This window comes from Dipodomys spectabilis, unplaced genomic scaffold (genome assembly GCF_019054845.1).
Source record: "Dipodomys spectabilis isolate Male_0828 unplaced genomic scaffold, ASM1905484v1 ptg000215l, whole genome shotgun sequence".
NCBI classification, from domain to species: domain Eukaryota; kingdom Metazoa; phylum Chordata; class Mammalia; order Rodentia; family Heteromyidae; genus Dipodomys; species Dipodomys spectabilis.
In genome coordinates, this window is record NW_024870892.1 from 2,726,787 (window position 1) to 2,870,965 (window position 144,179).

Sequence of the window (144,179 nt, forward strand, 5' to 3'; positions counted from 1 at the left end):
CAGAATACTTCTCTAAACTATAATTTACTAATACTAAAGTCCTGGTAAATATATAAACACAAGAAGGTATGATAAATGTAAGAAAATTAAGAAGTCATTTTTCTTGTCTATGTTAATTAGTAAGTAAATCTCTTATATTTTTAGGGTTCTTTGAAAAGAATGTGCAAAGCATTTGAAAAGTAATTTCATCTCTTCAACTTGACAGAAAAGAACACAACTGAATTTGAATTGTTTTGCTAGCTCTTACACGTGCATAATCTAGAAAAAGGTCTTCAGATGCAGGACAAAGTCTCTCCATTTTCTCTGCTGTTTAGGTCATAACCATCAATGAAGCATGGGACCACCACGTATTGAAAACAAAAAGAATATTCTGCTTTTTACATTAGACTATTTATGGGTGGAATTATAGGTTGAATAGTTTTTCTTAAGTATACCTTGTAAGTGTTGTGGTTTTCATTTTTGGTTTCAGTTTTTGTTCAGAGATAAGGGTTCTGAAATATTTTTCCTTCCCTCCCTCCTTCCTTCTTACCTTCCCTCCCTCCATACCTTCTTCCCACTCTCCTTCCTGAATCAAAGTGATTCATTCAGTGTCAAAAGCCAAGAAAATGAAAAAAGGAACAAAGATTAGGAATGAGTGATTTACTATGGAGTCAGATGCTCACATAGTTTAGAAATATTAAGTCAACCTCTCTCACAGGTATGAGTCATGTGAAATACACTGGAGTAATGCTGTATTCTAGTGTCACCACTGCTTGTTGATTCCTGTGATTATGTGGTCAGGCTTAATAGGTTATAATATAACATGTTTCAGATGTTCAAATAACAGTCCAGAGTAACTTCTTGAAGGTTTAGACCTAATTTGTGTGTCACATTTTCCCTTTTCAGGGCTTTCTTAGAGCCCTATAATCTACCTTGGACATCGCACAATTATTGAAATGAGTTAATAGTGGGAAACAAGTTTACTAAAGGCATAAGTGTTGGAGAGAAGTGGAAGACCAATGGTCAGATCATAAACTCTCACAGTCAGGCAAAAGAAAGAAGGAACAGAACGTTAAATAGAAGAAAATAGAAGTGCAATGATAGGGATGAGAGAAAGACGTGGTATTATCTCTTTCTGTGAAGACTGGGTAATATCATAGGATGCTTTTCAAGAATTTTAAGTGTTATCTAACAGACTGCTGACTTCATACACAGGTAGCAATAAAGGAGGCTCCTAGCCAGAAAAGATACACTGAGTGATCATAAGAGGTCAGAGGCACAGAGTAAATGAAGGTGTTTTTAATAGAAGGTGAGATTTTTCAAACATATAAGGAATTAAACAAACATAAATGGTTCTTCTACAGTCTCTTTCACAAATGGCTACTAGGAACAAGAATGAATGCGACCGTTTGGAGAAAATTCAAATGGTTGCGAAGGATTTGGTGTGTAAAGGATTTGACAAATTTTGTTTATTTTTCTCAATATCCTGCCTCATTACAAACAAAATTGGCAGACCTTATCCCTCCAAAAATACATTAATTACCTGATTATTGCATATCTGAATGTATTTGGAAAAATAAAACTATCCCTAAAAAGCTTTCAAGATAACTAATTGATAGAATATGGAATAAAACTTTAAAAGCAAACCCAGCATGTTTTTCTAGTCCTTTGATGGAAAGAGAAAAAAAATAATAGAGGAGCTTTTGACCAAGAAATGCTTTTACAGTTCAAAGGGGACTTGTTTAGGAAACTGAGCACATTAGCATGTGATGTTTTAGCTTTCCTTTCAAAGTGAAATTAAGCTCAGTAATAATATTCTCCTTCCTCCTGACTTCTTTAAATAAATACACTCCAACACAGAAAACTTGCACAGTGAGATGAGGCTTACCAATGTCTTTTACCTTTAAGGAGACCAAGGTCAATGAAAGAACAAAATTATGTGACTGGGAGAAAGGAGGAGAGATACAGCACCGTGGGCTTCAGCACTTGAAGATCTTTGAATCTCCAATACTGTGGAGAGTTCCTTTCATTTGCCAGCCTTCTGGCATTTCTGAAACACACAAAAGACCACACAGTCTTGGAAATGTAAAAGCACTTGGACTTGGATGTTTACAATGCCTCTTAAGGAAAATTCCATTTCCTAATTGTGGAGCCAGTCACCACGGGTTCTTCCTCCATCCTCCGACTATAAATCTTAAAATAACTTCAACCAACTCCTGATCTCTAAGACCTAAGGTCCTTTGAAGGTCCATCATGCTACCAAACATCTCTAGATTGAATGAGAAATCTGTCTCGAGGTCTTCTCTTCTCCTTCAACTCACGCCACGCTTGCTCCATTGTAGCTTCTCAATCCACTCATCATAGAAGGTTGATTGGAACTGATGAACTTACATTTTGAAATGCTTTCTTTGAAGAGCATCCTTTCCACTATTCTTTCTGTGTGGAGCATCATGTAAAATATGATCAAATGATTTCTTCTATTTTCCAGCAAAGCATAGATAGATAAAACCATTAGAGTCATCTCAGAGTCTTGATAGCGGTAAAAGCACAAACCAAGTATATTCCAGGAGGATGAAGTCGTTTTTGTCCTAACACATAACATATGCCTTGCTCTGGCTCCAAGTGTGAGAATTTCACTCTCCTGGTTGGCGTCTGGACCATGCTTGCCAGAAAGTGCCACTCAGTTGCAATGTATTGCAGTCTGGAGTCTGCTTACAGTTGTAGATAGCAGGGCAAGTTGTGATTGGTCCTTATTCAAGAGGACAGGGCTGTTGTACTTTCTTAGTCCTTTACATCTGTGGGAGTCATTTGAGAGATTCTAGTGAGGCAGGGAGGAACTTTAGACAGAGCTTTAGGTATGATTCTGATAGTTGCTGAGATGACTAGAAATGCAGTTGTTCTCACCAAATATCAGATGGAAAAGGGGCTCAATTGGGAATGGACTAGAGGCCATTTGTGTCATAAAAATCCTGGGAAAATAATTTGCCTACATTTTGGCCATGTCTGAAACTTCACAAGAGGCTGAGTGTAGTGGTGACAGACTAATTAATTCAGTGGAGGAAATTCCAAGACAGTAATATCATTTGGGTTGTGATAAGTTTACTGCTGGCTGCTTCACAGACTTACAGTGAGAATCTGGAGCAAAAAAACAAACCCAACAACAACACAACAGAGCATGAGAATTAAAAACAACAACAACAACATGTAATTTGGCTAGTAAATGAACACACTGAAGTTTGTGATCAAGGAAGGTGTGGTTGTAAAAGTAATGAGTGTCATTACAAGGAAGCCAAATATATGGATCTAGGACAAGTGGAGAAATGCTCTGTGGTTATCTCAGAGGTGGACCAGACACTACCCCTCCTCCATCTCAGGCTCTGGAGTGAAGAAGTGGAAACTCATTTGAGTGTGTCTTTTCCTGAGGAACAGATGCACCCTGCTTGGCAGGCCCCATTAGCTCAGAGTATCCCAGGGAAGTGTTTTCTTGGGTTCAGCTCTCCAGGCAATTAGAGACCACCGTAGTCTTTGTCTCCACTCCTCTTTGTCCCCACAAACTTCTGGGGCTGGTGCCAAATGTGATCTTTCTTATTTCCCATGTGAAACTGGATTCCCAGGCCTGAAGAAATATGTGAATTTTGAAGTTGTGGAGGTTTGCTTGGGGGGTTCAAAAGAATGCCTTGGGAGCCAGGACTCCCTGAAGAACCCCTCCCCCCGTAAAGGACAAGGTATGCAGCAGTGTGGGTGAAACCAGCACTGCATTGGAAACTCACAGATCCTGGAGATGCCAATGATAAGACAGGTCTGCTGAAGCCCACGAGGTTCAGATCATGGACACCACATCCCCTCAAGGCTAGATATTGGCCACAGGTTTTTTTCCCCCTTCTTTTGGTTTATTCCTCCTTTCTGTATTCCCGTTCTTCCTTTTGCAAATGTGAATCTTTGTTTTTTTGTCATTGTATCGGAATGTATGTAAGTTGGTTTGGATTTTTTACAAGTGTTCAAAGGTTAAGAGTTGCCTTCAATCTTGACGGAGACTTTGAAATTGGGCTTTTGAACAATATTGGAACCATCTAGAGTTTGGAGATTCAAGGAGACAAGATTAAATGTGATTTTTCATGATGAGATGTCCATTGGTGAGATGTTATGACATGAATATGAGATATTTCCCATGACCTGATGTACTGGAGTTTGATCTCCAACAAATGAGTTTTTAGAAATGACTGGATGGATTCTTTGGTAAATTTATAATAGAGGTCATTACTGGAAAGCAGTGAATGGTAGGAGGTGAGTCCTGAGAGAAAGAAACTCACTGGAGGTGAGTACTTCACAACTACAGCCTTCTCTGGTGCCTCTCTATATCCTTTCTCTTTTCTACTGACCACCAAGATGTTCTGGTCCAGTAGGCCCCCCTCCACATGACTGCCTGACATCTCTGATCCATGAGGAGAACAAACCTTTGCTCATGTAATTTGTTCTCTTATATGTGTTAGTCAAAGCAAAACAAAACCCTGACTAATAGAGATACAGAGGCCTGGTACTTAGGTCAGAATTGAGGTAGTAGAGAGTGAGACAGTGATTCTTATGCAACTTGACTCCTCTTCACATAAAAATTAATGCATATTATGCTGAGTTGGTGTACAATGAATTCTTCAATAAGTCTTTTTTTTTTGTCCATTATGGAAGCTGAACTCAGATCTTCACTTTCATTTAGTCTACTTACATGCTCCTGGCTGGTATTCTATTACTTGAGCCAAGGCTTCAACTCAGCTTTTTTCTAGTTAATTTGGAGAAGAAGTCTCATGGACTTTTCTTCCCCTGCTGGCTTCCCCAAGACTCAGTCTTTTGAGTACCTAGGGTTCCAGGATTACAGGCACCTGCTAGTGCTTGACCAATGCAGCTCAGGCTGATCTTGAACTCATGGTTCCTATGTCTCCTCCTTGTTGCCTTAACGAATACCATCCTTTGCTCAGACAAATCTTGATATAGTTTGCTAATGTTTAAATCACAAAAACGTTAGTATTGTTGTCGGTTATTTAAATATCACTAGGTCATCCTCATACACCTCACCACTGTGTAGATGTGTGTAATGTAAGCAACACAGGAGCCTGAACTGTCCCGTCCGTAGCCTTTCTCAGACATGGATTATTTCCCTTCCGCTTTCTTTAACTGGGTCTTAGAATATAGATCATTGGGTTTTGATTTTTCACCTAAAATTTGATTTGTTTCAGGTGCTAAACATTTTTGGAGTGTATTTGTTTTGGGTGCTAACATTTTTTTTTTTCTTTTGTCGGGCGTGGGGCTTGACCTCTGGGCCTGGGCGCTGTCCCTCAGCTCTTCAGCTCAAGGCAAGTGCTCTACCACTTGAGCCACAGTACCACTTCTGGTTTTCTAGTGGTTTAATGGAGATAAGAGTCTCACCAACTTTCCTGCCTGGGCTGGCTTTGAACCGTGATCCTCAGATCTCAGCCTCTTAACTAGCTAGGATTATAGGTGTGAGCCACCTGCATCTGGCATGAGTGCTAAACAGTTTTATAGTGCAATTGGCCTTTGGTATGGATAAAAACTGTTGGCAGATCAGTAGAGCCTGATAAAAATGCCCCCAAACCCTGCAGTACTGTCACTCGGTGGAGATTTTTGGCCTCCTGCAGCACATATCTCTCTTAGAAACTGCAGGCTGTAGGCATTGATAGACTTGCTTTTGGCTGTGCAATTTACATTCTTCTCTGGTATTTATTACTAAGTATTTGCCATTGCTTCTTAAATAAGTGTTATATAGTTGTAAAGTTACTTAAAAATTTATAAATTTGATACATTATTTCAAGAAGATAGAGCATGGAAGTGTATTACTATGAAATGTGCATACAATTATTCATTCTATCAAAAGAAAATTGTAACTGCCCTTAGTGATTTTTGGATAGGAGTATATATACAGACATACACCTATACACACATATACATGTATACATATATGCGATGATGTAGATATATACATATATATATATATAATTTCACCTTCCATTAAATTTAGTTGGCTATTTGATTTGAAGGAAATATTTCCTCTAAGAGGTACGCATGAATAAGATTTAGGGATACATTTTTCTCATCACTACCTTAACAAATGGAATGAGGGTTCTACTAAAGCCAAGTGATATAAGTTCTAGAGTGCTGCTATCACAATTTATAGTAAGCACCATATGCTGAAACTTGCGTTGTATCATTCATCCGTTATCATAGAAAAGCTGGTTGTTTTCTGTAAAATACAGAATAAGTTGAAACTAGAATGGATGATACTATTTGGAAGTTTATATATATACATATATATATATATATATATATATACATATATCCTTTGGTATTACCCTAAAATTTCTAAATATACCAGTCCTTCTTTTTCAAATACAAATTTCAGAATAATAGAATATGCTAATGAAAGCCTTCAAATATTTTATGATTAAATAATATTTTAAAATAATTTGAACTCTATTGTAACCAAATATGTTCAAAAGTATAGTATAGTATGCTATCTTTCTCTAAGAATTGGATTATTTTATTACTACTCCCTCAAGAGTTCAGTAACTCAAAATAAAAGCTGTATGTTTTACAAACTACCTTTGATGTCTTAAAAATGTCTCTTTTCCTCAATAGAAAAAATGTATCATTAATGTATCATTCTTAAATTTGGAGGACACCAGGAGCTTCAAGCAGCAAGCTATTTCAATTAATAAGAGAAAAAAAATCATTTGAGTCCCTTCAGAGATTCATTTATCATAAAGATTTAGATATCTATTATCAGTTCTATAATAAGTTTATTTTCACAATCATCTTCTCAAATTCACTTCAATATATATATAATGTACATATATACATTTTATATACATATATATATATATATATATAATGCAGATATAGTTTGACATACCTTCCCAGTGAAATAATTACACTGGTGGACGATATGGCCTTTCAGCTGACTGATAGAACTGTGTGATGCTCAGCATTCTGCTATTAGAATATTCTAATTAAACCAGTCACCCTGCTCCCATCTGTTCTATGCTGATCGCAAGTGCAGAAGCTGCTGGAATCTCTCCAGGGTGGTGAACATCCTCACTTCCTTTCATGGCTCATTGGATGTCATTTGCAGACAGACCTTGTTCTTGGTCTGAAATTGTAATGAAGACCGTGGATATACAACAAACCCACCCGCATGAATGTTATGGAGATTAATTGAGTTCTTTTCTCAACTCCCAGAATGCTGGAAGAGTAAAAACAATGGCAGCCCAGGTCACGGTTCAGCCATGAACAGTTCATCACAGTGGAGGAGACGTGAGGAGAATCACAGAATACTCCTACTGGTTCTTTGCAGAAGGCCGAAGGTACAAGATCCCAAGGTCCTGGTGTGAGCATTCATGAAGCAGTGATCCTGATCAGGATCCTAGAGGGTTCCTCTCTGAAAATAGATCTTTAAATGCAGAATACAGACCTTCTCCAGATGTAGGTGCTTTGATTTTTATTTTAATTTCTTAGATTTAGCTCTGGTTTGACAGTGGCATAAGCCATAGAATTTAGAGTGTATAGTATCCTTGTTAAAAGATAATTTTTTAAAAATTTAATTTAATTTTATTTGTGAACATACTGTACAGAGGGGTTACAATTAGATGGGCAGGATAATGCGTACATTTCTTACCAAGCATTGCAGCCTCCTCCTTTGGTTTACCCTTCACATCCCTTCCCAGCCTCCCCCCTCCCCCCAATCCCAATCCTTCTGCTCCTCCCCTTCCCCCCCCCCCCCCCCCGCACCGACGTTGTAAAGCTCGTTTTGGACATGACAACTTGTACTTCTCATTGTTGCAACAGGTCCACCTGTATCCTTAAACAACTGGTTTATCCCCATCTCTTCCACAAGTTATACTGACATCAAATATAGTGAAAGCAGGGGTTATACTGTGGGGGAGGGACATACAAAGCAACAAAGAAATAATATTATAAATGTGTTAGAAACACATGCATGAAAGAAAAAAACATTAAAATACATATCTAAGGGTTCATTTTCCTGACATCACATTATCTGACCTTTTCCGCTTGACTCATACACATACTAGATATTGCAAATAAGGGAAACCATGGGACCTATGTTTCTTTGGGCCTGGCTTACTTCACTTAATATAATTTTTTCCAAGCCTTTCCATTTCCTAACAAATGGGGCAATGTCATTCTTTCTGATGGAGACATAGAATTGCATTGTGTATATATACCACATTTTCTTGATCCATTCATCTACTGAGGGGCATCTTTGTTGGTTCCATATCTTAGCTATGGTAAATAATGCTGCAATAAACATTGTTGTGCTGGTAGCTTTAGTGTGGTCTTGTTTGTAAACATTTGGGTAAATGCCCAAAAGTGGGATTCCTGGGTCATAGGGGAGTTCTATGTGAAGTCTTTTGAGGAACCTCCATACTGTTTTCCAAAGTGGTTGAACAATTTTACATTCCCACAAACAATGAAGTAAGGTTCCTTTCTGTCCACATCCCCTCCAGCATCTGTTGTTGTTAGAGCTCTTGATTTTTGTCGTTTTGGGGTGAGGTGATATCTCAATGTTGTTTTGATTTGCATTTCTTTTATGGCTAGGGATGTTGAACATTTCTTCATGTGTCTATTGGCCATCCTTCTTTCTTCTTCAGAGAAGTTTCTCTTTAAGTCTTTCGCCCACTTATTTATTGGGCAGTTGTTTCTTTGAGGATTTGTTGTTGGGGGGTTTAATTTTTTGAGTTCCAAGTATATTTTAGATATGAGACCCTTGTCCGTTGTATGGCTAGTAAAGATCTTCTCCCAATCCATGGGCTTTCTATTGATCTTGCTAGCTATGTCATTTGCCCTGCAGCAGCTCTGCAACTTTATGTAATCCCATTTGTCCAACCTTTGTTTGATTTGTTGTGTTTCTGGGTCTCTATTCAAAAAATTTCGGCCTGAGCCAAGGAGACCTAGGGTTTCTCCTATTCCATCCTGTAATGTTTTCAGAGTGTCTGCTTTGACTTCAAGGTCGTTAAAAGATAATTTTAACAATGGTCTTGAATCTAAATCAGGAAGAATTTGGCTGGGAAATATATAGTAGTTGTATCCATAATCAATAGATTAGAAACATATATTTTTCCAGCTCTGTTTGATTCTGGATATTCCAGATGCCTTTTGCAAGGAAAATAAAAGTCTGATTATTTATTACCATGTTTTTGGTGGCTAGTCTACCTAGATCTGCTATTCCCTAAAATGTACACCTGTAAATTTCTAACTCTAAGGATTTAACCATAGGGAGCTGGAAATATAAACTTTTGAATGTTAATCAGGCCATGAAGTGTAAGCAATTATCATATTTCCTAAACCTTATAGCTAATATAGTACACATGTATGTATATAATAGAGCATACACTCCTTTAACTTTCTAAAAGATTTCAAATATTTGGTTTTTCAAAATTCTCCATGCATATAACATAAAGAGAAAAATATGTCTATCTGATGTAAAGACAGATTTCAGTCCCTTTAAGAAGCAACCATTTTTTTTAGCTCTTTGTATGTGGATCATTGGCTACCCCTTTCATGAAGAATGTGATTCTTGGTATCTAATAACCTTCTATTTTTTTCCCTCTTTCCCTTTTCTTCCATCCTTGTCTCCTCCCATACAGGCTGGTCTCTGTCATCTACCAGTTTTGACGATGGCCACTCTGTTTGAGACTGACTGGTTCGCCTGTAAAATATTAGCAAGTTCATAGCTCATTTTCAATTATTTAGTCCATTTACTTTTCTATTCCTCCTAAGTGGAAAAATCAAATCTTCTCCCTTCCCAATCTAACACCGCTCTTAAAGTCCTCACACACAACTGGTAAGCTTCCTGGTCTGAGGAAAAGAATGTCTGCAGAAGTAACTCTCTCATCATCCTCTCAGATGGACCAAGTAGCCCACCTATGAGATGCTACTGCTACTCTCCAGAAACACCAAGGAGGCATGTGTGATGCAGATCATGATCGCTTTACCATGTGTCCTGCAAGTCAGTCCCAGTCCCCTGTGCCTGGCCTAGGCATTTGTTGCACTTCAACAGGCTCATTATTACTAGAAAAGTTTTGTTTTTTAAACAAGGATTTCCTGTCTCAATTAATTTCATTTTGGTTTCATCTTCTTTCTGATTCTTCCTTTATACATAGACCACCACTGAGGCAATTCATCACAAGAGACTTGCTTATATCAATTAAACTCTTCAGGTTTTTCTTAAAACATTTTCAAGTACATTTTCATCACCATTCTTACAAAATGATTAACAACAAGGCTTTCTCATCTGAATTGATGTCAAAATTGTTTTAAACAATCTTTCACTGAAACTTTTTTTTGTTAACTTGGCTTATAAAAAAACAGCTGGTGTAGTGTCTCCTCAAACCTTCATCTTGTTTACTAAATTCTAAGTTCTGCTCAATAATAAGACTGCCTTCTATCCATGATCAATCACTCTTCACAATACCACCAATCTCCATGCTTCAAATACATATCTTATTCTGCATTTTTACTTTGATGCCAATCTGACATTTCTTCTTACTTTGATTAAAATCATCTTTCCTCAGAAAAAAAAGAAAGCAGAAAATAAGAAGATAAAAAAGGGCACAAAAAGAAATGAGGAGAGAAGGAAAGAGAAAATGAGGATAAAAAAGAAAAAGAAGAAAAGGAAAAAGGAAAAAGGAAGAAAGGAAGGAAGAAAGGAAAAAATAAACAGAAAAACAGAAGCAGGAGGAAGAAGCAAACACTAGTAAAACTTTAGTTTGACTTTATCTTAGTTTCTTTCTTTGAACCCAGGAGCCAATCTTATTATCTTCTAATTAAGTCTAAGATCCAAGATCTAAGCACTCTTCCCATTTTTATTGCTATCTTACTATCCCAAACCATCATCTTCCCTCATATAGGATGACAAATCTTACTTAATCAGAAATATACTTGTCTCTGACTTTATTTCTTCTTCAGTACACTCTCAATGCATCAACCAGACTGATTTTTAAATCTCATATTATTTCATTTCTTGGCTTAAGTGTTCCAATAGTATCCAACCTTAAGATTCTGTGCTAGAGCTTTGTCACTTTGACAAAAATACCTGAGAAAAACAACTTAAGGGAGGAAGGATTTATGTTGCCCCATGCAACCAGATATTTTAGCTCCTGCTAGCCAAGCTGCTTTGTATCTGGATTTATGATAAGACAGAATATCATGGAGGAAGGATATGATGGAATTCCATTTCTCACCTCACAGTGCCTGGGAAGCAGAGAGGAACTGGAAATGGCCAAGGACAAGATATATCTTTTCCAGGGCACACTCCCAGGGATTTTTCCTTCATTTTAGCCTCACCTCTTAACTACTTTTTACCCTCGAAAGCTCCATCAGTTACAACTAAGCCCACAGTATATGACGCCAAGGACGACTATCTCACAGTTAACATAATAGGTAGACTAAGCCCTTGGAGCAACTAGGCAAACGGAATGGTGCTGGACGGTCACTACAACTGCAGAGTATAAGTCACCTCACCCGAGAAGCACTGAAAATGAAGACCCAAGTCCACATAAACCACAACAAAGACAAACACTTAGTGCCTTCTACTTGATAAACTGACTTCTCTACCAATCCCATATGAGAAAACGAGAAAGTGAACAGATCCCATTCTGTGATCTATTTCTGAAGTTCCCTGCATTTCCCCGTATTAGCCTAGATTTACCCAGGTACATGCAGAATCTATGTTTTGGGTGATGTTATGGTCCCCTGAGCATCCCTGGCTCTGTCTAAGTATGTACTTTCACTCTGAAATAAACTCCCCGGTTCATTACTTTGTTTTGTCTCTGAATTCAATTTTCGTAGCAGCAAAAATTGGGTAACACAAGAAGTCTCAATTTATCTTCTCTTTCTTTTTAAGATCTTCCTAGACTTCATCTAGAGTCAACAGTAACAGCAATATTGCCTCTGTGCTGAGCACATACCGACTGTTTTATTAATAACTGAAATGAATAAATAAAAATAAAACATCAATTTACATAGCAATTGCATTGCATTATGAGTATTTAATTTCAATCATAATTAACCTAGCAAGAAGGATGTGTGTAGATTCCATGCAAATACCATGTCATTGAATGTAAGGGACTTGTGTATCCGAGAATTTTAACATCCTCAGAAGCTTAGAATTTATATCTGTAGCTTCTAAGGGATGAGAGTATGAATATATTTACATATATGTTTTTGAATTTTCATTCAGTTGTTTAATGTTTTACACCAGTTTATAATATCATGTTTCAGACAATCCCAAGGGATGTTTCTGCTATTTAAAAATATGTGTTTATTTCTGATTTAACAACTCTTTCTTGTGTTACTGAAGAGACAACAGCTAATTTCAGCCCACCCCTCCAGTGTCAGGAGACACTGAGACAGGCAGGTAAGTCATGAAACATTGCAGTGCCAAGTTTCCATTTCTTTATTTCCCTCCTCATTCAAAAATTTCCTGTCTCTGGAAGATTCTTTCCCAGTAACTCAAGCTGCAGGCTGGAGTCTGAAGAGTGTAACATAAAAGTTCTTGTTTCTAATTTGCATTCATCAGAAGCTGCAAATATTAGAATACAAACTTCATAAGGCATGTCAAAACCTAGAAAACAATTGAATCATTTCTTTATGTCCTTCTTAAGGACTAATTGCATCCTAATATAATAATAAGCCACTAAAAATGTGTGCCACATGAAAATCACTTTTCTACTATTTGTTTTATGAAATATTGCTAATAAAATAGTTATTTATAATGCCAATAACTGCCATTGTACCAGGATTTCAAGTCCCTCTGTAAATGTTTATTGAATTATTGAAGAAATTAAGCCAACAAAATATTCTGTACCTGTATAAAAATAATTCTGATAGCTAATTGTCAATAAAACCAAAGCTTCAGGCTGCCATTGAGGAACAGATATTCGTTCCACATGATATATCTCAGGTCTCCTCTAGCCAAATGAGTTGTGTTATCGCCTGTGCAGTGTAGAAAATTATCTAGAATGTAATAAAGGTAAAATCAAGCCTTTTAGCACAGACTCAGCAACACACTAAAGCCATCTAAATTTAAAATGTCTGCAGACCTAACATTTAATATGTGCAGGTATTTTTTAAATGCATGAGAACTTTTATGTTCTCTAATGAGAAGACTATGGTTACAAAACTGAAGAAAATGGTTATTAAATGCTAATAAAATTGATATTTAAACTCTGGGCCATATTTAGTTAATTCTATTAATTTGCAAATGTAAAAGATTACAAGCTGATTTAGAGTTGTGTTCAAAATGTTCAAAGAGATTATGTTCCATAATGGAACACACATGGCTATTGAAGTAATTAGCCAATTGTATATTTGTTATACATATTGCAATTATCAGGTGATAGCTTATTGTTTCTATATCAACACTGAAAAAAATTGAGATTGACCGTTCTTGAAGCCATGGATGCCATTTCTGACAGACCACTGGAACACTGGAATTTGCTTGTTGAGTGACACAAAAGTATAGATTCAGAGTGTGACACCACATAGCAGAAGCTGACAGTGCAAGCCCCACCCTGCCATGCTGTGCACAGGCAGCCTACAGTTCTGTTCAGGTTTTAGAGATAATAATTTAACAACATATAGGGGAATATTTATAAGTATATGTTAAATATGTGTACTCTGTATTCAGTATGTAAGTATGTATATATTATGAATGTTTAATATAAAATATATCCTATTATTTATTACAAGCTTAATACAGCTGGGAGCATTGGATATTTGCTAACATAATTCAGAAGTTTCACAAATATAATTCAATACAGAGGATACTGAGATTTCTTAATGACGGAAATATCTGTGCGACCGATTCAACAAGCTATGGCTTGACTCATGCTTTATCCAGATCAGAGATTGTTTAAAGACTGACTCTATAAGCCAGTGCATATACAGACATAGAAACCATTGTGTATTTAAGACTATGCAGCTAACAAGCTCAAACATGATTCTGATTTACACATGGTAATGTAATGGCAACAGCATCCGAATGACTCACTTTTCAGACAATACACTTCTAGTAACATTATGTGGTTGAAAGGGAGCCATTGAAATGGAAGGAGAATGTGTGACGCTTGTGTCGTTGGCAGCATTGTAAAGGGCCACTTGGTTTCTAGATATAAGACAGTGGCTGAAGGCTAATGGCCATTTCAATATTGAAACCATGGATAGTTATTTGAAAGATGGATATTTATTTGGTTTATTTGGAATTATCCTGGTGATAATTCTAACTATAGCACCCATAGCTACTGCTTTCAGAGTAAGTATTCTGTACCATGCAGTATTTTTAGCTTTTACATATATTTTCTCTAACCAAAAGTAATATGGATTGCAACAATGATACCCATGAGACACTATGTTGCAAACGAACTTTACAACTTTGGTCTGTGTGGGGGAGTGAGGAAGGTGGGGGAGAGAAGGGATAGTGGGAGAAAAAGAAAGGAGGGGGTAAAAATGATTGACAAGAAATGTACTCATTACCTTACTGGTGTAACTGTAACCTCTCTGTACAGCATCTTTATGAGAAAATAAAATTTTAAAAATTAATTAATATGGATTTTCTCTAATCAAATGTTACATGGATTGATCATACCCCATCTAATCATCCAAAATACTACAGAAATAAAAATAAAAACCTGACACTTCTTGAGTGTCATGAGCAAAAAGTTCCACATCTGATATCTGGTAATGGGGTCAGATGATCCAGGTACTAGGCAAATACTCCATGAAATTTTCCCCGGGTTTATACACATGGATCAGGTATAGCTACCTGTTCTGTCTCCAGATTCATATTTGCATAAAAAAAGTTTCAAAATGTGAAATGCTCTGGTCTTTGGCTTTTGATAGAAGGGCTCTTCAACCAGCCCTAGCAGTCCTTTTGAGTAAACAGAGGCTCAGAGGAAGCAGAAAGTGCTGCCAGGTCCCAGAGCGAGAATGTCTGAAAGCCAGGTGACTGGATGTGGATGGTGTGATGTCACTGTTGACAATCTTTACCCTCACTGCCCCCCAGCCCTGCCCTCGTGCATACTGTCAAATCAACTTTCTTTAAGTGTTCACTCACTTTGTGGGAATTGTAGAGGCTGACATAGTATCAGAGAGGAAAGATCAGTCCCTGGGTGTTATAATGGACCCAATTTGCCAATGAACAAGTGACACATGGAGAATTCTATTCAAAGTGAAGCATCGACGCCATGTGGGAAACGTTTCGAATATCATCCATTGAATTACTCTCAACCTAATACTAACATTTTGTGATGCTCTTGTATAAATGATGAGTAAAGTATGAGGAAACCTACTTGTCCTCAACTCTTTTCCAACATTGGAGGTGAGTGATCATATGTACTGCAAATTCAACATGCATTTCTGTTTCATTCAACAGTGACATGCTCGTGCCTAGCAGAGAAGAAAAGGAAGATGTCGAAGAATTTCATGTAGACAGCTAATACACGACATAATCTGAATACAATTGTAAAAAAATATTACTGTTCTTAAAAGGACTGAAATTTACCATCATGTAATATTGAAAGTAGAATGTCTTAAAAATTGAGTTATTGTGAGTTGTCTTTCTTCTGGAGACTCTAGAGGAGAATTTACTTCCTCGTCTTTGAACTTTTAACCTCCTCTTAACTTCTTGGTTTTGCTGTCTCTTCCTATTTAAAGAGCAGTTTGATCGCAAGAATTCTGTCTCCTTAGGTCTACCACTCCTTCCATCTATTATTAGTTGGGCTCTGTCTCTAATTTTGTAAAACGTCTGCTTCCATCTATGTTCCTCATCTACTGGCCTCCTTTGTATAGAATTTTTATGAATACATGCACCTACTGGTCTAGTATGATCTCTCACCTACTGTGATATTCAATTTAACCACATCTAGAAAACAATTCTTGTCCTGTGTGGAAACATACTCAAAAATCCTACAGATTCATATGTGGATATTTTTGCCTGAGCAAAGTATTATTTTGTCTACCACACATGGATAATAACTAACAGCAGTGCAGATTAATCTAGATCTGAAATTACCGCAAACCTCTTCCTTTCAGCTCTAAGCATGTAAAACTTTAGCAGTTAACATTGAATGCCTATTCTGTGTTGTATTCTTATTGCTTTCTCACAAAATTCCATACAAGAGGTCGTGAATTTAATAGTCCTATATTTTCTCAAACTTCTTGACTGAAAATCCTAGATCAGAGCACTGTCTTAGAGAGATTCAAGTGAAGCTTCTCTTTCTAGACTTCTTAAATTATTCTCTCCTGTGTTCACATAGAAGAGGTTGCTCCTTTTCCACTTTCTCCTCTTCCTTCTCCTCCTCCTCTCCTTCCTCCTCCCACTCCTCCTTCACCTCCTCTTTTTCTCATTGATTTTTGAGACACCGCTTCCCTCTGGAGCCCATTTTAAGCCTGGAAGTCACAAACTTTCTGCCCCAGTCTCTCTTCTTTTGCTTCTTAAGGCACACTAAGTCCACTGTGGAGTTCCTGCCCTCTTGGCTCCTCTAAACTGAATCATGTCTCAAATGCATCACCTTCAAATCCCATCCAACCAGGGGTTAGATTACAACACACAGTGAGTAGGAGACCAGTTTAGTAGGTTCGTCCCCATAGTAAGTGGGCACGTGGAGGAATTTTCTCATTGAGGAGCTCACCATGAACGTGGGTTTGTGAAAATAGCTCAAAGTGTTCAGAGCTATTTGAAAAGCAAAATGGGATGTGCTCTATCTTGAATCTGGCAAGTCACCGTGGTCTAGGATTCCTTTTTCCTTCTTGAGATATAAGGCCTAGCTCATGTGTACCCCAGAGTTGCTTTTTGAGGTGCAGAGGCAAGAACAACCAGGGTGCTGGGGTTGTGCATAGGTGGGAAGTCTCTGGTGGGCTGTACCTGATACGCGGAGTTGAGCACCCTTTGTGAATTTGTTCCTGGTCTAGAAATCTATTTGAAAGCACTCACTACAATTAAGAATCGGACTGCATTTTCACACCAATTCTCAGGAGGAAGATTCTCTTCCTTTTATGATAGGTTCAGGACCTATTACCCTTTTATCTTAAGTGACAAACATATCTGCTGGTTTCCACAATCTGTATATCCTATACTTAATCATTTCTGAGATGATCAATTTAGATAGGCATTGGCATTCTTTCTTCTTTAAACATGTAGTAGTATAATGTTCAGAGTACTTTCAATGACAGGAAGTTATTTAAAAATAATTTGGGAATTTATACACACAGAACACTCATTTCTAGTTCTCATTTATTAGAATCTGAATATAAGGTCCTGTCGTTGAGTCTATTCTGTGAGTCTTACAGCAACATTAACTTAAGATAACATTAACATAACATTTTTTTACTTGATCCCCATAATGACTCTGTAATGAACTAGCCCTCGACTTCCTTAAATCGTATTTTATTTAATAGCTTTGCAATGGGGAGTTTAAGTAATGCTTAACTTCAAAACTAATTCTCCCTTCGCTACATCTACCTAAAAGATCATTTAACTTAACCCATCCATTTTACACAAGAGAAAACTGAAGAGCTGAAAGGGTGACTTGCCCTTTCTCTTGTAATGGGTTCAGCTAAACTTACACAGACATTTCACCAAAGGAAATTTTTTACTTGAAAGACATCTACAATTGCTGTAAATGTTCTGTGATTGTTTTGCCTCTAATCAAGTATGGAAATGGCCTCAGTTTAAAATGACAATCTTCCCCAGATTCCTCCTGCAGTCTTATTACTGTGTCTCTCGGTCTTTTGAGACTAGGCCAGGTAGACTAAAGGTAGACTAGAACTCTGCAAAGTAAGCTCATGAACTTGAACGCAGAACAATCTCCTCATCTGTCTACCATTATTCATGGCATACTTTTTCATCTCTGGGGTCCCACTGGACTTCAGAAATAGCGACAGTCCAATGACTTTAGCCTGCCATCTGTGCCAGCACAAGGATTCTTATGTGAATAGTATAAAAATGACCCAGAGCATGCCCTATTATACCCTAGCAGTACCTAATTATGCCAGGTAATTGACTTCCTCAGTGCTATAAGTTCCTTCAAGTAGGAAGATTATGCATAGGGATGTTACATCTTTGTTTGCAGTGCTGTATCTGGTACAGAATTGTAGCTATTCCCCAACAGGAGTTTGCGTCCATGTTAATAGTCAGTTCCTCCTATTGCATTCTTGGATCACCTAAAAATTCCAAAGCAATAATTCAGTAGGAAATTACCTCTCCAGGTCCCAGAGTTACTTGACTCTTTTTCTTTACTCCCCTCGTACTCAGAAATATAATTAATTTAGCTTGAGTGCTTTTGCAACTTGCAGTCCCAACCACGGCCTTTTCAACAGGGCACCCCTGAGAATGTCTGGAAACTCGGCTGAGCAGCAAACTGAAGCCAGACCTTCTGTTCAAGTGCACCAAATGTGACATGTTCTCTCCCCAAGTGCACACTTTGTTCACTGCTGGTGTGACCATGGCCTAGAGCCAAACCTTGGTTCAGACATATCACTCTTCAGCAATGAAGAAAAATACTCTGTAGACATCATTACAGACTCCTGGCTATTAAGAATAATTTTCCCCAGAGAAAATTATAGGACAATGTGCAAGTTCATATTGCAATGAAGGTGTTGGTAGTGTCTTATGAAAAAGTTAACACATTTATCTTCATCACCAACAATCTTTTGTTGACCATAGAGCAGCTATGCTAAGTTCAAGTTCAGTTTGAAATGAAGGAAAATATCAATCAAAAGTCCTTTCTGGCTACCTGATTTCTCACTACAGTTCTCTGCAGAACTGTGCTTGAGATATTTCAAATTATCCAACAAAAATTCATTGTTGTTTATGCAGTTTTGTAGACAGATACTTTGACAGAATTTTGATCCATTCTGTTTTCTAAATTTACCAGTTGAGAGTGATTTGAAAAAATGAAACAAAACAGAACAAGAATTAATCCAGAATTTTTATACCAATTCTAACTTTTAGGATACAATTGATGGGTTACTTTTGTACTTGTTCACTAAAAAAAAAGCTCCAAACACTATTGGAAATTAAAAGATAGTAGAAGTAAAAATGAACATAAATTATATGTTCCATCATTCTGAAAATAAGGTTAAGAATTTTATATCCCATAAAAGAACTCAATGATTTCTCTAAAAATCTAAAAATTGATATGTGGCTATATATTTATGTATCAAATTTTTCCACAGGAAAGCTTTCCCAATTAATTGTTGCTAATTGCTCTTTAGTTATTGCTAACTTTTTGTTCATTAATCTTTATAGAAATCACAAAATCTCTATCAGTAGAATTACATTTAGTCATTATATTATTTCTATTTAGCACTTTTCATTTTGTGAAATATTTGTGCATAATCTAAAAATTCAAAATCAACAAAATTAAAATGAGATTATTGGATATACAGTGTTGAAATATCATTATATAACTCATGACTATTTTTGGAAAAATCTTGGGTCACTTTAATATAAAATGCTGTTCATAATGTAATAATAAAATTGAGAATAAAAGCCCCGTTGTGAATCAATATACATATATTAAAATAATACCCATCTATACTTAATATATATTACTATATATAATTACTATGTAATACACTTTTTATATAATACTATATATAATTACTGTAGTGCTATATTCAGGAATAACACAAGTCTATGTATTGGTAATCCTCTTTTTACCTCTATCTTAAAAATTTACTTTCTATTTTTGAGAGAAGCAGTATTTCAGCAGCATGTGTAGACTTAGGACATTTATGAAAACAAGTGTACTATGCCGACACCCCCAAGGTTAAATGTATACATTCTCCCTTTACTTTCATACAAATTAGAACACATTATATATACAGTTGCACACTGTGTCTGTTGTATATTTTAAAATTCTATCTTTAAAATCACCACCTTTCACTGCATGGTGGCATAAATTGCTAGTGTATTGATTGAAACCACATTTTTACCAATAGATTTAGATCATGCCATTCATTTACTATCATACTGAGGCATTAAAAACCAGTGTGTATGCTGTTTTGAGCATGTAAAAGGACTTTTGAAGAATAAACGCCTAGAAGAGGAATGAAACTATCTTCATATCTATACTTGGACTCAAATGATCTTGAATAGAGTATGCAACCATTTACAAATCAAACTACAGCATAGTGGCCCACATGAACACACTTCACTCATAAATGTTTTGATGTTTGTGAAGCTGCATGCAGTAATCACACCTACAAACCTGTTATGTTGCACTCCTATTGCTTTATGGAATAATGAGTTTTAAAATGTAAATATGAAGTACTACTATGATTCAACTTCTCCTGACTTGTTGATTTGTAACTTTTTGTTTATTTGTACCTTTCCTTCTGACAAGATTGGTCAGTTTTCTTAATTTGTTGAAGTGCTTTTTTTATTTTATGGTACTATTAGGCCATTATTTGGAAAAGAAATATCTTTTCCTCTATTCCCATTTGTCTTCAGACTTTTTCAGTGTTAATTTTTATGGAGTCAAATTTATTACTCTTTTCTTCTTGTTTTTATGTGAAGCTATAATAAGGCCTTCTTTCTACTGGATAAACTGCTTCAAAGTGAATATAAGCACACGATACTAATACACTCTAACAAGGAAATATAAAAATACATTCATCTGGGAAGCAGTTATCTGGAGAATCACATTTGAATTTGTTGGATAGGTTATTCCTGAATATAAAAAGTATTTATGATCTCCTATTATTTTGAAATAAGTTTTTGTCACATTTATCTTTCTATTTTTTTCTTATTATCTAATTCTGAGACTGTCCAAGATAAGTAAGACTTGCAGTTTTAAAATTAACCTATTCATATTTTGTGCAATTCTCCCTCCTTTAAAATTATATAGCAACATTTTTCTAATATTTTATGTAAGGATAACTTTTTATTACTCATGTGATGAATTACCTGAAAATTAAAAACTATAACTTTCACTAAGTAGCTTTGTGATATTAGAGGTCCAATGGTATTCTGCTGAGATCAGAAAATAGAAAAAAAAGAAATCCATCAGTGATTCTATGACTTAGCTGATATGCTATAAACTAAGTGTTTTTGTCCCTTTGGCATCCAAAGGCTGAAACTCTAACCCCCAACTGTGTGGTATTCTAGAGCTAAGCTAGCTGCAGTGATAAGGTTACAGGGGCAGAATTTGAGACCCACAATTAATATAAGACATGGCAAGGAGCCTTCTTTCTTTCAGCCATGAAATCATACAGTATGAAAATGCTATCTTAACTTAAGGGCCTGGCCCTCACCAGACCCCTAATCTTAAGAACCTTGATGTTAGACTTACCAGCCTCTATAATGTGGGACTCTACAATAAACACTATCCACATCAACAGTGTCTTGTGGACTCTCATTTTTGAGAGTTGAGCTTCAGAAAGTTCACGAGCATAATAAAAAACAGAAGATTCACATGATTGTTTAAGTCTCTCAATGATTACATAAACTCACCAGCTGAGCTGTTCACACTCTTAGCCTATGTATTATGGAAATTACTATTGGGGTCCAGTGTTACAAATTTTTGCCTGTATTCATTCCTGAATATAGCCTGCTTTTACCAATGCATTGCTCTACTCCTCCAACATAATCATTATTTTAAGGCTTCTTAAAAGTACCCTCTGCAGAAATAAGATAAGGAGTTATTGACTACACATCTTTAAGCTTATATAAAGGTTGTCTTCTTAATTGATGATTGTCTGTATACTTTTCTGTGTTTACTGAAAATTCCCTTTCTCTAGAGCTTCTTTGTATAAAATGCTTGCATACTAACATCGCTTTGAGTTCCAGATCACACATTCCCGGCCTCAATGAATGTAGCTCATCCATAACCATGTGCCTGTTATAAAGCGAGTTGTTTAAAATTGTAACTACAAATAAATAAATAGACAAAGATTAGTAGTTAGTATTCTATTTTCTGTTTGCACCAAGCTTTAGTTCCCATAGCCTGATAAATTATACTAAAGCACTTATCGCATTATTCATTTTAATGTTTTTATAATTAATCTCTTTCACTTTATATGTATTGATAGAAGATCAGTTAATGGAGAGTGTAGTCTTAACCAGGAATGGTGGTTTACAGCTGTAATTATAGCTACTAAAAGGAATCAGGCCAAGCCTTGGTTAAAAAAAAAAAAAGTTTGTGAGCTGGGCGCTGGTGGCTCATGCCTGTGAACCTAGCTACTCAGGAAGCTGAGATCTGAGGATCACAGTTCAAAGCCAGCCTGGGCAGGAAAGTCTGGGAGACTCTTATCTCCAATAAATCACTAGAAAACCGGAAGTGGCACTGTGGCTCAAGCAGTAGAGTGCTCACCTTGAGCTGAAGAGCTGAGGGACAGCGCCCAGGCCCAGAGTTCAAGCCCCACAGACCAATAAAAAAAAAAAACAAAAAACAATGTTTGTGAGACCCCATCTCAAGTAATAAAAGGCTGAACACACCTGTCATTCAGGTTCCAAAGGAATTATAAATAGGAGGATTATGTCATGAGATTGGCTCCCTAAACTGGCACTAGTGTTTTAATAAACAGCAGAGATCAACTATTCTTCTTGCCTGTCCTGTGTGTAGACACACAGATTGTCAACTGTCTGTAGTTCAGTGGTGACACTCAGAAGAAACTAACCACACTGGCTTCCAAATCTTGGCCGTGGAACCTGTAAAACTGTGAGAAGTAGATGCTTATTGTGAAAGTCCACAGGGCTTTGTATTCTGGTATTTCTGGCACAACTAAGGTAATATGTGAATATACTTAGGCTGTGAACCATGATGTAGATACGTTTGTTCTGACTTAGCTGAAGCGGTGAAGGCACTAGGAAGTCAAAGCTATCAAGGTGTAGCCAAGATATGATCTCAGACGTTTTCTAATGCATGACTTTATCTCTTAAAGCTACATGATACTTCCACTCAGGTTATTAACATACTCCATTAGCATTAATTATATCCTCCAAGGATCAGTGCAGCAACGAATAATGATATGAAATTCCAGAGTGAATTATTATACTTAAAACTCCTTTGCTTAATGAGTTTGGGGATTATTTGGATTCCCAGGTGAAGGTCTGAGGTTTTCAATCCCTTGAATTTCCTGTCCCAAGGATTACCTTTAAAATACAATCTGTGTAATGTCTGAGTCCTCAGGCTTCATATAACACATACATAAATTATCAAGCCACTCTATATTCACCAAAACATAGGAACACAAAAATTATATAAGCATATCTCTAACAATGTAGTTGTTTCCAGTCATGATGGTTTCAAAGGTGACAGGATGCTAATCACAATGCCTCTGAGTGTTCATCAGCCACAGCAAGAAATAGGCATTCTCCACCAACTGTTGAAAAGTAATATATTTCTTATTACAAGGGTACAATGTCACCCTTGTTTTTCAGGATAAAGTATATATATATATATATATATATATATACATATATGTGTGTGTGCGTGTGTGTGTGCATACATATATAATTTATATTATATATAATATATTAAATATATATTCATAATACATGTTAATATATATATATACATATATACATAAGTAGTATATATACACATATTATGTACATATATTTATATTAGTATAATTTAAATTATATCTATGTATATATTCACATATATATAATCTCAGAAAAACCATATTTTATTATATATTATTTTTATATTCATATTTTATTATACCTATATGTTGAAAAATCCCAGAGATTTTGTATTAGACTATTCTCTGGAAATTTTCTTGTTTTCAAAATCAATTAAGACCTATTAAGTTGAGGATACTGGGTAGTAAGTATAGTTATTCTTTAAAATTAATTAAGACTTGGTAAGAAGTGACTAAACTCATCTAGCAAACACTGCACACAATGCTATGTAGAAAACAAGGAACAGGAAAATTGAATAGGAAAATTTCTTTGCACAGGAAACAATGCCTTGTTATTTTTCAGCCTGTTTTCACTTCAGAAGTGAAAATATTGAACATTCTTCCCACATTACGAAATGTTAAACAATCTCAAAAACAAACAAACAAACAAGCTGTGGTTATCTGTATTTGGGATGATTGATTTTGAGCTAGGATAAATAGGAAAAGAAAGAGGAAAATAAATAATATTGAGTACTAAAAAGGTCAAATGGAGAAATTAAAATAAAACCAGAACATAAAAACTTAAAAATCTCAGAGCTATAAGTTCTTCTCTAATAACCTTGTCTTTTGAGGCTCAGGATATTGAGGCAAATATACAACTCCCTTCTCTCCATGAGTTGGTGAGAGAGAGAGAGAGAGAGAGAGAGAGAGAGAGAGAGAGAGAGAGAGAGAGAGAGAGAGAGGGAGAGGGAGAGGGAGAAAATTAAAGAGCTGGCATAGCATAAACTTACAACTACTGTCCTGGTGTTTAAGTTAGCTTAGAGCATACCTCTATGCCTAAGAATAGTATCAAGCCCAATCAATGGCCATGTTCTCCATGATATCTGAATCTATTGTGATAAACAACTAATGATTGTTACACTACAGGACAGCTCTTACACTACAGGACAGCTCAAACCCAATAAAGTCCCAATAATGGTAAGAGTTATCATTTTGTCTATTTCTTCCCTTAATCTATCCTATTTTACAAAAAAAAAAAAAAAAAAACAAAAAACACTTGATACACTTTTACCTTTTAAAACTCTTTCTTTTGCAAAGCCTTCAAAATACTTGTTTTGGGGGGTCCTGGATCTTAAGTTCTTATGTAATGCATGGAAATTAGGGAGAGGAGGGATCTTTTATCCACTTCTTCCTATAAGAACACTTCTCCTTAATGGAATTGTTGGTGCGTTTGGTAATTTATCAGCCCACAACCCCTCTTTAAGGATGAAGAAGTTCTTAGAAGAGTTGTACAATGGTACCAGAGTTAGGTGTATATGCTGATAGAGGCCGGTGTCTACCTCAAGCCTTCCGAAATCAAAGCCGGGGAGTTTATGAGAGGAGAGCTAGTCACCAAAACCAGGCAGCTGCCTGGGTGTGGTGCCTTCAGCCAAGAAGAAAGTGAGCCACCAGGGAGCCACTGGAGCTCTCCAACAGGAATTTTGCAGTTTCTTGGGAGCAATTTCCTCAGCAGAAGGTAGGACTGCTGACACTTCCTTCCTAAGCTTGGAAAAGCGACCCTAGGCTGTAGGTGAGGGAGTTTATAAGAGCAAGAATACTCATCAGCTATGTGATGTTTAGTGCATACAATGAGAAGTAAGCTCTAGGAAGTCTGTCTAAATAAGGAGTCAATGGTGATCCGGGCTACCCCATATTATAAATCACGTGGTGATTTATAATCAGGAAGTAGAGACAAGGTAAAAAGGAAGGGAGAAAGAGAAGAAGATAATGGGAATGTGTACACCAGAGTCGTCTTCAATTTTTGTCATCCTGAGGGATATTAGATGGAGGAAAAACTGTGTTAGATGAGACCAAAAGTTTAGTGAAGCATAGACAAGAATTAATATGACTAAAAGAGTCTTGACATTTTCTCAGAATATTCCTAAGGGTTAGATAAAGGAAATTTTAAAAAATGTATTTCAGAGTAATGCTGGTAGAAAAACAAAGCCCTGTCTTTATCCTCTAGTTTGTTAAGGCCAACTAAAAAGTTACTTGCGAATGATAGTTCTGGGTGTTGAGAACGTCCATGAGAAAAATCAAAGATTTCTCTGTCCCTTTCTCTCCTTCCTCCAAATCTGCCATGCGACTTTTAATTGCTATTCACTTTGAAAGTTTTGAAATGGAAGAGAATAAAGAAAGGGGGACAGTAACCAAGAAAGCATTACTCATAACCTGATGTGAAATTGTAAACTTCTTGTACAACTACTTCATAATAACAATAAAAGAGAAAGAAAAATACCTAGAAATAATTTTAGAATTTCTTGATGAACAGTAGATCTATTGATTATTTTCTGCAGTCCTTCTTACATTGCTTTTGGTCAGTATTCTAAACAGCTGTGAAGTTGTTTCATGGTGTTTGTACCTGGGTAATATCACAATATCCTCCTAGCTGAAAATATATTGATATACTTTTTTTTTTCTGGCAAATGTAATGACTTTTAGAAAGAGCAAATCAACATGAGCACTGGAGCAGCCCAAGATATTGCAAATAAGCTGTACCAAGTGCTGAGTTTATAAATGTGTTTTGTTGTTTCTCTGCTCTATTGATTGCTCTGATCAGTTTGACACTAACCTTTCAGAAATATACCACAGTGACAGCCACACCAGGCAGCATTTGAAAATATAAATGGGTGGAGGAGTCCAGCTAGTGTGGCACTGTTTTGCACACCTGTTGAAGGCAGAGTCCCACTCCCTGCTGATCTGGGCTGCCTGCTGTGAGTCAGTTTCCTACCCTTTGGCTTGTTGTCTTGCCAACCATGGAAGCTGACATTTTCCTTCTTGTTTGCTTGAGCGTTTAGAAAAGGTTTCTGAAGGGCCACAGGAGGGAGAAGGAAAAAAGCCATCTAGTGAGGGAGAAGAAAACAAATTAAAACAAAACAAAACAAAACACCAAAGTATCCTTGCTGCAAAAAAAAAGTACAAGGCAGATAAAAAATGAATATGAATACCATAAAATAATAAAGGTACCAAGGCTGGCAGGCATAGTAAAAACAACTCTATCATGTTGATTTAAAAGAATTATCTTAAACAAAATGCTCATGATCCAACTGAAAGATAGACCTTAGAGAATGCTGGATTTAGGACTGTGTATTGAAAGTCTCCTCTTATCTATTTCTTCAAATGAAACTCACTAGCAGACTGCATAATTTTTGAGAGGAACTAAGCCTTTCTTCTTACCTCTAGGTTTACAAAGCACTGCCAAATAATTCAGGTTGTATGAACAACACTGTGTGCAAGTGTGTGCTTGTAAATGAAATGTAACTAGAGATATATTTCATAACTGTCATATACATATAATTCACCTATTTATGATCCATCATGTATATAGAAGCATATATTTAACTTACTTCAGATGGATATCAGTAGTTTGATAGAAAAACATACCATGCTGTCTGATACGTGTGTGTGTGTGTGTGTGTGTGTGTGTGTGTGTGTGTGTGTGTGTGCTGGTCTTAGGGATTGATCTCAAGGCCTGGGTGTTGCCCCTGAGCTTTTTGTGCTCAAGGCTGGCACTTTTACCACTTGAGCCACAGTTCTACTCAAGCTTTTTGGTGATTACTTGTAAATCCAAGGGATTTCTCGCCTGGTCTGGCTTTAAACTTAGATCCTCAGATTTCAGCATACTGAGTAGCTAGGATTACAGCATGAACCATCAGTTCCTGGCATTGTCTGAAATTTTTAAATTAATTCTCTACAAACTAATTCTCATTTTTTTAATGTAATGCTGTACTTATTTCTCAGTTTATCATAATCAACAGATGATACCAGGTTTATTACACTTTAAGTCACCATACGGTCTGATGGCTTTCCATCCACAGGTTCTATTTCTTCATCACAACAAGGAACTAAGCCTACTTAGGACAGAAGTTACATGATTTGTTCAATATGGAAATCACTAAACTCTAGATTCTACCCCACATTTTGAAATTAAAGCTACTAATGTTGTCTGGTAAGTTTCCCAAGTTTTCGTGTAAGAATTGCATTTTTATAGATTAAAATAGTTTCATTTAGTAGCTCATTTAAAGTTCCAATTGAATATATAAAGAGAGATATACATATAGATATATAGTGTGTATGAAATAATATGTGCATATATACGTGGAAAAGTGTATTACATGGTTTGTTCAATATGGAATCATCAAACTCTAGATTCTATGCCACATTTGAAATTAAAGCTACTAATGTTGTGTAGTAAGTTTCCCAAGTTTTCATGTAAGAATTGTATTTTAATAGATTGAAATAGTTTCATTTAGCAGCTCATTTAAAGTTTCAGTTAAATATATAAAGAGAGATATAGATATAGATAAATAGTGTATATGAAATATGTGTGAAATATGTGCATATATATGTTGAAAACTGTGTGTGACTGTGTGAAAGAGATGTTTTATTTTAAAGAAAAGTGTGATTCTTACCTAAATTTTGAAGTTTACCCATGAGAAATATGTAGTAATTTCAACAGAAAAGTATAGATGCGTTTGTTTGTTTTTATATGGTTTATTCTATTTAAAATATATTGTACTGTCTTAGTGTGGAAATTCATATAACTGAAGAAAAAAAATCACCAATGAGAAATGTTATGCCAGATAAAATAGTATTCATCTTGTTTAACTATTGTAAGACACCCCCACTATGATTTAAAAAAATATTAACAATTCAACTGCAAAAGGCTGACATATAGCTCTGTAGTTGAGTATTTTCCTAGTTCTGAGAGGCCAGGGTTCAATCCCAAGCATTGGAAAAGAAGTGTCATCCATACTACCCTTTATGTCTGAAGAAGCCTAGACATTTGCAAGACAGTGACAAGTTACTATGTGACCGTCATTTTTACACTGAATAAAAGCACAGAGACAACACAGAAATTAAATCTTTAGTGATGTATGTGTATCTATATTACACCTTAACTTTGTATGAATGGTTATGTCATGTTACTTATTTATCTGTTTATTGACTCATTTGTCTGTTTTTGTTGTACTGTGGATTGAACTCAAGACTGCATTCTTCCTGGTCAGCTACTTACTACTTCCATGACACCTTCAGCATCTTTACTCACTGGAGATTTTTTTTAAGTAGGATCTCATGTATATGTCTGTCTGGGCCACACATTCTTACTGCCTGGAACTCCATCTTTCTACTTGAACTTCTCTGGGTCGCTGGGGGGACCAGGGGCACACTTCTGCACCTAGCCCTGTGCTTCTTCAATCATTAGGAAAACGCACAGGGGGCCTTGTGCCCAGCCATTGCTTGAGATGGAAGCTCATCAGCTTCTTCTTGCCCTGGGTACCCTCCATCCTCAATCCCTCCTTACTCCCTGCTTCTTGATTAGTTAGGATTACACACTTGTGCCACCATGCCTAACTACATTATAATGTAGACAGGAATAATGCCTACATTTAATATCCAAAATGCATACACCATGGAATAGAGGGCAACTTTCTTTCCATTACATCTTCTATTTTTCTTTATTGTCACCTACTCTGCCTTAACTTTTTTGCAGATATTCTCATCATCTGAAAAGTAATTAACACTTACTAATCTTTCATTTTTTAAATATACCATGTATATATATATCCAAGTGATGGTCGAGATGAGTTTTAATTTTGATGGGATGCTTTGCTTCTCCTTTGTTCCTACAAGTTAGAATAATAAGCTTTGCTATAATCCCATGCCACATAGTAATGTCACGAGTGAACCATAGATTCTGTGCCCAATGCCCAAACTAGAGCCCCCACCCCCAACACACAGCTCTGGAAATTGGTCTTCCAGGGAACAGGACTTCACCATGAGGGGAGCGATTCTTTCCTGGGGTGTGGCACATGTCACCACACACCTTACAGCATAAGACAGCAAGCTGTTATCAATTTACCTTTCTGCCCTACAGTCAAAGCCAAATTAGCAGCCTGACTTTATGCATGTTCCCTTTTGCAGCTTTCCAGGGGCTGCTGGAAGCGTCAGTTCTAACCTGACCTGTGCTTCTACATTCACCTCTCTGCCCAGATCTCCCCAGTTGTTTTCCCTCTGTAAGAATTCTTGCAAGTGATCTAGTCTAAACAGAAAATCCAGAAAACCTGCCCCTGTCAAAGGCTTAGCTCTACCACATTTGCAAAGTGGGTCTTAATCACACACACACACCACTGGGCATTAGGATAGAAAATGTGTTGTGAGATACTTCTTCTACCCACTACATGACCACTAACAGAGTCAGAATGTGAGTGATGAACATCCAAGATTCTTTCATTACCAAGCTCTCTCCACCATCTTTCCCAATGCTTTGTGCCTTCCTGGAAAGAAATTTAGAACCAAAAGCTGGCAGTTCTCCGAAGAAGTATATTTCTTTCCTCGACCTTCCTGAATCTGTGGCTGCCTTCTGCCTTCAGTGCATTTTCAGTCTTTTTCTACAAGACTAATTCCTACCCAGCCGTGTACTATTTTAATTACAAATCACTGTAAGCATATGGGAAGACGCAGAAAACAACAAAACAGACCCTTTAATCCAACTCCCAAGATTAAGCAGATGCGAATGGGTGTACTGTGGTTGTTTCAACTTTCTAGTTTTCAGGGAAATGAAGCATCACAGATGCCATTTACACTTCTGAACAAACCGTGCCCACTGCCTTCCTGAGGCAGACACCTGGGAACATGTCCAGGAGGTGTACAGGTAATTCCTAAAATGCACACATCATACTTTTGACTTGTATGAACCTAAAATGAAAATTAACACATGCATTGATTTCTAATTTTATGTTTCTTTCAGCACCATGTACTTTGAAACTCTTGGGCATGCTGATACACCAAAGCTATCGTATTTGATTCTAGAATATTCTATAGCTTAAAAGAGACATAATTCACATCACCCTCCCCCCAATTCATTTAGCAGATGTGTGTTGCGAAGGAGGAATATGAAGGTGTGAGCACCTGTGCAGGAGAAGAAGATGCTGACTGCTAGCATTGTTTCAAAATGTTTCCTTCTTTTAGATAAGACCCTTCAGAGAGAACCCAAAGGGACCAGCAGTCAAGGAGACTCAGCCCTGCTCTGGGTGACTTGGAATAAATTTGCTTTTCACAATCTAACCACAAATGAAATTGTGTGCCCCATAGCATTTCTTACTCACCCCCCCCCCCCTGCTTAAAATGTCAGTCATGGGGCTTGAATTCTAGGCCTGGGCACTGTTGCTCAGCTCTTCAGCTCAAGGTGAGCACTTTACCACTTGAGCTACAGGGCCAAGTCTGGTTTTCTAGTGGTTTATTGGAGATAAGAGTATCATGCAAGCAGAAAAGGTCAGATAAGATGCTATTGCTTCAAACTTATTTATAAGGTGATTTTTTTTTTGTTGCTTTGTATGTTCCTCCCCCACAGTATAACCCCTGTTTTCCCTGTATTTGATGTTGGTATAATTTGGGGAAGGGAAGGGAAAAATTGTTTAAATAGGGATACAGGTGGACCCATTGCAACAATGAGATGTACAAGACGACATTATGTTGAAAAACAAACTTTACAACTTGTGGAGAGGTGGCGGGGGGCGAGGGTAGAGGGGAGAGTATAGTCTTGGAGATGGGAGGGCAAGGATGGTAAGGGAAAAACAAAGGAAAAGGAACAATGTTTGATAAGAAATGTACTCATTACCTTGCTCATATTATTGTAAACCCTCTGTACGGTATTTTCATAATAAAAAAACTTATTAAAAATAAAAGTGACTCACGGACTTTCCTGCCTGGGCTGGCTTTGAACCATGATCCTCATCTCAGCCTCCTAAGTCACTAGGGTTACAGGCATGAGCCACTGGCGTCTGGCCTTACTCACCATTTTTGAACAGGCAACGAGACCAGGCAATGTATGAGGAAGCAAAATCTTGAACTGAGCATGCTCTGGAATGGGCCCAGATCACAGGTGATATTTGTTCACCACAACAGGAGTATACACATTTCCTTCATTTAAAAAAATCCATAGATACTGCTTTGGAAAGATCTCGAGTCTTGCCCTCTCTGGCTGAAAGTAATAAACCTTTCTTTCTCCCCCCTGCATTCATTGATAAGGCTTGTTTAATGATTTACCCTTATCAAAGGAGAGCCCCTGGTGTGTGGTCAGAAATTAGTTTGGAATTTTCTGCACTTTAGCAGAAAAAAATAAAGAGCTCTGTGACTTCCACCGTGGTGAACTTCTGGAGCCCACAGTTCTTCCTCGCTAGATGCTGTCCAGTGGTTTACACCATTTGATGTTTCTACCTTGTTCTCTAATACAGTTGGATTACTTTAGATTCACTATTCTTAAGTTATTCTGCCTAGGTGTGGTAATACCTGCCGATAATCCCAGTTCTCAGGAGACTCGAGCAGGAGGATCCAGTGTGAGGCTGGCGGGGGGCTATGTGGCAAGACCTTGTCTCAAAATTGAGATAAAAAGGTTAGTGTGATGGTGTGAAAACATAAAGATATTGTGTTGCTTGTTCAACAAAATGGTCTTTCAATGCAGTTAAGGCTATTTTAGTGTTCATTTGGCCTTTAGTTTTCCTACTCTGTAAAGTAATATCAGCTTGTACAGGGTGTGCTTCTGTGCTATCTGCCTGTGTGCATCTACTTGGGCTGTAGAAATTTTCTTGGGACAAGGTTGCACTGTGTAGTTTACTCTGGCTTCCCAGTCAAACCTTGGGAAGCTGAAGCAGTTCCTGGAGGCTCAGATGATAGGCGAACCACGACCTTCTTCTCGTAACTTCTCTTTAAGGATTATGGATATTTCATTCACTTGTTTTATTCTAAAGAGGCAGAATTTGCATTTAAGGACATCAGAATTTAGAATTAAAGTATATTAAAATATGCATATGTGTCTGGCTTGGTGTTCCACTAACCTACTCATTTACTTGATTTTCCCTGTGTTAATACTGTACTATATTATCTACTTTGCCTGTTTCTTATGCCCTAATAGCTGATCATAGCTCCCTTTGGCCTCTTCAACTTCTGTCCTGCTCTTATGTTTAAAGTAAGCCTTATGCAGAATGATTTTACTTTTGGGGAAAAGTTGAACAAAGTGGAGCAGGTTCTCATGATGCCCTTACCTCCAACCATGCAAATGTTTTCCTCCTTGTATGTGTATACCTCACTGGCAAAATAAAAATATTTATATTGCTGGTTCAAAAAAATTCTCTACTAACTGTAGAAGATGAAATACAAAAATTCATTTGCTTTTTTGTTTGCATGGCTCATGAACACATTATCTTTAAACTTGGTTTTGGTTCAGAACGTCATTTCATCAGGAAGCTTCAAGCTCCATTTATTTACAATCTCTTTATTGCCTTCCTCTCATTTCAACATTCCTTCATGATGGTCTTCTCCAAGTGGCTGTGGGCACTTCTGACCTCAGGCCCTTGCATCATAATGTCCACGAAAGAGTGAGTGGCCCCTTCCACTCTTGTGAAAGGGAATAAAAGATGGACAGAAACTCACTGCTTCAGATTGTTTGCTGCTCCGAAGACAAGCTCTTTTGCATGGAAAAGTCCTTGGTTGATGAACTTCCATCAGAGACAACTTGAGCTTCAGTAGCCCCTTTGAAGACACTGTGGGTCAAACTGCACATGCTTGGTTTCAAAAACAAAAGGGCTCTTTCCAGGAAAAAGAACAAAAGAAGACAATGAGTGCTAATCACCCACAAGAAGCCTGGAATATTTGGCACATTCTGCAGATTGGTTGCAATGGCTTTCACTAAGGTTTTCCAACTCGCATTATACTGCATCTTCCACTGTATTTCTTTAATGCTTCCACTAATATATATCTCAGGACATCTCAAGATGCCTTTTTTACTTGGAAGTCATGTTCTCTTCATGGACTTGGTAGAAACATCAATTCTGGATGACAAAATTCTCCATGATTTAATGCTTCAACCAGAGGATATAGTTTGTCTGAAGGAGTGGTCATCTAGAGCAATTCTGAAAATGTATTTTGCAGGTTCCATTTTATAGATCTAGGTGTCCAGTTGAGTCAGATTATTGAAAAGTTCAGATAAGAGATTGTGTTCTGTGCCCTTGAATTCTCCCAGTTTTCCTTCCAGGGAAGGGAGTCGATCTCTTTGAATTAGGCAGTACTCAAGGTCTTTGCTTTATAGGAAATGTAATCATTATCTTGGTCGTGTAAGTGTAACCCCTCTGTACAGTAATTTTACAATAAAAAAACATGTTTTTTAAAAGATAAGCCACAGTGTCCTGATACAAGAAAGTCATTAACAATCAGTTTATCCTCCTCCTCCCTATGCAAGGATTCTGCTGGGCCGGTGTAAATGCTCACACTGTTGATATCAACAGAACATGCTCTGTGAAGGGACTGCTCACTGTCGCTGCCTACAGTTCATTCAAACAGCCTCATTTCTATATGTAGTTTTGAAAACTTGTCAACGGAGAGCAGGCACAGAACCATTGAGCTAAACCAGATGTGAGGAAAGCGCTGGGCCCAGGAGTCCTGGAGAAGGCCTGGGCCAAGATTTCCACATCTTTGACCTTCACCTGACCCTCAGGGAACAGAAGCCAACCACCTAAAGTGTTTTTACTCTCTCTTTTTGTATCTTGGATCTTTTATTTTTTCAGACGGGTGTATAATTTCTGCGTATATAATTGTTCTTAAACTTATTTTTTTCTCTGCTATCACCTTTCTTTCTTGAGCTTTAGCTAAAAAAAGCAAAAGCAAAAGAGGAGCAATGTTTTTTTTTCCCTTTAATTCCTGAGGGTTAGCAGGGTGGGATGGATGATGATAAGCTATCATCTTGGAAAATTGAAATAAAATGCATGCATTATAATACCTTACAGAGGTAGGGTAGTTTTCTTAATTAACCTCTCTTGCGTGTATTTGCTCAAATCTCAGAATGGCCCAGTGTGCTAAGAGGCTCCACGTCAGAATCAATTGTCGCATGGTGGGGTTGGGGTTGCTAGTATCACCTGACAAATTTTGTGCCCACAACAATGTCTCAGAGCAGCTGTCACTGCCTGCCGTGGTATAGGGAGATCATGTGTCCCAAGGTGACATGTGTGGAGTCTCATTCATTTTCACTTGATGTTTTATTTGATTTACTCCCATTTTGCCTCCATAGTAGAAGTACCATATTTCATTGGATAATTATTTTATGTGTCCCAAGAGTTTCACTTCACTGTTAAAGCCCAATTTCCATCCAAGAATCCCTAAGTACCAAGAATTTCAACAGCAAAGGGTGCTGAGCCATTTCAGTTAATTAATTAATAAAAGAGCTATATCAGCGATCCCAGTAATCACGGGCAGAAACTGTTTAGGGCAAAGTGAGATGTCTGAAGTATTTACACTGGGGCGAAGGGAATCTATTGCAGTCACTTTAGGAGCACTTGTGATCTTTGTCCTAGAACAAATAGAAGTGGTGGATATTTCCCAGCTTTAAGAATATGAACACCCCAAGTGAAGCTAGACCTGATAAGGAAATATTTATCTGGCTTTTGGACCACAGCCGAGGTAGAAAGCTCCATGTGCATTAGTGACCTGCTGTTGATAACTGTCCTTAAGAAACCACCAAGATTCAGACAGATGACTCTTATGTACAGACTCTCATGAGTCTGGAAATGCCCAAATTTCCACTGCAGATGTGACTTGATGTGGATGCAAGAGAGAAACTACTAGCATTAATATCACTGAGCAGATGATGTTAGTTCTGACAGCAAGGATGTGAGCATCGAAGGAGGAAGGAAGGTAGTACAGAAGACTCATATTTGTGTAAAGATGAGGCCAAACCTCCTGTAATATTTTCCCAACACTGACTGTTAGACAAAAGTTCTTCCATAGTATGAAAGTTTCAGCTTCTCCGAGAATGACATTTAACATCCTTGCATGGCATCTAGGTAAGGCATGAATAAAATAGTTCAAGAAATCTGTTTATGTCTATGCTATCATTTGAAAAATGGTGTACAAATGTGTATAATTTATGTGATCTGGTCTGGGGTAGTGCATTATTCTAGGAAGTTACACCTACAGAACATATTCTAGAATGTATTATGATCCTTACAATGGCTCTGTGATCTGTATAGCAATACAAAGGAAACATATTTATTTTCTTAACTAAATCATAAAATATCAACTAGAAACCTGTTGATAGCATTCCTCCTTTTGAAAAAATCTCAACCTCATAGTCCAACTTAGAGAAATTTGTTTAGAAAAACGGGGTTTTCCCTCTCCTATATAACACCATTAAAGCTGTCCAATATTCAGGGATTAACTCTGCTCCAGGGATTCATAGTTTCATTCTGTATTCATTTGTTTTAATTATTGGAAAAAATGATAAATATTAAGCAGCAATTCCAGTTGGTTTCAACATTTTTTGCTAATAATCAGAGTTATGCTCTTCATTCCCAAGAGCAAAAATAGTATTGTTTTCCACCCATGAAGATGAATTAGTCCAGATGGACTTGAGAGCTCTTTGTAAAAGTATGATACTCTACATATAATTTAATATAAATCAAGCTTTGGATGGGAATTCTGGTAGTAATATATTGAATAACATAATGGTGATACTTGAAAACAACATCCTTAATCATAGGGAAATTATTTCTATATAAAATTCTTGGAAGCCATGCCCAGGGACATGTGAGAAGTGAGATCAGATGGTCTGGTAATATTTGGAATATGTAAAATATCCATCTTAATGCATCTAAATTAGTCAGATGTCTGTGGTTTATGAGAAAAAGAATTTCTACAAGAATTTCTACACTGTTTAGTTTAAGTGTTCATATACAAGAACACAATATATATATATACTTTTATAATTTGTTTAGTATATAAATGTTTGCTATAGCATGAGTACTTAAACATGTAACATGAATACTTAAACATGTAACATGAATACTTAAACATGTTTTCTATTGTAATTCAACATCTCATAAATTATCATTTATTTTATATAATATTGTAGGTTTTTCTTTATTCATTTATTTATTTTTGTCAGTTGTGAGGCTTGAACTCTAGGCCTGAGCGTTGTCCCTCAGCTCTTCAGCTCAAGGCGAGCACTCTACCACTTGAGCTACAGTGCCACTTCCAGTTTCCTGGTGGTTTATTGAAGATAAGAGTTTCATGGATTTTCCTGCCAAGGCTAGCTTTGAACCATGATCCTCAGATCTCAGCTTCCTGACTAGCTAGGATTACAGGCGTGAGCCACCAGTGTTTGGCTTTCTTTTTATCTTAAGCATCTTTTCTGTAGGAATGTTGAATTTTCTAAAGGAATGTTGTCAAGGAGAAAATGATCTTGAGGTAGGTATGTGTGTGTGTGTGTGTGTGTGTGTGTGTGTGTGTGTGTGTGTGTGTGTGTGTTTGTGCATGAGAATATATGTTGTATTTGTGGTTCAGTATGGTGTCCTAAGCAGTCAATAGGTAACAAGACCATCTGAGTTTGTCACATGTGTAATCATATAGATATGTGGAGGTACAAACATTCTTAGGCCATGGATATCATCATTATAGAGTTCAAACAAATGATTCTGGATAAAGCCATTACAAATTTTTAATAAACATGTTATCATATAGTGACTCAACTATACTTCCTGATATTATTTTTCAGACTACATAACCATCCATTTAAATGCCAACCAAGCAAGGGTATTGGCAGGCCAAGATTTGTAATTTTATATATTAAAAGGTCTAAGATTGGCAGACTGTAGTTCATAGCTAGCTAGCCTGGATAGAAAAGTCTGATAGATTCCATATCTAAAGTGACAGAAAGCAAAGTTGGAGTCATGGCTCAAGTAACAGAGTGACAGCCCAGCAAATAAACCCAGCAATCATGAGGCCCTGAGTTTAAACACTAGTAATGGCAAAAGTAATCAAACAAATAAAAATAAGAATCAATCCATAGATTATACAAAAATAGAATTTGTATCTGGGTTTGGTAGAAAAAATACATGAACATCTATCTATCTATCTATATGAGGTATATAAATGTGTCATAGAATTGATATTACCCTATTAAAATATTTCATTTCAGACTAGTTAGTTTTATATTCATAAGTCCACATAACCACAATATATATTCTTGTATTAATTTCAATACCATAAATCTCTTTCTATATTTTAGATTAAACAGACCTTACAATACATTTCTCCAATTTCTTATTTCTGTTCACTTAAGAAGTATTTGCATATTAACAACACTAAAAATCATATATGAATAAATAGGTTATCTTCTTGTTGATATTCTCATTGATATGGATCAATTTGCAAAACTGTGTTCATATATCCAAGTCTGAGTTGGCCTTTTTAAAGAAAGACTTTAAAAGCAATGAAAGATAATTTGCTTTTTTTTTAAAGGTAATGCTATCTTTTATATATCTTTTTCCCCTATTTCTTTGTTAAGAGTTTTACTTTCATATGGTATCTTTCAAAAATACTGTGGGTCATTTGAACAGTGTGGAAAGCCATTTCAACACATACAATGACACAATTTAAGTACTTCTGAAATAATAATAATAATAATACATGTGAAGGGGCTATACATTCATAAAAGCTATTCCACATTTAAATATCCTAAAGAGCTTATTTTTCCATTTTCCCTAAGAGACAATTCTTGCTGAAAGGCCATAACTATCACCAAAATTTGGATGGCAGTCAACCAGAATTTTCTCTTTATTAACTTGGAGTGATTCAAGCTTTCTGATCTCAGCCTCAGCACTTCTGCTCCAGCCTTGATATTTACATCCTGTAAGCACTTGTAAACAATTACCATATCCCCTACTTAGTTGTCTGTTAGCCAAGCTAAACAGACTGAGCTCTTTTAATCTTTTCTCATAAATCAATCTCTCCATTCCCTTAATTACTCCTGATGTTCAGTTTTGAACTCATTCCAACATGCTCATCATATTTCTAATATTCCATTTCTCAGAACCAAAGTAGTTTTTTTTAATGGACTCATGGTAAAATTATGCTTATTCCACCAAAATAACTGCAGCGGAAGATGTGCTATAAAGCACTTGGCCCTCTCTTCGGTGACATGGAGTGGAAACATCACCATCCGGACTCTCATTATCACATGTGTTCTTGTTTTACTCTTTGGGGCTTTGTGCCAGACCACAGAGTGCACAGATGAGAGGGAATGGGTAATGTCTGTACTATCATATGGGAGGACAAGAAGACTGTTCCTCTGAACTTAAAAAAATAGGATCACGTTTCTTATTGTACACAGGGGCATTCGTTAATTTTCACACATCTTGGCCAAGAGTTCCCCTATTAATATTACAGGCCAAAATAGAGATAAAATCCTTCAGAGGAAAATTCATGCTTGAACCAAGTCTCTCCTACTATTTTTATGGGGGTGGCTGTTTAAATAAATGCTTTAACAGAAGGTGGGAGCTACAACTTAGGGTTCAAAGACCTGTGAGTATATCCCATTTAATCTTCTTAAATGGGCAAGAGAAGCGGGAAATTTAAACTGGGCTATTTGAGACCAAACAGAGAAGCCCCAGTACCCGAAGGCCTGTGATCTCTCCTGTTCCTAACAATCCTGGAGGAGAAAGCTGACAAATGAAAACTGGAATGAAGTTCCAGAGCAAGGAAGGATGTGGGATTGGAGTATTGCCTGTCAACAGAAGTAATGGAGATTTTACCAAGGAGGGGGTAACAATGCACTACCAGAAATGTACTCAGTGCCTTACTCATGTAACTGTAACCCCTCTGCACAGCATCTTTACAATAAAATACAATTCTTTAAAAAAGTGTAATAGTCTCCTTTGGAAGGGGAGTAGGAGGAAGGAATTGGAATATGACTGGAGGAGTTTAGACACATGAAGAAAATGTTCTGCCTCCCAGAGCTCAAGTAACCCGCTACCCTGTGTTTGTTAGGTCCCTTGATCCATTAGTTATCATCAGAGCTTGGGGGCGAGGAGTGTCCAGAGTTGCCTTTTTAAGCTGATGCTTATTTATTTTTTTAATTTCTTTTTATTTTTTGTGAACATACTGTACAGAGGGGTTACAATTACATGGGCAAGATAATGAGTACATTTCTTATCAAGCCTTGCAGCCTCCTCCTTTGTTTACCCTTCACATCCTTTCCTAGCCTCCCCCCGCCCCCCCATGCTTATTTAATAACTATGACTGACTACCCTTGCATATGATGGTCACCCATAGACACATTCTCTATCATCACCTTCAACACAGGAACCCAACCGCACCAATGGCTCCCACCCATCAGCCTAGACCCTCTCCACATGCTGCTTTTTGATTGAATAAGGAGGTCATCCTGTGGTCCCATCCTGTGCATAAGATCACCAGGTGAGTTCTCTTATCATCCGGAACAAACTGATTCCACAGTACCGTGTACCCTTTTGATTTCTCTGCAAAGACTTTTTCAGGTCAAGTGATGCCTCTCTTCTTATGCTTCTTAGCATTATGTAGCATCACTGTAGCATAGGAGATTTGATTTTTGGATCCTCATGGCAATTCATTAGATAGGCGGCATAATGTGTTGTTTATGTCTCACCAACATTCATCTATAAATATCCTCACTCTCCAATGAATAGTAACAGAGGAAGGGGGCATGTAGGAGATGTTTAGTGCATAAGGACAGAGGCTTCTTGAATGGGCTTAGTTTCTTCTAGGATAGACTCAAGAGAACTCTCTTGTCTCCTTTCTGCCATGTGAGTATACAACAGAAAGAGCCAGCTCGGACTTGAAGGAAGCCCCACCCAGAACTTGACTTTGATGACTGGCCCTCTGGTCTCAGCCCTCCAGCTTCTAGAGCTGTGGGAAATTTCGTTTCTGTCATCCATCATCTCTGCAGCTCAGGATCCTAATACATCTTCACTATAAATCCTAAAGACCATCCCAGAAAACACTTCCAGTGCTGGACCTCAGGCCGTGGTAGATCTGATATTCTTCTGGAGGGAAGTCTCTTGCTGCCTGAAACCATGATCGTACTTCCCTCCCAGGCTCTCCTGAGCCCATTACACTTGACACTGTTGATGCCAAATAGGAGGTGGGGAGGGTCACTGGGAACACGCTGAGAATGGAACACATTCTGTGGTTTGACAGCTGTCTTGGGTGAGAAATTTGCCATTCTCCACACACCACAATCTACTGTTCTCTAAGTATTGAAAGTGGATGCATGTGATCAATACCTGAACATCTGTATGAGTCCTCGGGCTCAAGGTTCTCAACTATATCTGCCCAGAATCAGCATTCCAGGTCTGAGGGCCCCATTGATTCCCTGTCAGAATATTTCTAATTTGAGCCTTCTATTAAATTCTGTTCCTTTCTCCATAAAGTCCTGGAGCAGCACACCCTGTCCTTTGACTATGAGAGATAACAATCTCTAAGTGCAGCTTTCCCTAGTGCTCTGAGCCGATAGAAATCACATCCATTTCTTCAATTCATCATTTGCTCTTAACTGCAACCAAGTTACTCCACAGCCCTTTGGATTTTCAATGTCTAAATATGGCTGAAAGGCTCTACATCGTGTATAACCTAATGAAATCTGTCCCTAATTACCTCCAATTGAATTTCTGAAGAGTTGTGAAGGTTGAGCACACTTCTGTACCTTATAACTGTTTAACACCAGCAAAGAAGTCCTTCTTGACATTTTCCTGGCAAATAGATGAGTTGGCTCTCATCCTGAGATTGACTTCCTATAGATTTTTCTGCCATTGTATTTCCAAGGAGGATAGCATGCTGTACTTAGAACCCAAATTCAAGATTTTAGTGTGAGCTGTTTATTCTGAAGGTGATGCCACAAAGCATCAGTAGAAGAGTCCTCTACTACTAGTAAAAGCATAAAGAGCTGGCAAATACAACTGATAACATTTTCTTATTAAATATATTTAAATTGACAGCATTGGTCCAATTGGAGAACTTCTGAATGTTACGGTTGAACTGTAGCTTAAAAATATCCCATTGAGGGCTGGAAAGATGTCTCAGTGGTAGAGTGCATGTAGTGAGGCCCTGGGTTAGATTCCTCAGCACCACATAAGCATAAAAGGCTGAAGGTGGCATTGTGGCTCATGTGGTAGAGCACTAGCCTTGAGCTGAAGAGTTGAGGGACAGTGCTCAGACCCAGAGTTCAGGCCCCATGACCAACCAAAAAAATCCCATTGAAGGGGCAGAGAGAATGATGCATTATATCATAATGGTAATGATAGATAGAAGGTAACTAATATTATTAATGTTATAATTCTGGTCTATATGGCTCTTAAAGCACCTACAATGGAATAGAATGAAATATATAGAATTATTCTCACTAGTCTTCAAATACAAGCAATATCAAGATGTCAAGGCATGAAAATTTTGATTCCGTTTCCATGCACAGCTGGAAAAAACTTGCATGCTGGAGAAGAATGTTATTATATCAAATACATAAAGGCTTCAAAATATATCACAGACTTTGTTTAAATATCAGTCCCTATATGGAACTGTGGATATATATTTGTGAACTGAAAAATGACTAAATTATGACAAACAATATAAGTAACAACGGTCTTGTGTAGCAAAAAATGTTATTGAAGAACAGGAGCAATTACAGGTAGTAAGTCTACATTTTTCTGTATATGGTTAGAGAAACATAAACCTTAAATAGGAACTCAAATGAGGGTTACCGTCGGAAGAAGAGAAATGACATTTGGAAACATTCTTGTAAAGGGCTGAAGGAGAAGCTCTAGTGTTAGAGATCACCTGGCATGCCTGCGGCACTATAATTCACTCACAGCATTGCAAAAAGGAAAAAAAAGAAATCTTGGCACAGAGTGGATGCTAACTACCAATTGGAAAGAAGTTATGTAAAGAAACAGATGCAAGTCAGACAAAAAAGAGATGAACTTACCAGTTCCTACAGTCAGACGGCATGATGATTTCACGCTTTGGTGCTACTGAATGCACACACAAAGGATTGTTGGAATTCACTTACCTTATCAAATTTTTTCCCATGATTCTCCCCTGAATGGAAATGAGGACTCTTGAAAACAAATCAGGAGAACCAAGGCTGACCGGTTTTGAGGAAGGAAAGTCTGTGCCCAGGTCTGGAGAATAGTGGCAAGCCCTCTAGAAACTCCAGCTGTTTCATATTAAAGATACAGCAGTGGGCATTTATTGCTGGCAAGAAAATCTTCTTGTCCCAGGACCACTGGGCCTTGTGAAGTTGAGACCTCAGTCACCCGGCCAGGACACTAAAGCCAAGCTCTGTTCTTATACCAGTTTCTAGTGATGGCAATTAAATCCAACCTCAACCGAATCTAAAGTAACAGGGAAGCCCTTACCCAATCAGTCATAGTCTATGCTGATTTAAATCACTAAGGCTGTTTAAAGTTAAACAATTAGAGTATTTTTTTCCTTTTAAGTTCTCTTGTAATTAAAAGATGTTTAACAAAGTAAAAATTACAATGCCCACTCCATTTTAACAGAACTGTGCACATATATGAACACAACGTTGGAATTAGGAGAAAACTTTGGAATAAGTAAGTTAAATATTTGAGATGAGATACAAAAATGTACTATCAGGCACACGATTTGGAAGTTTTTATTTGGTGTGTTCAAAAATAAAGAGAACAGCTGTGGGCCGGTGGCTCACGTCTGTCATCCTAGCTACTCAGGAGGCTCAGATCTAAGGATCTCGGTTCAAAGCCAGCCCAGAAAGGAAAGTCCATGCGATGCTTATCTCCAACAAACAACCAGAAAACCGGAAGTGACACCGTGGTAGTGTGCTCACCTTGAGCTGAAGAGTTGAAGGACAGTGCTCAGGCCCAGAGTTCAAACCCCACAACTGACCAAAAAATGCAAGAAAGAAAGATAAAGGGAACAGAGGTTCTATGCAACCGGCACAAAAATATTACATTCCATTATATGATACAGTAGGAAATTTAAGTCATCTCTCTTCATTTTTGGAGGTATCTGGGTTTGAGTGCAGGGCTGAGAAGGTCCTCTACATCTTCAGCTACACCTCCAGCCTGGGTTGTGATAAAAGAATACATTAACTAACGCGTTATTAATACCACCCACTGGATTTATTGAGAAAAATAATTGGAGCCCTTCACAGAGCAATTACTTTTAATATAATGCTTTCACTATAAATTATTTATCTTACAGCCATTTGTTCCCAAAATGTGTTGGCCAAAGTGCTATCACTTTATCTCAAATTGAATTTTTTTCTTCATCTTTCCCTTATCTTGTTATTTTATATTAAGATAATTGTTAAATGGCCCTGTCCTTTATCCTCTATCCTGAAATTTAGGCATCTCCTGTATTCCACAAATGTGGACTACAGTGTAGTTGCATTTCTGTTTTCATTTGTTGTTTTTTTTTGTTGTTGTTGAATGCATTAATCACTTAAAACATTAGTACACTAAGCACCAAATTTGTGAGGTTTCCATCGCTGCATTTCCTTTTGAAGCTCTAGTTTATCCTCTGAAATGTTTTAAGGTAATGGACTTGGCAGGATTTTGGTGAATTTTTCAAAGTAACTCTGAAAAGCTCTCTCTTATTTAAAATAATGACCGTTTATTTAGGATGGAGACTGAACTCTCTCACCTCACATATTTGGTGCTTCTCAAGTCAGTTAAACTACTTGTGATCCCTACTTCTTAAACAAAGCGATTTTCAGATTTTATACTTTACTCTTGAATTTTAAGTGTCATTTTTCCCTACAGTATATGGACTACCAAATTTTTCAAAGGAAGTGTATTGTAACCATATGATTCGTACCCCCTCTATAGACTACTTAAGACCAATGCTCACGAGGTTGTAATGACATGGATTAACTTGCTGAAAATACCCTACTTTCTTTTAATATACTCACAGGTACTGGAAGCTCCAAGATACAGTATATTATTGAGATTGCATTAAATTCATCACAAGACATATGTTTTCAGTTAACAAAAATTCAAGTACATTGATCTAGCCCCACTACATGGGAAACATTCATTTTTCCTTCATTTATTCCTCTTACTTTTTTTCAACCTATTGTAATAATCCTTTTCTTTTCCATCCTGACATAAAATAGTATTTGACAAAGTCTATGGGGATGTCATGATGTCATGCAAAGTACAATAAAGATTAATATTGTGGAATAAGACACCATCTGAGCTATTACTATGATAATGAGAATTATTTGATTGAATTTGTGCCTCCCCTAAACTTGGTTGCCTCTGTGTGTGTGTGTGTGTGTGTGTGTGTGTGTGTGTGTGTGTGTGTGTGTGTGTGTGTGTGTGAGATGATTTTCTATGAAGGGAATTTGAAAAAGAAAGTTTCAGAGGAATTTTGACATTAAGTACCTTAATTATTGGAAAACCTTAGAATATTCCAAAGGACTTATTTACAGGGGATCAAATCTCTGTTGCACAGTGTACTAGTTGTTTGGCCTTTCTCCCTCATAATTCATATTTCCCCTGTAAAACCTGAGAAAACCACTACGTTCAGCTGGAAGTCTGGCATACAGAAGAAAGCCCTTGCTACATGCTAGATCATTTCCTTGCTCTATCCTGAGAAGTTGTTGGAAAACCTTGGTCTCACTCATATTTTGTTTGTCTTTATAAAATCTTTAATGCTTAAATTATTTAGTGAGCAAAAGTATGTCTGAAATGTCTAAACGTATACACACACCACAGCTATAATCCTATTTACAAAGACACTATTATTAGTCTACTGTCAGTCAAATTTGCAATGTGTCACTCTGCACTGTACGATGTGAAGGATAATTATTAGCTTTAGTCTTACACCTAGGGAGAAAGAACATATGGTTCATCGGCTCTTATAGAGGTTGGTAGTGGAGTGAAACCCACCACCCGCTGGTTGGTCTGCTGTGTAAACGTGTCTGGGGGTCCTCGAGGTTTCCTGTTTGGCTTCTCTGAATTAGGGCCCCCACAGCTGTGGCAGAGGTTAGTTAAACCCAATCCTACTTACATAAATGATATTCAAATATCAAGTTTGGACAGATAGGCGATAGCTGAGAGAGTATGACACACTAAATTACATGTAATAATCTGGGGCTGGAAGTAGAAAAATTTGCCAAAAGTCACCTTAGGTGGACAACACTTGTCCATTAGTATTGGCTTCTTCCTACTATATTATACTACAAAGTATAATTCCTACCATGTTACATCGTGTTATATTAGAAACGTTTCTTCTTTTATTCCCTCTTTTTTGTTCTTACGATTCGGTGCACTGGGGAATATGGAAGTGTAATGAATCTTCTCACAGTATTAAAAAAGGTAGCAGTCTTAACTTTGCTCTAATTAATAGCTTAACTAGATAATTGAAATTAATTAAGGGCATTATAACATCCAATTTCACTCTATCAATTATGCTTTACGTAGTGCATATTTTACAAAAAAATCAAAAGGCAGATAATCAATAAAATGGATAGCCACTCAATTTTAAATGGACCATAGATTTTATTCTTACAGAATAATTAAATATTTTCTTCAGACTATTTTCATGCATTAAGAGTTAGTTACAGGGCTGGAAAGGGGGCTCAGTGGTAGAGTGCTTGCCTTGCATGCCTGAGGCCCTGGGTTTGATTCCTCAGCACCATATAAGCAAAAAGAAAAAAGCCGGAAGTGGCACTGTGGCTCAAGTGGTAGAGTGCTAGCCTTGAGCTGATGAGCTGAGGGACAGCGCCCAGGCCCAGAGTTCATGGCCCCACGACCGGACGCCCCCCCCAAAAAAGAGTTAGTTATAATAAGTACAGCTCATATCAAAGTTGCCATTAGCAAGATTTTGGAAGCCTTTGATGTGAAGGAAGTGTTTTTATATTTGTTCTAATGGTATTGATAAAGATCAATATGTTTTTACCATATTACTAGGTTTTGGCTTTCTCTCCCCTGGGAAAAAAATCTATTCTTGAGCTCTCAGAGCAATTTTTTCATAGTATGGCTAAAGGCTGACCTTCAGAGCCAACGCAGATTACTCCTACATTTAGTAATGACCCAATATAAAGTGAAAATCAAAATTGAGCTCAAGAGAAGTCAAACACAACTTAGTAACTGTGTTGTGATATTCTTCCCACCATTGGTTTGACATGCTACGGTAGAGGGCACGCAAGAAGACTGTGGAATAAAATAATGTTCTCACTATGATTTTTAAAATAAGTTTTTTGTTGTAAAAATACTGTACAGAGGGGTTATAGTTACATAAGCAAGATAATGAGTACATTTTCTATCAAGCATTGTTGCTGTCTCCCCTACTATCCCTTTCCCTTCCACCTCCAAAATTACATGCCCCCACCTAAATTGTAAAGATCGTTTTTCAACATAGTTTCTTGTACATCTCACTGTTACAATGGGTCAACCTGTATCACTATTTAAGCATTTTGTTTTTTCTCTTCCCCTCCCCAAATTAGAGAATTGTATATACAAGATGCAGGGCACCAATATCAAATACAGTGAAAACAGGGGTTACACTGTTGGGGGAGAAACACACAAAATAACAAAAAAAATCACATGGTACATTATAAATACGTTAGAAACAATAGCAAGAAAGAAAAAAAAAAACTTGTGTCCCTATCGTGAGGTTCTCACTATGATGTTTTGAACAGCAGAGTTAGAATCTCATGCCAATATTAGCAATGGTATATTCTATTATGAATACAAATACGCCATTATTAAGGATAGAGCATAATGATTATGGCTCACTTATCACAGTGATTTTTTTTTACTTGTATGATTTGTTTATTCTTTGGAGGATATCTGTTAATGCTAGTAATTAATTTTAATATTTTATTCAAGTATTTATTGACCCATCTGGGATAAAATGTAACTACTTATAATTCTGCATTAGTTAACTATTATGGTATGTCTGCTTCTTTATTAAATTGTGGTACACACTTCTGGATAAGTAAATATGGGAGAAAGAATGGAAATATGAGCTGCAAAAAACCAAGATAAAACAATTAGTTAATACTATTTAGGCTTGTCTATGTTTATAGATTCTTGATGTTCCTTAATCTGTCATAGCCAATCTCTCTTTTCTTTGACCTTTAGTTGGATCTCAGGAGAGTCATGGAAACATTTATTTGTATAGGAAAACACAAGGAAGTATTTTGCTTCTTCTGTGATATTTATATAATCTAAAATATAAGCAGCATTTAAGATAATTTTGGATAATAAAAATTCTTTTCCATTTTCCAACTAAGTCCTTCAATAGCTTCTTCAACTGCTTATCGATAACTTAAGTGAAAGAGAAAGAAACTGAGCTGATTTTTCCATGTGTGGATACATGTAAATGATTGGGGAAATGGTTGCTTGAGTTAAGTCTTGTACTTCTTTTTATTCTTTAATATTTAATCGTTTGAGTAATGAAGTTGACATCCTGTAACTGTTGTCACCTTCCATTTGGTGTGTAGTGCAGCCCTCGCTCTCCTCACATAGAGGGCAGCTCCAGCCCTCGGAACTGCACACTTCCCTCCAAGGCACAGCTGCCCCAGACAGACAAAACTGAGCCGAGTCCAAAACATTAGAATAACATTTGTCTCCGATGTTGATGAGGGCCAACACATATTAATTTGTCATTTGCTGCATATTTATCAACCAGATTGCAGACCATTTTCAGACTGAGGCAGTTAAAAGCCTTTATTAAAAATGATGCTTTTGAAACCTAATTTATTTCAGTATGCATCTATTTTTGTCTAAATTTTTTATGTCTTGCAAGCTAACAATGTTTCAAAAGTGTCGAAAGAAATGTGAAACTTTACAAATCTATTATATGTTCTTACTAATTTTTTACATTACTGTTTTATATCCCCCACTTTTTTTATATTTTAGCCCTGAATTTTTCAAAGGAAACTGAACTAGCAGTTATAATGGTTAATGTGTCAGCTAAGTAGTTACCATGGCAATCATAATTTTAAGGAACTACCCCTTTATAGTGGGGTATTATTGAGCAAATAAGTTGCATAAATGTATCAAAGTAAGTAGTCAAAGAAATATTGGTCCAGAGCTTTTTTGTATTCCTCTCCTAAAGGGAAAAGGTTAAACACGAATTTTATATTTACCTGTATTCCTGTGCTAATAGCTACCTTGATTGTCAGTTTCTGAGTGATCCAAAAACATGTAGAGATATTTTTAGTGTTAAACATAGGTTGAAAAACCATAATACAGACCCAACCTCTACTTCAATTTACTGTGACACAGGTAGCAATTAACATTGGTTTTAGATTCCACCCATGTATTTTTGTATTGTTTTAAAATGTGGTCTTTGTTGAAATCTTTTCAAACTTAAAGGCCTTTGCTTAATGACACAAATATTTCCTCAATAGAATATTTAAAGCTGTAGTCCTTGCCTGATACGGGCTAAAACATAATGAGGAATAGATACAAAAATAGGCAATATTAGCATTCCAAGTTGATGGCTAAAATAATTAGTATTAAAGGAGTCAGATGGAATTATCAAGCTAGAACCTTTGCAATGTAAGTCAGAGAAAAGATAAAGGGCATGAATTAGTTATTTCATGAATGGAGTCCCTCTATTTGTCCTACTGTTACTTACTTGTCATTGAACAATTTATGTTTGATCCATTATTTATCAGAGAGCATTTTGTTGTGGCTTGTTAAGAGCTATTATAATAAAGACTACAGATTGGATCGTGTAAACAATAGACATTTATTTTTCTCACAATTCTGGGAGCCAGGAGTGTGAAATCAAGGCATTGGCAGGGTTGATTTCTCCCAAGGCCTCCCTCTTTGGCTTGGATGGCCATGTTCCTTCCCTGTCTTCTTAGTTCAAGGCTGACACTCTACCACTGGAGCCACATCTCCCTTCCATCTCCCTGTGTCTTTATATGCTCTCACTGCTCTATCTGCATCCTGATTGTCTCCTTTTATAAGGATACTAATCATTTTGGATTAAGGTTCTCCAGCTGCATCATTTCAACTAAAGTGGCTTTTAAAAGACTTTTTCCCAAATGTAGCATTTTCTGTAGATAACAGAGACTTGAATTAACTATATGAATTTTGTGACTGCCAATGTCCACGATAAACAGTGCTAATGACTATGTTATATAGCTTACATCAAAATAGTATGTCTGCGAAAATACACAGTAAATGGAAAATGACTAATAAAGATTGTATCATGGGTTAGGCAGGGTAAATATATCTGACACTTAATACCAAGAAAAAAATGACCTCCAAATGTATATCAAAATATCACATATTAGCTATTTCTATAACAAGTTAAATATTAATTTCAACTTGTAACATGAACCAATGTAAAATCCAATATAGATGGGACAAATCAAGAGACAGTTAAATGAAGATACAAGCTCAGAGCATCAGGTTATAGAATTTCAGTGTTCTTTACTAGATTCTATGCTCTGGTCAAGAGGTAAAGGAAAAGAGTTAAGAAAATTTCCAGGGAGAAAAGTTCTGGGATTCAAGCCTGAAGTGACACCCTCCATTTCCATCATTGTTCTTTTGGTGAGGGATAATTTCATGGTCCCAATACAGCAGGCAGACACTGAGGAATGGAGTCTAGCAGTGAATGAATGGAGGGAAGTTAGAAATAGTTTCCATGTTGGTGAAAACTATGGGAAAAAGGCCATGAATTGGCAAATATTAGCCAAATTTTTATGCCATGGAAATCACTGGTATACTAATTTATTTAAATTTTAACATACAAGTGGGCAACCAAAGATGAAAATGGGGCAGAAATTGCACTCCAGTTATTGAAAACAATATAATTCATGATTAAAGTAAAGAAGTTTGGAGTAGAGAAAATGTACTATAAGGGAAAAGTAGGGTATTAAAGATTTTTGTTTATGTCTTGATTTCCACATTTTCATTGAACATTATTCATCACAAAATTTTTTAACGCCTGTAAACTTCAATTATTTCCACAATAAGTTATCCATAGTAGGATTCTGTGTCATACTTATGTGTTAGAAATAAACTACCAAACAGACTTAAATGGTCTGCATATTTCCTATTCTATTATGTGCGCTCAAGATTCTATCCTGTTGGGAGATATTGATTGAATATAGCAATGGATACCAATTTACCAACTAAATCAGTGTGTTTCCTGACTTGGATCCAGTCAGAACATTTATAACACAAAGCAGATGTAATTAAAAATTAGAGGATGAATTTAGAAAAAATACCTGTAAAATGTTCATTGTTACTTGGGAATTCAGCAGCAGTTTTGTAATGGCATTTTCTTTTTTATTATTATTAATAAGTTTTTTAATTGTGAAAATACTGTACAGAAGGGTTAAAAAGTAATGAGTATATTACAAAGTAATGAGCATATTTCTTATCAAGCATTGTTGCCTCCTCTTTTGTTTTCCCTTACCATCGCTGCCCTCCCATCTCCCCATCCACCCCACCTGCTCCCGCAAAAGTTGTAAAGAACATAATGTCGTCTTGTACATCTTATGGTTGCAATGGGCCAACCTGTATCCCTATTTAAACAATTAGTTTTTTCCCTTCTCCTCCACAAATTATACCAACAACAAATACAGTGAAAATGGGGGTTATACTGTGTGGAGGGACACACAAAGCAACAAAGAGATTATCTTATGAATATGTTAGAAACAATAGCAAGCAAGAAAAAAAAACATTTGAGTCCTTATCTTGGGGTTCATTTCACCTAACATCAATTTATCTGACTGTTTCTGCTTGTCTCAGATATATACTAGTTATTACAAATAAGGGACCTATGTTTCTTTGGGCCTGGCTTACTTCACTTAATATAATTTTTTCCATGTCTTTCCATTTCCTAACAAATGCGGCAATGTCATTCTTTCTGATGGAGGCATAGAATTCCATTGTGTATATATACCACATTTTCTTGATCCATTCGTGTACTGAGGGGCATCTGGGTTGGTTCCATATCTTAGCTGTGGTAAATAACTCTGCAATAAACATAGTTGTGCTGGAAGCTTTAGTATGGTCTTGTTTGTGATCATTCGGGTAAATGTCAAAAAGTGGGATTGCTGGGTCATAGGGAAGCTCTATGTGGAGTCTTTTAAGGAACCTCCATACTATTTTCCAAAGTGGTTGAACAAGTTTATGCTCCCATCAACAATGCAGTAGGGTTCCCTTCTGTCCACATCCCCCCCAGCATCTGTTGTTATTAGAGTTCTTGATTATAGCCATTCTAACTGGGGTGAGGTGGTATCTCAGTGTTGTTTTGATTTGCGTTTTTTTTATGGCTAAAGAGTTGAGCATTTATTCATATGTCTGTTGGCCATCCTTCTTTCCTCTTAAGAGAAGTTTCTCTTCAAGTCTTTAGCCCACTTATTTATTGGGCAGTTGTTTCTTTGAGGATTTGTTGTTGGGGATTTAATTTTTTGAGTTCCAGGTATAGTTTAGATATGAGACCCTTGTCCATTATATGGCTAGTGAAGATCTTCTCTCAATCCATGGGCTTTCTATTGATCTTGCTAGCTATGTCCTTTGCCATGCAGAAGCTTGACAGCCTCTTGAGTAAATGGTGCTGACAAAATTGGTTAATCACTTGTAGAAAACTAAAGCTAGATCCTTATATATCACCCTGCACCAGAATCAACTCCAAATGGATCAAAGACCTCGGAGTCAAAGCAGACACCCTGAAAACAGTTCAGGACGGAGTACAAGAAACGCTAGGTCTCCTTGGCACAGGCCAAAATTTTCTTAGTAGAGACCCAGAAACACAACAAATCAAAAACAGGTTGGACAAGTGTAATGGCATTTTGGTTGGATCTTCTTTTCTCAAAAACTTTGTTAAGTTTATTATTCAGATTCCCTAAGGTAATATCTTGAGTACATTAGGTGAAATAATTTTCAGGTATGACCTTTTCCAGAGGAAACTTCATCCCACTAGAAACCACTTCAAGATTCATAAGCCTGACTTGCTTAACTAACACCGTTTCCCTTCTTCTCTGAGCTAACCTACAAAGTCCAGTGTGAGCCTTTATTTCACAAGTTCAGGCTAGTGAGTTCGACTGAAGTTTAATTCCACTAAATTTAAGCTAAGGAAATTTTGAACTTATCATGAATACAAATGATGATCAGAGATAACTAATAAATAAGACTTTCATCGAAAACACCAGTCAGAAAGAATGTGAACTTCAAAAATAGTACAACAGAATGTTCTTTTGCTTGGGTGTTTACTAGAGCAGCTCTCAATACTTTGACACTATTATAAATCAAAATGTCAACACTATGGATTGCAGTTAGAAATGAATAGGCAGCCCGCATGGGCTCTAGAGCACAGCTGGTATACACTTTGCAAATCCAATGACCTTAAATATATGACCACTGAAGTTGGTACCAGCTGGGGTTCTGAGTGTCACTCAACATTATTATCCCAAAACAGATTATTATAATTAGTTCTCAATAATTTAAGGTCCGAACTTCAGAAAACCCAAATCAATAAATGATGATGGATCTAGAGGGCATATCATTTCATATCAGATATCACCTGGGATATTTCTTTTTTTTTTTTTTAAATTTTATTTTATTTTAATTGAGAACATACTGTACAGAGGGGTTACAATTACATGGGCAGGATAATGCATACATTTCTTACCAAGCATTGCAGCCTCCTCCTTTGTTTACCCTTCACCTCCCTTCCCAGCCTCCCCCCTCCCCCCCACCCAATCATACCCCCCTCCCCCCCCCCAACGACATTATAAAGCTGGTTTTGACATGACATTTTGTACTTCTCATTGTTGCAACAGGTCCACCTGAATCCTTAAATGACTTGTTTGTCCCCGTCTCCTCCACATGTTATACTGACATCAAATATAGTGAAAGCGGGGGTTACACTGTGGGGGAGGGACATACAAAGCAACAAAGAAATAATATTATAAATGTGTTAGAAACACATGCATGAAAGAAACAAAAACATTAAAATACATATTTGAGGGTTCGTTTTCCTAACATCACATTCTCTGACTTTTTCCGCTTGACTCATACCTATACTAGATATTGCAAATAAGGGAAACCATGGGACCTATGTTTCTTTGGGCCTGGCTTACTTCACTTAATATAATTTTTTCCAAGCCTTTCCATTTCCTAACAAATGGGGCAATGTCATTCTTTCTGATGGAGGCATAGAATTCCATTGTGTATATATACCACATCTTCTTGATCCATTCATCTACTGAGGGGCATCTGGGTTGGTTCCATATCTTAGCTATGGTAAATAATGCTGCAATAAACATAGTTGTGCTGGTAGCTTTAGTGTGGCCTTGTTTGTGATCATTTGGGTAAATGCCCAAAAGTGGGATTGCTGGGTCATTGGGGAGCTCTATATGGAGTCTTTTGAGGAACCTCCATACTGCTTTCCAAAGTGGTTGAACAAGTTTACATTCCCACCAACAATGAAGTAAGGTTCCTTTCTGTCCACATCCCCTCCAGCATCTGTTGTTGTTAGAGTTCTTGATTTTTGCTGTTCTAACTGGAGTGAGGTGATATCTCAATGTTGTTTTGATTTGCATTTTTTTTATGGCTAGGGATGTTGAACATTTCTTCATGTGTCTATTGGCCATCCTTCTTTCTTCTTCAGAGAAGCTTCTCTTTAGGTCTTTCGCCCACTTACTTATTGGGCAGTTGTTTCTTTGAGGATTTGTTGTTGGGTGGTTTAATTTTTTGAGTTCCAAGTATATTTTAGATATGAGACCCTTGTCCGTTGTATGGCTAGTAAAGATCTTCTCCCAATCCGTGGGCTTTCTATTGATCTTGCTAGCTGTGTCATTTGCCCTGCAGAAGCTCTGCAACCTTATACAATCCCATTTGTCCAACCTTTCTTTGATTTGTTGTGTTTCCGGGTCTCTATTCAGAAAATTTCGGCCTGAGCCAAGGAGACCCAGGGTTTCTCCTATTCCATCCTGTAATGTTTTCAGAGTGTCTGCTTTGAGTTCAAGGTCTTTGATCCATTTGGAGTTGATTCTGGTGCAGGGTGATATATAAGGATCTAGCTTTAGTTTTCTACATGTAGTTAACCAGTTTTGCCAGCACCATTTACTGAAGAGGCTGTCTGTCTTCCATTCTATTGTTTTAGCTCCCTTATCGAAGATTAGATGGCTATAGGTCTGTAGGTTCATTTCTGGGTTTTCAATTCTATTCCATTGGTCCTGAGGTCTGTTCTTATGCCAATACCAAGCTGTTTTGATTACTATGGCTTTATAGTAGAGTTTGAAATTTGGTACTGATATTCCTCTAGCAGTGTTCTTTCCGTTGAGGAGCGTTTTTGCTATTCGGGGTCTTTTATTGTTCCATATGAATTTTTGGATTGCCTCTTCTATTTCCTTGAAGAATGAGGGTGGAATTTTGATAGGTATTGCGTTGAATTTGTAGATAGCCTTGGGAAGTATTGCCATTTTCACAATGTTAATCTTTCCAATCCAGGAGCATGGGAGGTTTTGCCATTTTTTAAGTTCTGTGTTGATTTCCTTTTTCAAGATTTTAAAGTTTTCATCATAGAGGTCCTTCACTTCTTTAGTTAAGTTAATTCCTAGGTATTTTATTTTTTGTGGGGCTATTACAAATGGAGTTGCTTTCCTAATTTCAGCCACACTTTTCTCATTGTTGGCATACAGAAAAGCCATGGATTTTTGGGGGTTAATTTTATAACCTGCTACTTTGCCAAAGTTTTGAGTCAGCTTGAGTAATTTGGGAGTGGAGTCTATGGAATTCTTTAAATACAAGATCATGTCATCTGCAAAGAGGGAGAGTTTTATTTCTTCTTTCCCTATTTGGATCCCCTTTATGTCTGCATCTTGTCTTATTGCTGTAGCTAGGCATTCTAATACTAGATTGAAGAGAAGTGGAGAGAGTGGGCATCCTTGTCTTGTTCCTGAGTTAAGAGGAAATGGCTTTAGTTTTTCACCATTGAGTATAATGCTGGCTGTAGGTTTGTCATATACAGCCTTTATTGTATTGAGGAATGTTCCATGGATTCCTAATTTTTCCAAAACCTTCATCAGGAAGGGGTGTTGGATCTTGTCGAATGCTTTTTCTGCATCTATTGAGATAACCATGTGGTTCTTATTCTTGCTCCTGTTGATGTGATGAATAATATTAATTGATTTGCGTATATTGAACCAGCTTTGCATCCCTGAAATGAATCCTGTTTGATCGTGGTGTATGATTTTTTGGATGAATTGTTGAAGTCGATTGGTCAAAATTTTGTTGAGAAGTTTTGCATCAATGTTCATCAAAGAAATGGGTCTATAGTTCTCTTTCTTTGATGAGTCCCTGCCTGGTTTTGGGATGAGGGTTATGATGGCTTCATAGAATGTGTTCGGTAGTGAGCTTTCTCTTTCAATTTCATTGAAGAGTTGGAGGAGAATTGGTGTGAGCTCTGCTTTGAAGGCCTTGTAAAATTCCGCTGTAAAACCATCTGGTCCTGGACTTTTCTTAACTGGGAGGTCTCTTATTGCTGTTTCTATTTCAATGCTTGATATGGGCCTGTTAAGATAGTTTAACTCATCTTGGTTTAGTTTTGGCATGTCAATATTTGCTAGGAAGAGGTCCATTTCTGTCAAGTTCTCAAACTTATTCACCTGGGATATTTCTAAACAGATCTACATGCATTTCTCAAATCTTTCTTTGCATTGTACAACATAATTGTGCCTATAATGACTACCTTACTAAATATTTTAAAGCTTTCAAAGTATAAACTTAATTTAATATCATTTTTGTAAGTTCTAAATGTAACTATGAATTTTGATATTATTGTTCCATGATTTGTAGCTCAGCAGAATTAGTCAACATTTTGAATAAATAAAGTAAGGAGTTAAAAGTATCATCATAATATGAATGGGGCAATTTTTTCTGGAGAGCAAGTATTTTAAGTTTTCTCATTTATTATGTATTATACAATGATCCATTTTATGTTTCTATAGATATATGAATATTTATGGTTATTGTTCTATACATCCTAGGTATATTTATATAAGTACATACGGTAACTATATAGGTATATGGTAGGAGGTATTAAAATAAAAAAAAGCACTTTAGCAGTGTTGAACCAGAGCAAATAACGTATTTAGGGCTTTAATCTATTATGACCATACAATTTGTTTTCTAAAGTCTATTGTGGGATATGGTGGAAATATTTTGAGTTTGAAGATTGTCCAGCAAAGCCAGGTGATTTTGGCAGATGATTATGTTATCCTGAAAACAGAGAGTGTCCTCTTCTGGCTCAGAGAAAATTATCTTGGCACTAAATCAATAAATAATCATATATATACACATATATATCCTTTAGTTAATAGTGAACATCTAATATGTGCTTGAATTTTTGAAATTGAAATACAATAATAAAATCTCTTTAAGAGAGTAGACACTCTAATACTGCCAATGAAAGATAACCTACTTGTATGCTGAAAATATTTCCATCATTAACATCAATCATCCCTGAATCTGTTCTTTATTTCAAGTCAATGTGGGACATTCCTTATTCTGTAATTATTTCTCACCTTGGCAAGGTGAGCAGCTGTTTCTAAGGTTAATTCCCATCGGCACATACTAGGTGGCTCTCTTGTTCCCTCTTTCATCTACCATAATAAGACCTTAAACATCTGGAAACTGCAAGTGAAACAAACCTTGCCTCTTGAATCTCCATGAAGAGAAATGATACCCAGGGCCCATGATCACTCATTTTGGGCTAAAATGTGAGAATGATGTAAATGCTTTACACTTGAGCCATTTTCTCTGTGGGTAGTCTATTTCAGCTCAGATTAATTTATATAATCTATTACTTTTGGGAATACATGAAAGCCCCAGAGAAGAAAGGAAACCTACAGAGAAGACTGACAATTATTCAGAGGCTCCTTGCTCATAAAATGACTTTCATAGTTCTAATAGAAAACTTTCTGTACCTGTAGATATGGATACCCATATGAATGCATGTTCATACATATTTTTTATTTATCTGCTTCTTAATATAATTTTATATAGCTTTTATTTGTATAAACATTTTGTTAGTATTACTGCTGTTGTAGTAAGTCTAGGAGAGACTGTAGAACCTTAAATGTTTCTGGAGGGATTGACTGAAATCAATGATGTTATTTTAATGCATTATCATGAACATATTTGAAAATATATAATTATCAATATATATTTATCAAATTAATAAATGTGTGTCAAATTATACAAATATCAAGGCTAGTACACTCAGCTATGTTGTCCTTGCGAAGTCATGTAATTCATAATACTTTTTTTCAAATCTAAGTCTACAAAGCCAGACATCAATAGCTCTTACTTGTAATGCTAGTCTACTTGGGAAACTGAGATCAGGAAGATTGCATCCTGGGGGCTTGTTTCAGCCAAGAGTTGGTAAAGGTTTCGTTTACCTGCTATGACAGGAAGCATAAAATAGATGGATCAAGGTCCAGGAGCATGCCCAGGCAGGAAGGGAGACTCTCAAAACCAACTAGCACAAAACAGGCAAGATGGAAGACCCAGGGATTGAAAGGCTGCCTTCCAAGTTCTAGGGTTCTAAGTTGTAACTGCAGTACTGCTAATTATTTACAAATCACACACACACACACACACACACACACACACACACACACACACAAACACACACACATACACACACAAATGTCCATACATATGTATTTCCCAATGTTTATATCATATATATTTCCAAATATGTACAATATTTGTGTTTTATCATTTAGAGTTTCAATCAATTTATATGTCAAAATATCATCAAAATATACCAGACATTTAAAATTAACGGTTCCAATAGTTATAAATCATTTTAAATCTAAAGGCAACAGGGGTAGTGTTTCAGTATGAAAATACTAAATTGAAAATGTAGAAAAAGCGCTTTAAAGGATGCATGATTGGAAGTACTTCTCAAAGTGAAATTTAATCAGAACTGGCCTCTGTATTTCCTTATGTGCTTTTATTTCAGTGTCTTCCCAACCCTGTGTCATACAGGATTGAAAATCAGTCCTAGCTTGATGGGTTCCTTTTTCTCTTCATCCATTATTATTTCTAATAATGGTGTTCCTTCCTATGACCTTTAAAGTGAATCTTTCTTGAAGAACTACAAATTAACTTTTTGAAATAATCTGGTTACCTTTTGGAGTTTGGGGGCCTTTGTGTCTAAGAACAGAATGCTACACAAGACATTTTCTACATATATTTTTAAAATGAAAACAGTACAGCCTTGTTTTCAGTAAATGTATTTTATTTACATGTCTTACAAGGAAAATACACAATCTGAGTGTTTCAAAGAAAATGTGCTAATGCAAAATTTAACAGTCAACAAATCATATCCACAGAGATGCCGTTAAAATAACTAAATTATTTTAAGCAGCACTTAGGTGGGCAAAAATGCTTGACATTCAACAAGCTTTCATTTTGTTAATCTTTTTTGATGTCCAAGGGTTGCCAACATCCACAAGTTAAGATACAGCTGAGAAATCGGTAACTTACACAAAACAAAAGCCTTTAATAAAAACGTTCGAGAAAACCAATCTCAGCAGGTTCTTCTCAAAAATCAGCGTGTTGTATGAAATTTAGCTGTGTCTGAGATGGTTTAAATCCTTCCAGGCAGCCTTTGGTTGTGTCAAACACGAAGCATGATGGGGAGGTCTGAGTATTTCCACTCCATCTGCCTGTAGTAGTGAAATGTCAAGAGGTAGAATCCTGCTTCCATCCATCACTGGCTGGGTTTTACTGCTGTGTTCTTTGTAGTAACTTTATGGAGTCCAAGTGGGGAGTTTCTGAGTACAGGTGGCTCAGGGGTTCCCTTCAGTAGCAACCCAAGCATTTAGTCTGAAAAGCAGGCCAGCTGGTCCCTGAGGAATTATAGAAGGAAACCATGTAAACGTTGAAATGAGAAAAACCTGGGGAATAAATGCAAAAGCATGTGTTCACGGGAGGAGTGCTCCATGGAATGCCACCTCAGCAGAAATCTGGTAACTAGGCCAGTCTTCTTAGGTTAAATTATTCTTGCAAAATCCTCCTCTATCTCATCCTTCAATTCTGCTGTACTTTCAAATGTGCAGGAAATATATAATAGATATATATATGTATACATATATATGTGGAGAACAGTCTCAAGTTAGCAAATTTAACGCTGCATATTTATAGAGCCTTTGGCTATACTTCCTCCAACTGCTAAGTATAGAACCTTGCTGATAGAGACAGGTAATAGATGTTTTTATTTTTTATTTCATCTTTCATCTTCCTTTTGCCATCATTTAGAAAGGACAGTAATGTAACTGGATGTCATACTGTTCTGTTGCTGTTTTGTATATTTTATATAATTTTTGCTGTCATTTTATTTCTTCTTAATTGGATTTCAAGAAACAGTGATTAAATATGTTCTTTTAATTTACTTAGTTTTCTAGATGGGATATTTTTTATATAGGTTGGCAGAAAACAACTCCCCCAAGTTTATTTATGTGAACCTTATGCTGTTAACCAAGAGTGGACCACTAAACATGACTTTATCAATGATGGGTGCAAAGGATTGAAAAAAATGTACAGACAGTCTGATTCTTGTCTTTTATTTCTACTATGATAGCAAGACTTTGAAGGCAGAGAGGCCAGAGATAGAACCTCAAATTATTAATTCATATTTTCAGAGCCTTGGAACATGACAGGTAATGCCAAAAGAAAAACACTTCATAGATAAGTCATCTAATGAAATTTTCACAGAAATGTTAACTGGCAGGTATGACTGCCTCATGTATTTTGTAGATGAATAAACTAAATTTTAGAAAGGTAATCTCACTTGTTCAAAGTAGTACACATACACAGTGGCTGAGCCTAGATTCAAATGCACTTTCACTGGTGCTAGCCTCTGTATTGAGTCAGAAAACAGGAACAGAGTAGGTCTTGGATATTTGTTTCTTTCAATTTAATCAGTCTCAGAATCATGTTTTAAGACAAGAAGGGTTTCCTTTTCTCAACAATTAAGTCATTTTTTCCTCAAAGATAAAAGATCTGATATATAAAATTAAAGCTTGTTAATGACATGAATAACTAATGAAAAGCATAATTCAATGTTAACATAATTAACATCCTGCTCAATGTCATAATGCTATATGCTTATAAACTTATTTGTTATTTGCCTGCACCTATTTCTTTCCTTCCATCCACAAAGGTAAGATTTACAATATCGTGTATTCCCTTATACAGTTACTATATACAGTTGGCTATAACTTTGCTTACTATTTGGCTATACCTGTATATGATCGTCATAGTGCATAAAGAAATGTACATATCTTCATCTGTCACTTTCACTTCTCATGGCTAGCTCAAGATTTATTTAGGCTATCTGTCTTTAACTGTATAAATATGTCAAAATTCATACATTCTACCATTAATATAAAATTAGATTGCTCCTAGATTTAATAATTCTGTAATAAGCCTGCTTGTCACTTTAGGAACACATTCAAATTTTAAGCATAAATGTCTGGTAGTTAGTATATCCTTTAGTACAGTAGATAAATAAAAGAATGTTTGATGTAACATAAAATATACTTTTGCACCAATTGTGACTCCTAGGATTTCCCCCAAATGTTAAGAATAAAGATTCCATGTGGACTTGGTTTTCTAAATATTAGGTCGTTGTCACATGATGTCAGCTTGCTTCTTTTCTTTATCTCTTTAAAATTTTCTAGCACTGTAGTAGTTATGGATTTTTCCATTAGTGATTGATTTAATGTTTTGTTGATTAGTATGAAAGTTAAAATTTTTCAAATTATTCAGAATTTCTTTTCCATAACTTTTTTTTTACTTAACTTTCATTGAAAGCTGAAGGGAACTAGTAAGTGAATATTGGACAGATGGGTAGTGAGTTCAAGAGTAAGGTGGAAATTATACAAATGAGCGTGGGACTCATTAGCATGAAGATAGTATTTTCCATGTACAAGTGATAATCTGCATGGTCAATAAGATGAGAAGAAAAGGTCAAGCATTGAAACTCTAATGCTGGACTATTAAACATTTCAAGAAAAGGAAGAAGACCTGTCAGGAAATGAGAACCCAAGAGAAAGAAGAGAAATCCACTTAATTTCCTCATATGGCAAGAAAGTGACCCCAGAAAGAAAGAACAATCCTTTGGGTACAGTGTGAAGAAGAGAACCAACACATTTCATTTGAAGGTCGTACACAAGAACAGCAATAATGGAGGAGTAGAATTGTATAAGATCAGGCACTTCTCCATTCACTCATTTTCTAATTTACAGAGGTGTAATTGACAAAATTCTCTGTACTTGAAGTGCACAATGTGATCATCAGAAGCACACACATATTGTGAAATGATTAAGCCAACCATGCAAACACAACACTATGCTTACTTTGTGATAAGGGGAATGTGTAAAGACACTTAGTATGTTTCAAAGAAACAGTACAATATTACTGCTTACCATCCTCCTGGTATTGGAGTCTCAGTATTTATTTTTCTTATACCTGAGAATTCATCCTTTTCAGCCAACTTTCTCTGTACTTTCTAATCAAGCCATTTTCCAACCCGGGGCCACCACCATCATACTCTCTGCTTTTAGGAGTTTCACTTATTTTGATCTATTCTATCAGGTAGAACATTTGTCCTTGTTGATGGCTTATTCCACTTAGAATATTGACCCTAGATTAATCCATGTTGTTACAAATAGAAGTTCCAACTGAATAATGTCCTCATTTACCTATATATCATATAAAAAACTAAATATCAAAATCTAGATATTGACAAAGAGCCATCTCTAGCACTGTACAATGCTGTACACATGGGTAGTTAGCTATTGTAAACAAAACTGCAAAGGGCAAGGGAGTGCAGATATCTCTTGGCTATAACGCAGGCTTCACTTCCTTTGCACACTCAGAAATAAGATCACAGGATTCTATAGTTATTCTATTTATAATGTTTGGATGGACCTCTGAGTTTTTATAATTGTTTACCTGATTTACTCATGTGCACATCCCCTAGTGTAAAGATTTCTTTCTCTTGATTTTTCTCATTAAAACTTGTTTTCTGTCTCTTAAATAACCTTTCTTGCATAGGTGAGATCATATCTCAAGATGACTTCATTTTACCTTTCTCTGATGATTCGTGATATTTGACAATTTTTTAATATAGTTGTTAGACATTTGTATGGCCTCAGAAAAAATATCTTCTCCAGTTTTTTAACCAAATCTATATTATATTTATTTTACTGGTCCTGGGGTTTTAACTCAGGCCTGGGCACTGTCCCTAAGCTGCTTTTTGCTCAAGGCTAGCACTCTACACTTGAGCCACAGTGCCACATCCAGCTTTTTCTGTTTATGTGGTACTGAGGAATCAAACCAAGGGTTTAATGCATTCTATGCAAGCACTCTACCACTAAGCCACCTTCCCAGCCCCTTTAACCATTTCTTAATTGAAAAGTTTTATTTTTATATTGAGAAGACCTTCAAAGATAGGCACTATTTATGCATACTTTTAATTTTGGGGTGTTTAATTTTTTTAATTTTTTGAATTGTTATTGTTGAGTTGATATACAGAGGGGTTACAGTTTCATGAAACAGGTAATGAGGATAATTCTTTTTGAATCATGTCTCCCCTTCCTTCACTCTCTCCCAGTTTTTCCCTCCTGTCCTCACCCACAAAATGTACAGCTCATTTTCCCCGCAGTGTCTAGTGAGTACCACTGTTGTATTTGTTCACCCTTATTCTACCATTTCTGTGCTCTCCGTTAACCTCCCAAACACAAATAAACAAACAGGACAAAAGGAAAAGAAACAAAACCAACAACAATGGCAACTAAAAATAGCTCTTGTTTCTTTCTCTTTGAGTTCATTCCATATTATTTTATATGCTCATATGCTACAGCCAATGAGCCTTGTAAACCACTCCTTTGTATATTCTCCTTTGGCCTCATTTCATACCTTTTACTTGTTGTTGTGGGTTCTGTGGTTTGAAATTAGGGCCTTGTCTTTATCCGTAAACTTCTGTGCTCAACTTTGAGTCAAAGATCCACTTCCGGCTTTTTGGTGGTTAATTGGAGATAAGAATCTCATGAACTTTCCTGCCCAAGCTGGCTTCTATCTAGAGCTTTGCTTCAGTTTCTACCATCTTGAACGTTGTAGCATCGTTCAAAGAGAGGAGAGAACTGGGATACAACTGAGACATGAACTTGAGAGCATTTTGTCTCATTTTTCTACTTGTTTCATAAGCACATCAGTATAGTTGTGGTTTCGCAAGAGTAAATGCATGAGAAAATGTATTTGCAGAAGCAAAAGTCTTGAGTGGCTGAGTGTATGAAAACCACTGGGGAGATAGAGAGGTATTCACATGGAATAAAATCAATAATAATCATCACAGAAAGCAGATTTAAACAGAATATATCAATAGATAATTGGAAGGTGAGAGGATAGGAATGGTGTGGTTGTCTTTCTCTTAACTTTCCACGTTCACATTTAAGGCTTTCTACTTTCAAAAATTGAATTTTTTATATTACTAAGTTTTTTTATTGTGAACATACCGTACAGAGGGGTTACAATTACATGAGCAAGGTAATGAGTACATTTCTTATCAAGCATTGTTGCCTCCTCCTTTGTTTCCCCTTCCCATCCCTACCCTCCCATCTCCCCCACCCCACCAAAGTTGTAAAGTTCGGTTTTTGACATGACTTCTTGTACATCTCATTGTTGCAAATTGCTTAAATAGGGATAGAGGTGTACCCCAAAATGGAATTTCTTCACAGTGAAGGCCTGTTATCCATGTCCAGTCTGAAAGCAATTCCCTTAACAAGAGAAATGTCATGGGCGGAGGCTCCTAACCTTGTCTAGGTAAAAGATTCACAAATGATAAGACCTTAAATAAGAGTTCTCCTTTTCAATGCTTTCTCTGAAGGAAGAGTTTGTTTCCCTCATTGATACAAATCAATATATAATTACTTTGTGAAAATGAGGAAGCAAACATAATGCAATTTACAAACAATACTATGTTTTGAGAGTATATCTATACAGTTTAAAAATAAAATCAGGGTGTTTTTTTTTTACAACTGTAATGTAATTATTTTTAATTCCTCATCCAGAAGCACAACTGTATCTTCTGAGCTAAGAAGTCAACCACTGGCTTTTGATAATTATCCAGAATCAATAATCATCTATATTTCTGAGTCAGAAAGCTTCATTACATGAAGTGAGTAGTTCATTTTAGATTATGAATCATTCATTAAAGTAATTCTTTCCCGAGTAGACTTACACACGCATGTATGGCTGACAATGGGAAGTCTGAGGGAAGGTTGCAGAAGTCCAGAGATAGCATTCACTGTGCTCAGCTACTCCTGGTTTCTGGGCCTCCTCATTCCTTTATGACAGCCACACTGACATAACCCTGCTTAATGAATGGCTATGGGTACAAAGACACTACATTCCTGCAGCCTCAGCCCTTTGCTGACATACCCTATCATTGCAATTTGTCTTACCTTTCGTTGTGTGTACTATCTTTCTGAAGTTTTATCTAGTCCACTGCCATAAACTGCTGTTCTCAAGCACATTTGTCAAACCTAATGAGAAAGGTGATTTTTGGAAAAGAAAGTTAATGGCCTCTGGTGCTATCAGCTTTTCTTCCTCAAACCTGTGCCACTCTAACATCAAATGTCTGGAGATAGATACAGTTGATCCTGCTTGCCTAGGATGCTTTTGGAGTTAGAAAATGTAGCAGAGCCCTGGAGAGGAATAGAAAAAAGAAAAACACAATTATTGTGTGAAACTTCACAGACAATGGAGAACTAAGTCCTGACAGGAAGAATGCGGTCATCTTAGCTTGTAAGCATGGAGAGAGTTGTTCCACTAGGTCCACCAGCTGGCGGCAAGGCAACGGTTAATATCTGGCTTGAATGAGGATCACGTGTGGCAGACCAGACATGATAGACACGCACATATGTTATGGATGACTCATCTCTGTTTCGTCCATCCTTAGAGGAGGCTGGATGGAGTAGGTAAAAACAGACAAAAACTCAGCCTAGGATAGCGATGTTACCCCATCTCATGCTGCTGCAGTAAGGTCTCTGATGTGAAGAACTACCTTTAAGAAAACCGTGCCCCAATCATGTAACAATAAACAATCTCCTATAAAAGCAGACGTTTGTTTACTGAATTGTCTTCCCTTATTTAAACATAATCCCTATATTGGGTCCTGTTTGCTTCTGGTGCATCTGCGCTTCCTGTCTGCTTTCCCTGGCAGGGAGGGGCGGGATGCTCTTGCTCACTCATGGAGAATGTCATTTGTATTTACTTGTTCTCTGCCAATCTGCCCAACGGTCTTGGCCACATTCTCCTCTCAGATGAATAATATGCTCTGTCCCTCACTCACTGTCCTGTGAATATTGGACTCTCCATCTCTTGATATTTACTAAAACCTATTTGGCTGTGGAGTCCTCAGAGAAGGCTGCTGGAGAACCTTGCAGGAGGACTGTGGGATCCCCAATTCTTTTTTTTTGCCAGCCGTGGGGCCTGAACTCCGGGCTTGGGCGCTGTCCCTCAGCTCTTCAGCTCAAGGCTAGCGCTCTACTACTTGAGCCACAGCTCCACTTCTAGTTTTTTCTGCTTGTGTGGTGCTGAGGAATCGAACCCAGGGCCTCATGTATGCAAGGCAAGCACTCTACCACTGAGCCACCTTCCCAGCCCCTGGGATGCCCAATTCTTGTTGTACATTGTCTGCACACCTCCTCCTCCTGCAAAGGCCCAGGCATGGCCCCGGTCAAGGCTCAGAACACTGTTTGTGCTGAGAATTCCCCGGTGACACATTCATGGAGACCTTGGCCTTCAAGATTTTATCTCCATGTCTTTGCTATCGCTCATCTTTAATATTCTGAAGAACCTCAGGAGAAAATTAATGGCTTTACATGGTAATCAAAGGGTTCCCCGGAGTCAAACTATGGATGAATCCTCTTGCCAGGAGATAAGTAGGAATATGGTTTATATTCTGGAAGCCCATTCTTTTCCAGATAAACTAGGATCCCTGTTATTCAGATTGGAGTGCCTGGCTCCCAGTTTGGATTTAATTTTTATTGTACTTAGAACAGCAACTGTGACCTTGTTTGCAAAGAGACAAACCTACGAGCATATGGCTTTCTTACTAAATTGAATGACGTGATCACATTTTTGAGTGGATCTCTATATGAACTTAGCATGACAATTTAAGAGGAGTTTTGAATACTTAAAATTATTGTGCACAGAGTTTAAGAGCCAATCTTACTGATTGTTCTACAAAAACCTACTTCTAATGATCTCTGTGGGCCACCTCTATTTCAGGCTCTCTTCATCCCACCATTCCCACTGCTGGATCCATTTGTTGCACCAAATGCCTCTTCCCCATTCTTCTGTTGTTGTTGTTACTATAAGGTGTAAGGATCCTCTGCTTTCTAGGCACGGGTTGTTCTGCCATCATGAACTACATCCCCCACCCAGATCCTGTATTGAGTTGACATAACAACCAAGGATTTCCAACAGACATTGCAAAGATCTTGCAGAAGATCTAGAAGGATTTAGAGTCAGGGCAGAACTATGAATGCATGCTTTAATGTTTGGGGGATGATGACAACTTCAGACTCACAATGTAGTAAAACACAGTACTCAGGGCAGATTGTTGTATTTCTGGGTGGGTTTGTATTTCCTTTTTGTGTTCCAAGGTGCACCTGCACAGAGGGTGATGAGAGGTCCTGTGATTTTGGGGGAAGTGGGGCTTGCTAACTCTTCCCAGCTTCTGTAACCTACCTGCCCTCTGCTCTGAATTTCACTTTCTGGACACTCTGTTTTGTGAAGTTTGATCTCGTTGATGATCTGGTGATGTTGCACATGCAGGCCAGAGAATATTCTGAGATGGGTTACTGGTTGGGAAAGTGCACCCCGCTTTCCAAATGTTTGCTGTGGGTCTCTGGGAACACAAAGCTGTGTGGTGAGGAGAGCTCACTGTGATGACCGGTGATGGCCCTCGGATTTCCAGAGGACAAACGCCCCTCTCCTGAGATTCCTGTCACGGCTCCTGCCCCTAGCCAGTATTTCTTTGATGAACATTGATGCAAAACTTCTCAACAAAATTTTGGCCAATCGACTTCAACAATTCATCCAAAAAATCATACACCACGATCAAACAGGATTCATTTCAGGGATGCAAAGCTGGTTCAATATACGCAAATCAATTAATATTATTCATCACATCAACAGGAGCAAGAATAAGAATCACATGGTTATCTCAATAGATGCAGAAAAAGCATTTGACAAGATCCAACACCCCTTTATGATGAAGGTTTTGGAAAAAATTAGGAATCCATGGAACATTCCTCAATACAATAAAGGCTGTATATGACAAACCTAGAGCCAGCATTATACTCAATGGTGAAAAACTAAAGCCATTTCCTCTTAACTCAGGAACAAGACAAGGATGCCCACTCTCTCCACTTCTCTTCAATCTAGTATTAGAATGCCTAGCTACAGCAATAAGACAAGATGCAGACATAAAGGGGATCCAAATAGGGAAAGAAGAAATAAAACTCTCCCTCTTTGCAGATGACATGATCTTGTATTTAAAGAATTCCATAGACTCCACTCCCAAATTACTCAAGCTGATTCAAAACTTTGGCAAAGTAGCAGGTTATAAAATTAACCCCCCAAAATCAATGGCTTTTCTGTATGCCAACAATGAGAAAAGTGTGGCTGAAATTAGGAAAGCAACTCCATTTGTAATTTTTGTTTTTCTACAGTTGTATATTTGCCCCAGGTAGACAGCAGATCAGGTAACCTGGATGATAGTCGAAGGCCACTCTGTCCCTGGACTGATGCAAATCTAGGGGCAGGAAGTGGGAGGACATAATCCTGGGTTCAAGTTTGATTCTAGAACTTTCTTTGGTTGGTTCCCTGGAAGTAATCCCTGGGCTGGCAAATCCTCAACAAGGGAGTGTGAAAAGATGCCAGCGAATAAGGGGAGAGGGGAGGATGAAAAGGAGAGAAGTGAAAAACACAGGTCTGGGTATGAGCTTGGGCAAGTCCTCAGCCCAGCCTGCTCTGGGGGGAGGGCAGAAGACAGCCCGCAATCTCAGTCTGTCTTGTATCCAAGCCAGGACCAGACATAATCGTTCAGAAGAGGATGATAGACAGCTCCAAATACCACTGAAGAAGGAGCAAGGTGCTGCTTTATCAGCAGTGAAACATCTAGAGGCTGAAGGAGAGAGGTCGGTGAGTATGTGAACACTCCCAAGATAAGAAGGGTAGGAGAGCAGCCTGTAATCCTAGCTACTCAGGAGGCTGAGATCTGAGGATTGTGGTTCAAAGCCACCTGGGGCAGGAAAGGCCATAGACTTTTTTAATGTGTATATATGTTTTTTATTGTAAAAATACTGTACAGAGGGGTTACAGTTACATGAGCACGGTAATGAGTACATTTCCTATCGAGCATTGTTATCTCCTCTTTTGTTTTTCCCCTACCATCCCTTCCCTCCCCACTTCCTCAATTTCTCCCTCTCCCCTCCCCAAGTTGTAAAGTTCATTTTCAACATAGTGTCTTGTACGTCTCATTGTTACAATGGGTCAACCTCTATCCTTATTTAAGCATTTTGTTATTTCCCTTCCCATCCCCACATTATAAAAATGTATCTACAACATGCAGGGCACTGGAATCAAATACAGTGAAAACAGGAGTTATACCATGGGGGAAGAACATACAAAAGAAACAAAAAAGAATCACATGGTACATTATTAATATGTTAAAAACAATAGCAACAAAGAAAAACCACTTGTGTCCCTATCTTGGGGTTCATTTCGTTTAACATCATCTTATATGGTCATATGTACATAGCTTTTGACCTTTTCTGCTTGTCCTAGACTTATACTAGTTATTGCAGATAAGGGAAACCATGGGACCTATGTTTCTTTGGGCCTGGCTTACTTCACTTAATAATTTTTTTCCAAGTCTTAAACCCACCAGAAAACTGCAAGTGGCTCTAGTGGTAAAGTGCTCACCTTGAGATGAAGAGCTCAGGGACAGCCCCCAGGCCCAGAGTTCAAGTCCCAGGACAAACAATGACAACAACAAAAGAAGGATAGGAGAGAACCTGAGCACCCTGCCATAGTATCTACTATAACCATTTAGTAATTGTGTCCTATTGTTCAATTATTTAATTCATCTGTGACTGATTGCAATTTGAATATAAAATATAATAACACCACTGTGGCTGGCTATTTAACAGTTGCCATATATATATATATATATATATAGATATCATATATTTTATATAGTTTTTATATAGTTTTTATATAGTTTTATATAGTTTTTGTTCTTTCTTCCATGGTATTTATATTTCTTCCCTCATCAATTTCTTCCAAGACTTTTTATATAAATCAAGTTTCCTTCTTTTCCATTGATTCCTTCCCATGGGCCCTGCCTCAGCTGAAGGCACAGTCTCTGGGTGCCATCAACATCTTTTGATGCTGTCTCCATACACCTCTTACATATGCTCTAATACATCTTGAACCCCACTATGGCTCATCGGCACCCTGCACACATTCACCCATGCAGTTCACTTGTGCCTCCTCCCTTAGGCCACGCTGTGCTCTTCACCACAAGTCTTCAGAATCAATGTCTCCCCTGTATGAGAGAATTAAGTGATTAAATTGTTCCAGATTTCCCTGATGCAAAGTTTATTTTGATTTTTTGAGAAGTCCCAGGACTTAGAGTCTAGTATTTAAAACTGTCTGCTTGGCTTTATTCCCTTGTACTTTTAAGTCTCAGCCTTCTGTATTTGTGGTCTAGAGATGCATCTCAGAGTCCAGAGCTCTATCTGAAGGCCATGGGAGTCACCTCTGCAGTGGTAGCACAGACTTGGGCTTCAGATAGAACGAACATTCCAGTGCATGACAGAAATGCTCCTGTGCTTTAGGCAGTGCCCTACTTTACCAATCTTTGCCATTCCTCCCACCCATTCTCCCAGCCTCACATGCCTTTTTTGGATCTGCTTGGCTTGCCGATTTGGCTTGAGTTATGTTTTCTCCTGACTTCCTTCCTGATTAGTTTAATGTATTTTCAGACTGTGGTGACTAAGTGCATGTGTGATTGATGGGAACTCATACACCTTCCTTAAGGGAAGACCCTGCAATTAGTCTGCTTTACCCTACTGGGCAGAGCCTAGGAATAAAATGATCATACCCTACTTGGCTGAGTTCCCCCAAGATCCACCGCAGTCTCTGTGCATGAACCCACAGTTCTGTGTGTCGGGCTGCTTGACGCTTTGACCTGTACAGGGTCACAGTAAATGCTTACCCTTGAATGGATGAATTCCTCTATGAGGTTTTGCAGTCCACTAGGACTACCAAGTTCATGTTCATGGAATGCTGGAGCACTGTCTCTTGCCTCTTTGCCAGTCACTCAGCTCACTGCTTTCTGACTGACTGACTTTCTTTCTTCCAATGATAGACGTCTTCTTATGTAGAATTTTACTCTAGGGTTAGAGTCTGAGGTCTGAATTCTTGAATTCCCAGAATTATAGACTCTTTTAGGGTGTTTATAGATAACAATAATAATCCAAAACACCATGTTAGCTTTTATTTGGTTTATTTTTTGCTCCATTACTGACTTTTATTAATGTGGACTTCCTCTAGTTAAATACACCCGTCATAAAATCTTGTGCCTGCTGCATTTGTTCCCTCCCCAGGAATTTGAACTTGTACTGTATCAGCACATAGGGATTTTCGGCTCTCTATGTACCTGGCCAATACCAAGTTCTATTTCTAACAGATATATTTTGTTCCTCTATGACAAGGTCTCTCAGCTCTGAATCATACAATGATCTATACATTGTACATCCTTGTAATCTTGCTTTATTTGTTGTAGCATTAAGTTTTACTATGTCTATCTCTTTGTTCCCTGATTTGTACTTATTTCATTGTTGGGAATAGGGACCTTGGAAATTGCATTTGTTTATCACTTCACTCACTGGTTGAGGATGTGCCAGTTACAACTTGGTAAATATCACTTGTGCCTGAACACATTAATGAATGGTTTTCTAAGTCACAAAACATGAGAAATATATTAAAGCCTAGAAAGAACTAAAATAAATTTCTCAACTGAAAAGGAAAATCAATAAATCAGGAGCAATTTAGTTTTGGTAATGTGTATTTTTTTAAAATGATAGAATCACCATGAATGATGAATAGGAAGAGTAAGATACTCCATGGCATAAAATGGCTTGGCTAGCAAAATAGAGTCAGGAAAGAATCATAATTATTACTTGAGTATAAGAAGCAGATTTACATTCTTCAGGTAACATTCTTTTTTTTTTTTTTTTTTTTTTTACCTTTACTGGATTCTTTATAGAATTCAGCCCAGGTAAAATGGATTGCACAATTTCATTTCATGTTCTGCCTAACTAAATTAAGAGCTGGTTTGCCTAATGTAGAATAGATGTAAATGGCTAACTTATGAATGGTAGTAGATATTAGGCATTAGTCTAGTATAAATCAGTGTCATATTCTGAACAAGGCTGCTGGTGGTATTTTGATCTCTCTGTATATATACACACATATATAGAGCCATATATATAAACATGTGTATATGTATATGAACATATCTATGTGTGTATATATATATGTATATATATGTGTCTATCTTTTCCTTGGTGTCTTAACATGTCAAGTCTGACACATGTATGAACTTGATATACTGATTTGAACTCTTAGTCCAAATTTTATTTAAAATTTAAAATTTTAGATGTCCTATCTTTTTTTCTTTTTTAAAGATTACATAGTGTTACTATTTAAACAGTTTCATGAATTATGAATTAATTTCAGATCAAATTTTTCTCCAGACATTGATTTAAATATCAATTAGTTTTCTCCATAGTAATACTGTGTTAAAATTATGCTGAATCTAAATGACTTAAGGCAACATACAGTCCAGCATCTGGTTGGCTCTGGTTTAGGTGACTGTCTTGGGATCTACAAATATCAGAACATGTGTCAAATGTACAGGACATGTGGTCCCCACCTTGGATGAGCTCATTTACATGAAGTGAAAAGCTGTGTGCAGTACATTGGCCCATGGTGCCTATGGTACATTATTTAGAGAATAGAACCACAATAACATTATGCTTTTTTCCCGAGTGTCAAGAATGGGAATTATGCCAGAATAAATCTGAGCTGCTAGTGTTGTAGTGGTAGAAATTTGACCCAATTGCCACTTTTGTATATCATTGCCCATCTTACCTATATCAAAATGCAACTTTGGATACAGCTTCCAACATTTTATTTCACATTGGGTAAGTTTGAATTTATTTGCTTATTTATCTTTCTGCTTACATTCACCAAAAAAGTATTGTTTGCTTCAGAAACAAACTTAAATATCTTTGGAAATAAGTCCTGATGATATATGTATGGCTTGGAAGATGAATTTCCTAACGTTACAAGTCCAACTTTCTTCTAGGCCATTTACAAAATACAAGACTGGCTCTCATGAAACTTGGGAATAGTCTGTTTCCATGTAGTACAATCCCAACTTTAACATCTATTGGAAAGATGTCCACCGATAGCACTTTGTCTGTGTTGATCAACTGTAGCCACCTCTCTATGTATTCTCTGTGTTGGAAATGTCTAATAATGCATAAGCCTTGCTGTGGGTTATATTCCAGTGAAAGTCAATTTAGAACAAACATTGAAATAGAGATGGTCACCGCTGACCTGCACAGAACTACTTCAGGGACATTGAAATCCATTCATCTATGGCTCATTAGGTGCTTTTCCCACTCTTCGCATGCTCTGTGTAATACAATCCTTATTTAGAGAGCAATAGACACAGAAGCAGCATGTTTGTTCTTGGTAGGACCACACGTTCTGAGTTCCATGCTGAGCTCTTCAGCCTCAGCCACCCTTCAACTATGTCTTTTGTGTGGAATTTACCATGAAAATCTTTTACAAGTTCTTCTCAACCACATCTCCTGTTCACTCTCAGGCTAAGAATTCATGGTGAGCACTGGGAATTTTTCTCTGCTTTCTAGATGATCATCCTGTATGACGGGCTTAGTATTATTCATGTTCAAGTTTGCATGGTATTCAGCGTAACTCTGTGGTCCATAGTGACAGAGGCTGCTTTGAGACTCCATTTTGCTCTGCTGTGCCATTCTACTATTTTTGTTTTATGTTTTTTTTCTTACTCCTGGGGAACCTACATGTCAAGTAAACTCGCATGTGTGTGTGTGTGTGTGTGTGTGTGTGTGTGTGTGTGTGTGTCCATTGCAGCAAGTAATTCATCTTGTATTCTATTCCTTAACAAACTATTTCAAAAGTGAATGTTTTCATCCAGAATCTAAAAGTAGTAGTGACACTGGAAAACATCATTTTCTGGCAGTATGAGAAGATGGTCTGTGAAATTTGTCTTGAAATATCCTTCTAAATATACATGCGTAACACTGTTCTATATTTATAATAAAGCTTTTCTCCTCAAGTAACAGTCTAGGTTGACAAATCCTTCTTGAGATTACAAGTTACCCTGGATTCTCCTTAGTCCCTCAGTGCTTGAACGGAGGCTGAGATGAAGAAGATACCTGTGGTGTTTTGCACACAGCCACCCCTAATAAAGAGATCTCTCTTAATTAACCTGGTAAAGGCAAGATGTGGTCCAGTGAAAAGAAACACTAAGAACATCAAAACCTCAGTGCCATTCATTTTGTTTAATGCAATTATCTGACTCTTATTGAGTTTTTCCCCCATCTTCTCCTTTATACCCATACCAACTCAAGCCCTTATGGGGTCTGAAGCTGTTTCAACATAAACTTAAATAAGAAATCAACTTGTTGTGCTCATTTAGTTCAGATAATGTTCCCACACACCATCATAGTTTGTCTACAAGTGAACTCTCAACCTGGGTATCCTATCAATGGCTATAATTTTAACACTGACTTAACTTACTTTGGTTACACTGTGTTTTTTCCCCGTATTTCTTCCCACTCTAAGGACACAAGTTATATTTGGTAAAAGCCACCATACTGCTCTTAGTTTCAACTTTAGTCATGTTACTTAATGTCTCTGTGCACAAATATGGTCACTTGTAAAAATGTACTATGGGTTACAGTTTCAATACATGAATTCTGGGAGATCATAGTTAGATTAATTCAGTAAAGCATACTGAGTTTCTTAAAAGTTTATAATTTATAGATTAGTATCTCTGTAGAGAGAGAACTTGTACTTCTTTCTGCACCTAACCGAAGGGACACCCAGCATGAACGTGACACCATAATAACAGAGGAGAGGAAGGCAGGAACAATGTTCTTTTCAAAAATAAAATGTGTTAAATTTATTTTTGTTATATTTAAATTGTTTGCACAAAGGGATTTAAGTCCAATATGTCAGTTTGTAAGTACAGTGTGTCCCGAACAGGACATCATTTGCCCAAAAATTTTCTATTTGATGTCAGGAGTACAGTGAGTACTCCAAATATAGGCTGTTGCCAGGTGGGTGGATGAGGAAGGAGCTCTTAGAATTGGAGACTTCTGGTTTGTACACAGTAAGATTGACCACATAGCATTTCATGAGGACAAATGACTTCAGAACTGTCTTGTGCCAGGCACAGAGTGCACATTGGGGTCAGCTGCAGAAATGTTAGTAGTTGTATGGCACGATGATTGTCACACCTGCTGCTGAAGCTTACCTTATGGTGGTCCCTTGTGTTGAATCTAGAAGATAATCCATGATTTTTGGAAGACTCTCTCAAGAAATATCTGAGCTATACACAGTTTTACCTCCAATTCATAAATAAACAAGACTAGATAACTCAGAATGATTATATCCATTTAGTAAGCGGGAGAGCCTGACCTCTACCAAGTTCTTCTGTCTCTATCAAATCCAAGTTTTATTCAAATGTTATAAAGATGATAAAATACAGAAATAAATTTGAATAAGTCAGCGGCCTGAACCAAGTGTAGTGGAAATATAAATTTGTATTTGTTTGCTAGTCAGAATTGGGACAAATATTTAAGTATGGGACGGGTATCAGTAAATCCTTCTTACTCATTTTCTCTGAATTTATATACGTTAACCAGGAGATTCCCAATAATCAAATGAAGAGAAAGAGATGAATTTTTATTGTGTGAAATTGATAATATTGTGATTTTAATGAAGTTAGACTGATCATAAGATAATCAGTACAATCTGTACTACTTTGTTATAAATTAACTGAGTATATTGAAGGAAGAATAGCTCTAGTCTTCAAATGAATAATGTTATGTTGCTTTAATGTTAAAAGTTGTAGAAGTTATAAAAATAAGGCTACAGACATTCCAGGAGAAACATGTCTCCATCACAAGCTCAAGGCCTGAGTTTAAATATCAGATGTGAAAAAGAGAGAGAAAAAATGTTTCCAACTCACCTGTTATCCTTCTTTACTGTAAACAGAGCCAAAAGTAAATCATGGTCCTCCTTCCCACAATGCTTCAGTAAAGAACAGAAAGAGGCCTATGGTTCCCCTCTGTTAGTGTTTTATTATCTTCTTTCTAGTCTTATTGTTTTTTTTTTTTTTTTGCCTTTTCCAACAAAACCAGTCAGCTTGGTTTTGGTTTCTTTACTCTCTGCCCTTCTACTTTCCCCATTCCAAGTTCTCTGCTCTGCACAATAACACAACCTGAAAAAAAATCTACAAAAGCAGAATTATCTCTAATGGAGAGTGAAGGGAGAGAGAAGAGGAAACTCGTATGTTAATATTTTTCCTGTCACAGTAGACTTCACTTTTTTAAACTTCTGCAGCCTTTCACTTTTCGTTGCTCAGTTGGTATCTGTTTGCCTTCTTTGTCCAAACATTGAGCCTGAAAAGGCTGGGCCTTACTTCCTTTAGAATGTGAACTGGTCCTTCTCTGTGGAACCAAAGCATAATTAAATAAGCAAAAGACTTCATTTGAAAAATCATTGTATCTCATACATTTTCTGAGTGGTCCATGTGGTTTTGGTCCAGGTATGCCTGCAGGAAATGCTTCTTGCAGTCTGTGAGAATGCAGCATGCCCTTGCATATATATATTAAATAACCAAATCTGTGCATAGGGTTTTAAGACTCCCTCTGAAGATGTAGCTATCTGTAATTCAGGGGCACACAGATGACTACAGACAGATTGGGTGGAGGGAGACCCCAGGTGATATTTTATTCCAATAGTGAGCAGTATCTTCCCAATGGTACTTATATCATTTCATCTCTCCAGGCTGATTTTCTATACGTCACAAGGCTTGAAGTATAGGCAAATGTTGATTGTAGACCTGGGGAGTGAATAATTAGGAGAATGCCATCAGGATCAATACCCACATGCTGATTTCCTTCTTTCACAACAGTTTGTGACATCTGCTCAATAATTTATAGAAAATGTTTCTTTCAATCAGCTGAATTAATTTTGTAGTTTGTGTTTTCTAGCATTCAAATTTTTTGCCTTGCTTAACTTTGACATTTATATAAATATGTAAAAACTATGGTGTGCATGTCTCTTGAATAAGTAGATTGGGTCTAAAACTTGGAAATCTACTATTATTTGTGATTTTTGCCTCTCTCTGGGATTCCTTTGCTGACCCAGAGAAGGTTTTTAGCACAGGCACATAGATCTATCTACATGGTCTCAGGTTATATTGCTTGCACTTCCATCTCCCTAATGGTCCCCTTTTTTGTTACCAACACATTCATAGCCGACAGCTGACTGTTTTTATTGCTTTTAATTAAAGTCTGAAATAAAAACTGTCTATTAATCAACCTATGAAGCCAATCAGGAGAACAGATTTTATAAACTCTTTACAAGATGGATAGTGGTTTCATAAATTGTTCCACCTTTGTCATCTTGGCAGAAAGACAGTCATTTAAGTTAATTATATCTTGGAGGACATCTATACTCTGGAAATTTGGAAGGCAGCACCTATCAGGTTTTTTTTTGTCTTTCCTTTTTTGGTATGGGGGATCAAACCCAGGATGCTGCATATATTTGGCAAGTGCTTTGCCACTGAGCTACATCCCAGCCCCCATTTATTTATTTATTTATTTTTATTTAAGCAAGAGATATATTTAAAAACCCATCATTTTATGATCATTGTATTCACTTTTGAGCAAAGTTGAAAAGGGAATGGAGCCTGAACTGAGTATGTGTTCATTTGAGTGTGTGTGTGTACGTTCCTTAAGTCAGAATGAGTCAGTCAGAAAACTTTAGCTCTTAGCTCTTTTAATATATTTTAAATGGTTTGACTTCTCACATTTCCCAGCTCAGATTTATAGAATTTGAACCTCTGATGATAAAATACTCAGCAGCCTATTCCTTTCAGTTTCTAGGATGGAGAGAAATGAAGCATTTTCCCCTGTCTTTCTTTTTATGTGCAGGAAAGTCTTTTCAAATTCAATTTAAATTTAATTCCGAGAAGAAACATTACAGCTCACTGTGGTGAGAGAGTGTTCAATCTCACCCATACTTATGGCTCTGTGGATTAAAATTATATTATTGAATTACAATTCAGTGAAATTTATTGGAGGCCCTTGAGGAGTTCTACCGAGCTGAAACTGTTTCCAAGTGTTCAGGTAAAATGGCAGGATTTGAGCAGGTAGAGGATTACATTCACTAATAGTATATTCATTATAACGGCATAAACATATTTAATGCATCTGAGAAAGAGAAATATTTAACATTCTTTAGTGGAAAATAATAAGAAAGGATCTCCATTTCCCTTTTCCATGTTATTCAAGAGAACATAGAACAATGCATACACATTATGAACAATGAGGGAAGGGGTGGGTGGGGAGGGGTGGGTGAGAATGTTGAAAGGGGTGACATGGATCAAGAGATATTAAATTCATAAACTGCTCTGTTAAACGTCAACTCTTCTGTCCAACTACTTAAAGATAAGAATAGAAAGAAAAGAAGGAACACAGGAGTCCAAAGGCCGGCTATCAGTGGAAGCTAACACCCCCTACAAATCTGGTATCTGTGCTTTTTTTTTTATCATGGTTTCATATTTCCTCATCTTTTAAATGAAATATTGAGATTAACTTATCCCATCCTCCTTTCTTCCCCTCAAACACTCCTGGCTTGACTGCTGGTTTACTTTTACTAATGCTTGTCCTCTTCCTTCCCTCTTACCTGACTCAGCAACCTGTGAAGGCAATGAGCTTCGGAAACTCCAGCACAGCCAAAACTGTTTGAGGAGCAGCCGGGGTGGACATTCAGAGTTGCTTCACCAAGTTACTGGTCCCAATTTTGCCCTCCACTGCTGCCATAGCAACAGACATCCTGGGTCCTGGCAATCACCAGCAGCTCATCTTACAGTTGGGATGTCCATCCCTGCACACTGCCATTCTGCTCCTGGAATGATTTGGTGGGTATATGATTTCTCCTTTGTGCTTGTGATGTGGAAGTGGAAGCTCTTCCTTTATATGGACAATTTCTTACTCCCCTGATGCTGGTTACTCACTGGGCGACCTCTCTCACGTGAATGTTATTGTCATGTTGGCAAGGCATCTTCATCTCCAAGGAGCAAGACAAGTCCTGGTGAAGTTCAACCCTGCCCTCTGCTATGCTTGATAGGTCCTGCTTCATGCTGTGTCCTGTGTACCTGGCACTAATGACAGTTTAGATATTTTGTGGTTTCTCATGTTCTTCTTATAATATTTCTCAAGTTTTGACTGCAACAACTTTCTTTCTGAGCTCTCTAATTTCACATTTTAGTTTTACTCGGAGAAATGGGAGGGATATCTAACTTTGAAACAGCTTCTTTGCAAAATCCAGTAGATAATTATTAGTCAGCATTATCAACATGCTAGTAACAAAATAGTTTTATTTTTTTCTCTCTTACCCCCAACAACACTTACATTGTTTTTCCTCTTTTTATATTATTGTTTTGTGTTTTTTTGACACAAGGTCTTACTATTTAGGCCCAGGCTGGCCTTGAACTTTCAATCTTTGGGCCTCCATTTGTCATGTGCTAGGACTATAGGAGTGAAGTTCCAGACCCAGACAAACCTCTTTGATTCACTAAGATGGTCTTATCACTTAAGCATAAAAAATGTAGCTCTATCATAGGAAAACACAAAATGGAATAGAAGTACTTGATCTTATTTGATCAGATAAAGTAACTTAATACCCAGCAAGACCTGCCGTGAATGGAGGATAAGATTGGTAATGTGGAAGAATGCTGGGAGAATGAGAAGTGATCTCAGGAGAAGGGGTTATGATGGATCCTTCCCATTATCTCCAGGTCAAAAGGGAAAAAATGAACCTAGAGCCAATAATCACATATGCTAGATTTCCACACCATTTTCTGTATCAGAAGCGCCTGCTATGACATCACTGCCTTCGTCTGTGCCTTGATACAAATATGCTATAAAAACACAGTATGGATATGATAGTATTTTTTTTTCTTCCTTAGTGGCTGAAGATACAAAGTGTCATGAAGAAGCTGTGGATGACATTTGGAAAAGTCAGGGGAAGACCTTGAGAAGAAAAGACCAACGTGGTGTTAGCTATTGTTCGTATTAGTAAAAGTTAGATAAGTATACAGAAACATAAATCAGTAGACAAAGATCTAAATAAAATGTGTGACTTGTTAATGAATAAATTGGCTCAGTCAAACATAATACATTTTTCCATCTAATCCTGGCTATTTAAATATCTGTTCCAAGATATTCCAGTCTACAACATATTCCTTTTGTAGTGGCAATCTGTGTCCTTCGGCATATCTGAAGGGAAAGCTGCTACTTCAGTCAAGTAAATAGATTAAACCAGGAAATAGGACCATTAGAATCCATACTGAGAATCTGATATATCATTACCGATGGGAATCTTAGGCACGGAAGTGCTCATTATTCAACTGTTAATTAAACTAGTCAACTAAATGTGTTGAGCTTTGGTGTACGAATCCCTGTTGTGGGTACTGGTGATACAACAGTGAACAAAACATCCCAAACCCCTTGTCCCCATGAGGCCTTTCCAAGTGGTAACATCCTAAGTGATGAAGATGAATGGTATTTCTTCTTGGCACAATGGCCCTGGAACAAAATGCTTATATTGCCTAAGTCATTAACTTTATAGTTATCAATGAATCACAATATGACTAGAGAAGGCTAGAACGTGGTGATGTTAGGAATGAACAGTTATGCTTTGAATGTTCCTAGTATTCATAATCAGAGAGGCTGAAATCTGTATTACAATGGAGGTGGGCAATGTGGCTCATACTGGAATCCTAGCTACTCAGAAGACTTAAATGGGAGGCTCACACTCTCCTACCTTCTCTTTATGTGCAGTGGTGTTCCGAAGCATGGTCTACTGCAATGATCTTGAATAAATCTTCCTTTTTATTTAAGTAGTCTGGAGTATTTCTCTTTTGCAGTTCCTCATGAACATGTAGCAATCCCTTCTTACTGTTAATATATACCATAACCATGCACATACTGCTTATATCAAAACCATTTGTTAATTCATCTGTTAAAGAAGAAAGGTTATTGACTAATGTGATCATACTTATCTCAACTGGAATTCATTCATTCATCATTCAGCCAAAAACATTAAGGAATGAAGTCAGTTGAAGCTAGAAAACCATTCTTAAACCAGTCAGGGATAAGGAATTTCACTCTCTTAGAAAGGTGAGCACCCTCCACCGCACTGTATTGTTTGAGGTGAGAAAGGCACATTTTGAGTTATTTTCCTTTAGATAGCACGTTCTCTAAGAAGAAAGAGAGGAGACCAAGTTCTTTCAGTATTATGCTTGCTTTAAGTCCAGATATGTAAATCTCTTTTTAATTATCTGTGGTTTCAATTCTGATTTTTGTGGTTTGCCAAAATATTTTTTATAAGAAATGTACTTGTTATCTCGCCCATGTAATTGTAACTCCTCTGTACGGTATTCTCACAATAAAAAAAACTTTTTTTTATCATTTAAACAGCAGCAGCAGCAACAACAACAACAACAAACCTTCATATAAAGTATGTGTGTGAGTAGTTTTCTGTTTTGCTTTATTTTGTTTTTTAGGTAGTTGCACTTTTGGATTTTTTTTTTTTTATTGTGAGAATACCATACAGAGGAGTTACAATTACATGGGCAAGATAATGAGTCCATTTCTTATCAAGCATTGTTGCCTCCTCTGGAGTAGAATACAATTACATGGGCAAGATAATGAGTCCATTTCTTATCAAGCATTGTTGCCTCCTCTGGAGTAGAAGGTGGTGATGTATGTGGAATTTTTTAGTGTCTCTTCAAACCTTAGTATAAAATTGTGCCCAGACGCTGACATCCCTCCTAGATGGCATTGACCCTGAGGTCATCCAACCCATGATAAAAGTGAGAATTTTTATTTTGCTTTCTAGTTCTTCGCGATGTGGAAGCACATCTGAGGTGTGTAATTAAGCTGTAATGGCATCTAATGACAGTGACACGTAAGAGCACTGACCCTCTAAGGAGGAGCTCTGCAGTCACCCCTGGGTCAGGTGACTTTCAGGAGCTCAGAGCCTGGGGGGTCAGGTGACATTCTGGAGCTCAGAGCCTCAGTGACTCCTGGCAGGAACATCATGATGTGCTCCTGATGATTAATGCTCACGATAATGGACTTGGGACTTGCTAATGAAGATATTTACTCAGGTGTGAGGGGAATGTTCATCCTATCAATAAACAGCAAAAATAAAAATGGTTCATCAAGTTAGCCATGTAGGTACTTGTTAGGTTTTTAAAAAGAGGTTGCCGAGTAAGAACTGCACCACGCACGTGGTATTCAGGTAAGGGGTAGGTTTATTCAGTAGACCTGCTGGGACCAGGCAAGGTTGGCACTCCACGCGGCTGGCAAAAGGAAAAGAGGGCGGTCTGGCCGCGGTTTAGGCCTTATATAGGGTAGGGGGTGGGGAAGGGTGTGTCCAGGTAAAGGGAAGTGGGATCAGGTGGGAGAAAGGTGTGGCCACATCAGGTTAAGATGTGACCTCAGCGGATGCGGATGTGACCTCTTCCAGGTATCCCAGTTGCCTAGGTAACGCAGGTACTGGGTGAGGTCTGTTCGCCGTCCAGGAATGGACCTTACAGTACTGAGCTCGTTGCTTAATTTTTAATCAGTGAATTTTAAGAGAGTGAAAAATACCAGGGAAATACACTCACTTAAATGGATAAAATCAATCTATCAAAGGTCATTCATGTTAAAACAATTTAATTTTCTATGTTTATTAAAATGTAAGCATCTCCAAGATAAAGATCTCATGAGTTTGACCTGAAGGTACATTGATAAAAACAACAAAAACAACAACAACAAAAGCATAGATTTAATGTGCATGCAATTCATATTTAGGTAACCCCAAATTAGTGCTACAGATAGAGAATTTACACTAAAGTATTTGTCAAGTTTGTTTATGTTATTTTCCTGAGAAATATGAGACTTTTAGGTTGTGATTAATGTTAGTGCTGGATGTCTTTATATTTAATTGTTTTCTCAATGGAACATCTATTATGAAGAAAAATGCATATGAACATATTATTATTAATTTTCAAAGTAGGTAGGCTGAAGAAAACTTTATGAAAGTATAAAATCAAGATTGATATCCATAATTTTCTCTTCTGCAGTGATCATTCATACACTTTGTGCCTTAAATTGATGCCAAAAGTTATTTGAATTGATCTTGTTAAAAAGAAAGTTATCAATACGCATTATGCCACTATGTTGTCACTCGATGCAGTACTGAAAGAAAAAAAAAACCTTAAGCAATTGAAAATCTTTTTCTTCTCTCCCAGCTACTGCCTGCTAAGAGATAAAGGCTACCCTTGGTTTCATGAGAAGAAAAATTGCTCGTGTGAGCCCACTGTGATACACCATCTTTGCCTCAAATGAGGGTTGATGGTTGCAATATTCATTTGTATATTTTCTCTTCAACCCTCATTATCAAAATCTGTTACACTGATTGGTCTAGAGGACAAGTATTAGATCAAGTTTCGCTTCTTTTTGCTGTTGAGCTGCTGTTTCTCTTTGTTGCTTACCATTCATCAGAGAGTGAGTGTTTTAAATATGCAGTGAGATATGTGTAGGATGAAAACAGGTGCCAAGGAAGCTAGACGCTGTGTAATTGCTCAGAGTAGGCAACCTGAATTCCATTTGTCTTTCCAGAAGTCGGGGAGATGTGAGGGACACTTGTTTATGTATCACTCATCTGGATCCTGTTGCCAGAAGTAGGCATTGTATTTGCAAGTACAATTTCAGAGTAGTTGGCAAGACTCCCCAGATTGGCAAGGATGCTATTGGGATATGCAAATAACGTGTGTCACACACCCTGTTAGACATTTTTGTTAAGCATTTTGTGATGCCTTTGATAGAGAACATTGTTCCTCCTCTCCTTTGCCTCCTTTCAGTCTGCTTTTGTCAGAGCTTTGCTGGCTAGCCCATGAAGCACATGGAAGGCACATGGCACAGAAATGGGGAAATTAGCACAAGCTTCCCTGGGGAAGTCTTCACACAGAAGGCAGGCAAATAAAGGACGCAAAAGATATATTGTGAAGGGAGTGAATATCTCCAAGATGTGCCATGTTGTGTTTTTTTCACTGTTATTAAAATCATATTAACCTGTAACTCTTAGCAGGAAAAATAGAACTCTATATTTAAAAGAAATGATGCTTTGGATTTCACTATATAAACACAATGGCTACCAGAATTCATAATTCAATATAACACAAAAGATAAACATGCCTAGATAAAGCTATTCTTGTAATTGGTTATCTGGCTAGACATTGTAGCAACACAAACTAGAGATAATTTGGGGAGTTTTAAGATGAAAAACATGATTGAGAACTCTAGTCATGTTAGATAGAGTAAGAGGAAATTGTTCCAGGAGTGTTATCTGAAAGATATAAAAATTTAGATGTTGACTGAAATCAAAGGATTAGGTAAAATGAAAATACAAATATAAAAATTCTGACTCAAGGAATGGTAGATTTTAAAGAAAATATCACCCAAGGGGTGTGATTAATATTCACAGCTTAAGCAGATTAAGTTGGAATGATTTTTTAAATAGAAGAAAAGGGGTAGGAGAATGAAGTGATTTTGTCCAAACCATGCAATGCTCTCTTTCTTAAACCTAGATAGGAATTCACTCCCTGAACAAGTAACATTGTAGGATCCCGCATAGAGATATATCAGTGAACAGAAATATGAAAAGAATGAAATCGAAAGAGTTCCTCTTGTCTTTATATTCTTTCCATGGACAAAATTGACTTTTGAAACCTAATAAAACTCAAAATCTAGAATATGCAATACATTTTAATGGGTTTCACATGGCAAGAAATTGTAACCGTTACAGAGCGGTTACTTGGCTTGCCTTGAGTTTGCATGGACCTTGGAGCTGCTCATCTTGTGAGATAATTGCAAGTTATCTGTAAATACTAAATGATCCTATAAAGAAATACACAAAAAATATACAAACATAGAAATATAAAAATATAAAAAATACAAATCTTCAGGTAAATCCTTTGAAGAAAAAAAGAACATGGTGTTTCCTGTTTGTTAGTGGACTACCATTGGAAGGTATTCATTTACTTTTATCATCTTTAAGTAGTTGTACAAAGGAGTTGCCATTTAACAAAGACAGTTCTGAATACAATATATCTTGATGAATGTCACCCCTTTCAACATTCTCGCCTATCCCTCTCCTAACCATCCCTTCCTTCACTCTTTTTAATTTTGAAGGCTATACATCGGATGCTTGATTGATTGTAGTCAAGCATCCCTTGGAATTTTCATGGGAAATGGATTTAAAAACACTCTAAAATCTTAAGATGAACCCCACGATAGAGACTCAAGTGGTTTTATCTTTCTTGCTGTTGTTTTTAATGTACTTATTCTGTACCACGTGATTTTTTTTGTTTCTTCGTATACTCCTCCCCTATTGTATAATCCCTGTTTTCACTGTATTTGATTCCAATGTCCTGAATCTTGTATATACATTTTTCTAATTTGGGGAGAAGAAGGGAAATAACAAAATGCTGGAATAAAGTTAGAGGTTGACGCATTGTATCAATGAGATGTACAAGACACTATGTTGCAAATGAACTTTACAACCTCAGGGTGGGGAAGAGGAGTTGGGGAGGTGGGGAGAGAAAGGATGTAATGGGAAAACCAAAAGAGGAGGTAACAATGCTTGATAGTAAATTACTCATTCCCTTACTTATGGAACTGTAATGCCTCTGTACAGCATTTTTACAATAAAAAAGACATGCAAAAAATAAAAATAATAAAAAATAAAATCTTAACACCTGTGTCTTCTTAGCCAGATTGCTGCATAGAGTGAATACCGGGTAAACAATTGCAAATAATCTTGACAGAAATCTCCTTGTTCTTCCCCAAACAGTTACTGTTGGGTCTTCTGAGAAGGAGCAGGAGCCCGGAACCAGGGCCCCATGAGGTAAGGCTCATTGACTTTTGTCTTTCCTTTTCCTTGTTCTTCTTCCCTCCTGTGATCCCTTTCTTTCCCCATGTCTGAGTGGAAAACGCACACAGTTCACTGTGCACTGTTCATGGTGCACTTGCTCCTCATTTGTGTTTGCTCTGCTCATCAAAATACTGGTATTTCTACATATTGCAGCTATGCCTTACTTAAATGACATTATCAACTCAGACTCAGCACTAATTGTGGCCTTGCTAAACAGTTTATCCAATTATCCAATTAGCTAGTTGCAGGATTAGCTCTTTGCACTAATAGTTTTTCGGTTATGACTTTGTCGACATCTTGTCTGGTTAAAAATGTATCATCCTAAACTATATGAAAGGTAAGTATCTCAGCAAAACACTGATGCCAGCCTTCTTCCCAAAGAAGAACCAGAGAGAGAGAGAGAGAGAGAGAGAGAGAGAGAGAGAGAGAGAGAGAGAGAGAGAGAGAGAGAGAGAGAAATTGTGCTTTTTTCTAGAATAGTTCTATTTGTATTATGAAGACTTCACAGAAGTGCTTGTACATAGTGATCCCTCAAGCAGGCTGTGGGGGTCCAAGTGCTGATTGAGTTGAACTCTAAGTATACACAGATTTGTCTAAATGTCAATGAGAATTCTAAAATATATTGTTACAACTAAAAGTAGTTATGATTATGCAGTTTGAAGTTTATGAATAAATACAGATTTGCTTGTAAAGAACAAAGCCCTTTGGCATTTGTTTTAATCTTGTCTTTTGTTTAGAAACCATTAGGAAAGGTGCTGAGTACCTTAAATTGTCACTGTCCTTCCTTCAGCCAGGAAGCTCTGCCGAGGCCACGCCCTTCTTCCTGTGCTCTCTTCCTCAGCTCTAATGGTCTTGAGAATTCTCTCTCCTTGTTTATAACTGCTTAGTAATTCCTTCCATTCAAAGTCTCTTCTATCTCTACAGGGAATACAAATGTATCTAATCTGACTCCTTTTCAACAAAACTGTTAGCCTGTACACTGGCAGCATGTACAGTTCAGCTTTTAAAGTAAAAACTCACTTTGAGATGCTTATACCCCTTACAAGTATGATGAAAGGGTTAAGTTTAAATTTGCATACTTGACATTTAACCTTAAGCTTGTTTGTTTATATTCCACTCTTCTGTATTATTGAGTTTTTGAAATTATTTCACATGATATTATTAAACTCATGGCTTTCTTATTGTGTTGGTTGCTTTAGGGACTAGAACATACATGTGTACTCATCAGTCCAACTTCAGGTAGTATTATATACGTTCATGTATACACAGCCATCTTGAGGTAGTACCTCCATTTCTCTAGTCTTTGGGTTTTTCCTTGTTTTTATGATTGATGATTTTTGTTGTGTTTTATTTTGTTTGTGACAAGGTCTGACTGTGTTGTTCAGGGAAGCATGGACCTTGTGTAATGGCTTCAAAAATGAGTGCTAGGAATAATTACATACAAATCCATCCAGACTGGCTAATTTCCTACTTTTATATCTTTTATAAATCTTTACATTGTTGCCATGCATATTGAGTCAGTTGTGTTTCAAATATTTAAATAATAATAAAATTACTATCTTTCTCTAATACCCACTTGGGCAGACATTGTTCCTGTGGTGTTGCCAGATATCCACAGGGAATCATTGTGTCTTCTGGCTGACTAGTCTGTCTGTCTGTCTCGCTTTCAGTGTTTTGTTTGGTACGGGGTTTTGAATTTACTGCCTTTGCCTCATTGCTTGATAAATGAGTACTCTTACCAGTTAGACACACTTCCAGTCCTTTTGCTTTTAGGGATTTTAAACATTATTATTATTAATATCTTTTAGTAGACTCTCTCAATTTTGACCAAACTAGCCTGGTTTCAAAATTCTCCTCTTTCTTCAAAGTAGTTGGGATAACAGCTGTATACCATCACATTGTCCTTCAGCATTTCTAAAAGTGCAGATCTCCTGATGGCTCATATTTTATTAATTTATCAATCAAAAATTCATTCTTTATCTATCTCCTTTTGAATGATTTTTACCCTAAGTGTAGAAATCTTAAGAATTGAGAATGTTATAAAACGTGATAGTTACCAAGATATATTCACAAACTGCTTTGTTAAATGACAACTCCATTGTACAACTATTTATATAATAGGGAAAATTAAAAAAAAATTAAAATAAGAATTGAATTCAAGGAATATAAAATTTAAAGAAATTTAATTTAAAGAATTTATCTTCCCTCTGGGAAAAACTGGATAACCATGTTCTTTTTTCCTTTTGGCTATTTCTAAGATTTTTCTCTTCATCTTGAGCTTTTAAGTAATTCAAACAATGATTACACTTTGGCTAGTATTCTTAGAGAACACTTACATTTATTTAGTTTCTTAGATTTGTGGGTTTGTAATTGTCATCAAATTTGGAAAAACCTAGATGACTTTTCTTCAAGAGCACCAATTATATGCAGTTTTTAAAGTTGGTCCCACAAATGACCAGACCTATGTTCATACATTTTTTTAGCACATTGCATTTCAAAATTTGTAAATTTTTCTATAATGTTTTATCTGCCATAAATTTTACCTATTCTATTATTTATCTTAGAAATTGACTTTTTTGTCTCTGAATCAAGTCCATGTCTAATATTTTAATAAGGTTTTTCTCTATATTCATATAGTTCCTTTATTTAAATCTTTATGCACACATAGAGAGCTACCTTCATGCCCTTGTCTGATACATCTATCAAGGGTTGACTCTGGGTCAATTTCAGTCAAGCAAATGAGCTCTCCATTTTTGTTTTTTTCTTTGTTTGTCTTCTACATTACAAATATTGCCATGCTTCATTGAGCTGAGATTTGGTAATTTTTACTCTGTCAAGGACTAGATTATTTATGTTCTCCAAATTATTCTTGAGGACTTTTGTGAAATACAGTCTATGACTTAGAGATTATTTAGGACTTTCATGTTTGCCTTTAGTGCTTTGCTTAGGGGTATTTCTCAGTGATAAGTCAGGGCTGTATTTTGTTGGCAGTGGATGTCCTGTGGTCCTGGGAACACTGCTTTTCTTCTGGGACCGGCACTATTGCTAGCCTTGTAAGAGTTCCTGGTTTGATTCCCTCTTCTCATTTTGCATCATCCTCTGCATAGCCTTGGGAAGATGGCTCACATTAAATGCCTGATGTCTTCTTGGCTAACTGCTCAGAGGGAAGCTCATTTGATATGTGACATGTGAACAAGATTCTTAGCCCCCAAAAAACTTACTGAAACATGTATGGACACCATTCATCGATGACAATCTACATGAATGTTATCAGGCTTGATAGATATCTATATATTGACCTCAACAATAGCAGGGAGTGAATGGGGAAATGTCTGTCCCAGTCAATAGGATGCTACTTTATTACTGCAAGTGAAATAACATGAGAGGTTTGCAGAATAGTGTTCTGGCTAAATGGATCCACCCGGAAGGAAGAAGCAGGTTTATGTGATCAAGAAGACATAACAGTGCTCCATCAGCTGTCCTATGTGTACACACCAAAGCTACAGAAAGATTTAGAAATAATTAACTGAGGGGCATGGAACCCTCCTGGTCTCATGAGAGTATGCTTCATCCATTGCAACAATAGGGCGAGTTTGACAGCACGTCTTGTTTCCAACTCTTTCTGTGGAAAGCTGTTTTGCCTCCTATTGTTTTTGGTGAAAGTGGTTGCTAATATTTATCTTTTGACCTTTCATTCATCTGCCCTTTGAGTAATTTACATCAGCCCTCTGGATCTGTGTGACACGGAGCAATCTAGCCAGTATTTGTTCAGTAAATCAAAACCTCCTCCAAGTACCTTGTAACTTGTTGGCACAACCTTTTACATATTCCTCCAAGATACTGCAGCCTAGGGAGAGGAGAGACCAAAAAAACCCTAAGCGTAAATTACAGGCTCATGTCATTCCTTCTTTGTGACTGCCTTTCTTCACTTTTGCATGAATATTTACTGGGATGCACAGCCCAAAACACAATGATGAACATCACATAAGAGACAAATCTATAACATATGCTTATGTTAAAGAAGGTGTGAGAAGCCTTTTTTTTTACTTTAGTTGAAAACAAACTGGAAGGATATTGTGCTAAATCGTATGAACACAAACTGTTAATGATCCCTCCTTTCTTCTTTTTATTATTCTGTGAAAAGGATGAAATGCACCCAGATGCATACCCTGTACTGGCTTATTTCCAAGCTCTGTCATCAGATTAGTATTCAACTTAATGTTCGGGGGTTTAGCTATAATAATTAATCATTCTCTGAGTGCAGAAAGATTCTTAATACTATGTCTCTACTCATTATTTAAATCTGTAGTTCTGTAGTGAATGGCCTCAGGAAAAGATTAATTAGGGCAAAAAACTTTGGGGTTATTTCTTATCACTGAACAGAGGATGTATATGGATAACTGGCCTTGGTGTTGGCAAAGGTTTCTCCTAAGATCAAACCAGGGCTGTCTTAATCATTAATTTGTCCAGCAACGATCACAGATGACAGACTTGAACTAGTGAGTGTTTCTATTAGTTTACTTTTACAGTTTTCCTTCTATGTATCACAGACATCACCAAAGAGTTCACATATGTAATTTAGGCAACACATACTATGTATTAGCAAAAATTGTCTTGTTTTAATTTGGAAAATTATTAACGCTCTAAAGAAATAATTAACCTCCTGTATTCATAAAATCTGAAGTCTCTCAGATGAAATGTAGAATATCTGTATTTCCTGTAATTTACAAGTACTATAATTTCATATGCCACATATCTAGAAAAAGCTTCAAATAACAAAAACTCAGATTGGCAGTTTGGAATTTGGTATTTGTAGTAAAGTAAAAATAGTACCAATTTTATCTTTGTCAGTGCTCATGGAAACTATTTGAATTCTTTTTTTTGGTGGGGAGGGTCAGTCGTGGGGTCTGAACTCTGGGCCTGGGAACTGTCCCTCAGTTCTTTAGCTCAAGGCTAGGTCTCTACCACTTGAGCCACAGCACCACTTCCAGCTTTTTCTATGTGATGCTGAGGAATTGAACCCAGGGCCTCATACATGCAAGGCAAGCACTTTACCACTGAGCCACCTTCCTAGCCCAATGGACACTATTTGAACAAAATTTTTCCATGTGGAAAGAGAAATGAAAAAATGAAAAAAGAGAAAGAGATATTATTTTCTAATGTTTATTTTTTATTTATGAACTACCCAGGAATGTGTTGAAACAACCTAAACACTACATATCAAATATAGAACAATCTATGCAAGGAAAAATGTTTTCCTTGATAAAGACTCACAATGCTTACTCCATACATAAACCAATTATCATTGAGTTGGAAAAGAGAGGCAAAAATGACTAATAATCAAGTTATATTTAAGGTTTTCCCACAATCAAACTATAATTTTTTTCAAAATGTAATATTTTGTCCAGAATATTAATTTACTACATACCTCAAGAGATTCATTCAGGCACTCAATTAAACAAATAGATTTTTCACAGTGCCAAGTTTAGGAAAATCCATCTCCCTTGGGCATTTTTTTCCCTTAGCTTTATTTTCTTTTATGGATGCCATCTATCAAAACATCAAATGGAAATGTTGAGATCCTCTAACCAGTGCTATGCTCTCAACTAGATGCATATTCTATTTTAAGCTAAAAAAAAAAGAATTCCAGGTATTTCTAGATATGTTTTCCTCCTGAACACTTATTAAACAATATTGTATAAATCAACATTATATTAAATGTTAACTTAAAAATCTAAATAGATGGAACAAAACATCTTATATGTCTTCAGGTCAGAGTTTGAAATGTTATTTTTTTCCCAAATTATTCGGTGAATTAATTTGTCGAAGTTATTGAAGATAAATATAGTTGAACCCAAGTTGGATCATACATTACCCAAATAGAAGGAGACTGGACTGGGGAATGTACTGGTCAAGCGGCAGCTGTTTGATGGTTATTTATTTGATGTGTATATTTTCTGTTCAAGTAGATTATAACTTTTTTGATGTAGTAAAAAATGTTAAATTTATTTGAAATCCTATAAAGCAGAGATAGGCAATTTTTTTTCCTGTAGTTGATAATAATAAATATTTTCACCTCTGCAGGTTTTGACATCTTTGTCACAATTTTTAAACTCTGCTAGAATCACCCACCGACTGAATGTAAACAAATGAATGTGGAAATATTCCAAGAAAACCTTATCTACAGACACAAGCACCCAGTTTTCCCATGGAGCATAAGGACTGCTTAGCAGAAATGAAACTTAAATGCAAAGTCATTATAAAGTCTCACTTGCTCTTCAACACAATGACTTGAAGATTTTTGGTTAACCAAATTCTAATATAGGTGTTTAACTCCACATGGAAAGTAACTACCAATACAGAGAGTTAAGCTGTCAACCATATAAAAATACAAACATGTAGCAAAAGACTGAAAACACATTTTAGCAATATAATTACTGTGGCATATTGCGGGCGATTTGTTTGTTTCTTCTTTTTTTCATAGGACTTAAGTGTGTAGTACATTTAATTTTATAAGAAAACCTACATGTATTGTCATGGCAAAGTACAATGAGATTGTAGAATATTGATCTACTATGCCTGAGAATCAATAGAGATCTTTCATGGTTCATTACTCAGAAAGCAGTATTTAAAAGTGAATGAAAAGCATCCTGTACTAGGAAAAGTACTTGACTCACCAAGCAGTTATTTAGTAATCTAAGAAATAATTTTGTCCATGACATTACAGCACAATGGTGCTAAGAATTAATTACTTGTGTCATTTGAAAAATTGTTTTGATTTTTAACAAACATCTGAAGTTACCTTAAGACCACTCATGAGAAAGCTAAACTGGCTTCTGGGAAGCAGAGGAAAACACTACTGGGTCTTGTTTGTCATATTTTAAGATGTTTATAAAAATTTTATTCTATGAAAAAAGCCCTTCTATATTTCTGAAGTGGTTGTGATTTAGAATAATTTTATCAGAGAAGTCAGAACTTGATAAGTTTCATCAGAAAAAATGTCTATAAAGTAACATAAGCAAAGAGCTGAAACATATTATCACATAATCTTTCTATGTTTGAATGTCTCTTCACATATAATACTGCTCAGAAAAACTTGTGATGCGAACACAGTGACAACCACACACATATATATGCCTGGATACTTCCGTGTACCTCTACTTTATAATATCAAAAATATTTGAAATGGGTGTTTGCTGCTCATGTTGAATCCAAATTACGCCCAAAGAAACATAGGTCCCATGTTTTCCCTTATTTGCAATATCTAGCATATGTATGAGTCAAGCAGAAAAGGTCAGATAAGGTGATGTTAGGAAGATGAACCCTAAGATAGATATTCAAATGTTTTTTTGTTCTTTCATGCATTTTTTTCTAACTCATTTATAAGATTATTTCTTTGTTGCTTTGTATGTCCCTCTCCCACAGTATAACCCCTGTTTTCCTTGTATTTGATGTTGGTATAATTTGTGGAGGAGAAGGGGAAAAACAAGTCGTTTAAATAAGGATACAGGTGGACCCGTTGCAGCAATGAGAAGTACAAATTGTCATGTCAAAAACGAACTTTACAAATTTGGTGGGTGCGGGGAGGATTGGGTGGGGGGCACGGGGGGGGGGGGTAGGCTGGGAAGGGATGGGAAGGGGAAACAAAGGAGGAGGTTACAATGCTTGATAAGAAATGTACTCATTATCTTGCCCATGTAATTGTAACCCCTCTGTACAGTATTTTCACAATAAAAAATAAATAAAAATTAAAAAAAGAAAAGCCTCTCAATGAAACTTCTTGTGGCTAAAGAAGTATTTTTTCTTCAATAGAAGATAAAATTTCTAAGAATTCCTTTCGCATTCCCCAAGATGATTTTCATGGCTCCAGAAAATAAACACAAGACTTAACATATTAGTTATAATGCTTCCAGTTGTATGTAATCATTCAACTTGTCTAAATTTTAATGAAAAAGGAAATTGTTTAAATATATATTTAATATATATATAACGTGGCATATATCGTATTATATGTAATACACATATAGTGGGTATGTGCACTATTACATGTTATATCATGCACATATGTATGTAAATACACGTAGGTACCACATTTATATTGCATATGTATATTCTATATGTAATATGTGACGTGTTGTATACTATGTCATATTATATATAGTATACATATCTTCCATTTGACCAATCCAGAAAGACGCTATTCTAAAATCTGGTGTACACAGTAGGAGTTGCTTACCACATGCCAGATCCTATTCAATAGTTGTTCATATCAAATATACTTAGCGGCTTGTGATATAACCATGAAGCTCAGAGAACATCAACAGTCACCATATACCATATATGAAAATGTTTATATAAACAAACCAACAAAAATAATAGACATCTGTTGCAGCTGTGTTCTCTTTTAAACTTGTTCTCTAACTCATTTGACAATTCATAATGTATAAATTGCAAGACACAGCCACTACTAGTGTTTAATAGAGATATATCATTTATTAGTGTAGAACTTGCCAGTGTTGGAAATAAATGAGTGATGAATTTAGAGACTATCTTCTCAAAGGCTTTAACAATAGTGATTTAAGCGTCTCAAATAACTTTGGAATGCACAGGAAAATCTCTGAGACCACAATCATCCTTTATATTGTTGTGTCTCTATGTTTTTTTCACTTTTTCATCTATAAATTTGTGTGAGCACAGAACTTTGCATTGTTTTATTTGGCATTTTAAAACTTATTCTCATAAAAATCAAAGTCATGGTGTCCTCTCCAACAATAGAGACCACTCTGGTTTCCCAGTAACTTCATTGGAGAATTGATCTCTTCAGCTCAAAGTCAGTTTCAGTTTGAGCTGTGGACAGCTTTGGCTTCAGGGATCTAGGGCTTCCAATGTCTCATGTTATTCTTACCTGGCTTCCAACTTGCCATTTTCTCTTAATTTTTTCCTGGCTTGACATGTGGAGCTATGGTAGCCTCTCACTAACCCACTTTTCACTGGACATGAGATTCAGTTGATGGATTCAGGTTGAGATTTAACTTCCTTTGCTAAATTTATTGAAATTTTGGGTATAAATATTTTTTAATTTTTATTTATTTTTTATCGTGAAAATACTGTACAGAGGGGTTACAATTACATGGGCAAGATAATTACATTTCTTATCAAGCATTGTAGCCTCCTCCTTTGTTTCCTCTTCCCATCCCTTCCCATCCTCCCCCATCCAATCCTCCCCACCCCCCCCCCCCAAAGTTGTAAAGTTTGCTTTTGACATAACGACTTGTACTTCTCATTGTTGCAACAGGTCCACCTGTAGCCTTATTTAAACGACTTGTTTTTCCCCTTCTCCACAAATTATACCAACATCAAATACAGTGAAAGCAGGGGTTATACTGTGGGGGAGGAACATACAAAGCAACAAAGAAATAATCTTATAAATGCGTTAGAAACAATCGCATGAAAGAAAAACAACATTTGAATACATATCTTAGGGTTCATTTCCCTAATATCACCTGTAGATGCTGGAAATCTCAAAATTTATACTCTCGATACAACTAGAATATCCATTAGTATATGATGATTATTTGCTTTTGTGTTTCCTAATGGACACCCAGATATCACCTTTCAAGTTTGGAATTATTCTAAAAGGATCTTTTACATAACTTTCATCCCCTTTGCATACACCAATAGAGTTTTTCTATATAAAGAAGTCCCTGAAAGTATCTTTCAAGTCTTAACAAAAATTTCCATCTTGTGATCTATTGTGTTTATTCAAGGATGCTGTTAAGTGTTGTATATAACTCCTCACTCATTTTTTATTACACAAGCAAAGTTGTAAAAATATGCTCTCGTGAATATATCATTGCTCAAACCTATGAGTTATAAATTCTGAGAAACCAGATGGATGTATCAAGTAGGGGATTTATTTATTATGGTAGACAGGTTGAAAGATATTTTTGACATATCCTTGAATTACCCTGTATGAGCAGGGTGAAAAGCATTATTAGAGATTGCTCAAAACCTCCCGAATACTCATGAAAAATCAAACATGATAGTTTTTAGCTGTTTGATGTTAAAATATCCTTCAAACTAATTTCTCTGTGTACTGATACTGAAGAATTGATCAGGTGTCATTGATTCATCTGGGCATTCATTTTTGGTGCAGGAGCCAGAACCCAAAACCTGTTGTATGCTAAGTACACATTCTGTGACTGAGCTACATTCCAGCCCCATGTCTAATCTTTGGAAATACTAAATTTTCAGGAACTACAACCTAATATTAGCTTGCTATGGATTTCTAGATGCTGGCAGAGGGCACAATGTTCCCCACTCAAAGCAAAGAATTTCATTCTTCACAGCAGGAGCAGAAGCTAAAGACACAAGGGCCAGGAATATTTAGTAATGTATTGAATTTGATGCAGAAAAGAGAGGTTGTGCTTCCAGATCTGAAATCTTATGTAGAGTATAGTAAAATGCTATGATCTTTATCTAAAAGGAAACAGTGTTTATGATACTGAAAAGTGATACAGGTCTCTACTATCAGGAGTGAAAAACTAACTAACTAACTTCGAAAGCTACTTTCTCAGCACCTTTAAAAATGTTAATATAACAAACATAGCAGGCCCAACATTTGTCCAGGAATATAAGATTCCAAGCGGTCTGTGGAGAATGTTACCCACCATGATTTGCCTACTGACAAAGGATAAAAATAAAGTTGGAATATTTAATTTTTAAAAACACCTTCTTAAGAATGTATATAATGATTTCTTGTTTATGCAAGTCAAACTGGTCTTCAAAAGTTGTTATATAGAGTATAATTTATATGCTTATGCTATATTTACGATTTTATATTTCACCTCAATAAATAAATCTGCTGTTTTCTGCTTGCCATTTTCTTCTTCAAAGACAATAATTGGTTTGGCCCTTTTATGAGAAATAATGGTTCCCCATGTTTTTTTTTCTGGTATCCTAGAAGCCATTAATTTAATTTGGGTTTCTAGTAGAAAATAGACATTTAACATCATTTTGCAAAAGTTGTTTGGTTGGCTCAGTGACATTTATTTAACAGCTTGTCACTTCCATCTGATTTGTCATTTTTCCTTTACTATAAACTGAATACTACTGAATCTTGAATTTCTCTATTTCTACATTTTAGCCATAAGTAGTTGTAAACCATTTTATTACTCTTCAAACTTTTCTATAAATATGTCAACTATGAAGCTGTACAAACTGCTGAGGGATCAATGAGGTAATTTCAGCCTTCAGTTGCTTACCATGAAATTTGGAAGGATGAGGATAAAACATAGTTTGGAATCACGGGAGTTACAGGAACTAATAGATTCATAGAACCAACCTGAGATTGGGTTGGATGTGTGCTGTGGTGGGATTTTTCTACAAAAGCAACATATCACTCTTTGGAACCAAGATAGAACAGCAGCAGGCACAGAGTGCATAGTTTATGAGAACAATTAAATGTGGGAGTGGATAGGAACACAGGAGCACGTGAGATCTGCTAGATAACCAAAGTTAGGACAAAGATACAAGGTGATTCATTCAGAAGGAACTAGAAAGGCAGCGGAGCCTTTTTATAAATCATGTATTTGGCAATTCGTGTTTTCAAAGCTGACTCTCTCAACATTCTATAAGTGAAATGAGAAATGGGAGAAGATTTAGGGCAGGATTTAGAGGATTCGAGTTGAAACCTCAAGGTAATCATCATAATTCACAGTTAAGTAATAGCTCACTTAACTACTGAGCACTTATAGATAGACATCCCTTAATTTGTATACATTTTCTATGCAATATTTCCAGTTCATTTTGAGGTTTCTATTTTCAAAAGTACAGCTACAAATTGAAAGGAGCATCTGTTTCTTTACCCTTGTACAACAGGAAAGACCCCCATACTGAGTTTTGAGTTACGCAATTATAACTTTCAAATACTCAGTAGTAATAATGAAAAGAGTGGGGGAATTTTTATTTTGTCTAGTCTTGATGTAAAATCTCTAGTGTTTTGCCGTGCAGTTGGCTATTGCATTGTCGCAGCTATTGCATCTTGCCTTAAGAACCTACCTTGCCCTGTCACTTAGGGAGGATTTTCCTGAATACCTGGACAGATTCTCCCATGAAGGTTTGTTTCTGACTCTATAATGTGGTGGATATTATTTTGTTAAATTTTTAGGATAATTTCTAGACTAATTCTTGAATATTAATGACAGATTCTCACGTGCAGTCATTTATTTTGGATAATTCTAGCTATGCTACTAAGGAATTTTAAATTTTTCTAAAAAATGCATTATTTGTCTCTGCGGGATGTCCAACGTCACTTCTAAGCCTTCATCTTACCAACAGAATTTGCTACTCATAAGTATTTTCTTATGAATTCAGCCCCTTTACTTGGATTAAAAACTATTTTGACTTGGCTTTCATCCCTTCTAGCTGCTCATGCTCAGCCTTTCTCTTGGACTGTCCCCTTCCTTAGGAATGCCGCAGTGTTCATTCACGCCCCAGGATTCTTTGGATGCACACATCTTCTGGCTTAACTCACACAGACATTTAATTGCAAGGAATTGCTCTATGAAATATTCTGCATAATTGCTAGATGCCCTACACACTTTGTACCTGAAATCTCTTCTTGGATGTCCAACAGGTAGGTGTCTCAACCAAATTCCTGACAGACTAATTACTTTTTCCGCACTAATTTCTTGCTTCTATCTGTTTGTAAACTCAATCACAACTGATATACAAAAGCTGCACCTTAAATGTACAGACTGATGAATTTAAATATATGCAGACCTCCATGATTCCATCCATTTAGTATCATGTCAATGCTGGATGTACAGAACCATCAAAAGATTTGCTGTGTTCATGTTGGTTTGAGGAACACTTCACATCAGATCCAGCCTCTTCACAATGTATTTAAAAGTGCACAGCACTGTGGTGTTGGCTGTAGGTGAAATGGGATAAGGAAGACCCCGTTGTTTCTTTCTGAAAACACTAAGAGACACTTGTACGATACCTCAGCTTGCCATTCATCTGGCTCCACCTTTAAATTTTATTCACAGAATTCAACATCCAAATTCAATAATACACTTAGCTCATGCCACATTGAATTCCAGATTGAATAATAGCTTTCCATACAAGAAAGCAGAAGTCAAATCCTCACCAATCTGCTGGTCAGTGTCTTGTCTCACAAGTAAAATCATCTGCAAAGAAGATCCTTTGTTATCTCATTTGTATCCACATTGACCCCTTCTTTGTCCTGCCACTGCATTGGATTATTCCCCACATTTGTTCTCTTCCCTTTCTAGAAATATCTATCCTCTAGTTAGCAAGAAAATGTCCTTCAAGACACCATGCAAGTTGTTAATCAACCAACACGTGGCCACTGCGACTTTTTCTTTCCTCTTTATTTTTATTGCTTTGTTGACAGATAAATCTCATTTACCTTTATGGGGTACAGTGTGATGATTCATTATATGTAAAACATCATGTATTGATAAAATGGAGGTGCTTGGGTAATCCATCATTCCAAATACTGCTGATTTCTTGTGATGAGAGAATACAGAATCTTTTCTAGTAAAAATGCTCTCTACCACCCTGGCACTTCAGGTCTATGTCCTGCCCACAAATGGCCAAATTCACAACTCATTTCCTTCTATTATGTGAGGCAATTTATTTAACAATATTTGTCAACTTTTGTGCATCCCAATAGAATGTTTCAAAAATGTATCAATTTAAGGACACTAGAGGTATTTGATAAACTATTTAAAATCAATTTATTATATACACTATCATATAAATGAGAAATCTTGCAAGAAATCATTTAGTTGAAGTTACTTGGGCAAGTCCTTTGAAGATTTATTGGATCTTTCCATGTGTATTTCCCCAAGAGATATGCCAGGAAATTATTTTCAAACCCTATTACTGTAACTCAGCCCTTCATAACTGTACCTACATCACATCTCTTCAAAGAAAGATGACACTACCACTAGTCGCAATGAGAAATTTGAGGATAGCCAGGCACTAGTGGCTCATTGCTTGTAATCCTAACTACACAGGAGGCTGAGATCTGAGGATCACAGTTCAAAGCCAGCCCAGATAAGAAAGTCAGTTAACCACCAGAAAACCAGAAGTGGCACTGTGGCTCAAGTGGTAGACTGCTCACTGAGTGAGCTGAAAAGCTGAGGGGCAGCACCCAGGCTTGGAGTTCAAGCCCCACAAAAAAAGAGAAAGGCAGGAAGGCAGGAAGGCAGGAAGGAAGGAAGGAAGGAAGGAAAGAAGGAAGGAAGGAAAGAAGGAGAGAGAAAGAAAGAAAGAAAAAGAAAGGAAGGAAGAAAGAGGGAGGGAGGGAAGGAAAGAAGGAAGGAAGGAGAGTGAAAGAAAGAAAAAAGAAAGAAAGAAAGAGAGAAAGAGAGAGAGAAAGAAAGAGGGAGGGAAGGAGGGAGGGAGGCAGGGAAGGAAGGAGGGAAGGAAGGAAGGAGGGAAGGAAGGAAGGAGGGAAGGAAGGAAGGAGGGAAGGGAGGGAGGGAGGGAGGGAGGGAGGGTGGAAGGAAGGGAGGAAGGGAGGGAGAGGGAGAGAGAAAGAAAGAAAGAAAGGAAGAAAGAAAGAAAGAAAGAGAGAGAGAGAGAGAGGAAGGAAGGAAGGAAGGAACGAAGGAACGAAGGAAGGAAGGAAGGAAGGAAGGAAGGAAATTTGAGGATTGCAAATACTTGAAGGAAAACACTAAACACTGGTGAGGAATCAGACTGGAATTTGTATGACAGAAGCTGTTGGTGCCAAACCAAACCCTGGTGCCTCCTTGCTCACTTCAGTCCATAAAGCCTGCCTCTCAGCCAGTGCCCTTCCTCCAGTTGAGAGCTTTCTCTGGTGTTCCCATGACTGAGGCAAACTGAAGATGCTTAGCCCTTATCCCAAGACTGCACGCTAAGAGGCTGTTGTGAGCCTCCTCTCTCCAGCATGGTCTGAAGTTTCACAGTAAGCTAAACTCCAGTCACTCACAGTGGGGAGGTGCTCTCTTCTGCCCACTGGTGCCTTCCAGGGGAGAAACCGTGGCACAGTGGGTTAAGCTCCTGAGCCTCTTCTTTAATGTGGGACAGTTAGACAAGAAACCAACCCTGAGTGGGAGGTTGATGTGGCTCCTGGATGTTCCACCAGCTGGTGCCACTGGATGTGGTCTGTGCTTTGTACACTCTGTACTGTGTGTCTAGTTTAATTAGCTCTCAACAGCTGGTGAGGATTTAATTTCTAAATAGTTTAAGATTTTGATTGAGAGACCCAAATCACAATGCATAAACAGAGAGTTAACTGTCCTGTACTCCAATACTTCAAGTCCCACAAGTAATTAATGTCCTGATGTGAAAAAATGTATAATTATTCAGGTGAAAATGGTTTGTGAACACCTGTGTAAAGCTTTTAAAAAAACTACAATGTAAGTGTCATCTTTGGACATTTAAATTATGTCATTCATCTCTGGAATAAACGTCATAAACCACTCTAGAAAAAGTATTTAACTATAAAGTATAAGGAACTTATTACTAGATCTCTTGTATTGAATGTTAAATGAAATGATTTAGTATGTGTATTAATCAGAAGGTATCAGTGGAAAGAAACAATAAATGAAAATGTTTCTTACTATATTATGCTGGGAGTTGTGCTATCTGCAGATTAATAAAGTCTAAGCATTCACAAATGCTGTGTTCAATTGACTGTATTAATTAGATGAACCAAAAAAGCACATGGCTGGACATAGATACTTTTTATAAAAGAAATTTAACCATATACTCTGTATGACTAAATTAAATGCCAAGTTCCCTTAAAGTGCAAAGTCAAGGGATGGTGTGGTTATGCCAAAATCCCTTGATTCAACAGTTGTGTAAGCCTATGTATGGAGTCTGGACAGAGAGAGAATACTAGTGTAATGATAGAACATAGGAATTGGCCTTGAAGCATCTTGTATGTTAGACTCAGTCCTGAGTAAAACAAGTGAAGGCAAGGAAGTTTTAATTTGTTTCAGAGGTTTCTGTCTATAGTTATGGGGAGGGTGTAGAGGAGCAGAGCAGCTCCCTGTTGGTGGCCAGGAAGCAGAGGAAAAGCACAACCGGTTCTACTATTTTTAAAAACATTTTAATAAAGCACAAAGATGACTCAATTATTAAGTCCATTTAAGAAATCTTTACCTAACCAAAAGAGAAAAAAAAAGCATACATGGCTAACTTAAAAGTATTTTGGTTAGGTTAGATTTAAATATGATTTTAAACAGAAATGCACACACCCATATGCATGCACCTTTGTACAACAAGTTATCATTAATCATCACATGTGAGATCACATATGGAATAAAGAATGTCTCAGGAAACAAGAGGACATTCAGTCTACTTTAATGTACATGAGAATGTAACTTATAGGAGTTAGTCTTTGCATGTGCTAAATTGCCTAAAGCAACTGTGACAATTAAAAATGTTGACAAGGAAGTGGATCAGTAGGTGACTCGTGTTGGTGAAAACAAAAAAGACACAGAAGCTTTGTATCATGCTGTCACCCCCTTAATCTTGCTCAGAAGGTGTAACACCTGTAGTTCATAATCTTCTTCTGCTTTATCTTTATGTGCTTGTCTCTTCACTCAGAATTTTTATCTTCGTGTATATATTTTGCTTTCATTTCTTGTTTATTTATTTATAGATTACACTTCAAATGTGGTTCAGGGTAACCTCCATTTCTCAAATGCTTGGATGACAGGTGTATACCAACACATCTGAACTCTCAAAGTTCTTCTGTGAGCTGGGCAAGATTCTACTTCAATCAACCATTGGCTGGTATGGTATGTGTCTGTTTCCCCAGCTATTCAAGAAGAATAAATTGAAGAAATATCTATCTAGGCCTATCCTGGAGAAAGAGAGAACAAAAGACCTTACTTCAGATACAACCAAAGGAAACATGGCTGGAAGCATTGCTCAAACAGTAGAATGCTTACCTAGGGAGTGCAACACTCTCTGTTCAAACACTACTATTATAAAAATAATAACATGCATATTGTTCCAGGAGGCTGTCAGAGGTTTCCTGCAGGGTTTTTTTCCATGCACACATGTCCTCTGGGTGCATGTGGTGATCCAACCCGGTTCTTCTGGGTTACAGCTGAGCGTGGCTCTGGCTGGAATTGGGTTCAGATCTTTCCAGGCTGCTCATCAAGGCGACCAGGCTGACTGAGCATCACCAGTGCTAGTATGCATGGCCAGGCTTACAAACAAGCATTAACCATCTATCCTGCCACATCTACTTACTCTTCCAAGGACAAGGTCAAGGTCAAAGTTAAATGAGGAAACTGCTCACTTTCTTAATGGGATGACATACAACAGATTCATACTATAGATTTACACAACAGATGCTTATACTAACAAAGAAAAATGAAAAAAATAGGACTAACATTTCAGTTTTCAGTAGTAAGGACAAAGTCGCAAGTTATAGTCCACGAGAAAGTACTTTCCATGCAGGCAAATAGCCTTTTAAAATCGGTTAGAGTTAGATTTATTTATAAAACTTAGCAAAACCTATTATACAGTTTCCAGGAAACAAATAGGTAGGCTTTAATTATTTGTGAAGATACATTACCTCATTCATAAAGAGATAAATACAAATGAAATACAGAAATATTGGCAAAAATGAAAACAAAATAGAGATACCCCATACGATTGAGGCATGGCCAAACATTATTAGTGGGTGTGTAAATGGACATATCTACAATGAAAATTTATGTATACCGCTATGTAGTATTTGCATATGTATTTACCTGTATGATTGCATAGATTTAGTTAAACTGCAAAAAGATTAAACTATTTATTCAGATGGTTTTGTCTTACCAGCGTAGCTCCACATTTGCTATATACTTATGTACAACATTATTCATTGTCAAGGTTCACAATATTAAAAGAGTGGACACATTTCTGATTGGTCACATAAATCTTCAAGCCTCACTCATCTATATATGTTCTGTCGTGGAAAAACTTCATGGCTTGTGAAGAGTGGAAAGAACTGGAGGAAAAAAAATTGTTTATGGTGTCCTCACATCATTGTAGGGAAAAATATATGAAATTAGATTCTGTGTGTGGAGAAACTAACAGCAATAACAACGATCCCTGAGACTTCAGTAAGAAATGAACAAACAGGTCATCTCAGAAATTGCTTATGGGAAGCAAGAAGTATCTCTTCCTGAGATGAAACTAGGGAGAAACTGTTTTTTATCTGAAGTTGTCTGGAGCTTGAAGCTTCTACACCTTTGCGGAAAGTAGAAGAGTTAGCTTGATGCTTTTTTTTTTCATGATGCAGATTTTGGAAACAGAATATCGATTTCAATATGAAAATTCCTGTAGGACCACCCCCACACTCTTGTCGTTCCTTTGAAATTACTCAGAACTATTCACAGATAATCTTGATAATGATGACAACCTAGATTATAACCATTTCCTTGTTATCTTTCAGTGTTAGAGAATTTTCTACTCAAAAATTTTCTAATACTTCAATTCCATCGTTATTTCATAAAGATGTCAAATACAATCAATAGAATGAAAACTTAATAACAATATTTTTTTCTTGTTAAGAATCCCCACTACATCATGCGTACTGATCACTTTTCTCAAAAGGGATGGATTAATGGATTAATCTGGGGAATAAAGCAATAATGTTTCTTTGAGCTGTGAAATATGAGATAATTTTTACCAACACATTGTATCCTCCGAAGAAGTTATGTGCTTTAAGAGAGCCTTATCATTTCCATCAGGTATGGTCTTCCATGTTTAGGATTTTGTGGTACAAATTCCAAGTCAAGTAAAAGGAACATGATCTGATTTCTCTGGTAGTTGGTTATAGAAATATTTTAAAAATTGAAGCCATTTAAAAAGATCTAAGGATCACTTGGTGGTCTAAACTTCCCTATAGATGAGGTCAGAAGTCAATGAAATCACAGCCTATTGTCAGAAGGGACCCTGGGGAAAATGACAAATTTTTTTTTTTTGGGGGGCGGTCCAGTCGTGGGGCCTGAACTCTGGGCCTGGGTGCTGTCCCTCAGCTCTTCAGCTCAAGGCTAGCGCTCTACCACTTGAGCCACAGCACCACTTCCGGCTTTTTTCTTTTTGCTTATGTGGTGCTGAGGAATCGAACCCAGGGCCTCATGCATGCAAGGCAAGCACTCTACCACTAAGCCACCTTCCCAGCCCCAAATGACACATTTTAGTACCTTGATTTGGTCATCTGAAAAATAATTATTACTTCTCAGGGCAAATTGAAATTCATTGAGATCAATAATGAGGAAAATATATGATACTTGTCAGCTACTTTTATTATCTTTACCCCAAAGAATGTATTAAATGTAACTATGATAGTTAAGAACTCTTTAAAGAATTCTGCCATTTCTTATCTCAGTAAAACCTTTTGTCATGCTAGTTAATTATAGCTACACTCCTCAGCAAACAATTTCAGTAATGTATTCTTTTTTTTGGGGGGGGGGGTCTGGTCATGGGGCCTGAACTCTGGGCCTGGGCGCTGCCCCTCAGCTCTTCAGCTCAAGGCTAGCGCTCTACCACTTGAGCCACAGCGCCACTTCTGGCTTTTTTTTTCTTATGTGGTGCTGAGGAATCGAACCCAGGGCCTCGTGCATGCAAGGCAAGCGCTCTACCACTGAGCCACCTTCCCAGCCCTTGAGTAATGTATTCTGAGTTTGTAATATTTGGAATGTCTTCATTTGGAAGGAGAGATAGAATATAGATTCATGGAAGACAGCTGGATACATGAATGACAGATATGTGATAAATACTAACAGTAAATGAAAAACAATGTGACTTCTGTATTGCTTTCTCTAGCTAACTGAGGTGTCTTTTTCTTTACTGATACTCCATCTCTTACCATATGATATCAATCCTCTAGTTTCATAGATATGAGGGAAATGTTTTTTATTTTTCCACCAAAAATATTAATGTTTCTTCCTTTCATCTTTTCAGTTAACAAATAAGCATTTTGATTCTGATAAATTTGAGCAACAAGCCTTCAAAGTGATTTCGAATGATCTTGTGGGATTCTGCCTTCAAATGTGGCCACTTGCTTTCAGAAAGAGCAGTATTACGGGAATGTGACTAGCTACAATAAGACTGACCTGACAGGGGTGATCTACTAGGAGCAGAAATCGCAGAATGCAGAATGAGGATTTCTGTCCTAATGATTCCACAATCCATCTAAAAGCAAAAATATATCTAAAATAGAACAGGGACACTTGTCTTTACAATGTACACACACACACACACACACACACACACACACACACACTATTGTATAGGTTTCATATTTCAATGTTACTAATAGTACAAAGAAGTAAGTAATCATATTTTATAGATGGGAACCTGAAGTCAGAGAAATCTTGGAGCTAAATATTTGCTCAAAGTCTCCACAAAGGGGATTTTAAAATGTTATATTATATAGTTATTTTAATTCTTTACAAATAGTTGATGAAAGTTGTCAATGATAATAAACATAAGGAAAAATACAATATAATACAATACAAACCTGAGCTATATTTATAATACATGAGTTTCTTAGATAATAATACAATCTTGGCGACACCCTACTAAGTACAAAGGTGGGATGAATTCCAAGATTCCCTTGTGAATATGAAAAGTTATTATTATGTCACTTGTGCTCTCAATTCTATGTGATTCACATCAGATTACATTATACTTTCTGAACTGTAAACTGGACTTGAGAAGGAATAATATGAACTAGGAGACGTTTATTATTAACTCCATCATTTCTATTAATGTAACTATGCAATGCAAATCTGTGGGATGGATGGACAACTGATAGACAAATAGATGACAGGTATATGGAAAATAACTAGATGATGGAGATAGAGAAATACAGATAGATAGATAGATAGATAGATAGATAGATAGATAGATAGATAGATAGACAGACTGACAGACATAGACCAACAGAGAGACAGGTGAAAGATGATAAAGAAAAAGGAGAGAGGTATCAGTTCCTCAAAAAGAACCCTAGGCATCAAAGATCAAAATCTCCTTCAAGTTCAGTACTGTGAATGCTTTGGTTACTATTGTGGTTAGTGATTTGGGAAAGGGCTCTCACATTAATATTTAATTTCTAATCAAGACTTTCAAAGAATCAACAAATGTTTCTGTTGGAGATCATTTATTTCAAACACTCATTTTAATATATTGTGTTTAACTTACATTGATTCCTGGCTTAACCAACACAGGATAAATTAGGTTTAATTAAGGAACTTAAGCCTTGGATTCCTATTGAATTGTGAAATAAAACTATCAACGTTTCTATCCCTGCTGAGCCATCTGTGAATACTGAGAAATAACGTATCCCATTTGTATCAGATACTTGTTGCTAAGCAGTTGGAAGAGGGCCTCTGAATAAAGTTCCTTCATTTTAATTCTTTTTTAATACTTCTTCACAAAGATTGAGTGGACATGAAATTTTGTTTTCATGAGATTGAGGACATATTTCAAATTGAATTATTAAATGGAATGTCATCATTAGAAGCAAGAAATAAATTTATTTTATATAAATACAACACAGAGGATTTTAAAAAATAACCTGTTTTTCTGGGTACAGTGGTAGTTGTATTTAAAGCACACGACTACATAGAGATAAACTATGGAATATTCAGTTAACCATATCTAGTTAGATATACATTGACTCCATCAAAATGTGCCAAATTACACTTCTCTTTGTGGGTGAATAGAATTGTGCTTTGAAAAAAAAATCACTTCTCGTGGCACTGCAGTGATCATGACTGAGGACTTTTGAAGTTAATAATATAGAATTAGAGTTATTTATTTAATTGGTTCCAGTCTACTGCAGAGTTTAACAAGCTCAGATAAATGGGCTAATCTTTGAAAATTAGTCTACAAATGTCTAGTTATTTTTAAAACTTACATTGGTTGTAATCAGAAGTTTCTTAGAGCACGAATTTTCTAGCATTTTTATAGTTAGATGGTATTTTTTTTTACTATTTTGTAGAATGATTCATGAATTGTGTTTGTCTAAGCACAAGGATTTCTAGAATCATAGGAAACATCTGGAAAACCAGGACAGCTTCAGAGCATAAAATGAATTAATCTTTTATTATGGAGAATAAAAGGAGCAGTCAATTTCTAATTAATAAGATTTTCCTATTTTAAATGTAAAAGCCTCAGGATAAAACATAATACAATGAAAATTTTAGATAGCTCTAATAAGTGACATTCATATGGTGTGTGTTTTCTATGATGAATTTGTTGTCAGCATTGTATGGTTTTATTTCTTCTCAAGTATAGCGACATTTAAACTTCCCATAGATTTATACAATTTAATTCAAGATTTTTTCATTTATTTCTTCTCAAGTGTAGCCACATTGACATATATTTTTATAATTTTTTGTAAGTTATTAAGGTGAAAAATGAATGTTTATGTCTTCAGGGTTGAAGCTCTAATTTTGATATTGTATGGTCAATCATACAAACTTTATAAAAGGAACAAATGGAAGTAATTGACATTCCATCACCTCTGGGTCAGAAGTAATAACTAAATATGTTTTTCAGTAAAGATGAAAAAGTCTAAGTACAGGTTTAATGACTTGTGATCTTCTAATTGATCCCTCACCCTTTCCTCCAACCATCAACCTTCTTTGACCTCTGACCATCACCGTCAGTCTCAGACTCCAGATTTGAGGTATCCAGTCCTTGTTCCTCTGCCCATGAGGAAGCTTTTCCAAATGTGAGACCATGTGCTTATTTTAAATAAAGTTTCAAACTAAAACTTCCTTGTATTCTGAGTATGCAATGTACATTTGATATCAGATGTGTATTGCACATTTCATAATGACTTGAATTGATTCTCTAATTTGATTTCAGTCACTCTGGCAGCTAAACCCTACACATCTGCTCCTGAACTCCTCCCATTAGAGGTCTTTGAAAACTGAAATGTGTTAACATTTAAAGTAATATTCAAACCTCTGCTAATTCTGACTGACTTCAGCAAGGGCCAGTGTTAAACAGCACATTTGTTGTCTGCTAACCTTGTATAAGCAAGAATAGTTCAGTGTATGTTAACAGTGAGCAAAAAAAAAAAAAAAAAAAGAATAATTGCATTTCTAACAGTGATAATATAGGAAAAGAAAAGAACATAAAATATTCAAAATATTACACTATAGAACATATACAGTAATACGGATATGGACATGAGAGATGTCTGGATTCAATTATAATCAATGCATAAAATTATCGAATAATGCTAATATGATGTTAGAGGAATAAGAAGGATGACACTTATTCCTATTTTGAAAATGAAGGAAAATCTCCATGGAACAAATACATGTTGCGATAAACAGCGTCTTCAGTAGAACATGGGTGCTAGGTCCAGACCTGCGTGTAGGGGCACAAGAGGAAGCGAGCCTAGGGACCCTGCATGGTGGTGGGGTATGGGAAACAAGTACTGAAGTACTCAGCACAGCACTGGTGGAGTGAAAGGACCTAAATGAAAAGCACTTGGAACCGTTCTTTTCTTCAACACTGCTGCTAAATCTCAAAACTTATCCAATAATAATAATAATAATGTCCCGAGATACATCACAAATTTCACCAACCACATGAAGATCACGTAGTGGAAACTAGGAAGTGATTTTGATTTGCAGCAGAAGATAGGCATAGAGAAGGAAGTGAATCCGAGGAGGAGACAGCGCACAGACGGTCATGAAACAGGAGGACGGATCTGCAGAGAGCCGCACAGCAAGAGAGCATCAACTTTATCTGCAATGTTTTGACATCATAGGAAATGGATATTCAACTACTCATATGCTCATCTACTCATATTAATGTGTAGGTAGAGGAAACAGGAGAAAAAATAGAAGACAGAGCTATTTTAAGCCTAGAATTATACCTGAGGAATCTTTAAAGAATTGGTACAAGTATAATGATTACATAGACTATGGTAAAACAAAACCAAAAATATAAAACAACAGCAACAAAAAACTGGGCCAAAGGAGAAGTATTGGAGCTGTTTATGAAGTTTTTTTCCAGAAATAAAAATCTTTGTTGGAGTTTATTCTTCCAAAGAAGTAAGAAAAGTAGTAAAAGGCACAATTCCAAGCTTTCAACACTTAGGAAGAAAGGCATTGCACAAATTGTATTTACACCAATGTGCTTCTCAAAAGATAGACGATGTATTATGAAATATGAAATACATGTATGTTCCAGAAATGCTTGTAAAGTCCAATGCTATTACAGACATCTGAAAGAATAAGTATCAATATGGACCACGTAAGTTTAGAAGCTTAAGCAGTCCAAAGCATTCCAGAGTCTTCTAAGTTTCAACCAGTGTTTCAGTACAGAATATAGGGGCAATAAGTAGACAAATATACTCTCTTTGGGGATAAGTTTTTCACAATTGCTTAAATCTGTGTTGAAACAATAAAGCAGTCACCTGCAGTGTACACATAAATAAATGAACTATCTACCTAAACAAATCAGCTCTGATTAAATAATTATTTCTTAGAAACAGTAAGGGGAGTGACTAGTCAAAGGGAGGGCGAGAATATTGGAGGGTGACACTGATCAAGAAGAATTGTATTCATAAATTGCTCTGTCATATGGCACTCCTTTGTACAATTACTTAAGGATAACAAAAAAAAATTTCATTGTGAAAATACCTTACAAAGGGGTTACAATTACATGGACAAGGTAATGAGTACGTTTCTTATGAAGCATTGTTGCCTCGCCCTTTGTTTCCCCTTCCCATAACTTCCATGCCACCTCCCCGCAGCCAAAATAGTAAAGTTTGTTTTTTGACATAATGTCTTATACATCTCATTGTTGCAATGGGTCCATCTCTATCCCTATTTAAACGATTTGTGTTTTCCCTTCCCCTCCATAAATTATACCAACATCAAATACAGTGAAAGCAGGGGTTATACCGTGGGGGAGGGACATACAAAGCAACAAAAAATCATCTTACAAATATGTTAGAAACAATCACAAGAAAGAAAAAATAAAATCATTTGAATGCTTATCTTGGGGTTCATTTCGCCTAACATCAACTTATCTGACCATTTCTGCTTGACTCAGAAATATACTAGTTATTGCAAATAAGGGAAACCATGGGACCTATGTTTCTTTGGGCCTGGCTTACTTCACTTAATATAATTTTTTCCAAGCCTTTCCATTTCCTAACAAATGGGGCAATGTCATTCTTTCTGATGGAGGCATAGAATTCCATTGTGTATATATACCACATTTTCTTGATCCATTCATCTACTGAGGGGCATCTGGGTTGGTTCCATATCTTAGCGATGGTAAATAATGCTGCAATAAACATAGTTGTGCTGGTAGCTTTAGTATAGTCTTGTTTGTGATCATTTGGGTAAATGCTCAAAAGTCTTTTGAGGAACCTCCATACTACTTTTCAAAGTGGTTGAACAAGTTTACACTCCCACCAACAATGCAGTAGTGTTCCCTTCTGTCTACATCCCCTCCAGCATCTGTTGTTAGTTCTTGATTATAGCCATTCTAACTGGGAGGAGGTGGTATCTCAATGTCCTTTTGATTTGCATTTCTTTTGTGGCTAGAGAGGTTGAGCATTTATTCATATGTCTATTGGCCATCCTTCTTTCCTTTTCAGAGAAGTTTCTCTGTAAATCTTTAGCCCACTTGGGTAGTTGTTTCTTTGAGGATTTGTTGTCGGGGGATTTAATTTTTTGAGTTCCAGGCATAGTTTAGATATGAGACCCTTGTCCGTTGTATGGCTTGTGAAGATCTTCTCCCAATCTGTGGACTTTCTATTGATCTTGCTAGCTATGTCCTTTGCCATGCAGAAGCTCTGCAATTTCATGCAATCCTGTTTGTCCAACCTTTCTTTGATTTGTTGTGTTTCTGGGTCTCTATTAAGAAAATTTTGGCCTGTGCCAAGGAGACCTAGGGTTTCTCCTATTCCATCCTGTAATGTTTTCAGAGTGTCTGTTTTGACTCCGCAGTCTTTGATCCATTTGGAGTTGATTCTGGTGCAGGGTGATATATAAGGATCTAGCTTTAATTTTCTACAAGTAGTTAACCAATATTGCCAGCACCATTTACTAAAGAGGCTGTCTTTCTTCCATTCTATTTTTTTAGCTCCCTTATTGAAGATTAGATTGCTATAGGTCTGTGGGTTCATTTCTAGGCTTTCAATTCTATTCCACTGGTCCTGAGGTTTGTGCTTGTGCCAGTACCAAGCTGCTTTGATTACTATGGCTTTGTAGTAGAGTTTGAAATTTGGTATTGATATTCCTCCAGCACTGTTCTTTCTTTTAAGGATTGTTTTTGCTATCTGGGGTCTTTTATTATTCCATATCAATTTTTGGATTGCCTCTTCTATTTCCTTGAAGAATGAGGTTGGAATTTTGCTAGGTATCACATTGAATTTGTAGATAGCCTTGGGAAATATTGCCATTTTCATGATGTTGATCCTTCCAATCCAGGAGCATGGTAGGTTATTCCACTTTGTAAGTTCTGTTTGATTTTCTTTTTCAGGTTTTTAAAGTTTTCAACATAGAGGTCCTTTACTTCTTTGGTTAAGTTAATTCCTAGGTATAGTATTTATTGTGGGGTTATTATGAATGGAGTTGCTTTCCTGATTTCAGCCACGCTTTTCTCATTGTTGGCATACAGAAAAGCCATTGATTTTTGAGGGTTAATTTTATACTCTTCTACTTTGACAAAGTTTTGAAACAGCTTGAGTAATTTGGGAGTGGAGTCCATGGGATTCTTTAAATACAAAATCATTTCATCTGCAAAGAAGGAGAGTTTTACTTCATCTTCCCTATTTAGATACCTTTTATGTTTGCATCTTGTCTTATTGCTGTAGCTAGACATTCTAATACTAGATTGAAGAGAAGTGGAGACAGTGGACATCCTTGTCTTATTCCTGAGTTAAGCGGAAATGGCTTTAGTTTTCACCATTAAGTATAATGCTGGCTGTAGGTTTGTCATATACAGCCTTTATTGTATTGAGGAATGTTCCATGGATTCCTACTTTTTCCAGAACCATCATCATAAAGGGGTGTTGGATCTTGTCAAATGCTTTTTCTGCATACAAAGAATTTTTTATTGAAAGAAATGCAAACAGGAAGCATACCTGATTTCATTTGCTTAAGGCAATTCATTAATGCCTACCCTAAGATTCTTCCTCATTTCTATTGTGAATTATTAAAGGTTGCTTTTTCTAGGTACCATTTCAATATTTCAGCATACTTTGAAAGAATAGATTTATCCCAGATAAAGGAATGGTACTAGGGGAAAATAATCTCATACCACATCCAATAAATTAGCTAAATATATTACTATTGTTATAAAAATAAAATCTACACAAACAAGTCCAACGTTGTTCTTTCAAAATAATCATGGAATTGTCAGATGGGTTGTACCATATTTAAACATTTTTATTTTGTAATATGAGCTGCTAAAGCAGCTTTGTTTTACTGAGAAATATCCCAATAATTAAAAATAATAGTATCTATTTTCTTAACATTTTACATAGAAAAATCTTTAGACCTAATTAAAAACAGTTTTAAATAAAGTAGTTCAGATCCCATAATTAATATTTAATCAAACCACATTTAATTGAATTATACTTAAGTAACATTATAATGATGAATGCTCCACATTTATATTTTCTATTTACCTTCTGTTATATGATATTTTCCACGTATATTAACTGGTAGATTTGCAGATACCATTTGAAGGTGACTCAGCAAACACTCCTGAGAAATCAGAGAAGATAATCATCTTTGAAGTAAGCTGATATCAATACAAAATACTTTATTTTGTTAATGTTTCATTGCTTTCTAGCTTTCATGAGGGAATAGAGTCTCAGTGATCAAATTTAGTCCCCATGAGGAGGTGAGTTACTGAAGACCTTAATAGTGGTTTTCCTATCAGAATAATTATATTTACTTTATATTATAGTTATATTATAGTCACTAATATTTAATATTAAATATATTACCCTAGGATACATTAATGTAGTATTTTAGAATTGGACTTAAATATTGCCTAGCAAAACATTTTATATCAGGCTACTTGTCTGAGAAGCTTTTCAGTATTTTATTTGAAAATATAGCTGTTTTCCATTTGATTCATATAGTCCATTGGATACTGAGCAACAGTAATAGAAATGATGTTTTGCTTATTAACTTCTGAATAGTCCTTTAATGTTACCAGTAGGAGACTATTCACTAGAGATTATTCTATTGATCAAGAATATTTTCTGCTAGTTTTACAAAAAATTTAATTAATCTTTGAGGTGCTGGGCATGGTGGCACACAAATGGAATTCCAGCACTTGAAAGATTGAGGCACAAATTTAATAGGTGAACAGTTGACTCAATAGAATCTATTTGAAAAGTTTCCAGTAAATAATAGGAATAGCATAGGTTTATACAAACTTAAAATATTACACTTTTTAAGGCATAAGATTTCTGGTTATGTTAAATTTCTAGTAAATTTTGCCTGTAAAGTTTAACAAAAGACAATTATTTCCTGATCTAAGGATAAAAAATTCATTACTGAACTTCCTCATGCTTTGATACTTTTCAATATTTTGACAAAATAATGCTAAATTTTACAGTTCTATAATTATCATTTTATTACTATAAATAGTGTAGGCTCTTTAATACCAGCTTGATTTAAAATATATCTAACCACCATGATGAGAACTTTTGTATCAATCTTGTTTGTGTCTTAAAGTGCAAACAAACATCATAGTGTTCCCAGTTATTTCATGAGAAGTACTTATTTTGCTCTGTGATCCCCAGGGATGACACTTTTCTGCAATCAAATCTTTCATTGAAAAACTTGCTTTGTTAGCATCTTCTCTGATTGCAGTCTATTTCGGAGTTGGAGAGAGAGTGGAGAACACACCCCATCTGCCTTTCCAGTGGTTTTTTTTCCTAGAAGAGGAAACATTCTGTGTGTACACATGAGGTGCATGTTTTCTTTCACAAAGATTTTAAGTATGTGCATATGTCTGTTTGTATGTATTCATGTAGGTAGGTATGTGTGCATGTATATATGTATATATGTAGTTTGGAAACAGTGTTTTACTATGTAGCGCAGACTGTCCTGCAACTTTGAACTTTTTAGGTTGTTGCCTCAAGAGCACTGGATTACCAAAGTAACACTTTCACACTTCATTATCCGTAGATTTTCTCCTAGGTATTTTACCTAGAGGTTTATTTATAAGCCTTTAATATACTTGCAATTATTTTTATGGATAATATAAGAGTCTAACTTCATTCTCTGGCTGGCATGTTTTCAGTTCCCCCCACTACCATTTGTTGAAGAGACTTGGGCTCACTCTGCACTCAGGACCCTGCTCAGATGCACTCATGCATGCATGTTTATCTCTGTGCTCTCCAGTCGGTTCCCTGGCTTTCTATGTCTGCTCTGATCACGATAGCCAGGCATTGCATTTTGTCATCAGGAAGTGTGATACCTCTCATTAGCTCTGTGATTTGGGGTCTGTTGTGGTTTCATATGAATTTTATCATTATTTCCTCTATTTCTATAAAAAATGCCATTGGAGTTTGGGTGGAACTAGCATTACATTGGTAGATTGTTGTGTGTGCATGGACATTCTGAATGATATTGTTTTCTAATCAAAGATAAATTACAATTTGAGTTGCATGAATTACCAACCATTCTTAGCTAACAGAATCTTCTATTTCAGCTTTTTACTTAGGTATTCTATGTTATACAGAATTGTATGTGTGTGCCTGTTATTTTTTATTCATTGCAAATTCATGGATTTGCTTTTTAAATTTTTTTCTCTTCCCTATCTTTTTGTGATTGCAGAGCTGATAGACTGATGGGTTACATCTACATGAATCTGGTAATGAGTGATGAGTACAATTCTTTTTGAACCATGTTGCCCCTTCTGTCACCCACAAGATATGAGTTCATTTTTCCACATAATGTCTAATGAGTACCCCTGTTTCACCCCTGTTCATGTTCTCTGTTATTTAGGAAAGAAAGTAAGGAAGGAGTGGGAAGATGATAGGTGTAGCTCATGGAGCTTTGAACCTCTTGTGTTCTCACTTCTGAGTGTTCTTCCTGAAGAACTCCACCAGTCTTTAGGATGGAGTCAGCTGCTTTCTCACAAGGAACTAGAGTCAGCTGCTTTCTCACTGTGAACTGAAATAGTTACTACCTCCTGCCCATTTGGAAATAAATTTCAAGAAACTGAAACAAATTAGTGAGTGAATTGTACATGTTGTTTGTTAAGAGCAATAAGTAAGGATGACAGAGGGCTTTATGAGCTATGAGAGCTAGATTTCCATTTAATGTTTTATGAGATCCTTGAATTGTTGAAAGAAGTTAGGAAATAAAACATCAGCTCAGAAATAGCTTTTTGGATAAAACAAACTTTAAACACTAAAATCACAATTATCCCTTTAATTAGAAGTGAGATTTGTTTCTCCCCTAGCACCTATCCATTATTGAGGGTTCACAGAATTATAGCTAACCCAAATTTAATTAATGAGCAACAAAGAGGTATTCACTAATGGGTAGGCAAAGAGATAAAGTCTGAAACCATTTATCAGAGATAAGTAGGCATCAGTTATTGGCCTATTGATGTTTTTGCTTACCTATCCACTTATCGAAAAAGATCTGAGTTGCTAGGTCCTGGTGTAGAGGCATCCTACTATATTAAAGACACTTTATTTCTTGCTCTCAAGCATTTTAGCAGTGACATAACAATAACGGATTTTCAGATATATCCCCTCAGTAATTTAGTTGCTACTCCATTTCTGTGAATCACAGCCAAGTAATTAATCTTTTTACCTAGGAGACAGCACTGGTGATGTTAATAAACCCCAGGAACAGGAATACATTTATATAAGAGGAAGTGCAGGAAGACCTGTGTTAGGGTGTTATTAAATGAAGATGTTTTGGCAGGCATGAAGAGAAATAGGAGGCTGATACCAGTGTATGGAATATCTCATCACCGGCTAATGGTAGTGTACAAAAGACACATGGGGAGCAGCATTTGAATATCAAGAAGTATACTGCTTTTCCTTTTCTTTTTTTCTTTCTTTTTAAGCATAGCAGAAATGAGATTGGGAAAGCTTCCTAAGCATGCACGCTCCATGCAGTGCCATGAGGCCGATGCATCTCGAGTGTTGGAAGTGTCGAGTCTGGACAACCCACACCTCTGCTCCCCATGACATGCATTATTTGAATGAAATGCTGGGGTTAAGAAAAGGATATTTGCATTCTCATGTTGATCATACTGACTGGCTCAACCAAGGAGAAGAGTTCAATAACCTCTGGAGGATCCCAGCAGTCTAGTGTGGATGACGTTGTATGAGACTTGGGTTTATATGTCTTGAAATTAATTTTTAAATAAAGAGGTAATTGGTTTTAGCTTTTGTCAGAGAGTACATATCAAATTTAATGAACCCCAAGATAGAGACACAAGAGGGTTTATCTTTGTTGCTGTTGTTGTTAATGTATTTATAATGCACCATGTGATTTTTTTGTTTCTTTTGTATGTTCTTCCCTCATGGTATAACCCCTGTTTTCACGGTATTTGATTCTAGTACCCTGCATCTTGTATATACATTTTTCTAATTTGGGGAGGGAAAGGGAAATAACAGAATGCTGAAACAAGGATACAGACTGACCCATTGTAACAATGAGATGTACAAGACACTATGTTGGAAATGAACTCTAGAACTTTGGCTGGGGAGAGGAGTTGGGGAGGTGGGGAGAGAAGGGATGGCTGGGGAAAAGCAAAGGAGGGGGTAACAATGCTCAAGGGGAAATGTACTCATTCCCTTACTCATGTAACTGTAACCCCTCTGCACAGTATCTTTACAAACTTAAATAAGTACTTTAGTTATTTTTGAAATGATATATTTGAACACATGTAAATATATATCCCTTTAGTTATTTTTGAAATGACAACTGTGAACACATACACATATATCGTAGTTTGCCTTAAGAGTTGCTTTTCCTCTTTTCCTTCTAAATATTGATGGTACCAACATCATTTCAAGAGCTGAATGACAACTTAGGGTTTATAAAAATTACTCAAAACATACATTTTCCTAAAGTATATATGCAGTGTTGATTCAATGCCAAAAGTGATGAATAATGAGAGAAATTTTTACTAAGCTATCAAATAGCTTACCCAGTGCAAACTGTTCATCCCTGTTTCGGAGGTCTTCTAAGGAATTATTGAAAAGTGCTTTTCCTTCCTTAAAATATATTTTTATATAGGAAATGTAGATACACTTCCTTTTAGGAATGTATACTTGCTTATCCTTACCAATGTGTACAGTGAAATTTACAAAATCAACTAATCTTGTTCAGTATCCTTGAAACCTTATGGTCAAAGTGAGTATTTCATACTTGGTATCATTTTGTCCAATGTGTGATTTTGGTCTGGCTCACAGAGCTGTGAGAGACACCCAAGACTTGTACTTTCAAGGACAGTGGATGCACTGGGTGAGGACAGACAGCAGGATACACAACAACTGTGGAGCCCTGCATTGCACACTGCAGACAGCCCGTGAGCCTGGACACTACCCATATTCTTCTCCACAGAGAAAACACCCAAGTGATTGAAAAGTATCACAGTGAGTGCAGAGAGTTTCAAGTGTAAAATAAAAGCCAGACAATGCAATAATACCATTCAGAATCCTGAAGAGCACAAAGGAATCTGTATTTACAACATTGTCGTTGTATGTTTTTAACAAAATGAGGAAATCCTCAAGTTTACTTGTTTCATTAATTCATGTCATACGAGTTTATAAAGAAAAAAGAGGTGTGTTTTCATTGGCTGTGCAGTGAAACAGAAAAATGATTTTTCTTTGGTAACTATAATACAGAGTTCAGATGCAGGAAATGTAGGCTGTGTTTCTATTCAAATGACTTGACTTGAAACAAATAAAAGGAGAACGAAAGGAACAAAAGCAGTTACAACTAAAAATTAGTAAAAAAATACTGTTTGGAAATAATCATGAATATGTCTTTTTAAATTATATTTTTATTAACTTTAAGTAGTTGTATGGAGTTACTATTCAAGGAATGTCTGTAAATTCAATGCATATCTATCAATGACATCCTTCCATTCTTCTTCCCCATCCCTCTCCTCAATTTTCTTAATGTCATAGGATATGCATTGAATATTTTGGCTGAATTATTCTCCATTTCCTCTCTTCATGTACCTACTCCCCCCACTGATTCCAACCCACACCTCTGAAGTGCTGGTTTCCCAGGATTCATTTTGTAGGACTGTGAGGGTTTTGTTTGTTTGTTTTTAAGGAAATTATACCGTTTGAAGTTTCCCCTACAAATATCATACTTGACTTCATACATTAGTGTAGACTTGCATACAGCCCCTTATGTGTTTTTGGTACATTTATCAATTAGTTCTAGCTTCCACATATGAGAGAAAACATGCGTCCCTGGTGTCTCTGGGCCTGACTTACTTCATACATAACATAATTCTTTCCAGGTTCTATTCACTTCTGTGGGCATGGAATACATTACATTAAGTAAGTTTCTTTTTACTTGTTCTAGTAAAGTATTTTCAAAATAATCTAATTCATTCATGTTTTTGTGACAGTGGGAGTTGATTTTGGAATAAATCAATTTCTGTTAAGTTAAAAATGCATAATGATGGTGAGTTGTCTTAATTTTTCTGTGCCGAATATGTATCTATGGAACACTGGGAGAGACACTCCTTTTCCATCTCCCAACTGGCAGCATGACACTTGGTTGTCATGAGAGAGGAAGGAGTGTGCGGGAAAACCCTTAGATCCCAAAATGAAGGCTGCCAAACTCTTTGTTTTAGGTCCAAACGCCCAATGCCCAGTGGTCCAAACCCCTGCTCAGCTCAGTCCAAGCCCTGTGTCTTCCTGATGGAAACACGGCTGTGTGCTCCAAAGGCAGGGCACTGTTCCTCCGCCAACCTACCCACAATTTTCCAAACGGAATCGTTCTTCTTCAAGTTAATTGTCCATATGCAAAGTTCATCAATTCTCCAAGCTACAATTCTTAGTCATTCTCTGTCAATTAGACCCAGATGGCAAAATTAAAGGCCCTTCACATCATGGCACAACAGTAATTTTAGTTCATCAAAGATCCATACCCCATGCCGTCTTTTCACAATTAGCATCGAAGTTCCTGTTGGGCAAGTGCTTCGCCGAACAATGACACATCCTCTGTAGCGGAGGGTCCATCTTCTTGTCAAGGCTGATGGAGGGAAGAAAAGAAATCCAGGGACATGATAATTACAGAGTGCCTGGGGAGAGAAGGTGGAAGGTGAGGCAGAGCAGATGGGCGGGAGATGAAAAGCTCTTCCTGCCAGGGAATTCAGAGAAGGCGACCCCTCCAAGTCCTGCCTGCTCTGCAGTCTTCATGCCAAAAGAGAAAGGCTGAAGAATGCAATCAGCATGGGTGGATTTCGAAAAGCAATTACTAGCAATGAGAGATCATATTTAGAGGACAAAAAGCCATTAAAGAAGACACACACATATGCATATGCTTGCACACACATGCTCACATGCATGCACACATACACACACATACACCATACTGACTTCTGAGTCACTTCACATAATTATTCTAAATAAGTTGTTTCCTGAATATAGGGATACATTTTATTTTCTCTAAAAGTGTGCCCTCTCTAAATTGACCATAAGGTTTTACTCTTTAAAGTCTGGTTAAATTACAAGCACATCCATCTGAATGAATGCAGATTTGTAGATGAGGAAGGAGTCAGTTAAATATTTTATGGTCATGCATTTTTACAACAAAAACAAATGGTTAGAGTTTTTTTTTGTTTGCTTGATTTTTTTTGCAGTATTAATCAAGAAAACAGAGCTTTAAAGAAATTCAGGGATTGAGTTAAGAACCTACAAGTAGTAGGAGACAGATTTGATAGTTTTAAATTTAGCCTCAGGAAACATGCTCATTATTTTGCCTCCTGAATCAAAATTTGCTAATAATTCCTAAGAAAAGATAGCCTGTGTACCTGTGTATCTCTTAATACGTAATTTAGTGAGGTTAAGATGAAGAAATTTTGGTCATTTGTAAAATCAACAAAAATATTTACTTTATTTCATATCCTTAACTGATTTCAATTACTAGAGACCATGATACATCGAACAAATCCACAACAAATGTGGATAATGTTCATTGAAGAAGCTTATGTAAAGTACAGGAACACTAATGTAACAATCTAGACAATGGAGTGATTTACCTAGGAACTAAAAGATATTTGGCCATTTTTGTATGTATTTAGGAAAAACCAAAAAACATGATGCTGATTTTGACTGAAATTTTCATATGGAAATAAAATTATATATTTTAACAGAAATTAGAAATAAAAACACTGAATTCCTTTTTTACTATTTTATGACTGATGTATTTTAGAAATGAAAGATGAAATTGATGCTGCTGTCTGTCAAGGTTCTGTTTGTGCTAGATCAGTTTCTGAATATTAACAAAGTACCATTCTTTCTGATCATGTCATCATGAAAAGAATCATTGTAGAGTGAAGAAGATGATGAGAAAAATGATGAAAATAGTGATGCTGATGAAGGTAAGAATGACGATACCAAAGCCAATAATAGCAACATGAGCCAGGAACTGTGCACAGAACTTCAAAACACAGGCATTAAAAACATTCTCCCTATTTTAATGGACAGGCAAAGGAGTCAGTGGTTAGGTGAGTGGTATGGGTTTAACCTTTAGTGATCAGCAGTATCAAATCAAGACCTGTGCATTGAAGAGTTTTCTTTGCCTGGAAATCAAAATATGTTTGTGAAACAACCAAAAAATGCTAACAAAATCATAGCTCACACAACATTTGTAATTAACTCAACTAAGATGAGAAAAGTGATAAGCTAAAGCATGAATGATCACACTTTCCCCTATTTCTAATACTGACATAACTGCCATTACATTGAATTCTAATATTGATTATTTTTTAAATTCTAAAGTTGAAATGTACTATGTTATATATATACATATATATTACATATATGTATATATAGATATAGATATATAGATACACCTTGGCAAAGAGATACCGAGAAAGTTGGGGTTAATCTAAAGCCATATATTTATGTAATGATCTTCACATTTTTGAGCTTTCCAATTTAATATTATCAATATCTTAAATGTGTGAAGTGAAATAGTGAAGCAGAAGAAAAACTACTACCTAAAAAAGGAAAATATATTTAATGCAAGAGGTTTTTATATAAGTTGTACATCCCTACATAATTTAGCACTGTTTAACAGTTGCCTTTGTAGACCAGAAAAAAAAAAAACAACAACAGGACTATGGTGAAAATTTATTTTGTTAAATTTTATATCCTCTTGATAGTTTGATTCATGGCAGAATATTAATTTATATCAAAATCTTAAGCAAGAAACACTAGAGAAACTATTCAAATTATTGGTCTTAATCTTCTTTGGTTAATGATCTTGTTGACTAATGTGTATCATTGTCCTTAGGAAAAGATGAGATCTGTAAACTTTAGAATTCTCTCTTACTTAATGAGCCATCAGCTAAGTTGCTAAGTTTCTCAACTCTGGCCCAAGAGTTCTTGGATGTTCTTGGGAGATTATTATTTTCTTATGAAGCGCATTCTGAATGTCATCCTGACAAATCATAAGATTGATTAGATCTCCACAATGGAAATCCTTGACTCAGTGAACCAATCATTCATTCATAAAATGTGATTTTGAAATTGAGTTGCCCATCAAAACTGATCATGAAGTTCAAAGAGGAGTAGGTGTGATGTTATGAAAAAATTATCAAATTGTGTATACTGGATTGTAGTGGATACCTTGAGCCTCATTAAATTCTAAACCAAGCTCCTACATTTGCAAGATAGTACAAAAAATATAATACATACTCAAAGACAGCTGATAAACTTTCAATACAGAATGGAGCAGCTGCAATTGATAATGCTAAATTTACTCAAGTTTAAATTTTACAGAGAAGTTTTATCTAAAAGGAAAATCTTGATTCTGAATTTAGACATTTTAAGAAATTTCAATTAAGATGATCGGCACGGAGACTGCCCCTTCACACTAGAACATGGCTGGCAGGCATTTCACAACTGGGGTTTCTTGGGTGAAGTGAAAAAATGATCTGTAGGTAAGGCTCATTCCAGGAGCTTTGCAGGGAATGACGCTAGCCTGACTGGAATCTTCATTTGAGGGACCATCCCTCACTTTTCTCCAACTGTGACAAGACATTAGAGCTCAGTATAAATCCAGAGACAACACACAGCATAAAATGGTCTGTGGTCACTGTCCCCAGGGGTATGACTTCAACTTCAATAAAACGATAAGACACACTAAGTAGAGAAGAAAAGGATTTGAAAAATCACTGCTGGTTTTAATTATGGTTCCTGAATCCATATGCCTTGAGTTCTGAGTTTCTGCAGAGACAGCAAGGTTATATGTGGAAACATTATTTAAAATTGCTTGCAACCTTTATAGTCTACAAATTGTGTATCTACTAATATATCTTCAAGAAAAGAAAACCTTCATATACATGTCAATGGCTATGCATATATTTATATCTACATCTACACATTCACAACTATATCTAAATACACAGCCATCTCTTTAGAAGTATGAAATATTTTAAATACATATCTAAAAATTACAAGTATGAAATAGATGCATGCCACAAAATAAAAACACACACATATATATCTAATAATATGTAGACATATACATACATGTTGATAATTATGATACATATGATTTAGATAAGAATTTAATTTTTAAGGGGAACACTTGTCAATATGTTTTTAGAAAGCATGAGGAACAACACTTTGAGCCCTAACATTTTTTTTTTCTTGGTCGGTCGTGGGGCTTGAACTCTGGGCTTGGACACTGTCCTGTGCACTTCAGCTCAAAGCAAACGCTCTACCACTTGAGCCGCAGTGTCACTTCCGGTTTTCTAGTGGTTTATTGGAGATAAGAGTCTCACGGACTTTCCTGCCTGGGCTGGCTTTGAACCGCGATCCTCAGATCTCAGCCTCTTGAATAGCTAGGATTACAGGTGTGAGCCACCAACATCCAGCTAGCCCTAACATTTTAAAAATGGATGATAGGATCTAAATTGTCAACAGTGCAATAAAATTGAAATTCTGTTCATGGATGTGTGGAATTAAACACACAACCTGTGCATAAATGGTCATGCACTCTCCTAATTTGTCATTTGTAGTCCTGGTTGGTTTTTATCAAGAAAAAATAATAAAAAGAAAGACTTTATGTATAGATGTTTAGCATATTGTCATTTCTTTTTTTAAAAAAAATATTGTCTTTAAGTAGTTGTACAAAGAAGTTCCCATTCTACAAAACAGTATATGAATACAAAGTGTCTGACAACACTGTCATCCATCACTCTGAAACCACCCATTCTCTCATTTTTCTTTTCTTCTTCGTTTTTAAATTATGATTAGGTGATTACACAAATTTCACATATTTCACAGTATTGTGGAATAGTGATACTTAGTTCAATTCACAAACACATTTTAACCTTCACAAGGCAAACTGTCATTACCATCGTCTATAAAGTTTGTGAATTCTATGAGCTTTGACAATACAATCATTTCTTCCACATCGGGTGATATTTACATTTCTTTCCTTTTGCTTCATGTAAGCTATTCCCTCTTTCCCTCTCATTGTCATTTCTATCTTCTAGGATGTCAAATCCATTCACAGGGAGAGCCTAACCAAACCGGCAAATGAAAACACTGGAGGTGTTAAGAAGGAGCCACCACTGAGAGGTTGTTCCTCTAAGCATGTGTGTTTTTCTGTTTGTGTTTATTTATTTATTGTGGAACTTGACCTTGCTGCTTAATTAGCATCTAATGGCGATCTCATATGGGGACTATATACATATCATTCAGGAAAGTAATTTTAAAGGTATTAATTAAGCTCTGAAGAAAGCTTCTGAAAAATGTGCATGAATCATTTTTTATTCATACATGCGTGTTGGCCACCTGCCTTCTCTTTTCAGTGCCTGTTCCACAGTCCTGACATAGAGCAGTGCATATATTTACATAAGAGACAGTGTCTATAACTCTGACACAGTGTGTATTTTATTTTCTCTTGTATTTTTTTTAATTTTGGTTCAGATGATTATATCCATTTTTTCAACACTCAGCATTCCTTTTAAGGCATGAGGTTTATTTTCACACTTCTGATTGCCAGAGGAAGAGGAAAGAAGGGAATGTCGCACATCAGACTTTCAAATTCAGACATTATGCAATCACGATGACAGAGATTAATAAAAATTCATTTACTCTCCACTTAAGAAGTCCTTGCTCTCCAGAAGTACCAGTGATAGTCTGTGAGGAACATTTATCATCTGTTTGGGAAATGTGCTTTCTGTGTTGTTGTATAGCACTTTGCAGTCCATGTTGGCAGTTTGTTTTTAGCAAAGTCTTCTCAAGCTACTGTTTTCCAAGATGCAGCAGCTGGGAACAGGATTTGTGAAGCAAAGTTTTCTCTGTATTATTAAGAAAATAGTAACCCTACTTAAATGGCCATTTTGTTGGAGCTGCTTTATTTAATAAATGACATTAATAAATTGCATTATCACTTACTAAAGGAAACATTTCATTTATCAAAGAAGTTGAATGTTCCCATGGATACATGAGGCTTTCTCTGAGAAGTTTACCAGACAATAACTTTTAAGAACCATCTGTCCAACCTCTAATTTCTAATTTAAATGAATTATTGAACTGTATGTTTTACTTGCATATACACTGGGCAAAACACTAATATTGTTACGGTATACAGGAAATGTTATTAACAAGGAATAATATGAAGCCCACATAGTAAGAACAGAATTAAACTTTCTTCCTCTCCTTAAAAAGAAGTTCAATTCTGTATGTATTTGCTTTGGCTCTGTAACTCATACTTGCTTCTCACTCAAAGAATCTTCACCCAGAGCATGAAAGCAAGGAAAAGTGAGTATATTATATTCCAAATGTTATGTGCATCACTTATCAGTAGCATTTCTGTATACTAACAGAGAATTGTCCAAAGATGAAATTAAAAGGCAAGCCCATTTACAGTAACATTTTTAAAATATAGGGGATAAATGTAACCAAAATAAACAGTAGGAAGCTAGGCTGGTTCAACTTGCAGAGCAAGTCAAGTGACTACCAGACGCAGAGTTCAAAGCCCAATACCACGAAAAAAGAAAGTTTTGCCTTTGCAAAAAAAACATACTGTACAGAGGGGTTACAATTACATGGGCAGGATAATGAGTACATTTCTTATCAAGCATTGCAGCCTCCTCCTTGTTTACCCTTCACATCCCTTCCCAGCCTCCCACCGTCCCCCCCCCAACCCCCCACCACCACCAAAGTTGTAAAGTTCGTTTTCAGCATGACAACTTGTACTTCCCGTTGTTGCAACGGGTACACCTGTATACTTAAACAACTTGTTTTTCCCATTCTCCTCCACAAATTATACCGACATCAAATATAGTGAAAGCAGGGGTTATACTGTGGGGGAGGGACATACAAAGCAACAAAGAAATAATCTTATAAATGCGTTAGAAACAAATGCATGAAAGAAAAAAAACATTAAAATACATATCTATGGGTTCATTTTCCTAACATCACATTATCTGACCTTTTCTGCTTGACTCATACATATACTAGATATTGCAAATAAGGGAAACCATGGGACCTATGTTTCTTTGGGCCTGGCTTACTTCACTTAATATAATTTTTTACAAGCCTTTCCATTTCCTAACAAATGGGGCAATGTCATTCTTTCTGATGGAGGCATAGAATTCCATTGTGTATATATACCACATTTTCTTGATCCATTCATCTACTGAGGGGCATCTGGGTTGGTTCCATATCTTAGCTATGGTAAATAATGCTGCAATAAACATAGTTGTGCTGGTAGCTTTAGTGTGGTCTTGTTTGTAAACATTTGGGTAAATGCCCAAAAGTGGGATTGCTAGGTCATAGGGGAGCTCTATGTGAAGTCTTTTGAGGAACCTCCATACTGCTTTCCAAAGTGGTTGAACAAGTTTACACTCCCACCAACAATGAAGTAAGGTTCCCTTCTGTCCACATCCCCTCCAGCATCTGTTGTTATTAGAGTTCTTGATTTTTGCCATTCTAACTGGGGTGAGGTGGTATCTCAATGTTGTTTTGATTTGCATTTCTTTTATGGCTAGGGAGGTTGAGCATTTCTTCATGTGTCTATTGGCCATCTTTCTTTCTACTTCAGAGAAGTTTCTCTTTAAGTCATTAGCCCACTTATTTATTGCGCAGTTGTTTCTTTGAGGATTTGTTGGGGGATTTAATTTTTTGAGTTCCAAGTATATTTTAGATATGAAACCCTTGTCGGTTGTATGGCTAGTGAAGATCTTCTCCCAATCCGTGGGCTTTCTATTGATCTTGCTAGCTATGTCCTTTGCCATGCAGAAGCTCTGCATAGTAATCAAAATAGCGTGGTACTGGCACAAGAACAGACCTCAGGACCAATGGAATAGAATTGAAAACCCAGAAATGAACCTACAGACCTATAGCAATCTAATCTTTGATAAGGGAACTTAAAAAAATAGAATGGAAGAAAGACAGCCTCTTCAGTAAATGGTGCTGGCAAAATTGGTTAACTACTTGTAGAAAACTAAAGCTAGATCCTTATATACCACCCTGCACCAGAATCAACTCCAAATGGATTAAAGACCTCGAAGTCAAAGCAGATACTCTGAAAACATTACAGGATGGAATAGGTCTCCTTGGCGCAGGCCGAAATTTTCTTAATAGAGACCCAGAAACACAACAAATCAAAGAAAGGTTAGACAAATGGGATTGCATGAAGTTGCATAAACTTTCTAAGTAAACAGATTCATGTATTCACTAACTTTATGAATTTTATGTTTTCATTTTTTCCAAAATTGCCAGTGATTAGGTCATTAACATTTCCTAAAAACACTTGAATTAATAATATTTTTGGCCTTTTATTCTTTGGTAATAGAAGCTACTTATTGAATTAGGATACATTTCATATCTCGTGGCCTTTCTTAAACCTTTTATGACTTTCAGAACAAAAAGCAATGTTAATTCACAAGCCTACCATGAAAGGGTATTGGAATTATCTAGAATGTAAGAGTTGTTTTGCCATAATGCTTGTGTTCTCAGTTTGTTAAAGGATTGACAAAGGATGGCTTGTATTTTCAGGAGTGCTTGAAATTAACATTTCACATAATCCATGAATTAAAGAGTTATGGATAAACAGTTTTCCAAGCTATGCCTAAACTAAATGGCATAGCTAACTTCATGTTAGGCATCTACTTCTAAGCACTTTTCCTTGTACATCTTCTGTTTTCTGGGTTGCGCAAATCTTTGTCCCCTAAGAAGGAGTGTGCATGTTCTGATTATAGTTTGCTATGATTTCCTATTTTTTAACTTATAATATGAGTCCACCTTAACCTATAAAATTAATACTTTATATGCTATAGTCAAAATGGCATACATGATCAGATACTAAGTAAATGATTTCTGTGGACCGTTTTCAAATGGTCTGAATGTTTAATAGTAATCAACACACTGTGTTGTTTTAAGAGCATGGTTCTTTGGGATCAACGTACCTGGTTGAGAAAATCACCAATTTACATTCACAGAGCTAGGAAGGGTTCATTGTCTTCACATTCTGCATTTTCAAACCCAGCATATGTACAGGGGCCCTACTCCAAAATCCACCCACCCACATTGTCGTTCTTTCTCTGAAAGGAGCACGGGGACCAGACATGGATGCAGATGTCACTTTTTGATTGACGGCTGTCCTTGGCTGGTCACTGCTGCCTCACTAGAGCAAATCTGCAGCCCCCTTCAGGACCTGGTTCTGGCTCCGCCCAGCTCCTTGTTTCCACCATCTTCTGTACTATCCTGGTTCACTCTACTCAGGCTTTGCTCTTTCTCTAACACATCTCACTGCTCATGGCTCCTCTTGCTTCAGATCTGGCATTGGTTTGGACTTAGTTTATTTTCTTTTCCTGCATGGTCCGTCTTCCGGCTTTCATTCAGGGATCTCTTCAAGCATTTCTTTGCCACATGGAGCTCTGAGACCAGGGGATATATAACTATTTTTCTCAAACACAGTTCTCTGTTTCTGTTTTTCTTCCGTTGTTTTGCTCCCTGACAATTCATGGTTGATGCCTGCCTCATTTTCCTCACTAAGAAAGAGATAACTTGGGTGTGTTTCATTCTGAGATTGAACCCACACCTTAAGTTACATAAGGATAATTGCTTGATGAAAGACTGATCAAATGAATGCAAAAATATATCAATGAACCTAAGAATCTACCCTCTGAAAATATTAATATAATAGAATCAATCACTAATATGATAGGTTTTAAAATGCACTAATGTTATATGAGATGGCATGTAAGCAAGAACTGTGTCTCTAGTATTAAATGTTGTGGATAAGGCCAACTTTAGACTTTTTAATTCTAATTTGAAGTCAGTTTTATGATAAATATTTAAAGAATTGAGAAATAACACTATGACTTACCTTTAAGAGTATACTAATTTCTGATAGACATTTTTTCTCCTTTCAATGTTTGTTTGCTTACTTCATTTGAAGATCACAAAAATGGAGCCATAAGACCCAGACTATTAATTCCTTTCTCATTTCAATGGTGTTATTTATTTATTTGTTTGTTTGTTTGTTTTTGGTCAGTCATGGGGCTTGAACTCAGGGCCTGGGCTCTGTCCCTCAGCTCTTCAGCTCAAGGCTAGTGGTCTACCACTTGAGCCACAGCACCACGTCCAGTTTGCTGGAGGTTCATTGGAGATAAGAGTCTCATGGACTTTCCTACCCCGGCTGGCTTTGAACTGCGATCCTCAGATCTCTGCCTCTGGAGTCGCAAGGATTACAGGCATGAGCCACCAGCACCTGGCTTAATTTTATTTTTAATCATGATTTTTTTCTGTTGGGAAGTTAGGTCATTTGTTTGAGTCAGATGTTACAAGTCCAATATGAAATCTGTATAGTGATGCTGGTGTGTACTAGACTGGCCAGAACAACAAATGTCCAGTGACTGCATCAAAATTAGATCACAAAATAAGCAAGGAACTCTCCCTTGTTCTAACCACCTTCCCATCCAAGAACACATCACAGATTCCTCTGCTTCAGGGACTAGGGTGTGGTGGCTCCATTCTCCTTCCCACTTGCTCCTTACTTCTGTGATCTCTGCCCTGGCTTCAGGCTCTTTGGATTTGAAACTGGGAAGGGCAGAGAGCAATGGGAAATTCTTTCTTGATGTTCTCAGTGAGCTTTAGAGGTTTGACTCAATAGATGGGTGAGATGACTTTACTTTTCACTGGAGTCATCCTGAGCTCTATTCTTGTTTCCTTCCCGCCCCATTGGTTTGCCACTCCTCTTTCCAGCTTGGTCCCTTCTTTCTACAGATGTACTTACTGACAGAACCCAAGTAATCACTAGGGCCTTTCTTCTGTTAGTGTGGGAAGACGCAGTGTCTTACTGTCTTCTGACCCATCCAGTTTCAGCAGAATCAGGAGTCTCTATCTCCTCCTCTACGAAGTGACTGGCAATTGTTCTGGGCTTGAGTTGAACTGGTGGAAATCATTTTCCCAGATATCTTAATTGCATTTAATCTGTTGATAGAAGCTTTTTTATTATATATTTTTTCCAGCATAAGAATACTCCTTCACCAGATCTCTACCATCTCTATCATCTCATTTATAGGAATTTTTGCAATGAAATATTATGTATGCCCAAATGTTAAGATACCTAGGCTACCATTCTTCATCCCACTGTTAAAATTATGTGAATGGGCCCTAATTTCAAGTATCATATATTTATCATCTATTTATTAAACTACACTTAGAAACTGAGCCACAATTAAGATTCTGGAACTTTCTTCTAATTATAAAGATTTTTTTATAAGTACCTAATTAGAATCTTTGTTCCAATTTCTTCTGGTTCCAATATATTCTTAAATCAATGTCTAAAAGTCTCCTTTTCTAGAACTTGGATTTTCATCAAAATTCCATAAAACACATGGAGAGAAAGACCATTTCAGTCCACATAGGAAAAAGTCTAACTCGTTTCCTTGAACTCTGTGGTAGAAAATTGTTGAAAAGCTGTGGGTCATTCATTACCTTTTTGCTGTTTCAAAAGGTAGCTCTGATTTTATTTGCTTTATGTACTGGCCTCTCAGAAATGATTTTAGATATTCCACCATTTTTTTCCAGAACATAATCCCCCTTAAGACAAAGCAGGTATTTGAATAATTTTGTTGTTCAAATAAACTCCAGTGATGGGGAATTCTTCATCTTGCACTCTTTGCAGTCAGTCTCTGCAATTTACCTCTGAAAATGCTTCTTTCCAATTAACATAGTTACCACATGAGGCTAGGAATGTGGCTTAGTGGTAGAGTGCTTGCCTAGTATGCATGAAACCCTGAGTTCGATTCCTCAGGACCACATAAACAGAAAAAATCAGAAGTGGTGCTCTGGCTCACGTGGTAAAGTGCCGGCCTTCACCTAAAGAAGCTCAGGACAAGTTCAAGTCCCAGGACTAGAAAGAAAAAATAGCAACAAACAGTATTAAAACTCAAGGAAATATGTTCACAGTTGTCTAGATGTTTAATTTGTCTAGTAACATCATGGTTTAAAGTTTGTTTCTTTCCTCAGTACTCACACTGCATCTAATTGAATCTCTGTTATTTTTTGATGACTAATAGTTATGTCACCATTGGTACCATTGCTATTGCACATGGTGTGTGGCATCTGTGTATCATCTGATATAATGTCAAGGCTCTCAATCTAATTTCCAAGTCTCATTGTGGGTTCATATAACATTTTGCATCCTGACTACTTATCAAGTTAATGTTACAGTAAGAAATAGATGTGGGTGGTTCACATGATGAGCACCTTAAAAGCGAAGTCTGAAGGGAGAGAACAGTTTGACTGAATACATTGTCATTCAATTTTAACTACAAGTATTAAACAACATGAATTTAATCAAACTATAAGCTCCAAACTATGATTCTTTCTTCTGAACTAATGATGTAAGCAGCACTCCCAAAATAAGTATGCTTTAATGATTTTTGCCTATTTTATGTCCCCCGGAAAATTTCTGGAGTCCTGTTGACTGGAGTCAGCTCACCTGTAGGGTAGACTGTGTACAAACACCACAAAAACATCACTGGGTATGGAAATCGACCACTACATTTGAATGGGCCCATTTGAGTGGAGAAATCTACTTACCTGGAAGGTTTCAGTTCCTTATATGCAGTTAACAGAGTGAATGGCTTAATGAATAAATCAATTTTGTTCAAATGAATAATGTTTGGAGAGGTAAGGATTGAATCCAGAACCTTGCAAATGCTAGTCAATATCCCTAACACTGATCTACACTCCTAACTCTTTAATGTTTGAACTACCATACTTGTATTAACATCACAAAGATTATAAAACATCTTCACTAGTAAAGGCATGAAAATCTCTAAATACGTTACAAATCAAACTTGCTAATTGATATCATACATAAAAAATTTCATACTAGATGCCAGAATTTTTGCTAATGAATGTATGAATGTAGTCAGTAAGTTTAAGAATAGTATTTATTAATCTGAGTTATTATTCTATTGTATTCTAATTTGACTATGCATACAGTTTCCTAAAATAACAGTATATAAAAACTTGATCAAATTTGCTCATACACATTCCTTTTACAATGTATTTCCAATAGTTTTATATAATATTTTCTATCACTAGATACCTGAGTCAAATTGAACTATAATACAGTTGTATGAAGATCTCCGTATTTGTGTATGATGTGTCATTTTGTAAAGTTTTTTTTTTTAAGGTATTTGAGAAGAATTAGAAACACTTTAAATTTACAGAGCGTATTGCTTACAAAAGGATTCAACAGTTTTCTGGTCAGCATGAAGGAAAGGATCACTTTTTAGATAAAATAGTATATGTAAGTAAGTAAGCACAAACCTGGAGTCCCACCAGCTTGGATTCCAGCAAAGAGGATTGGGAGCTCCAAGCTAGACAGTGAACATGGGAAGGCCCTACCTGGAAAACAAAATAAAAGCTTCTTGAACTCAGTGGACTGGTCTCAAATGGTACAGTTCAAATAGTAGAGCACTTGCTTAGCAATTTGAATTCCTAAGTTTTATCCTTACTAGGGAAGAAAAAGAACACAGAGACATGAGTTCTTATCAATTGTTTTTGCTATTGACTATGCAGTTATCAACACTTTTACCAACAATTATATTCAGAAAGAGTTGGTTATAGTAAAGACACAAATTACTCCTCTGTTGAACTTTCTTGTCTCACCAGTAGTAAGCAACAACTCTGAAAAAGCTCAACATGGATTAGCGAGCTTATGTCTGCTTTGAAAGCAACTGGAGAAGGCGGACCGCAGCTTGGGAGCTGAGCTTTTGCTCTAGCATGGAAATATTTGCCATCAATATTGTTGACAGTATTCTCCTAGCAATGGATAGAAGAGGTAAATGCATTCTTGATGACCAAACTGAAACTATCAACAATTTGTAGCAGAACAAGCTCAAGTGGCAGCTTTGAAATAATATTCTCAGGAGAGCACAGGAACTTTTCCTTTCTCATTTATTAGGAGCAGCTTGGTTTGTTCTGTGCTATTATCTGATAAAGTGAGGGACTCAGATGTGTTGATCAGTGAGCATTCTTTCCTGTGGGTACAGGTGTCATCCTCATGACACAATCCCTAAACTTGTCACATGACTTGTCAAGAGCACTGGGTAGAACTCTTAGGATCTATCAGGTAACCCTGCTGAAGCTTGAACACAAACACTACGTCATCAATGAGAATCTGAACCAAACCAAAGTACTGAGATTCAAAAGACAACGAACGAACCAAGTGATCAATCAAACACATGTTGAATCAATTTGTGTTCGGAAATATAACTGTTGTTTCTTTTTAATAGAAATACTGGAATCTTAGAGCGCCTACTGTACCACAGATGATTTTTCCTGTGAAGTAGCAATGACAGAGTTTCAACTGAGGAATTGAGGTTTCTATTGTCTCACTATATATATACACACACATATTACATACACTATACATATGATGCATATATATATATACATATATATATATAAATTAAGGCACATTCGGTTCTTCCTACTGTTGTGAGCTACTAAATGAGGCAATATTTCTCCTCTCTATGCCATTACACATATTCACACTAAAAAAATTAAGCTGAGAAACAAGAATATTTACTGGTTGGGAGTATAGTAGGAAAAAGACAATGATACTGACTTGGAAGACAATTTCACCAAGAACAATTTTGCTTTTATAACTTCTGTTTTAATATTTGAGGATTTTCTTAACAGAAATACTACAGTGAGTTATACCTGCAAATTAAAGTATCTAAAAAGTAATTCAGAATTTGAATCATGCCATAGACATGCCTACTATTCCTAAAGGGTCTTTACCAGGAATTTCTGTAACCAGTTTTTTTCTCTCCTGTATTGGGGAACTTTGTCAGAGTGTTTTCCTGATATTGTGTAAAGACAATTGCATGTTTAAAAAAATCACTTTAATGTTCTTGTTGCCTCTAGGGAGTAAAAACGCAGATGTAGGGATGACTGAGGGTGAAGGTAAAGGTGCTCTATTTGTTTCCTAGGGCTGCTGTTACTCCACAGTACTGAGAACCAGATGACTTAAGGAACAGAAACTTAGCATTTCAGTGCTGAAGATTACCTTTGTCAGACAAGGTATCCATAGGCTGGTTCCTTCTGAGGGCATGAAAGAGAAAGGGGTCTTCGGGCCTCTCTCTCTCCAACCACTAAAGGTTTCCCTACATTGCTCGCCCTTTCTGAGTAATATAAATTACAAATATGCTACAATATTGTGTGTGTAAAAAACATCTTCTCCCATGGGAATGACTGGGTGTTGGGGAATCTTTTATAAGGGCACAGGCCTATTGCATGTAAAATCCTACTCAACTTTTTTGATATGACCTCATCTTAACTACTTTCATCTCAAAGACCCTCTTTCTAAGTAAGATTTTGCATTCTCAGATTTTGTATACTGACATATCAGCATATGAAAATGGGAAAGCTGAAATTCCATAAAAAGAATAATTTAATAAATCATAAATCAGAAACTCAGGGGTAGAAGAATACTATTATTTATCCAAGTATCCATCCAGCTGTTGACTTCCACAAAAAAAGTTGATCTGCACTTAAAAGGAAAAATAGTGATTTATTGACTAAATAAACTTAAAATTTGGTTTAATCACTAAGTTTGCTAGTAAAGATTGACAGATTAATATTAATATTTATCTCCACACATTGTTTGGGGATAGAATCAAATGCATGGACACTGTGAGTCATTATTATAAATGTAAAGGAAAAAGTAATGTGCTTACTTCAAAGTAAATATTTCTCTCCCTTTTTTTCCTACTCTCCTTTCATTCCTTCTTTTCCTAACTCCTCCCTTCCTCCCTTTCTTCCTTTCTTCCTTCCGTCCCTCTCTCCCTCTCCTTTCCTCCCTTCTCCCTTTCTTCTTTTCCCTCTATTTTATCTTCTTTGACAACTCTCACCAGTGTCTTTCTTAGCAGCGGTCCCCCTTTCAGCAGCTTTTCTTCCTTAAGCTCTCAATGTTTTGTCTATAATGCATACAGTAAAAAGAATACAGATAGAATAAAAAATAGAGTCATAGGGGCTGGGAGCTTAGCTCAGGGGAAGGGCGCTTGCCCGGCACACAAGGCCCTGGGTTCGGTCCTCAGCCCTGGGGAAAAAAAAGTAGAGCTATAATACATAAAAATTAATATCTTTTCTGTAAATTAAAATCTTTTCTGTAAATTAAAATCTTATTTTCTTACCCTTTGAAAATGATTTTAAGTGGATCACATATATCAGTAAATTAGTTACAAGTCAAACATTATGTTTTCCTATTTCTGATCTGGATTAAGTTAAATTTTGAAAGTTTTACATTTTTTTATTAATAACATAAATTCAGAAGTAACTTTTCTACTTGCTTTGTGCATGCATGTATCTAGCCAACTAAATAAAAATTAATGCTTTGTCTTCTAACTTTTGGTAGCATCTATTTATCTAAAACTGACTCACAAAATTCCTTAGCATTTAATATACAGGCAAAGGGAAATAATTTTACTGGTATAATATTGAGTTACTTGATTGATAATTTTATCTTAAATTTAATCTTAGGATTCTTAGAAATCTTTTCAAGAGAATCTTCAAGATATAGAAATAGAATAGAAATAGCATTTTCTGTTAAATTGTAAATGTGTAATAAAGTATACTTGATATTTAAGTGTATATATAGATATTGAATATGTTTTTAGAGAGAAAAATAAAGCAGCCACTAATTATGGCTTAAATTGGATAATTGTCTTGGCAATTCAGAAATTCCAATTGCAATTGGAGTTGCAATTAACCAATTTTAGGTATAATTATTTGTACCTGGGCTTTTAGGCTCCTAAATTATTCTCCTTCATGCTTCAAAAACATGTTGCTATGTTTATTATTACTTACTTGTACAACCACTGTTTTTTCTGAATGTAAGATAGGGCTATCAAAAGGACTTCAGACAGAAATGAAATCTCTCAGCAGACTGAAGCTCTTAGTACATACAAAATTGCTTTAAAAACACTGAGTGAACTGGAAAAAATCAAGTTCATCAAAAAACAACCCAGTGTAGCCAAAATAATTTCTAAACAGAAGTGGGCTCTTGATCAATTATTTGGCTGAAATGGCACTTTGATTTATTTTATTTTATTATCAATTTACAATAAATGTTTAGAGTCCAATTAATTACCTCCAACATCATAGTTATGGGTAAGTTTTGAAATTATAAATACACAAAAACATTGTGTATGTACAAATGCGTAGATCATTATAATATGATTTTTAAACATGTATTGGATATCTAATCCTGATGGCTTGACTTACATTTTTCCCCCACATTTTTGGCAGAACAGGGGTTTAAACTCAAGCTTTAGGCAGATGCTCTATCCTTGAGACATACCTCTAATCAAATTATATTTTGGATATTCAAAAGTTTAATAGATGCTAACTTTAATATCCCTGCAAAATCCCTTCAGAGCATTTTGTTGGATATTTTTTCTGCACCGTTTGCTGAAGGGAATATCTTCTCCTTAGGGCTTACTCTTAACACTTGTTGAAAGTTAGTTTGCTGAATGCTATGGATTTATTACTGGGATATCCATGCCATTGGTCACTAGCCTGTTTTTATGCCAGAAACATGCACTTTTAATTACTGTAACTCTGTAATCTATTTTGTAATGTGATGCTATAATACTTTTATTTTTTCATCATTAACTAGTTGTGTGAAGGAACTACCATTCAACAATCAATAAATGAATAAAATGCATCTGGATCGATGTTATCCATTTCATCACACTTCCCCATCCCCCCCAACCCTATCCTCCCCCTCAATTTTCCTCATTTTGTAGGATTTGCTTTGAATTTTATTATTGTATTCTCCACTCCTTTCTCTCATCATTCATCTATTCCCCTTGCTCGTTGGCAGTATTCAACATAGCCAAGTATGGAAATACCCTAGCTACCCCTCAATAGACAAATTGATCAACAAAATGTCACCCACCCACCCCCCACACACACACAGAATTTTACTCATACATTGGGAAGAAGGATATTACATGCAAAGAAATGGATGGACTTGGACAAACACCATGTTAAGGGAATTACATCAGACCCAGATAGAAGCGATATATAGGATATTTCTCCTAGAAAGAGGTATTCTCTGGAAGAGGATAAAACCTGCAGTGGGTAAAGACTATGAAACACTAACTGGATAGCAAGTGAAATAATCTCCTAAGAGAGGCTATCCTAATTCACTCTCAGAGCAAGCCAACATTGGCTTTTCATAGAGCACAGAAAAGATGAAGAGGCTAGAGACACACGCAATATGAAAGCAAAGTAGGTTGCCCAATAAAATTACTAAGAAAAGGAAAGTAGATACAGTAGCTCTGGTTCATAACAAAACAGTCTCAAGAGAATCACGCAGACACTGTGGGGAAAGGCAGGTGCCTTTCAAATCAAGAAAAAAATATATATGTAGAACACTAAGCTTTGAAACACTACAGGGAATAAGACTTATAAGAATTGACTTGAAAAATAAAAAGCCTAAGGATGCAAGCTAAAGTGTCAGATTAGGTGGCTCTTGTTTAAAAGAAAATCGTTAAAGATTTCTTTTAAAAGACTCTTTACTAGCATTCCCAAATTTTATGAGGCTAATAACGTAAGCTAGCATTTATAAATATTTTATACCTATTCCTTTTAGTGCTAAATACAACGGTCTTTTTATGTTTCCTGAAAAACATGGTCTTGAACTTCAGGGAGAATTTAAAAGTAATTTCCATACCCCTTTCTTGGCTAAACAGAGCAGACTAAACAAATATATACTTTAAGGTATTTCTGTTTTACCATCTGATTAATTATAGAGTAGATGTTTATGAGCAAAATGTTATATATCATATTTTCATGAATTTTGGAAAATGTGTTCCTAAATTATTGTAGTATAGTTAAAGTTGCAGTTTTATCATTATTTTCTTTCACCACAAGCCCTTTGATCATCATCTTTTCCTTCCCATGATTATTTAGACAAATATTTCTTGAGCTTGTGCTGTGGAATTTCATTTCAAATTGCTGGAGCATGTACAAAAGGAAAACCACAGAAAGAGGGAAAAAATCAGAAAAAGCAAAGAGATCTCAAAGATATTTGCAGTCTTTAGAGAAAATAGTAAATAGGTGAATAAGGGCATCCAAATAGTAAAGATTATGCTAATTTCTGGGAAGTTTACCTAAATGTTTGAGATAAGAATAACTTGAAAGTGTATCTTCATATATTTAGGCAGAGAACTAAAGGAATATCAGGAATAGATTCATATGAAGAGAGATGAAAGGTTTTTATTTCCATGTGATAGGTGGAATGTATTTATTCTCTTACAAGTAAACTGTAGCTAACAAAGGAATTTTTTGACCAAAGAACCAGTTTTATTTGATTTACATTAAATATAAATGACTCTTAATATTCACTGTTCCTTTCCCTTCCCCTAAATTCGGCACCTGGTTTAAGTTAGTCACTGAAGATTCTGTTTCTCCTCCTCCTTCAAACTCTGCGTGGCCATTTATTGAGTCCTTCGATGAGATGGTTTGCACACTTACAGCAAAGTTCTCCTCTCTTCACATCCCCTTATCAGTGTTGGCATTGCATTGTAGGGATTGTCAATCCCTAGATTTTGGAAACTAACTATACATTTTTATCCTCTGTATGCCTAGACTTTCATAGGAGAAAAGCCATATGGTATGTCACAGAAACTAGTGTCACAATTGTCTGCAACATTGTGTAAGTGTATATATGTACATACAAACCATATTTGTATATATGTGTGATATATATGAACATACTTATTTTCATATATAATTTATATAAAATATTCATATAACTTACATAATAAACTTCTATCGTATATTATATATTATAATATAAATATATATATTATATATATATATATTGTGTGTGTGTATCTATCTACAAAGGCTAGCTAGATAGGCAAGTGTAAAGGAGAGGTCCTTATTGACATAACTAAAGAAAAAAAGGAAAAGAAGCGTTAAAGAAGAGCAAGAGAGGGACGCTGGTGGCTCATGCCTGTAATCCTAGCTACTCAGGAGGCTGAGATCTGAGGATCTTGGTTCAAAACCAGCCTGGGCAGGAAAGACTGTGAGACTCCTATCTCCAATAAACCACCAGAAAACCGGAAGTGGCACTATAGTTCAAGTGGTAAAGCGATTGCTTTGAGCTGAAGAGCTGAGGGAAGGAGAAGAAAGAAATAAAGAAGAAGAAGAAGAAGAAGAAGAAGAAGAAGAAGAAGAAGAAGAAGAAGAAGAAGAAGAAGAAGAAGAAGAAGAAGAAGAAGAAGAAGAAGAAGAAGAAGAAGAAGAAGAAGAAGAAGAAGAAGAAGAAGAAGAAGAAGAGGAAGAGGAGGAGGAAGAGGAGAAGGAGGAGGAGGAGGAGGAGGAGGAGGAGGAGGAGGAGGAAGAAGAAGAGCAGAATGCTATTTTTCAGTAGTCTAGGCATAAGAGAGCCCTGTCAAGCGATCAGAGGGTGGAGGAAGAAGAGGTGGATATGTGATAGAGATTCACCTTCATAGTAAAACCTTTAGGCCTTTGGTTAGGACCTGGAGTGAAAGGGATGACTTGGATCTGGATACACAGACAGCAGGCATAAAGAAGAACACCACTGGGAAACCACAGGTTAGTCAATCAACTGACTTATGCACATTTGGAACAAAGAATGGGAGGGGATGGGGGGGATTGGACAATTGCATAATGACAGAAGGAAGGAAATCAGACGCTCCCTTTTTTTTTTTTTGTTTTTCTTCTGGATTTAAACAATCAGATGGCTAATGAGAGAGCAATCATGGAGGCACAGGACTGGGCCTGGGGAGGACTGGTAAGCTGCTTGAATCCACTATCATTCATGTTCAAGGCTAGGTGTGAAAGGCATTTAGTGTCTTAATGGTAGAAAAGAAAGGAGTTTTCTGAGAGTGGATGAGAAAACCTACCTCTCCTGCTGGTTTGAAATACCAGGGATATAAATAAGAGAGATCATATTAATTAATGCATAAGGCAGTATAGGAGAATGTCAAGGAATGAGCAGTCTAGGATAATTAGGATAGAAAGTCACCCAGAAGTATTACATGTATGGAAATAACTTCAGTCAGAGGTCTATTAAAGCACCAAACTCTTTCATTGGGGTCTGGTATGCTTTACCTGGATTAAGAAAGAGAGATGAAGGAGGAAAGGGTGCATGCAGCTAAGGACAAACTGTGGGAGCCAGAAGGCATTGCAAGGTAATAAAAATGCTTCATTAGGAACTATGGTGACTAATGTTATGAAAGAAGACAGGAACAGATTAATTCTCAACCCAAGCACCAGTTGCATAGGCCTTTGTATATATTTCCAAATAATTAACACACAATGCCTCTTTAGGTTGAGAATGTGTTACCCTAGCACATCCTCCCTACGATCTTGTAGCTTTGGAAAGTTGCATTTTTAATATTAAAGTTTAAACTGGATCCAAGATTTGGGTGACAATAAATCTAATTTATTTTCTCCTTACTATAACAAAAATATTATATCATCTCATACTAGTGAGATCTATTTATGTGTGTGTGTGCCAATCCTACAACTTGAACTCAGATCCTGGACTTTGTCCCTGAGCTTTATTGGTGAAGGCTAGCTCTCTACCACTTGAGCCATAGATCTACTTTAGGCTTTTTGATGATGAGTTGTAGATATGTGTCTCACAGATTTTTTTTTGCCTAGGTGAGATTCAAGCCACAATCCTCAAATCTGAGAAGCTAGGATTACAGCTGAAAAATTTCATATCTTGTGTTTAGCTTTTCTTTCATAGAACTGATAAGTTTTTAAATTATAAGTAATTAGCATAAAGTCAGATAATTCTGCATTTTATTCCATTCAAACATGACACTCCCTTCTGAACTATTTTCATTTATTTGTTTTATTTTTTGAGTCACCCATTTATTTATAGTTTCCCATACACTGCTATCATATGGGAAATTAAGTCTTTGTGATAAGGAAAATGGTTCATGATGTGATTTTATGAATTCTATTATATCTGATACATGAGATAGGCATTCAGCAAATGGTCTATGGATTCATATTCTTTTAGAAGACATGAAATGAATGACTATAAACAAGTTATCCCAATTGTATCCTTTCTGGTTTTTGGTAAAGATTTGCCAATTTCTATGGTAAACTAAATTATAATGAGCTCATTTAGGTCAATTGAACTTAACATATTTGTTTATCTAAATTTTAAATTATATAGGCTGTGGGTGGGGTTGTGAGGCTGGAGATGGCTCAAGGCTTAGGGAACCTGCCTAGCCAGCACAAGACCTGACAGTCAAGCATTGCAAAACAAAGAGAAAAACAAGTTAAGTAAGATATTAACTTGCAAATAAATAAACACATAGTAAGTTGTAAACACATTGCTCCAAGCTGTGATATAGAGAATAATGCTCACTCTTATCCTTCAATGTGTCTAAATCCTTATGCGGATATTCTATAACTATATAACAGAAAGAACCCTTGGATATAATTAAGAAAATGTTTTTTAAGAAGAAAAGAAGAAGAAGAAGGAGGAGGAGGAGGAGGAGGAGGAGGAGGGAGAAGAAAGAAGGAGGAGGAGTGAGGAAGAGGAGGAGGAAGAGGAAGAAGAGGACAATGAGGAAAGGGAGGATGAAGGAGGAGGGAGGAGGAGGAGGGGGGAAGAGGAAGAGGAGAAGGCCTAGGAAGAGAAGGAGGAGGAGGAGGGAGAAGAAGAGGAAGAAGGGGAAGGAGGAGGGGGAGGGGGAGGAGGAGGAGGGGGGAGAGAAGGAGGAAGAAGATTGTCCACGTGGATTCAGTTGAGGTGAGCGAAAGGAGGCCACAGAGTCACGGTTGGTAGATCCCCAAAGTGCAGACTTGAGGTGGTGAGGGACCAAACATGAAGGAAGGGAATGCCCTATGGAAGCAGACAAAGATTAGGAAATAATTACACACCAGGACGGCAGCCCAGGTCCGAACGGAGCAGTGCCAGGGTTCATTGGGGGTAATCCCCCGAGGCCGTGAAGGTTGTAGACATTCCCTCATCCTTGCCACAGTTCAATGAGCTGAGGTCCGTGCGTCACCGGGCGGTGTGGGCATCGTCTCTCAGAGTTCAGTGGCTTGAACCAAGTGATGGGAAGGAGTGGCCCGTGCTCCCAGGGCACTTGGAAGACCTGCGGGCTGCAGGGCCAGTGGCTGGGAAGTAGCAAACAGGCGGGGGGCAGAGACACTGTCTACACTTTCCGGGCCTGAAAAAGGTTTCTTTTGTGTGTTCTTCCCCCTGTGGTAGATCCGCTGCTGACACTGTATTTGATGTTGATACCCTAGTATTATATACACGTTTATCTGAATTAGGGAAGGGAAGGGGAACCACAGAATGGTGAGACAAAGGACAAGGGGGAACCACTGGAACAGCGATATTCACAAGACAATATATTGGAAACGATCTGTACAACTTGGGAGAGGGGAGGTGTTGGGGGAGGGAAAGTAGGAGAAAATGAGGGAAGGGATAAGAAGTTAGACAAGAAATGTACTTATTACCTTACCTATGTAAACCCTCTGTACATCACTTTGACAATAAAAATAGAAACATAAATTAAAAAATTAAAAGTGGCTAAATCTCTAAGGGTGCAGTTCAAAATACTATCAAATGGAACCAATTTATTGAGAATTAGCAATGTATAAATAGATTCATATATGTCAAGCGTTTTGAATTAGGCCTAAAGGAAGAAGATACTTTGCATGGCTCCCAGCTAGAACTGAAATAATACCAAACAGCTCAGGTTCCGGGATCTTTTTGAAGTTAGTTGATAAAACTAATAATAAGGAAAAGAAACATTGAAAAATTAGCTTTAGAGACATTGTTTCTTCTGCTCTCTGTCATACTTTTGCTGCCTACAGAAGTCACTCGAGTATTGAATCAATATGGAAACAAGACAATATTTTCTTTACCCCTGAAAGGTTAGACAAAATTTAATACTGTCTTTCACTGACATCAGAGAAATTCCTTCCAGCAGTATTTCACAGTGCAATAAATATTGGGAATAAAACAGGATTTATAGTTCTAAAGAAAATGCATATATCAGTTTTAAGAAATGTTTGCATTGAATACATTTCAAGGGGAGCAATGAATCTTGGATGCTTTAATTCATCTTTTAATTCCAACCAACGGGCCATTATGAATTGCTAGTGAATCCAAGTCTTTCCAATGGCTCGTTTAAGGACCAACTTGAATTAATGAGATGCTTAGGAACTCATATTACCTTAGATTGGGCCTGAAATAGAAGGATACCCAGATTTTTCTAGAAAATGTCTACCACCAACTGTTTCCTACTGGCTAATAATATCATTTGAAGACAATAGAAAAACAATACTAACAAGAAGAAAGGAAAGGGAAACTCTCAAAAGTGAAACTTCACTTCCTCTACTTCCTGCTTAGATGCTAAGCAGGGCATTTTGAGTACTGGTTTTGTGTACACATTTATCTTCTGTCCTTACCTCTTTGGATATTTCTT